The 122697-nt window shown below is 46.4% G+C and overlaps 1 protein-coding gene across 2 annotated transcripts; it reads left to right on the top strand.

The window, feature by feature from the left end:
• Positions 1-65472: 65472 nt before the first annotated feature.
• On the top strand, positions 65473-122015 carry Siah3 (siah E3 ubiquitin protein ligase family member 3). 2 transcript variants are annotated; one of them, XR_009058126.1, is made up of 3 exons: positions 65489-65623; positions 117865-118640; positions 121838-122015. XR_009058126.1 is itself a non-coding variant. In XM_057786333.1 (2 exons), exons 1-2 carry the CDS (start codon positions 65489-65491, stop codon positions 118531-118533), a joined length of 804 nt encoding a protein of 267 aa, XP_057642316.1. In that variant the 5' UTR covers positions 65473-65488; the 3' UTR covers positions 118534-122015. The 2 variants fall into 2 exon arrangements, 1 of the variants encoding a protein (XP_057642316.1); XM_057786333.1 differs by having other exon boundaries at positions 65473-65623; positions 117865-122015.
• The last annotated feature ends 682 nt before the right edge of the window (positions 122016-122697 follow it).

The following is a 122697-nucleotide window of genomic DNA, read 5'->3' as shown; positions in this document are numbered from 1 at the left end:
CGCCAAGCTCATCATAGAAATTTTGTATGGACTTTACTTTCTTTTCTTTTTTTTTTTTAAATATTTATTTATTAAGTATACAGTATTCTGTCTGTGTGTATGCCTGCAGGTCAGAAGAGGGCACCAGATCTCATTACAGATGGTTGTGAGCCACCATGTGGTTGCTGGGAATTGAACTCAGGACCTTTGGAAGAGCAGGCAGTGCTCTTAACCTCTGAGCCATCTCTCAGCCCCCTGGACTTTACCTTCTTTATGGCAAAAGTTAGCCATGTGAACAAAGAAACTGCTCTTGCCTCAATTGCTGACCGAATACTGCCCAAACTGGACTAGCAGGATGTAAAAAAAGGGTGACTGCCAAACTTTGCCAAGACAAGGTAGGACATTTCTTCAAAATTCCCTGCTTCTCAAAAATTTCTGTCAGTTATACTAGGCCTATGGGCCACAGATGGATCTTCCAACATCACAGAAAAACTTTGGGTGACTCTCCAGGTAGCCAGGTGTCCCTGTCATTAGGTAATATTACACCCTTCTGGGGTCTTTGATGGAGTTAAAGACTAAATAATTAGATTTAAATTTTTCCTTAGTTATGAGAAAAGGTAAATTAGGTATAAAACTATATCTTTGTGAGCTATGATAAATAATAATACAGTATTTTCTCTAATTATGCCAAATACAAATGAACTAGATATTGTAACTGTAACCCTTATTTGATAACTGTTTTGTTGTTTATAATTTTACTATGCTAAAGTTAAAATCTTCCTTTTAATTAGACAAAAGGGGGAATGCTGTGGAACAATCTTTGTAAACTTTAAATATCTATTACTCTCATTGGTTAATACAGAGTTGTGGGCTACAGCTGATCAGGAAGAGAGTGGGCAGGAGAGCCAGACTAGAAGGATGCTGAGAAGAAAGGTGAAGTCTCAGAAGTCATGTACAAGATGCAGAGGAAGCAGACGATATCACATGCCATACTAAGATAAGGTACTGAGCCACATGGTAAAACACAGATTAGAGTATGGATTAATTAAGTTATAAGAGCTAACTAAAAACGAGCCTAGTTATTGGCCAAGCTTTCATAATTAATAATAAGTTTCTGTGTCATTATTTGGGAGCTGGCTGGAAGGACAGAAAAGCCCACCTACACATCTGTGGAAGGACAACTCGATTGGGAATTCTAGCTGATTGTCTCAACTTCCCCAGTCATTTCTGCTGGGTGTTGTGAACCCCTGATTTCATGCCATCTCTATTGTTTGTTCCCTTTCTTGAAAATCTTTCTCCTTACATGACACTCAGCTCTGCATTGGGACTCTATCTATTGGCAACTATAGCTGAATGTCTTAAGGGGACTGCCTCTTTTGGTTTCTACTTACTGTTTTGATTACCTGATATGATGATGTGCTGCTATATGCTTGCCTGTCTGCCTACCTGTCTGTCCGTCCATCTGTCTGTCTATCTATCTATCTATCTATCTATCTATCTATCTATCTATCTACCTATCTACCAATCTATCAATCTATCATCTATCTATCTCTTGCTAATTTTTGTTTTTACTTTTGCTTGTTATATAGTTAATAAACTCACTCATTCAAAACTCAAAGAATGTCTGTCATAGATCACTCTCCAGGCCATCCAGAATGCCCAGCAGTGCACTCCGGTGTGCTTGTCTCTGTATCACTTGCGGACTCTAACTCAGATGGAGAAGAGTCTTCAGGGTTCCAGCACACCTTACCCACTCCAGTGAAAACCAAGCATCCTTCTCCAGAAGGTCCCATATCTCATGTAAAGAAACATGGGACTTACTATTTGGTACCTGAGTGACATGGATTGTTTTCTACACATCCTAGGAGATGCTGGCTTCACTGCCCCTTTCTGGACTAGGTGTGGCTATAAAATGAGCCCACATATCAAAAGCAAGGCCCTAGTCTTGGCGATCCCTGCTAGTCTTTTGGCTCCAGTTTGGTAAAATGACCTCATCAATATTAGCAAAGACGAGAAAGGCAACACAAGGCTCACGTGGTGAAGGCAGCTTCCCACTTCATAAGCAGCATCCCCACCCCACCGGGGAGCAGCTCCCAGGCAGAGTGAATCTACACTGGGTCTCATGGGGGTCTTCTCTTCTCCTTTTTGTCCTTCCCAGGGAGTAGTCCAGGAGAGAAGGGAGAGAGTGACAGCAGGAGGACCGAGACCTTCTCCACGGCTTTGTCTGAGCCCCTGAAGGTTGCCAAGGGCATTCTGTTTCCTCCTTGAAGAAGGAAAGTTAAAAGCCCAGGAGAGCTCTCTTTTGTGAAGGAAACTGAATTTTCTCTTAAGTACTGACAGTGTATATTATAGTTTTGCATGAAAAAGGTTGAAACCTCAGTTCTCAGCCAGGGTTTTAGTGAACCAGGGTTTCAATGGGAAGGGGTGAGTTGTCCTTGGGTGTCAGAGGCAACCTGTGGTGGCACGCACACCTCTCCCCCAGGATCCAGCCAGCATGCTACTTCTGCTACTGCTGTTGTCCTCTGCAGCCATGCTAGGGTGACAACTGAGAATCCTTGGGCTCACCTTGTATTTGCTGATCCCCTTCCCTTGGTTGCTCCTATTAGTCAATCAATGACAATGAATCATGGACATATTAGGAGCTGGGCTGTCTTCAGCCGTGGTGCTTTTCTGGAGTCTACTCTGTGTAGAAAGTCACCTTGATTCTTCCCCCCTGGCGGACTGCAGTCACCGTTTCCCAGATAGTGCTGGGAGGTCCCTGAAGTCACCAGCCACGATAAATTCCCTCTACCCTGTCTGTGGGAATAGGCCATACGTGGGAAGAGAATTGGGGTTTCTGAAGTCCCCAGAGTCTGCCCAGTACTGTACAGAGAGGTTGAACCTGCTTGCCTGTCTGGAGTCTACGTGGCATGCCCTCTGGTGACGAGTATGCGACGGTCAGTGTCGTTAGATCATAAGACGTGCAGAGCGAGTCATGTTCCTGGAAATCCCACTGTCTCTCTTCCTCGGCTCTTACTCTGTCCTCATGATTCTTACTTTGTGCCCCAGGCTGATGCTTTCTCAGGCCTCAACCACAGCCACAGCAAGAGGTAAAGGCAGCCTCTCCCTGGACCCCAAGGTGTCCTGTCACCCTGCTCTCTTGTCCCCCTTCCTTTCCTCTCAGTGCCCTGACTTCCCATGACCTTCAGATTTGATATATTGAGTATCCCCAAAGGATATTTGCGCTGACATTGAATATGCTGCTATGTGGAGCACAGCAATAAAAAGGGGGACATTAACAGGCATTTATATTCTGAAATTAATGAGGAGAGGTCACCATCTTCAGAACATCTGTTTCTATCATTTCCAAGGAGGCCTTCACTTTGCAGCCCATTCTCAGCCATGTGTGGTTAGTGGCAGTTAATGGTAGCTCTTGGTTCTCTGTGAAAGCTGCATGCTGTGACCAAGTCCAGCTCTCACCCTTGTAGTGCCTCTGAAGAGTGCATGCCCTGCATTGGAGGACCCACATGCCTGTCTAGAAACCTTACTCAATGTTTTCTAAGTTCAAAAAAATTCTAGGACAAAGAGTTAAAAAAAATGCCTTGGTGCCAAAGAAGGGAGCTGAGACTCTAGAGAACCACACTATCCAAGAGGAAAGTTTGTAGTCAGCCACCTGTGGCAGAGAGCACATCAGGTGTGGCTCCCCTGAGCTGAAATGCACAGAGAGGCACATCACCATAGGTTTCCAAGACTTACTGGATAAGAAGTATCAAAATTTCCAACAATTTGATATGGATTATGGTGATGAAATGGTAATTTCTTTTTTTTTTAGAGAACTGGGTTATAGAAGACGTATTTTTTTTAATTTATTTATTAAAGATTTCTGCCTCCTCCCCGCCACTGCCTCCCATTTCCCTCCCCCTCCCCCAATCAAGTCCCCTTCTCTCGTCAGCCCGAAGAGCAATCAGGGTTCCCTGTCCTGTGGAAAGTCCAAGGACCTCCCACCTCCTTCCAGGTCTAGTAAGGTGAGCATCCAAACTGCCTAGGTTCCCACAAAGCCAGTATGTGCAGTAGGATCAAAACCCAGTGCCATTGTTCTTGAGTTCTCAGTAGTCCTCATTGTCCGCTATGTTCAGCGAGTCCGGTTTTATCCCATGCTTTTTCAGACCCAGTCCAGCTGGCCTTGGTGAGTTCCCGATAGAACATCCCCATTGTCTCAGTATGTGGGTGCACCCCTCGCTGTCCTGAGTTCCTTGCTCGTGCTCTCTCTCCTTCTGCATGCCGAGACTGGTGGGGGTGGGGGTGTTGGGATTGAGACACAGAGGCTTCTTTTCAGGTGGAAGAACAGCAATCATTTTTTTTTTTTGCCTCAGCTAAAGCCTTTTATACCTCTACTGCTTCTGTGGAAAACCACTGGTCAGAAAGAACATAAACATCCTTGTCAATTACAGACCACAAGGAAGTTTAGCTGTCCATCAGGGGGAGTGAGGGCAGTTAGATCACAACAATCCCTACCCCCCTGTTTTATTTATTATGTGTACAGTATTCTCAGTATTCTGTCTGCCTGTAGGCCAGAAGAGGGCACCAGATCTCATTACAGATGGTTGTGAGCCACCATGTGGTTGCTGGGAATTGAACTCAGGACCTTTGGAAGAGCAGGCAGTACTCTTAACCACTGAGCCATCTCTCCAGCCCCTAATTCTTGTACCTTATACCATGCCTCTTAAGTTTCAACCTATCAGTCTTTTCTAAGGGGTCTAGCCCAAACACTCACACTTAAGCCTAAGTAAGAATCTCTTGCCTTATTTCCTCATTCAATGAAAAAATTAAAATTATTCTATGAAAACATTATGAATTAATTTCTCCATGTTTGAAGGCAAAGGAAAACACTGCTGTCCCGGCTCAGTGTTCAAGGCAAGTGACATTCCCTCTGACTCCCAGGGGGGTTAGTGTTCTATTTAGGCCTTCAACTGATAACACAAAGCCCACCTGCTCAAGATGTTGACCTCTGGTCCACTCAGTGTATCAATTTAAATGCTAAACTCATAGAAAACTACCTTTAGAGAAACACCCAGAGTGGTTAAATGTTTTGTCCCCTGCTCCATATCCCAGCCAAAAAGGCACATACAATTAATTCCTGGGTGGACAGGAATATGTGCCCACTGGATGTTGGCTCTTCCCGAGTCCCAGAGTGAAATACGGAACGCTGGCTGAATGAACTGTGGTGCTGGACCAGGCCAGAGGACGCCACCTCCTCAGCAACATCCACTTCTTCCTTCATCCAGTCACTCACCTATTTCCTGACCCCAAAGTGTTCACGCTGCAGTGTGAGCCCACTCCGTCTCACGGAGCCCTTTTAGAATGTACTAACACCCCCCCCCCCCCCCCCCGCCGCCGTTTCTACCAACCCAAAGGCTGTCATCAGACAGCATCTAAGGCCTATTGTTATGATTTCAGCCACAATATGGCTGACACTCCTGGGTTCCAGGGCCACGCATGTGTGGACAAGCTCTCAGGCGTGACCCACATGCAGCGTAGTTGCATCATCTAGGTATGACACAGTTGTCTGAGCCCTTTTGCGCATGTGTGAGCTCTGTCCTCCGCGTATGACGTAACCACGCCATCCCCCCTGAGCACATGCGCTAGGCAGCCCTTAAAAGCTGGAGGCAACATCTCCAGCTTGCTCTCTCTCTCTCTCTCTCTCTCTCTGCACACTGACTTCCCTAGGCCTGTACACGCCCCCTCTATTAACCCGTCCCCCGGATATCTCCCAATGTGTTTGAAAAGTGCCTTGATTTATAACTTTGTTCTATAACAATAAAAACTTCACAGAGCTGCCACCACATTGGAACATGGGGTTTGAACGAACCTGAAGTTGTGTTCTTGGGCCATGGTCACTCATATTTGGCTCTAGACTAAAAATCTAGAGTTGGGTTTTGGGGTTGACATCACACAGCCTGGGCAGTGGCCACTCTGCTCTTCAGGCAGATCTTACAAGCAAGCTGACTCTCACAGACATTTCTTGTTTCTGCTAAATCAGGAGCTGGCAACCCTGGGCCAAGATCTGAATCCTGTTCGGTGTCTATTTTTGCCTCTGGAGCATGGCCAGCCCTGCACTTCCAAGGACCGTGGCCGCTTTCCTAAGGCGCCGTAGAGTGGCTGCTAAGGAGCCTGTTCAGGCCCTGAGAGCCTAGAAAATGCAATGTCCGGTGCTTCCTAGCAAAGCTGGCCAGCTCACATGAAGTCCCTTGGGGCAGATGCAGTTATTATCATTATTTTCACATTATACACCCCACATCGCAGGAATGCGCAGACCGCTGACTAACGCAGCTGTCTCACTGCAGGTCGCGGGAGAGGATGGGGAGTCACAGCTGCAGTCTGGAGCGAAGGCCAGTCTTGTCAGCTTTCTGTTCTGGCGGTTTTGATAGTTTCACAGTGTGGCCTGGACCCACCCACTGAGTAAACACAGTTTGGGGCTTCGGAGGAAATGCTAACCCCTGGTCCCAAACCATACCTCTACAGTCTGAAAACTCTGAGAACACATCCATGTTTCCCTACGCCCTCGAGGGGATTCTGAGCCCCTAAGAGTTGGGGAATCACTACGCAGTCCATCTTCCAACAAGTCTTGTGTCTCATTCCCTTAGAATCTTAAGCTTCATTACTTTAAGTGAGACTGGGGGTGCAGCAGGGGTGTGGGTGTGTGTGCGTGTGTGCGTGTGTGTGTGTGTGCAGTGATTCTTAGTGGTTCAGAACATCCAAACACAGGACAGAGTGCTGTGGTAGATGCTTTTCCTCTCAGGGAGAGAGGGATAGCCATGGGAGGCATGTTCTTTGAAAGTGCTTTGGGGGCTCAATGACCTGTCCCTTAGAACTGACAAGCAGCCTGCCCTATGTCCATGAATGGGACTCTTGACTGAGCACGGGCTGTAGAGTTTTGGGGGCTGGAGAGTTTGGGGTACTGAGTGAAAGCTGAGTTTCCTTCATGGTGCACATTTTGATCTCATTCCAAAAGCAATCAGAATGCTCATAAGCTGTACGTGAGCAAAGAAACAGAGATGGAGAAGGTACCGTGAGCAGGAACCCTTCTGCTAGGGAGACACAGCCTTTAGGGTGTGACTTAGCCCATCAGGTGGCCTCCTTCCCCTTACCAACTCAGCCCCTCACCGGGCTCACAGCCTGCTGGCAGTCAGTCAAGGCCATTGTGCTCCCCTCTATCCCCTACCTCAAATCAGAGATGCCCCTACCAGGCTATTCTCAAATTCATTCTGTTTAAGCAAAGACACAAGGCTTTGGCTTCTCATGAGAACCCACTTACTGGCTATGCTGGGCTTCACCAAGAAAGCTTTCCCTTCCCTCACTCCCTCGGGGGAGTTTAGGACAGTAAAGGATGGGCCAGCTCACAGGGGACTCTGCTCCTGATCTTGAAAACCCAGTGTCTTTGGATCTCCAAGGAGGAAAGTATAGGATTGTGTAGCCTGCAGGGTTCTTGGAGAAGGGAAACAGGAAGAGGCAACCCTTTGACCTAGGCAAAATATAAAGTACAGAATATGAAGGTGTGAATGAGTGAGTGAGTGAATGAATGAATGAATGACATGGATGAAATGATGCCAGTTAGGAAAACAGGGAGGCTGCCAACAGGAGTCAGGTCCTGAGAGGCAGGAACACCAACAGCATCAGGGTCACAGCATCACACAACTCCAGGAGCCAGGTAAGGCTGTATCTGTGAATGTTCCTCCTGAGCTGTGCAGGACACAGCCTGTGCTGGCTCTTGGAGCGGCTTGGAGAAGGACCAGTGTTGCTTATAAAGTTCCAGAAACAGATTAGAAAAAAATGAAAGGCTAATTCAAGTATGAGACGTATGTGTACGTGTGTGCATGCATGCGTGTGTTTGTGTGTGTGTGTGTGTTCTGTGCACGCACGCGCGTGTGTGTTTGTGTATGTGTGTGAATGATAGAAGCAGGATAATAGTAAAATGAGCACCCAGGCATTTTGTGCAGGCCTGCATTATTAATGGCTGAAGCCCTGACTTGGAGCCAGCAATTTAATAGAGGCTCTAAGAAGGCATTTTGCATAAGCAGGTCAAAGGCAAGGGGCAGGGAAGATGCCAGTTTGAGACCGGGGTTTCTCCCTGGCGTCTGTGGTTCTCTGCTTTAACTGGAAGGAGGAACCAGGAGGCCCTGTGTTCCCATCCAGCCCCGCGTCACCTCCACATCAATAGTCTCCATCAGTCTCCTTCCAATACCCTCCCAAACAAGATGCTATCGGCTCCAGTCAGTTTCATGTAGACGTGGAAGGAAATGAGAGCCTGGGTTTACTGGCAATGATGCAGGTAGTGTTTTCCTAACTTCTGCGGACTCAGAATCCCCAGAGGACTTGAAAACACACTGGTAGGCCCAAACCCCAGAGTCTGAGGGGTAAAACACAGGAGTTTTGTTTTGTTTGTTCGTTTGTTTTCCGAGATAGGGTTTCTCTGTCACAGTCCTGGCTGACCTGGAACTTGCTTTGTAGACCAGGCTGGCCTGGAACTTGAAGAGATCCACCTGCCTCTGCCTCCCAAGTGCTGGGATTAAAGGCATTTTGTTGTTGTTGTTGTTGTTGCTTTGTCCTTTTGTTTTGAGCCCAGGCCTACCTTGAACTTGCTAAGCTGGAGGGTGGCCTTGAATCCTGATCTCCCAGCCTCTACTCCCTGCGTTGGAACGACAGTGGTACACCACCAGGTAGGGCTTAGGAGTTTCTGTGTCTAACAAACTCCCGGGTCATGCTGGTGCTCTGACTCCAGGATCACAGGTGAGAACTATTACACCATAGAACAAGCTTAAGACGGTTCACTTTGGATCCAGATCTATGTGTGGGTTCTCTTCTTACCCCCAACCTTCTGTGACCTGGAGCAAGTTACATGTACAAGTTGCTGTAGTGAAATGCTTGAGGCAATTACTTTGTAAGGAAGAAAGTTTGTGTCTCTTGTAGCTTTGGAAGTTCAAAGTCATGGTAGCTACAAGGGCTGTGGAGAGAAAAAGAGAGAAAAAAGAGGGAGAGGAGGAGGAGAGGAGAAAGGAAAGGGAAGAGAGGAGAAAGAAGGAAAAGGCAAGGGGGAAGGGGAAAGAAAAGAGAGAAGAAAGAAAAAAGAGACTGGGGCAAGGACAAGGGCAAGGGGAACATGAGTGGGAGACCATAGCTCCCTTCGAAGCCGTGTCCCCAGTGGCCAGAAGACCTCCTACTCAGCCCCATGTTGTTGAGGTTTAACCACTTCCCAACAGCACCACCCTAGGAACCAAGGCTTCAGCGCATCGCTCTTGGAAGCACATTACCCAAACTCTGTACCTGTCAGCACCCAGAACACCAGGGAGTGCTGAGATTAAATCAATTAAAAAACAATCCACTTACAGTTCAAGCCATGGAACCCAGTGAACATGCCTTTGCTTTTCCCACTTGACATTTGAAGAGGATCCAGGATCCAGGTGGCATAGCACAAGGATGGGAGGCAGAGAGAGGCAGGCAAGAGGGCGGGTGCAGGGCCAGGGGCCTCTCCTGTCTCTGCCGGCTGTTGGCTGTGGCTGTAATCCTCTAGTCTGTTCACAACCACTCACTTTCTGCTATGCTGCTGTGGTCCCATCAGTCAACGCTGGGAGCAGGAACACCATCGGTCCCTGCATCAACTGTATCCTGGCACTTTCTGTCAGGATGCTGGCTGGCACCTCCCCCAGGCCCTGACTTTCTTTTTTCTAGAAGTTTCTGTTCTTTTTCTGGAAACAGGCTAGAGACGCTTCCCACTCAGAGATCTTGGGTTTTGTCCACATTCAGATTTGGGTGTTTTCCCCACGTTGAAACAATACCTGCCACCTAGGCGACAGGCACAGAGTGGGGTAGGGGCTTGGCCTGGAGTGTCAGGTCTCAGCTCCCACAGAGCTCTGGGACAGGGTGGGACCTTGAGCACACTCACAATCCCGGCAGCCACACTGAGACTCGTGTCTGGTGTTTGGAAAAAAGTGTGTGTGGAGTGTCAAAAAGAGTGACAACTATGGTGTCCAGGAGAGGAGACATCATGACAGCCTATCCTGTTAAGGGGTGAGGCTATAAGGCAACCATTCTTTTCTCCACTATCTACTCTCTCCAGGTCTTGCCTTGTTTAGATGGATGCTCACCTGACATTTAGCCTCTTCTATGAGTGCACTAGTTAACCTGGTCACTCGGGGCTAGAGGTCGGACAGGCTTGACCACTCTGCACAGGAGCAGAGTTCCCCCCACCCCAGCTCTGGAGGGAGAAGAGGGTCAGAAAACAGGCCTGCGACAGTCTCCACATTGGCAGCGACATCTTGCCTTTCCTGGTCCATCCGTGGACCTTTCTGTTCCTCCCAGAGAAGAGACGGTCTTTGTTATTGTTTTCTTTCCAATCCGTTTTCACGCCAATGACATCATCAGTGGGCCTAGAGATGCCCACAGCCACAAAGGTTGTCATCGTGCACATCTCTTTGCCCCGGTCAACCCAAAGCAGGATGCTAGGGAACTCTGTAAATTGCAGCCGTGTGACGGACGCAACACAAGCATGTCACAAACCCCGTAAGATCAGTGATGAGTGAGAGCAGGCTGAAAATTAATATGTCATGCGCACGTCCCTGGCTTGTCTGCTTTTCTGATTTAACCACATTTAGACATTTATCAGCACTAGATAATCTTCAGCCACTAAATAGGCCTTTGGGGATCGTAAAAGTCTTTTGATGGAGCATTCCATAGTGAGCCCCCTTGTGTAAAAGAGAAGTTTGAAGGCTCTTTGCAATGTGGAAAATGGTGAAAGGCAGTCCCTGTCCCAAATCTTACTCTTTGACCCCAGGCTTGAAAGTTCACAATGAAGGAATTAGTTGGGATATGACCTTGAGTATGACCTTGAGTTCAAAAAAACATTACAAAGCAGTTAGATAACCCAAAGGTAGTTGACCAGCTTCTCTCCACCCCTTTTCCATTTTTTCCTTCTTTACTATTTCTGGAGTGACCACCATTTATGAGCCCCAGAGCTCTGATTTGCTAACCCCAGGTCCAAGTTCCAGTGGCTCCATGACACGGGATGCCAGCTCAGTGAGTCCAGGGTCTGTGAGACCAGTCCTCTAGAAGGGGACCCTTGGCTTCCACTGTAGACTCCCAAAAGGAACAATCCTGCTGCATTCTCTAGTCTAGTTTTATTGGTTTAGCACACCCTTTGAGTCCAAGTCCAGGAAAAGAGAGACACTGGTCAGCTACCCTGGAAGGAGCTTATGTCGGTGTGAATTCACAGCCAAGTGGTCAGGACATTTTGCAGCACGCCACACCCCTGGAACGACTGAGAGGTATTCCAGGATATTTAGGTCTTGAGAGGCTAGTCTAATCAATGAATCGATCCTTTGATGCTTTCCTAATAGTGGCAGCATAAGAAGAAGGTAGGGAAAGGCAGGAGGTGGGACCTATTTGTAGGCTACTGGTGACAAGTCCTTGGAAGCCATCTTGCGTGGTCTCTTCCTGCAGCACATTTTTTAAAAAGACTTATTTATTATGCATACAGCGTTCTGTCTGCATATATGCCTGCATGCCTGAAGAGGACATCAGGTCTCATTATGGATGGTTGTGGATGCTGGGAGCTGAACTCAGGACCTCTGGAAGAGCAGCCAGTGTTCTTAACCTCTCTCCAGCCCCTGTAGCACCTTTTCACCGCTTCCTGCTCACCAGGTTGTTAGAAACAGCCCCTGCCACACACTCCTGCCACCGTGCTGCTTTGCCCAAACACCCAGGGACCAAGTCACCGTGGACGGAAAGCTCCGACAGCGTGAGCCAAAATGAACCTTGCCTCCTCGGAGTTGCTTTTCCCGGGGATTTGGTCACAAGAATTGTCTTGGTTTTCTCCTGCTGTGAAGAAATGCCCTGAGGAAAGCAACAAGAGTAAAGGGGAATTTATTCTGGGTCTGGGTTTCAAGGCGTAGTCCATCTTGATGGAGAAACATGGGGGCAGGAGCTTGAGGCCGCTGGTCATACTGCACCCACAGTCAAGAAACAGTGAGCCGGGCAGTGGTGGCGCACGCCTTTAATCCCAGCACTCGGGAGGCAGAGGCAGGGGGATCTCTGTGAGTTCGAGACCAGCCTGGTCTACAAGTTCTAGGTCCAGGACAGGCTCCAAAACCACAGAGAAACCCTGTCTCGGAAAAGAAAAAAAAAAAAAAAAAAGAAACAGAGAGTGATGAGGGTTTGAGCTTAGCTCATATTTTCATCTTTATTCTATCTAGACCCCAAACTGTGGACTAGTGATGCCCTGCCTCAATAATCCCAGTCAAGATAAACCCTCACAGGTTGGGCCAAAGGCGTGGCCCTTACAGGTGTGCCTTGTTTGTGATTCTGAGTCAGAGAAGCACAGGGAACAGCTCCGCTTCCTGGGACTCTGCTTGGCTTGGACAATGCACACACTCCTCTTCTGATAATGCTCTTGGCAGCCTCAGACCTTTACCTCCACATCCTATGCACACAACCCCATGCCAAACAGTGCACTTAGCAACGTGTTAGCAACCCGGGACCCCCATGAGCTGCAAACTCCATGAACATGCATCTCTGAACAATGAACTAAGTCTCTCTTCCCTTGAATGACCATCAAACAGATTCTAGTATATCTGTTGGGGGTGTCGGGGGGTGGGATCCAGCCTGGAGTGGTTTTGGGTGGAGGACAAATAAGGCAAACTCTGTCCTCTAAGTGAACCTTTAGAGAGATCTCCTATTACTACCACATGCCTGTGCATATTTGGGCATGCGTATGCCTAAAACCAGATGCACCATGGGACAAGACATATGCAGTAGGAAAGAGGTTGATCTGTCAACAAAAAACCTACTCATGCCCCCCTCTCTTGAATCCCACAAAAGAAAACCACACACAATAATCAGGAGCCCTTGATTATCTTCACACATGTGGCCCGTAGTAACTCTTGACTATGTATGTATCTGACCTGGTCCACCACATTGCTTTGAGTACAATATCCTTGCTATTTTGTAGATATATGAGTCCTTATTCTAATCCTTTGAATAAGAGGCCAAAGACCAGGGAGCTCTTAAGCCAGACTAGGACCACCGATAACAATGAGAGATCCTGTCATGTTGATAATATTAACCATAGGAATGATACAAGATACTACCTGAGGGCTCCTCATCTGCTGTTAGAAAAGGAAAACCAGTTTAAGGTCACTGTCAGGTGAACCGTCCACTGCAATGAACCCTGAGAAAATCAGTCTAGAAAGAGCTCACAGCTTCAGAGCTTCTGGTCATGCTTGGTTGATCCTACAGTTTTTGAGCTCAGGGCAGCCGAGCACCTCATGGTGGGAGCCCATAGAGGGTCAGACCCAGAAGAGAAAAGACAAGAAAGGCTAGATCTCGCTGTTCCCTTCAAGGGCACTCACAACGACCTAAAGATTTCCTACCAGGCATTGCTTCTTAGTGTCTGTACCATCTCCCACCATCACCACACTGGGGACCATGCCTTTAAGGAACAGGCCTTTGGAGAACAGATCCAAACTAGATCAGACATACAGTTGGTCTTCAGGATTAAGGCTTAGGCTGCCTTCTAGCCCCTTCGTGAGTGTATGGATATATTTCCATCTGTAACATCTGTCCCTCCCCCACCTTCCCTTCAATGCTACATTTAACACCCTACTAAATAGCAACATGAAATTCACTAAGCACGCAAGGAAGGATGGGAACTCAATTCCGCATGATTATCCACACAGTGACCTTTGGAGGTTAGTTCTGTTATTGCCCCATTTTCAAGGTGGTGAAATTGGGACCTACCATAGTTGAATGGTTTGCCAAGGTGAGCAAGAATGTGAGCCTAAATCTGGGCGAAACCATGCTTCCAGTGTCTGGGGTCTTACCTCAGAAGCCACACATTTAACCTCTGTGCCACGATTCTCAAGCTTGGGTGGATGTCATTGTCTCTTGGAGTCTGGTGGAACTAAGGCTTCTAGGCCCAGGTTAGGAATTTCTTTCTGATCGGTAATTCTGACTTGGGTCTTGAAAACTGTCATTCGTAACAAGTTCCCTGCCATTGCTGCTGCTGCTGCTGATAATGATGATGATGATATGATGATGATGATGGGACCCCCTATGTCGTATGGTGATTCTAGCTAATGAGTGCCCCCCACCTACAGCTCCTTCTAAAGCAATAGAGAAAATTTTGCCATTATATCTACAAAATAATATATTTTGTAAAATTAAAAATATAGAGCATTTGTACATTATTTTCATCCCATATATTTCTGACAAGTGTGTAGACTTTGGGGTCCTCAAACCCTGGATCTGCCTCCACCCCATCGTCTTTCCCTAGTCACATTTCTCCTTCTTTCGCCTCCAATCCCATCCAGCTCGTGTTAAAAGTTACCCCCAATCCAGCGGCCTAGGGTGACTCAAGGCCTTAAGTCTGTGTTTATATCACAGAAACAATATGCTTGGGATTTCCCAATAGAAATGAGACTGAAGTAGTTGCCCTAGACATCAGGAAACCCTGGTGGGAGTCTGATCTTATAGAGTTCATCTATATCCTCTGTAGGGATGTGGGGGAGACAGAGAGGACTTCTTTTTAAGTCTCAGACTGTGAGCCTGGCCATGGGCATGCTTTCTTTTGGGAGGAATGATAATGGAACAGAAGCCCTTTATGTCTGTCGCTTCAGGCGAGCCACTGGCAGGGTTTGATAACACCCAGCAAGTTTATGATCACAGGATTTGGGACAGACAGGAGAAGAGGGCAAGAAATGGAGCCCTTACGTTTCTGTTATGATGATGATAAAGGAGTGTGTGTGCGCGCACGTGCACACGTGTGTGCAGGTGTGAACGTGCACAAGATGCATGTAGAGGTCAGAGCACAACTTTCGGGGGTTGACTCTTTCCTTCCACCATGGGTTAGGAGTTCGAACTCAGTGCATCAGGTTGGAATGGCGCGTGCGCGCACGCACACACACACATTTTCAGCTGCTGAGCCATCTCATAAGCCCAAACCTGACCTTTTCTGAGTAATGTAGATTTTGGAAGATTGCTGACTCCCATCACGGGCCAGGCTTGAGACCAGTGTTGTTCAATAGGAGTGCAATTAGAACCACAGCTGTAATTTTACATTTTCTTCTACCACATTAAAAAGGTGAACTTAATTTTGCTAATAGAGCTTAATAATATATCAAACCTATTCAAAATATTATCACATCACCCTTTAAGAAATGGAAAAAATAAAGGTTGAGCTGTTTTTACATTTTTCATGACATTTTATTTGAAATGTAACATCTATCCACTTAGCACACCTCAGGGCTAAGTGGACCCCATCAACAGATGGAGTAAAATACATTCTGAACAAAACAGCAAGGTTCTGGGAGATGAGAAATATTTCCTATTGCTTGGATTTTAAACTTTTTTTTTTTTTTTTTTTTTTGGTTTTTCGAGACAGGGTTTCTCTGTAGCTTTGGTGCCCGTCCCAGAACTAGCTCTTGTAGACCAGGCTGGCCTCGAACTCCCAGAGATCCGCCTGCCTCTGCCTCCCGAGTGCTGCGATTAAAGGTGTGCGCCACCACCGCCCTGCCTACATTTTAAACTTTATTAGAAAAATTAAATAAAGAAGATTTCAGAGCCTGTTGAACTAACCTATTTCATATATAGTTGGAGAATTAAATTAACAGACAGTTGATGGTACTTCTCCATCCCTGAGGTACTGGTGGCACCAACCATTGCAGTTACAGAGATGATGGGAGAGATGAGGTAGAGGGGTTTAGAATTTGAAGCAAAGCAAAAGGGGAAAATCCAAGTAGTTGGGCCTATATAGAATCGCAAGTCCCTAGAATAGTTCCCTGTCAGCTGTGTTCACTGATGGAGCGTACAGCTCATGTATACACGGAGTCAGAACTGCTCTCCAGGAGCCCCTGAGGGGTGTGTGTCTCTTCTTCACTAATATATACACTGATCCTGGCCTTCCATCTGAGGTCTCTGTACCCGAGGGGTAAATGAAAAACTGCAGTTGAAGCGTTGGGGGAGTGGAGTGTCTGGAACAGTCCCCACCCATAAGCAAACCAGCCCAAACACATTGTTAACACCTGAGTGAGGCACTCTGTTAGCCTGTGGCTGGCCCCTGAGCTGAAATCAGGACTACCAACTTGGATATGTGGTCTCCATCTCACAGGCATCTGAGGGTGATGGTGTCTTCTGAAGTCCAAACTCCCCTAGAGCACAACTTTTTTTCTTTTGCTTGTTTGGTTTTGGTTTTGGTTTTTCAAGACAGGGTTTCTCTGGAGCCCTGGGTGTTCTGGACCAAGTTGGCCCCAAACTCAATGATTTGCCTGCCTTTGCTTACCAAGTGCTGGTATTAAAGGCATGCACACCACCAAGTAACTAGAGATTTTTGTCTCGTTATTTGCATGGGCCTCCTTTGTGGACTCTGCTTCTGTTTCATAGCCTTGCACACTTTCTGGCTTGCATGGCCAGCTGACTTTCTATCTACCCATATCAGGCACCAGGGGTGACAGTGGGTTCCAGATGATTATTTTCTGGTTGTACCTCTGAGTGACAGAGGATTTATGTACTTATGTACTTCACCGTCCTGTCTACCCTAGGCCCTGCTGAAGTAGAAGACTCTAGCTGTCTTCTCCAACAGGCTGTAGTATCTCTCCTGGAGGTAGCAATCATGGCTTGGATTTGGTTAGGAGGCTGCCTAAGAGCCTGGTGCATTCCTACAACTCTGGCGTGATTGTTACTGGTCCATCAAACCATCCAAATCTGTTTTAAAGTAACCTTTTAATTAACATTGCAAAGTGTTCTTGTTGCTGCTTCATCTGACATCCACAGCCGTTCAAACTTATTGTACAAGCTACTGTTCTTCTATTGTTTTCCTATCACAACTTGACAGAAAGACCTATTGCTGACGACACCAGGCACTTTGGTCACAGGATTTGGAGAAATCAAATTGGTACTGAGCAGGAAGCTTCCTCCCTGTTGACTAGGCTTCCATAATATTAAAGGGTGCTATGTGTCTGTTGGGTTGAAAGGATTATGAGCAACCTTACCCAGCTATGAATCTTATAAGCTACAGTAAAGACTAGCTTGACAAGAGAGGCCCATGGATGCAATAGTGGCTCAAATGTTATGGGAGTAACCAACTGCTTTCTGATTAGATCTAAGACCTGACTAACAGAAGGAAAAGTAGGCTTACTACTGTAAATCTGGTCAAGAACCCATGGTAGGGGAGCTGATAGGCTCCAGTGGTAAGCTCACTTCTTTTTGTCTAAATAGACATAGTCTCAAACAGTCCTTTAAATTTCTATCTCTGTACCAGAGCTAGATTACTGTAGTTCTCAGACCTGCCTGAAGAAGGTGCTGTGTGCAGAAGCTCACAGCTGATCAGAGTGCAGAGACTAAGTATCTGTGGGGTGCCCATTCATTAATGAAACATCTGTATCACATTCCCTTCTCAGGACTCAAGGAACATCATGAAAGAGGGGAAGAAAAGATTGTAAAGGCCAAGGATTAGGGGGGCCTGGAGTAGAACGGCGTCTCCTGGACATAACAGGACCTCTACACTCATGGACTCTCAGTAGCTGTGACTGTCTGGACAAAACCTGCACAAGGCCAAGCCATCAGCATCCTGCACGGAGGATGGGGAACCTGCACAAGACAAAGTCATCAACATCCTGCATGGAGGACAGGAAACCTGCACAAGAAGAAGCCATCAACATCCAGCATGGAGGACGGGGAACCTGCACAAGACCAAGCTATCAAATCCAGCATGGAGGACGGGGAACCTGCACAAGACCAAGCCATCAACATCCAGCATTAACAGCCTCTGGGAGAAGAGTCAGTTTTCTTCAAGGTTATGACCCCTAGTAGGTTGGCCATACTCCAGTTGATGGTTCCACACCCATAAGTACACGGGCAACACAAACTGGACTAGGACAGTTGTATAAAGAAGTAAGGAAAGATAGAAGACGCCGAAGTTGGGAGCAGGTAGTAAGAGGAGGGGCAGATCCAGAAAGAGTTAAAGGGGAGTAGCGAGGGTAAAATATGATCAAAAGACACTGTATGGCAGATGAAATTCTCTAAGAATTTTATGAAATAGTCTATCATTCTAATAGCTATAGAGAAATCAGTATTTATGTGTGTACGATGCTTTAACCTTCAGCGGAAAGCAAGAAGATAAACAAAGGTGACAACCTAGAACAGTTATTAATGCAAACAGGATATGTGTATTATGCTGAAATTGGAATCTTGGTGCGCTCGTGGCATAAATCCGCTCAGATTAGAAAACACTGGGGTGGAACAAATCAAGTGACTTACAGAATGCTTTCGCGGTTCTACTCTGGATGGTCCACATAATTTATTTTTAATATTTGGAGGCAATTTCGCTCTACCACCCAGGCGAAGCTGGAGCTCACTTTGTAGCCAAGGATGGCTCTCCTGGACACGGATTACAGGAGAAAAGCCCAGCGACTGACTGCAAATGGTTAATAGTTTGTAATTGTGTAAGATTTCATCATAGCCTAATAGTACATCTATTTTATAGCATTCTACACTTTGGGGCCTGAATTGGGATCTCCAGAACCCATGCAAAAGACTGGGTGTGGATGTGGGTGCCTATAACCCCGGTGCTGTGGAAGGCAGACACGATCGGCACTCGCTGGGTTTGCTGGCCACAGGACTAGCTTAAAGTCCATTGAGAGATTGTCTCAAAGGATTAAAGGGAGCGCTCTAGCAGGACACCTGAAGTCCTCTCCTGTACACACACACACACACACACACATGCACACACACAGAGGAGTGCACATAACACTTAGATTTTTCCAGCTTGTGCATCCTATCCCTGCTAAATGTGAGGACAGGCACCTTGTCTGTTGACATCAGAGTTCATCCAGCATCCAGAACTGTCTGTGAACCAGAAATGGCTGAAGCATAATTGCCTATAAAAATAGATATATAGTTCTCATGTTTACCAAAGAGTGATTCCAAGAACCTCACAATCCTCCCAAATGTACAATCTTCCCCATAAAAACAAACAGCCACATTTGGCCTGCTGAGTGACTCACTCCAGCTCCTCAGTCCTCACAGAGAGCCTGCAGGACAATCAAAAACTCTCAAGTGGTCATTTTCTGGTGTTTCCACAGGCCCATGATGAACATCAAGGCCTTGACATCCCATAAGAGAGCTGAGGTCTTGAACTGTGATCATACTAATAATTATCTTTCCATTAAGGCATTGGAGGCTGTTGGATGGTTTTGGGATGACAGTGATGACTCTAAATAATGGTGTCTTCTGGTGTCAAAAATTCTGGAGGTGATGGGTCAGGGGGAGAGAAGGATCTGAGGAGCCTGGCCTCTCTGACCCCAGACGACATCGATGCTCCTGTTCAGATGCTCTAATAGTGGCCTGCCATGAACTCAGTGGAATTGCCAAGCATGGTAGATGCAGTTTTGCTATTTTTATTTCTATGGATTGCAGCCATGTAGAGGAAAACGAGACCTGATCCTAGACCCAAATTTGACCCATCCTGGGGTTGGAGCAAGAAGGTTAGGCCACTGGTCATGCCCCGGGACCTTTCCGCCTTTGTTACAGTGACAGGAAAACTAAGATTCAGGTCAGAGAAAGTGACTCGGCCCAGAGGGAGTCAGTGTCAGGCCCAGAACCAGGGTTTGGCTGCTAGGGCATTCTACCAAGATGACTGCTAAGACTGGACAGTGTGTCCATCATTTCTTCCTTTTCTCGGCCAAACCAACACCACCCTCCAAGGTGGGACCTCCTCAATCCAAATTAATCTCAATCTATCTCCCTCTCTCATCCTCTCTCTCTCTCCCTCCTTCCGTCCTTCCCTTCCTCCCTCCCTCACTCCCTCTGTGTGTGTGTGTGTGTGCCTCTTTCTCTGTGTGTTTCTCTGTCTCCAGTGTAGGTCACTGTTCTCCTATGTGGTTAGTGTAGTTTGCTCTCTGTTGCAGTGATGAAATACTAATTAAAACCAACCCAGGGGAGGAAAGGATTCATTCATCCATAACTTCCAGGTCACATCTCATCACTGAGGGAAGTCAGGGCAGAAACCCGGAGGCAGGAATGAAAGCGAAGACCATGGAGAAAGCCTGTGTCTTGCCTTGCTCCCCATGGCTTTCTCAGCTGGCTTTTGTTGACAGCCCAGGTCCAGCTGCCCAGAGGGGGCACTGCCCATAGTGATGTTTCTTCTTCATGACCCACTTACATATTCAGTAAAGTACAAGGACCCAGGGAGTCCATGGAGAGTCAGCAGGGGAGAAAAATGATCAGAGTTCCTGGGGGAAGCAGTGCGAGGCAGACTCAGAACGCTAATGAAGGAGTCAGGACTGATGATGCTAACTGGTACGGCAGAGACCAAGAAGGCACTGACTGCAGAGTTTGGGATTCAAGCATGGGGAGATTAGAGAAGTGGAGAGAAGAGATTTTGATTCTGGCAGCGTTGAAAAGAGCCAAGTTAGGCTGCAAAGTGGGGAGAGGAGGAAGGTGGAAGCCAGTGTTGGTCAAGTGTGTCTTTAAGAGTGGCTCACAGACACAGCTGGATCTCCATTCGTGTGGCTCCCACATTTGTGAACTCAACCACAATATTTGGCAATAAATTGGGTGTGTGATGAACGTGTACAGAGCTTTTTTTTTCTTGCCGTGATTTGCTAAACAATATGTTGCAATAACTATTTACCTAGCATTGCATTGCAGTAGGTTATATGTAATTTATTGGTGAAGTTAGGTGTCTACGTTATATCAAATGCTGCCTTGCTAATCAGGGTTCTACAAGAACAGAACAGATGGGATGAATATATATATATATCACAAAGGGGTTTATTAGATTGGCTTACACATTGTTAGTTGATTTCACAGCCGATCAAGATGATAGCTAAGTTTAACCATCACAATGTCATTTTACATAGGGCGCTTGAGTATCTATGGGTTTAAGGATTGGAGGTTCCTGGGACCAAACTCCCAAACCTTTTTAATTTTTAAAATATTTAAATTTTTTTCAAATTAATTAATTAATGAGACAGGGTCTCCTGTATTCCAGACTGGTCCTAAACTCTCTGCACATCTGCTGAGGATGACCTTGAACTTTTGATCCTCTAGACTTCACCTCTGAGTATTGGGATTCCGGATATTCACCACCATGGCCAGGTTATGTGGAGCTGGCAATGAAACCCAGGGTTCCCTGCTTGGCAGTCCAGCAGCGTTCTCCCAATGGAGACACACCCCAGTCCACACTGCCAAGGACACCCAGGGACAACGACATAAACTAGTGTCAGCGCATGTCAAGAGTTTTAAAGATGCACAGACCTCAGCCCAAGATTTCATTTCTAGGCATGTTATACAGACAAAGATTTTGACAGAAAGCTATTATCAGCAGTACAATTGTGAGGTGGGGGGGGGAATTTCTGTCCTTGCTTGTAGTATGGATGTTGCTAGTGTGTTCCCAGTCACCCTTTGCTTGTTCGTTTCCCGGCCGCCCAGACTCCCTAAATAACCACACAGAAACTGTAGTAATTAAATTACTGCTTGGCCAATTGCTTAAGCATATTGCTAGCTAGCTCTTACATCTAGAATTAACCCATCTCCATTATTTTATATTTTACCATGAGGCTTGTGGCTTACCGGCAAGGTTTCAGAGTGTCTGTCTCTACCGGTGACTCCAAGGACTCTCTTCGACTCCATCTTCATTCTCCCAGCATTCGGTTTAGTTTTCCCCGCCTACCTGCCCTATCAGGCCAAAGCAGTTTCTTTATTGACTAATGGTATTCACATCATACAGAGGGGAATCCCAATCAAATGTTCAATACAGAATATTAAACGTGAAATTCTACTTAACCATTAGCTTGATGGAGAACATTTTAATCCCTAAGATTCCAATATTATTTGAAACCAAATTGGGAGTATAAAACTATATTCTGAATGAACCAAACTTGTAAAATCAAACATTGGAATGATGCTAGCTGCTTGGATGCCTATTTATACATATATCCATCTACCTGCCATCTGTTCATCTAATCCCATAGATAAGGAGACTCAGAGGGATACCTGCTAAGATATCAGTAGTTAATAGTTATCTCTTCACTGTGGGCTTGTGGGTAACTTTAAAGTATTTTTCTATGTTCTCCAAATTTCTGTAGTAATTATGAATCAAGCTCATAATTAAGAGAACAAACTTTTTAATGATACAAAATGTTTTTCATTTTGACATGGATTCTCAACAAGTAACTCAGGCTGGTATGGTACCCATGGTCTTCCTGCCTCAGCCTCTCTGGTGCTGGGCTCACAGGTGCTGCCACCATAACAGGGATGCTGAGGTGACAGGTATCCCCACAATGACTTCAAGGATGCTGGGGTCACAGATATGCTACACAATGACAGGGATGTTGAGGTCACAGGCATCGCCTACCATGACAGAGATGCTGGGATCACAGGCATCCCCCACCATGACAGGGATGCTGGGATCACAGGTACCTCCCACCATGACACCATGACAGGAATGCTGGGATCACAGGCATCCTCCACCATGACAGGGATGCTGGGATCACAGGTATCCCCCACCATGACAGGGATGCTGGGATCACAGGTATCCTCCACCATGACAGAGATGCTGAGGTCACAGGCATCGCCTACCATGACAGGGATGCTGAGGTCACAGGTATCCCCCACTATGACAGGGATACTGGGATCACAGGTACCTCCCACCATGACAGGGATGCTGGGATCACAGGTATCCCCCACCATAACAGAGATACTGGGATCACAGGTATCCCCCACCATGACAGGAATGCTGGGATCACAGGTATCCCCCACTACGACAAGGATGCTGGGATCACAGGTATCCCCCACCATGACAGATATGCTAGGGTCACAGGCATCCCCCACCATAGTAAATTTAAAGTTGCCTTTTAAAATGCAATGAGTAGGTGGTGAGAAGGGAGAAACAAGGAAAGAAAACTAACGTTTTTTAATCTACAAGTAATCTCTGGGTGCCTGTGTGTGCATCTGAGTGTATGGATGTTCACACCTGCCACACACAGCCCCCCCCCCCCCCCGTCTACAGGCTATGCACTAGAACCCAGTTCACAAGCTTCAGGCAAGGGGCTAGAGGTTGAGGAAACACATGCAGAGACAGACCAACACACAGACCTCCAATCGCTGGTACAAAAGCCCTTCTTTAATAGCACCATGGAGGCTTAAATACCCTGCAGTCAATGGCCAACAGGTGAAAATCCCATCCTCTGATCCTCTAGGCTAGGCACAGCTTCTAATAACTTCAATTAGAAGGCTCTAGACAGGGAAGAGCAGCTGAAGGCCAGGACTTAATTGGTCCCAACACACACCAGTGCAGGAGCCAGAAGAAGGTATCAGATCCCATGGAACTAGACTTACAGAGATTGGGAGATGCTTGGTGTGGGTGCTGGGAACTGAACTTGGGTCCTCGGCAAGAGCAGCTCTTGCTCCTAACCACCAAGTCATCTCTCCAGCCCCAAAGGCTGACTTTAGCGAAGTTTAACAGTGAAGGGTTGAGGAGGAGTGGCCAATCCAGGAAGGCTTGATTTCGGGTTATTTTTAAAGACACAGGACAGAGTATTCCATGCTTTCAGGCACAGAATACAGTAAGGAGGATGAAGTCCAAGACTTAAGGCAGAAAAGTGAATGAAAATGACAAGGAATTCAAGGGACCCAGGGAACCCAATCAGTCACACAGGGGCACTGGTTTTCCAGCAAACAGAATCTCTTTTCCTGGTGTGTTCCCAGGCAAAACTGAGAGTGAGCTCACATGCCTGGCCCCACTCAGGTGCAGAAACGAGCGAGGTGGCCTTGGCATTCCTGGAAGGATGAACTGCCTCTTTTGCTGGTCCTGCATATTCCAAAGGGCCAGCACCTTTCCTGCCTCCTCATGAGAACCCCTTCCAGCAATTAGCTCTGGCCTCTTTTCCGTTAACACACTGTTATGTGAGACACCAGGGCATGGAATGTGATTGGCTCCAGGCCTCAGCGCTTTGACTGTGGCTCTGGTGTGGGCCTGCGTGAACCCCAGAAGAATGGTACTTTCTTTCACAGCTACTGTCTTCCTTGTTTTCTATTCCCAGCTATCTGGAAGACTGAGATGGGAAGATCAAAAGACCAAGGTCTTCCTGGGCTATAGAGTGAAGTTTAAGGCTAGCCCAGGAAACTTAGATTCTGTCTTAAAATCAGAAAAGTCAAAAGAGGGCTGGAGAGTTTTTGTTCGGAGGTAGAGCTTGCCTAGCGCTCTTCAGAGCCTAGGACCAATCCCTGTCACCAAGACAACCAATAAAGAAACAAAGAAAGGCACTGATCTCCCAGGGTTGAGAGCCTAGTGCCCAATGCTTCCCACCCCTCACTCAGGGGGGGCATCCTTCAACCTCACTTCAATGGCTCCGGTGGCATCTCCATTTCTGTCCTCTTTCAGCTGGTGGCCTGGGGTTGTAATCATCCCTGGAAGAAAGGACAAAATCCCTGTCAGCTCTCCCTGCTCACCTGCTCTCCTCTCCTCGATTCCCTTCTGCTTCTCTGTGACAATGCTGCCCCCTCCCCCTGGAAATGACCTCTCTGCTTACCCTAGACTGCAGTGTCCCTGTCCAGAAGAATCCCTGACCCTCTCGCTTGTTTTTGGCTCATCTCCAGAAGTCTCGCCCTGACCTTTGTCCTGCCTGAATAGATTGCAAGTATTTACATCTTTGGGTGACCTACAGAATCCTGAGAAGAGAGGGCCACAGCTGGATTTGACGTATACCCCCTCGCATCTGACCTGAGGCTGGGAGAGTCTCCTCAAGGGTTTGTTGAGGGAAGGAGTACCACTCTCAGAGTCAGTCTTAAGTCTGCTGTAGGCATGAGGCGTGTCTGGAGTGCTTTGGCAATGTGATTTCCATAGGTCTCAGGGCTACACCGGGAGAAGGAGGAGCAGGAGGATATTAATATCCGCCTAGATAATGAAACAGGCTCAGAGGGAGCATTCACTGGAAAAGACCCAGTCAGCACACAGTGAGCAACATCCCCTGTCAAACTCCAAAGACCTGCAACACACGCGAGACACTGTGGAATTCCCTCCCCACTAAAACTGCCTAGGGATTGCAAAAAAAAAAAAAAAAAAAAAAAAAAAGCCACCGAGGGAGTTTCACATCATCTATGCCCCTCTGAATATGTATTTTTTTTTTTAATCTTCACAGCCTGCTGAAGGTCCTTGCAGGCAGAAACTGTATCATCCATCCATCTTTCTGCAATCTACAGTTCTTTGCAAGTCATAACTATTTTGTAAATATTTACTGACTTTAATTATCCATCAAATTATTCATTGATTTATTAAGTTAAACTCTGATGGTGAATCTTCTGGAATCGGAGTAAGAATTGTTTTTGAGCAGATGGCCCATTCCGGGCGTCCATCAAATTAGACTAGATGGGTCATTTTCTAAGCATGGGACCAACCCTGAGGCTATAGATAGAACAAATTCAAATTCATGATGAATTCATTAAAAATTCCAGGACAAGAAATCTTTCAGGGACGCTAATGACATCCCCATTTAAGAGTGAATTAATTCTGTATGGTTTAAATGCTATTACGGCGAGGCGCAAACGAACATAATTGTGATGAGGCTCTGCTTCTGAAAGGGACCCATTAAGTCAGTCAGTCATCAGAGCCCCCCAGCTATTCATTAGCAGTATTTGACATCTCCTATGTTATGTGGCTTTTCTTGGTTCACGTAGGCAACATATTTATGGAGAACTTCCTCAAATAAAGGTTGCATAAAGGACGGAGGGAGACAGAGCAACCAGATGGGGCCGCGGCTCCACCGAGCCTCACCCGTCCAACAATAATGCGACAACCAGGGGCTCCCGCATCCCCTGGGAGCTTGTTACAAATGCAGGGGCTCAGGGACTTCCTGCATCAGGACCTCAGTTTAACAACATCCCCTAGGGACCTGTATGATCATTACAACTGGAGAAGGAAATGATGACGGTGTAACTGAGTATAGGCCAGTCAAATGAGCTAACTGCAGAGTAGGGCGAAGCCTTCTCAATGAGGCTACCACTATCCCAGTACATCCAACCCCTGCCACCCAAATCTCCCACTGCACCAACATCTTAGTCCCCTGCACTTTCTTTCATGCTATTTATCACTATTGGCCAGTACCACATTCTATACTACACATTCATTGTGTATGCAGTTCACTTTGTCTATTTTCTACTAGAATTTTAAGTTCATAACATCTTTGCCCACTTGTTTAGTGCAAACCCCGAGTGTTACAGATTTAAGCTCTTCAGGGGCCCATAGATGATGCCTCCTGTTCCCTAGCAGTGTGAGTCTTGCTAAACATAGAATACAGCCTTCTCAATAATTGAATGAAGAAGCCGGGTGGTGGTGGCACATGCCTTTAATTCCAGCACTTGTGAGGCAGAGACAGGTGGAGCTTTGTGAGTTCGAGGCCAGCCTTGTCTACAAGAGCTAGTTCCAGGACAGGCTCCAAAGCTACAGAGAAATGCTTTCTCAAAAAACCAAAAACCAGAACAAAACAACAACAACAAAAAAATGAATGACGATATGGATGACTGCTTCTGAGGTCCAAAAACCCTTCCTTCCTTCCTTCCTTCCTTCCTTCCTTCCTTCCTTCCTTCCTTCCTTCCTTCCTTCCTTCCTTCCTTCCTTCCTTCCTTCCTTCTGTGAGGTCTCTGTTCTAAGCCAATGAAGAGTGACTCACTAGAGATCCTCTCGGGAATAAGACCCTGCCATGCATATTGGGACATCTTTGGGCTAGGTAGAGTTGGGGGATGCAAAGAATTCTACAGCAGAAATAAATGAGTACCATCTCCATCAACTGTCACTGGCAGGGCCTCTGGAACTCTATCTTAGACTATAATTCAGTTCCAGGAGGATGTGTTGAGAAATTGTTTTATATCAGTATAGATTTTCATGTTTTTGTGGCAAAACAGTACCTAGCCAGCAGGGGAGGTATGGCAGAGGGACAGGCTCAGCCTGTGGTGGCCAGGAATGTGCAGCTGAAGGTGTTTCCATGGTAATAGACCAGGAAATGGAGCAGTTTGAACCACACTGAGCAGGATGCCGACCAATGGCTGGAACCAGAGATGGGGCTAATCTTTAAAGCCCATATTTTCATGTCTGTTTCCACCCATCAAGACCACCCTGTGAGTGCTTCACAACCTTCAAATAGAACCGCATTTCAGGTTCAAACCATAGCAATGATCTAGGTTGGGGCTCAAGCATCTTTGGATGATGGTGATTTGAATGTGAAATGTCCCCCACAGGCTCCCATACCAGAATACTTGGTTTCTAGTTGGTGGTACTCTTTGGAAAGGTTGAGGAACCTTTAGGAGGTGGAATCTTCATAGAGGAAGTAAGCCACTGCAGGGTGGACCTTAAACAACCCAGCCTGACCTCCTGTTCACTCTCTGCTTCCTGACAGGGACGCATACTGCCCAGGTAGCTTTTCAAGCTCCTGCTGTCCTGCCAGAACGAACCCTTTCTCCCTCAATCTGGCTTTGTCGAGGCATGCTATCATAGCTATAGAAAAGCAACTGAGCTAATGTTACACAAAAATGCTGTGTTCACTGGGTGGGAGCCAGACATGAACACTCATTGTCCCCAGGAGTGATGTCCTCTTAGAGGAAGCAGCAAGCATAAGACTGTGTTGGAACAGGCATGGGAGACAGGTCTGTCTCTGTTCTTTTTTTGCCTCTTGCCTAAACATGACCTAAGCCTCCATCTTAAAACCAGAGAACCAAATAAATACAAACCCACACTTCATTTTTGTAATAAATGTTAAGCATATGATACCTTTTATTTTAAAGGAATCACATTCTATTTTCTTTTAATGATGTGGGGCTGGGTAGACAGTGCTGCAGAGACAGCTCAGCAGTTGAGAGTGTTTGCTTCTTGCAGAGGCCCAGAGTTTTGTTCCCCAAACCCATTGTCAGGCAGCTCACAACCACCTATAACTCCAGCTCCAGGGGATCCTCCATCGCCCCTCTCACTTCTGGTATGTGCTCACACCCGTGTATACATATACACACACTCACACACATAAGTAAGAAAGAAATTTTAAGGTGCTTTCCATTGTGGTGGGCCATGGCAGAAGCTGGCCAGGCAGAAACAGCCTCTGGGCTCCAGTGGGTACCACTGTGAGGAGGGACCAGGTGGTAAAGAGACCAAAGTGATGGAAGCGTTGTGCGTGCTGCGGAGAGACGGGGCGACAGGTGTGCGAGAGAGCTGCGGTCAGCAGTTCATGCTACTGTCCAGTGGGGGCGACAGGAAGGCGTGCAGCAGCCCGGAGCTCAAGCAGATGCAGACTCAGGTCCTGAACAAACTGCTCAGCCACAGGATCATAGATCTGAGCAATGGCAGGGGCCTGGTATGAGGAATGGTTCACTTTCCAGATTAGAACTCCTCGAAGGACCACTTGTCCCATGATGCCAGTGAGGGCCATGTGTGGGCCAGTGGCCCTGATGTGGCCAGGGTTCAGGCTGATGTCCGAGGGTGGTGTCATCACCTAAGGGCATGCAGATGTTCGTGCCTGAACATGCGCTGTGACCTGAATCCATGCTGATGTCTGTGGGCTGTGCTGCCCCCCGGGTACCATACTGATGTAAGTGGTCTGTTCTGCCACCTGAGACTATGGTGGTGTCTGGGTCCTGGCTGCCATTGCCAAGGACCATATCTTGGTCCAATGTCCTGCTCCATCAGGGTCTGAGTTGATTGATCTGTGGCCACGCTATCACCAAAGGCCACATAGATATTCATGGTTTGTGCTGATGTCCATGGGTAGTGCAGCTGCTGTGGGCCACATTGATGTGGGCGGCCTGCACAGCCACCTGGGTCCCTGGTGATATCTGGACCTGTGATGCCCCTGGGGACCATATTGATCTGAGTGGCCTGGGCTGCCACCCATGGCTGTGGTGATGTCCAAGATGATGCTGCTACAGAGGACCATGTATGGATCCATGGTCTTACTGTGACTGGGTCTGAATTGATGTCTGTGGCCCGTGTTGCCGCTGAAGGCCATGCGAATGTCCATGATCTCTGCTGTGGCCTGAAACCATGGTGATATCCACGATCCCAGCCGCATCAGAGGGCTTTGTCTGGGCCCGTAGCCCTACAGCAACTGGGAGCCTTGTTCGTGGTCTGTACTGATGCCAGAAACCATGAGGAAGCCCATGATCCATGCTTCCACAGATCGTAAAGAGCAGATAAGCTGCTTTGGCAGTGATACCAATGACTGCAGAAGCACAGTTGAGGAAGAGGGACATGGCAAACTTCTATGACAACCGCTACCTCCTCTCCATCCCTCCCAAAATAGTAACAGCCTAAACAGGAAGCCATTAAGAGAATTCTTAATGGCTGTGATAGGATGCTGAAGTGTAGCTCTCCACAATAGATGGCTCCCAGCAGGGGTGCAGAAAAGCGAGACTCAGTTCTATTTAAGGGGCAGGACACGGAGAGTTTGGACTCACTCCAGTGAGTGTATTATGCTCCCTTCAATAAAGCGAAGACTGGCGACGGATGCTGCCACACGACTGCACTGTCGTCATTAGTGATGGCGGTGGCTAGTGATCTATGCTGTCACCACACCGTGAAGCGTCTCTGCTGAATTCTAAGGTTATCAGAGGAGGGGCTATGGCCATGCTCCTGTCTCCTGGACTCCTTTTAGGTAGGGGACACTCGCACCAAATCTCCTCTCTTTGCCCTTCTTTGCTCTCCAACCTTTATCTTCTCTCTTTGCATAAAAGGGAAACCTCACCTTGCAGGTCCCCATGCTTCGTCCAATCCAACCTTCTATGAACACGTGACCCGAGTGTTTCTCACCCCTCCTGCCTTCCAAACAGCATAGCGCGATTCACTGAAACTTGGATGTACTATTTTATAGTCACAAGAACATACAAAACTGGCCTAGTTTACCCCCCCCATTACCATACTTTCTGCTTATGTGTTTGCCTTGCACAGCTGTTCCCATTTGGAGAGGCCATCACAATGCTCAGAAGATAATCAGAGAAGTTTCTTGAGAACAACATGCAGTCATTTGGGGAAGGAAAAAAAAGAAACAACAACCCCAAATCAGAGCCCGTGTTGAACTGGAATGGTAATGAGTTCAGGCAGGGATCCAACTGGGACCTCTACCGCCAACCCACACAGCTGGGAGATCTGCATTTACACAACCCATTTAGTGATGCTTGCCATGCTGCGTCCTAACAGGCACGGACGCTAATCATCACGAAAGCCACTGCTGAATGTCTCTTTACTAAAGGGAATTAAACTGCTAAATTGTTACTCGCTCCTGCAGGGCTTCATGACTTTATCTGACCTCCAGTGCCGCCATCATTGCTTAGGCATGGAAAGATCACACTTAGGCTGATTAGCTTCATTTAAGTCTCCAGGCAGTGTTCAGTCCAGTTGCATTACTTCTTTTCCCCAAAGTTAAAAGGAAAGTTATCAGTAACCAGAGCACAAAACAACAGACACAGGAGACTGGTGAGGCAGCTCCGCGGTAGCGAGGGCTTCCTGCTGTTCTAGAAGACCCAGTTTTGGGTCTCAGCACCCACATTAGGTGGCTCACCACCACCTGGAATTCAAGTACCAGAGGATCCAGCGCCCTCTCTTGGAGTCTGCGGGCCCTTACATCCACACGCGCATTTAACCACACAAAGACATACACCTGTACGCATAATTCAAAACAAAGGAAACAAGATAGCAAATGAGAAGCCCAGAGTGAGTCATGAACACGCTGTCTCTTGTTCTTTAAAACATTCATTAGTGAAATTCAGCCACAGCATGAAGCCCACCGCTCTGCTTACCAATTGGCTCTCAAACCTGCTTTGCCCTTCCCACCTCTTCCTGATGTTTGACCTTGTTCACACGATGCTTCTAACCTGTGTTTTTTAGCTGCTTGCTTTTAAGGCTGCATGGGTTCAATCGGCCACTCAAGTGCACTTTGAGCTCTAGGTAAGCGTTTGACTCTAAAGACGGAGTAGAGCTATTTAATAATTACACTAAGCAACAGTGCAGGTGCTTGTGAGGGGCGTCTCGGTTTCCCTCAGTTATGCTTTCTGGGTATGACTATGAAGTAGAAGGTGAATCGTGAGACCATTGTCTCTATGCTGGTTCATCATTTAAGCAGAAAACAGACACTCGTGCTTCCTGAGAAACATCTACTGCTTCATTGCTCTCTCCTGTCAGTTTCATGGTGGACCTGTGGGCATGGGAAGTAGGGCTGGATTAGAGGCCTGAGTCGCAAAGCTAGCTTAGGAAATGCTTTCTTTTCCTTTTTTTTTCTTTTGAAGTACACAGCTCATTTATTCAACATATTTACAAAATCCCTGTTATGCCACACATTATTTTAGTATATATAATACCTGTGCCACATATTACACACTCAGTGTTAGACTGTAATGTGTACTGCTGGTACAACAGATAATGTATAAATATACAGGATATACGCTAGAACACATTGTCTATAATATTTAGCATGGAGAGTCTAGCAGCATTGCCTGGCATGTAGTAAGCTCTCAACAAATGTTTGGCAAAGGATGAAGAGGAGCTTTTTTCAGTTACTCAGCTTATTTAATTCATCACAGTTCAGGCTGAAGAGGGTTCAATTTAGGGCAGAGTCCCTGGGGCTAGCACTAACATAGTTCATAAGGCAGAAGAGAGGCTTTTGTGAACAAGACCAGGATCCCCTCCTTCCCATGCTGAGCTGGGAGCCGATTCCCACCCCAGGGCCCAGACTGCAAAGTTCTTGAGAGGACCATGATGAGAATGAGCCCTTAGAAAGATATTTAAAATTGTGGGTAAGGACTGGTGGTATAGCTCAGGGGTAGAGTACTTGTCTAGTGTGATCAAGGCCTTGTATTCAGGTCCCTCCAAGATGAAGGAGCAGGGACACCCTCGTGAAGCAATGAGAAACTTTCCACCTTGCCCATGTGAGAAAAGGCTTTTGAGTTTCCCCACACTGAGACAGCTCAGTGTGCAGTCTTCCCTAGGATCCAGTCCAGCTAGCTTTTTCCTGGGCTGACAAATTCCTATTCTCCTGCCTTTCTGCCTCTGTAAAACATGGCCCAATGGATTGGATTTAAATTCTAGGTAATAAAAACATAGAGGAAGGCAAAATAAATGGGAACGCTTTAAGTAACGTGCTCTGTCATCTCATAAAGCCTCTTAAATTGATTACCTCAGAGTGTGTGGTGTAGACTCCAGAAGACTGTCTGGTGCGGGGACTCTGGCAGATCCCCAAGTGGAGGCAGGCTGCAGTTGCTGCAGCCATAACTCTTCCTCAAGCCCGGTGCTTGGAACGCACGGCCCTGCATGATGGGTTTTCCTTCCTCCACTAGGGCATCATTTTCTTAAAGTCAAAACTGCGTTATTAAAAGCAAGTCCAGGCAGGCTGCCCTGTTCAGACTCAGTGAACCAGCCTGAGAGGGCACAGGGCGGTCTGCACTGCAGATGAAGCAGTTCTGAGGCTCCACCCTGGTCAGTCAGGGCCACACACCGCACCTCTCATTCTTTTTATCAGGCCAGGCGAGTGACCCCCATAGGCTCCTGTATCTGAATGCTTAGTCACCAGGTCACTATTTCAAAAAAGATTAGGACATACGGCCTTGCTGGAGGAAGTCTGTCGCTGGGGGATGGGCTCTGAGGTTTCAAAACCCCAAGCCAAGCCCAGAGGCCCTTGTCTTCCTGTTGCCTTCGGGTCCCAACGTAGAACTCTCGGTTGTTCTCCAGCGCCATGTCTTCAGCATGGCACCATGCTCCCTGCCATGATGAGAATGCACTAACCTTCTGAAACTATAATCAAGCCCCAATTAAGTGTACTTTCTTTTATAAGAGTTGCCATGGTGACAGCTTCAGCAGCCTCATCGACAGAGTCCCCCTCCCCTGCTTACCATATAGCTTCCACCTATAGCACTGTCCTCAGAAGGTGGTTCTGTTGATCCCAAAGGGTTTTCTTTCCTTGTCAGGCAAGGTCCCATAGAGCCCAGGCTGGCTTCAGAACTATTAAACGGAGGCCCCTTGAGTGCTGGGATTCCAGGCCTGCACCCCTCTGTCTAGGTTCATGTAGCTCAGGAGATGGATCTAGTTGCTTCATCCATGGCAATCAGGAATTTTACCAGCTGGGCTACCTCCCAGCACCTCTAAGTTAGGATTTCTCACAGATGCCATCCCTGTCATCTAGGGAGCTTTGGTCTGGTTACTTCCTTGGTCCGGTCAGCATAGGCACGAGGCAGAGGTACTTGCCCACTGACTGGAGAAGCCATTCGTAAGATACACCACAAGGCAAATATCTGATACCATGTCCTTGATTTTCCATGACCCCATTGCTTAGAAAGGCCCTCCTCACCCCCTAGTCAGACAAGGGGAAGACTCAGTGACCAGAAAAGGTGACAGCTAATTTCTCTGGATGTCCAAACTCTGACCCACATGAACATGAAGAGGGGATGAGTTAACTGCAAGGACCCCAGATTTATGGGTGCTATGGTCTGAATGTACATGTCCCTCTAGAAGCCCTCAGTTGAAATCTAATCCCTAGTGACTTCCTAGAACGTGAGGCCAATGGGTGGTAACTAGGTCACGAGTGAGGGACTGCCTCGAATAGGGACAGAGTCTTACAGAGGTGGCCTGCTAGTCCCCTCTGCCATGAGAGGATATACAGGACCCACTGGGAATGAGTTCTGACCAGAAACTGGATCTTCACCAACCTCCACCTCCAGTTCAGAGTTGAATATTCTTATAGCTTAGAAATTACCCAGTGTGTGGCATCTTGTTACAGCAGTGGAAACAAACGAAGGCACATAGGAAGTAAAAGCTGAAAGCATACCCAAAGGAAGGTGATGCCGAGAAAGGGTTTAGGGAGAGGAAGACGAGTGAGGAAGAGAGATTTAACCACATCCGCAGCTGAGGCCCCAGTCTTCTGAACTCAGTGGTCACCTGTGGACTTCATTAGTTCCTTATACAGAGTCCCCGCCCTTCCCCCCGCCACTTGTAGAGTCACAGTCAACCCTGGGTTCTTTTAAGGCATTTGAGGTTTGGCTTTGGATACTGGGAAGGGAAGCTCCAAAGCTCCAGAGATGTAGTGACGTTCACCTAAGACAAAGTGGTTGCTGTTGCTCATCGTAAATGTCACCATTGGAAGTGGCTAATGTTCCTTCTTGTTTTACCCAACCAGCTCTCTTCCCATCTTCCCAGCATCCTTTGTCTCAAGGTTACAGACAGACAATCGTAACTGGCTGCTCAGTTCGGTGGCTGCCTTTTTTTTTTTTTTTTTGCAGAGTCAAGCAACTGCTCCCCATGTGTCTCTGAGAAGAAAGTGGATCGCAGGATTGCCCCCGTGCTAATAACTACATTCTGCTTTCTCCTCTTGGTCTTCTTCTCTTTCTGTTTTCAAAAATTCTCTGACTGAGTAGATGAATCCCATAGTGGTCACAGGAATCAATGTCAATCCAATGCTTAATGATGCCAGGCATGCTTGGAAGCATACCCTGTAATTACTCCCAACACCCCTGACAGGCTGGTACAATGGCACCATCCGTATCTTCATTTTAGGGGCTGGGAATTGAAAGCAGGGTATTTCTGCCCTTTGTCACAGCACTGGTAAAAGGATGTGACCCAGGCGGGTCACCCCAAGGGCTTTTGACCTTGCACGGGCTCCTCTCCTGGTGTGTTGGGCTCTTTTTTCCATCTGGCAAGAATAATGTAGAATCAGGGAAAGAAGGTACAGAGAACAAAAGCTGGACAGACACAAACTTGCAGGGTCAGATGTGACGAAACTGACTAAGTATGTGATGTAAACCAAACCACATCGCCTCTCCGTGCCTCCATTTCCTCGTGTGCAAGTGGAGGGTGAGAGTATCTATCTCAAGTGCTGAGGGAAAGATGAACTCGTGCCTGGAACAGAAATCAGATCAGCTACTGGAAGCGACTATGAGCGTGGCTTGTATATCAAGTCATCGTTTCCACTTCAGGACTGCCTGTGGTCATCCTGGGAGAGTCCCGCCTCCTGGAACAGTAGGAACTCTGGGAAACACGTCATCTGCTGTCTTGACTGGAACATCGCACAGTCTTCCTTCCAGAGTCTTCGACAGGTGGGAAAGGATGACAATTCCAGACCCACAGCAAAACGATAAAACATTGATAGGTTGTAGAACATAGCGTTCATTTAATTCACACAACGATTTCTTATCCAACAGAGGCTAAGAGAGCAGGTGACTGCTTGCCATCAGAGCAGGGCAAGGGGCAAGCCGGCATTCACAGGTCGCTGCCTTTTCTGTGAGCATAGTGAATAGCAATGATAGAGGTGAGCGTATCCTGAAGAACCTATGAATAGTCTGTGGGACCCCTGTCTTTGTAGGGTTTCGCCCAATGGACCTGTTGCCTCCTGGTTTCTGGCTGTGGCAGCCCTGATGCCAGGTGAAATTCACTCTGCTTGCCTCAGTGGTACCTTTCTTCCTCCATCAGTTCACAGACGAGGGAAGAAAAAGAAACGAAAAGAAAATGCCTAGTGAGGGAAGAAAAATATCCTTCATGTGGCCTGGAAAATTTAAATTGAGAAGTTAATTCTGCCTCAGTACCATGACAACAGAGAGATGCGGTTATTACGGGACACTTATTTTGTCAACTGATGGCTAATTTCTCATTATTTGCTTCCCGCTTTCTTGGGCAAAATTCCACTTTCTGCTCCTCTGCCCCACGGGTAGATGTCTTAGATATTGATTCCGTTTCCCTTATTAATTCCATTTTTATGCTTTCAAAAACCATCTTTTTACTTTATCATTCCCTAGAGCTTGTAATAAGTTATATAAGTGTACAGCCTCAGTTATCGTCTCTCTGTGGGCAGAAAAATTATACCTGCGACCCGACCATGGTCCGACATCTGCTGTGGAGTTCCTCATCTCCTGACAGCCAGGACTCTCTTCGTTTCTCCTCTCCCATTGCTCTTGTCCAAAGGGGAGCCTTGCGAGTCCAGCCCTGTCCCAGTATTCACGGCCTCTATTCTCACATCAAAGTGCTCTTCAAACAAAAACATGAAGTTAGGACCGGCGAGATGGCTCAGGACCCACCATGATAAAAGGAGAAAACCAACTCCCACAAATTGTCTTCTGATCTCCACACACAAGTCATGGGATGTACATTTATGCATACACACACATACATGCACACATTAAAGAAATTTAGTACCATAGTTATTTCCAATCCTGAACTAAGAATTAAACTCCATAAAATCACATTGTTTTTATTCCTCCAATCTAAATATCCTTGGAGATCTTTGCCCTTGGACATTGCAAGCTAGAGTAATTTCATATCATATATAACCTTATCAAAGACAAGAGATCCTTAGCCTTTCGAACATGGATCATCACCTGGAAAAATGCCTGACCACGTCACTGAAGGGAGAACTTGCTTGGTTTGGTTCAGGGTTTTAGAGGGTCCGTCATGGCAGGGAAGGCACAGTGGTGGGTGTGTGAGCAAGCTGCTTGCCCACATGGAGGTAGACAGGAAGCAGAAAGCTTGGGCTGAAACCGGAAGCAGAATGACATTCAAAGGCCCACCCCACGTGGCCTACTTCCTCCAGTGGGGCTGTCGCCCTTTTGTAGGTTCTAGAACCTCCCTAGCTAGGGGCCAAGATTCAAACACAGATTTTATGGGAGACATTTCTTACTCAAACCACAATACCCATTCTGTTCCCACCTAGGAAGTGTCTTCACCCACAAGGCTAAGAATGGGGCTTTGAATTTTGCCTCTAGCAGAGAAAGACAGAGGAGTTTCCCACCCTGGAATCTGACCAATTCATTATCCCCAGTGTGAGCACCTACTGTAGACCAATCTCTGTGTTAGTCATGGGCCTAGAAACAAAGACCCTGGGAGGATCCCAGGAAGAATTGAGCCAAACTCCAGTGTCTGTTCTTTAAGCATAGAACCAATGGAGAGGTAGAGTTAGGAATCTAGGAGGCAGAAATTAAAATGGCAACTTGATTATTGGTAGAAACTGGATTGAAGGGCATGCTTTAGATGCCCAGCCTCTGGTTACCTCACACATCTGTCTAACCCATAGCTGCAGAGCTGGACCACTGCGGCCATCTGCAAAGGGCAGAGCACGTTAGGCAGCTGTCCCAGAGGGTGACAATGGTCATGCATGCACAGGCTGATGGACAGACGGGAAGGTCTGAGGGAGGAAAGACAGCACAAGCACTCCAGGTCCCCTGTCAAGGTCAGCTTGAGTCAGATAGACCTTTACTGAAGTGTAGAGAAGCAATCGGTAAGGGAGGGGCAGGAGCAGGAATGCCAGTCTGACTAAAGCCACTCCACCAGGGAAACAATGTTGCGCCTAACAAACAGGCTTTGACCTCTCAAGAAGAGGACAGCTCATGGGGAAGAGGCAGCTAAACAGGTACAGGAAACATAAAATTGCTTAACAGGGCAGGTGGTCTCATCATCAACCCAGTTTCTAGGCAAACTGCAGATGGATGTAGCGTGCCTGGGCTCAGAGCTGGAAAAGCCTGTTCTGCCGAGGCCAGCTCAAGGGGGAGGTGGATTGCAGAGAGTGGCCAAGGGCACAGCTGTCCTCCTGGGTCTCTGGAGGTCAGTCTTCTCCATCTCCATCTCCTCTGGCTTGGAGGAGTAAGAATCCAGCTTGTGAGCAGCTGGAGAGCTCACAGCCACAGGCCACGCTGCCTGTGTGTCTCCCAACCTGTTTTTTATTCACTTTGTATCACATTGGCTGCTATGAGCCCTACAGGGACCCGTGGCTTCCCCTCTATGCCTTTTTCTCTTGCCAGTGGAGGTGGCAGTTTCAATCACCTGCCCACCCTCCTCCCCGGAGCTCTGCTGCGAGCCCTCTAGAATGATGTTTGCTCAGAGCCGGCTGCTCTTGGAGGCATAGCCCTCTGTAAACATGGAGTTCCATCACTAGACGATGATGAATCTTTAAAATGCCAATTCTGGCCTTCGCTCCACAGTGTGTAACTCAACTCTGAATACAATTCGCTCCTTCTTCGTCAAACAGCCCGGGTGCCTCACCTGTGTGCTGAGGACACGGTTTCATGTACGGTTCAAGGCCATAGGTGCTTCCGGGTGCCAGTATGTTTCAACGAGTGCTGGAGCCTGCTGCCACTGTGAGTGGGAGTGGTTGAGAAATGCAGGCCCAGGTGCTAGTCAAGGGCAGATAGCAATTTGTGTCTTAGGTGAAGTCACCTGCGTCAGTGGTCTCACCTTTGAACCGTTTACATATAAAGGGACCGTGGTGAGAGTCACACATGTGCATCCGTGGCTGAGTTTGCCCACCCCTATTATCTTCCGCCAATATTTGACCTACACCTTGACCTTGATGCTAAGTTTCAGTGGTCGGACCCTAACGGGGAAGCAATAAAGCTGAGATCCAGAGGAGGCTACCCTTAGGCACGATGCTCCGTGGTATGCAGTATCTCACCCTTCTGCTCCTTAGCATTTCTTCAGCTTGACCTAGACATTTCAGTTGGAGATTTCATCCTGTTTCAAGTTTATGCCCCATAGCAAATCAAGAAGAGTTGGTTCAGATCCTGACTCCATTGCTTGCTGGCTGTGGGATTTAGGCAAAATGGCTTAATCTTTCAGGCCTTGTGTTAACTAGGTTTTGAGTGTTGGGTTTTGAGTACAGGAACAGCCTAAGCAGGGGATCACTTGTTTCGGCTCACGATGTCAGAGGGCTCAGCCCCCAGGTGCTTGGCTGGCTGTACTGAAGCTGAGCATCACTGCGGCAGGGGGCCCGTGGTGGGCAGCAGCTCTTCACACTGCGGGCTGGAGGGCCAGCAGCTACTACATCCCATTTGTTCTTCTGGCTCTCTCTCTCTCTTGGCAGCTACCAAGTCATAAAAATTTTAAAGGAAGAAAAGAAGGGAGAGACGATGGGTGTTAAACGGGCTCTCTGAAAGGAGGCTCTGAGCTAACTTGGAGTTAAACAGAAAAGCAACAGGCCTGGGGAAAGTGTCACGGGCCAGCATATCCAAGACAATCATACAACATACAGGAAGAAAACTGGCCACACCGCAGCCATGTTATTGACACCCTAGGAAGGTTCTTACATCTTATGACGCCTTTGGAAGCATAGCAAACGTCCCAGACCTGCCTTTGGATTGTCGTGATTCAGCTCTTCCCTTCATTTTCTTATCTACTCTCATCATGCAAGTGGGGTTGATGACCGTGGGCTGCGCTGTGCCTAAGAGGAGCTCAGAGTCAATGGGAGAAATGCTTGATCTCAAAGACTGCACAGGAATCTTCCAGGATGTGTGTGTGGATGGGGGAGGGTCAGGCAGAAGACTGGGAGCCATATCAGAGAAAGGAAGAAAGATTAGGGCACAGGGGCAAAGGTGCTTAAAGCTCAAATAATACGACGATCCATTTGCAATATTTATGGTGCTATACAGCTAGGCAATCCCAGAAGAAAATTGTTTTGAAGTAAAATGTCTTTTCTCTCAAAATTGATCAAACAATTAGCTAGCGGTGTTAGAAAAGGGATCAAGATGATTCATGACGCAGCGCCCTTATTTTCCACAGAAAGAGAGCGAGTTCCATTTGTCTGAAGTTATAGCAGACGTGTCTGGTCCGTGACAACCCTAGGGGTTCTCTTGGGCAGAAAGCTCCTCCTGTCGTCACTTGTGGCTCCGCTCAGCCTCCTGGTACAGGTTGTAAATGTGTGACTTCCCTTCACTATATATAAAAAAAAAAAAAAAGAATTCTGACCCTCTCTGAGGAGCTGTTTGCTGTGTCTCTGTCTCTTCTTCCATCACATTTTCTCAAAAAAAAAAAAAAACTTTTTCTAAATCTATTCTTGTCTACTTCAGCTGCTCACCATCCTTCCCAATCTGACAGAAATACTTTAGAGTTTCAACTGTGTCCCCCAAAAGATACACTGAAGTCCCACCCAGCCCTTTCTCCCCTGCCTGGCCTAATTTGGAAGTGGGATCTTTGCATTGTAATCAAGAAGAGGTCGCCCTGTATCTGGGGATCCTCTAGTCCAGTGAGTGATATCCTTCTGAGAAGAGAAGATGGACAGCCACAGTGAAGACTAGCGTGTGAAATGGAGAGAGTGAGGGGCACATCTGCATACCATGCCAGAGTCACCAGGCCACACACTAGGAGAGACCCATGGGAAGGGCCCCCTCAGCGCTTCCCAAAGGAGCTGACCATATCGAGACAGAACTTTGGACTTGTGGACTTGAGAGTTATTTTTTTCTTCCTTTGGACCCTCCAGTGTGTGATGTTTCATTACGACACTCCCAGGAGACTGGTGCCAAGGTGGCTCCCTTCTTCTGAATGTTCCCAGAGCCGGGGCCTCCATGACTGGTGTTTCCCAGGTCCCTTGGTGCTAAGTCTGTATCATTCTTGCTCTGCGGTCAGGTTGCAGTGACTGGACAGAATAGACAGAGGAAGCTGACAAACTTTTCTAGAATCCTCCTGTCAGCAGGAGAAAGGAGAGAGGCCCGACTCCACTCTGTCACCCACAGCAGCCCAAGGAGTTCCGTTAATCCTTTGGGACCTTGACTCAGGCAAATCTGGATTCTTCAATGGAGACTGGAACTTCAGAATGAGTTGGTATGAGTCGGAGGTAGGATGTATTTAAAACAGAAGTAAAGGTTCCCCGGGAAGAAGAAAGCACCCCTGAGGGTGTGGGTATCACCAAACAGACCTACTGTGGCTCTCGGCTACACCCCACTGGGCTAATAAGAACCTTTTTCCTCCCTTTCCTCTAAAAAATGAAACCAAGTTATAAAATGGCTCCAAAGATGCCTTGGGTGGAATCTCAGTCTTGCGAGGGAAGGCCAGGAGCTAATGGGGTTGCACAAAGCATTAGGGATATGCCCTTTCCCAGAGATGGGGTTTCCCCATGGGATTCCTGGAAAACTGCAGGTTTATAGCTGGGAAGCCTGCAAGAACTTAAGCAAATGTTAATTGTGTTGTGATTCTTGATGCTCAGCCCCCAGGAGGCTTTTATTTTTTTAACCGGTGTGGGGTTATATTTTCCTTCTCAGGTCCCCATAAAGATCCCCTGCCTTTCTACCCTGCCCCTTCCCAAGCTGGCTACAGCCCATGAGATAGCCACGTGATCAGGCAGTCCAGACAGAAGGCACTGGGAAATGTCGGAGCTGCAGCAGAATTCTTGGGCCTTTTATATCAGAGTCGCAGTCCCCAGAGAGCACACACAGCCGAGCGAGCATATCTCCCAACACAAGCCATGCTGTTTGCTGCTTGGAGAGGGATCATAGTCCTGGCCAATCACTGACAAGGTGTTGACTGGAGGAGCTGATGTAACTTTAGGCCATTCTTATGTCACATTGTTTAATTTAAATCTTCTGGCTGTTGATACTTCTTCCATTCCTTGGGGAAACAAAGAAACCGCCCACCAAGTTTTCTTGAAATTGTTTTAACATTTTATCAGAACCAAATTCCTTCTTTTAAGCCTTCAATGTCTCTATCTTCCTTTTCCATCCAGCTTTGTGGAGGCAGCTATGCTGCCACTAGCTTGCACACACCCCAGCGCCTTTCTGGGAAAAAGCAAATCTACTTTTAAGTGTCTGACCTTGAGTCTAAGAGATGGAAGGACAGAGGAAAACAAGCAGAGCCAGACAAAGGTGCTCCAAACCTGCTCCTGAGGCTGGGGACATGCTTCTGATGTCCTTGTCACCTTTGAATTTCCCTCGTGGTTTCTGAAGATAAGGACACAAAGCAAAAACTGAGTAGAGCCGGCGGCTGCAAGTGACCACAGCAATTTGGAAGTCTCTCTTAAGCATCTGATCTTACCATCTCTGGCTGGAGGTTACCATGGTAACTCCTGGGGCATTTTTAAACAGGCAGGCACACATTTCGCTGCTTGGAGGTGGTTGGTTAAGAAACTCTGTCTCGACAAAGAGTGGGCATGCTCGTTTGAGACAGATGTCAAGAAACTGCCCGAAGCTTAGGGCACCTCCTGGAGCAGGGGCGCAAGATGATCAAAGCACCCTCAGTGTGTACTCGGCCTCCCTAGACAGTGGGCAGGGCCTACAACCTTTGGAACATTCTCTCTCAAAGAAGGCAGTCTAGCCAGTCAAAGACCCTATAAGTGCTGTTCAGAGCAGGGCCGACGGCTCCATCCACGCCTAGCCAGGGAGGCCAGCTCTTTTACTTCCCACCTGTCTCATGAAGTTTTCCTCTTCTCACCAAGTGCCTGTCCTCTCGGGAGACACACCATGAGAGGTTTCATGTGCATTGGAACACAGAATTCGTTCCCAGCAGTGTGACTTTGTCTCGTAATCTCTCCCACTCATGAGGCCCTTATATGTTAAATGAAGATATGCCATTTATACTGGGGCTGCTGGTGAGTAAACAGATCACATCTATAAGCTGCTTAGGTATGGTGGATCCTTTCCCTCTTCTAATTTTTCACCTTTGCTGTCTTTGCGTCGAGAAGAGTAGCTACGGCATGGCTCTGATCCGAGCATCCAGGACTCTGGGACAAGAGAATCAATGATTTGGTGTCATCCTGGTCTGCAGGAGAAAAACCCTGACTTCTGCTCTGCCACCCCATAATAATAAGTGACGGTAAACTATAGAAGAACATGTCATGCCTATGTTTTTGTGGGTATTTGAATGGCATAAGAGCATGAGGGTTACTGCTTCAAGAGTAAGAGAGATGTCCACAAGATGGAAGCAAGATTGGAATGAAAAGAGCAGACAGAAGTCAACGAGACCTTGCTGTGACCACTTGTGTGAATACAGACTGAATAAGAAAAAGTTGCAAAGGGGACACAAACAGGACAAAATGAGTGTGGTGGCTCATACGTGCTCCCATTAACCCAAAACACAGTCTCTCATCTCAAAGTTAATAAGGGGTAGCTTTTCTGGAGCCAAATCGGAGCAACCACAGCATGGGGACACGGACGCATGTTGTCCCAAATACCATGTTCCACCGTGGAAGGAGTTATATGGCATTTTATTAGTTATAGAACAAGGAAGTCACAATTCAAGTCATTTACCAAATGCAATGGTGAGGCCCACAGGTGGGTGGGTTAGGGCAAAGCAAGGTCACCTCTGTTAATAGTTTCAGAGACAATCTGACAGCTCTCCTAGCTTTTGGATTGGTGAAGCCAGCGATCGGCTAAAAATAGACTTAAGAGGTTTGGATGGTCACAAGGATGTTAGGTCAGACCTAGAGGTGGCAGTGGGTGGCTGGCAAAGGGACTAAAATAGCTCAAGGTAATTTGGCTCTTGTCTACAACATTTTAGCTCGTGTAGAGTCTTTGACACACGTGAGGCCTTTTTCTTGGAGCTTCAGTTCACACCCACAATACCAGCATTGGGGAATTTGAGGCTACCCTGGGTTATGTAATGAGTCTGTCTCATAAAATAAACAGATAGAAAATACATGAATGAATGAATGAATGAATGAATGGCACGGCAGAGTAGTATGAAGGCAATCAACGCATTGGAACTACACACTTTAAATAGTTAAAATGGTAAATCTCATACTACGTCTATTGGACCACGGTTTTTTAAAACGAATGTCCAGTTGTTTCCCAGAGATCGTATTTCAGATGAAGCGATGATAATAATATGGAACGCAATGGAGGCTTTCAAGGAACAAGGGCGTCCATTTGGGTTTCTCGTTAGCAATGACAAGGACAAGCTTGATCCAAGCTCTGTAAAACAGCATCGTACATTTTGAAAAAACCAGGGAAGGAATAGGAACTGATCACACCACACAGATCACAAGCCTCTCCCCCAGTCCCCTGAAGCCAGTGATCTCCCTTACACAGAAGCAAGGCTTCGGGCTGCCTTTGAAATGCAGGGATTTGGTTTTCTCACTCACATTCCAACATCCTGCCCAGAAGGGGCATTATCTCCATGGAATTAGAGAGTCATTAGCCAGCCATGGCTCTGGAGATGGTTTGTACCTGGGCTGAAACATCTTTGAAGACCTTCTGACCTCCTGTGCCACTCAGACACCAAGTTCTGGGGGACACGTTTCTGCCGGAAGGTGTTTGTCATAGGTAGAAAGGGTTCTAGAGGGACATCAGGAAGATCATTGTTTTAGGGGGGCCTGCAGGATGCTTGTATCATATTCACACTTAAAATAGAAATACTTCATTCTTTAATGAGTCTTCCACTACAGGGATGGGGTTTTTGTTCTCCTTACATCAAAACTGCTAAGAGTGACTGGGATGTGGCTCAGTTAAGAGTGCTTGCCTAGCACACACAGAACTTGGTTTGATACCCAGCATGTCACAAACACTTGGGAAGTTGGCACACCATTGCAATTCCCACACTTAGGAGGTAGGTGCAGGAAGATCAGAAGGTGGTCATCCTTCTTTGTGTGGAGAGTTCGAGGCCAACCTGGGGCACATGAAATCCTATCTCGAAAATATTCAAAATAAATAATAAAATGTAAACTGTTCATGTCTGTGAGTTCGTGTGTGTGTGTGTGTTTGTGTGTTTTCAGTGAGGCACCCTTGATATTTTCCAGGTGGATATTTCAGTGCATCTCTTCTTACAGGGAAATTATGTTTATCCTAAAACTAGATAAACATAAAAGGAGAGGCCTCCAGGGAATTCTCATGAAGCTGAGCCAGCCATCACCAAATGACTTCTAGTGTCCTGGGAGGGAGGGAGGGAGGGAGGGAGGGAGGGAGGGAGGGAGGCCAGGATACTATGTGCCTGAGGTGAGGACATTTTTCTGCTGAGGAATGGGACTCCAAACACCACCACTGCAAGACACCCAAGAGCCTGTCCCTGCCTCCTGGGTTCAGCACCCCTTGGGGGAGCGCAGTATTTCTGGAGGTCCCTGAGCGTGATACTCGTGAGCCTAATCTCTCTACCATTGCATCACATTTGTGGCAAGGGCAGTTCGCTCAGGCTCAGACACGGCCAGTGGGTGCCAGCAAGTTCTGTTCCTATGCTGTCCCAGCTTCCTCAGAGGAGGGGGGGAGACAGAACCCATGGGGAACATTTACAGAAGCAGCCACGGAGCCTAGTGCCTCTAAACAACCAAGCAACCAACTAGAGAGGCCAAGTTCCCGGGTGGGGTGGGGTGGGGGGCTTTCCCTTCTAGGATGCTGAGTGTGTTAAGGACAGCCAATGACAGCCTAATAACGTGGTATTTTTAGGAGAGAGCAGGGACAAGCTCAAATGGAATGCTGGTGGTTTGGTGGTGACCAAGGCTGGGGTTTGGATTTTCCCTGCTTTCTAAAAAAGGGATGTTTTTTCCTGTTCTGCACACAGCCCTTCCTGGGAGCAGGCCGCATAGTGAGCTGGTTAGGAGATCTGCCAAGCTCTGCCTCTTCGTAGCTGTGTGACTTGGGGAAATTAATTTCCCTCTCTGTGCATAGTTCCCTCTTTTGAAAAATGGGCAGGATAATATGTACCCATTGGGCTGTTACAGAAAGGAAAAGAAGCTGCTTAACACATGGAAGAATATTACAAATCTATAAGCAACAGTTCTTGTTATCACAATTAGGACTGGATAAAGGTCTGTTGATTCCAATATGCCTTGGTAAGCATGCCTCTAAAGCATGGAGGAGAGGGAAGATTGTTTTGCTTTCTTCAATTTACAATCTCTCTCTCCAAGCTTGGAAAACGGGAATTGTTTGGTCACTCATTCATTGGCAAAAATCTGACCTGAAATCAAGGAGTATAGACAGACTCTCTCACCAAGTGTGAGACCTGTATCTTGCTGCTGAAGTGGCCGCAGGTTGGCTGAGGCGTGGGCACAGTGCCAAGCTCTTGGCTCAGCCACCCCTTGGAAAATGTTGCGAGTGTATATTTCTAAGATGTCACTGACCTCCGCAGTTAACAGACTCTGAGGAGACTAGCCTCCATGGGCGAGCAGACCACATGCTAGGTGGCTTAAATGCCAAGATTGGATTTCTTAGTTCAGGAAGCTAGATATTAGAGATCAAGGTGTCTGTGTATTTAGTTTCAACTGAGTCCTCAGCTGACCTATTCTTCAATGTCTCCCTCCTCTTTTAAAAAATTTTTATTCTTATAATAATTGTTACTATGGGTGTGTGTGTGTGTGTGTGTGTGTGTGTGTGCACTGTGGCAGGAATGTAGAAGGCAGAGAACAATTTTGTGGAGTTAGTTTTCCCATGCATAGTTTTCCCTTTGTTAGTTTTCCCGCATTGGGCGCCAATCTGTTGGCGTAGGCTGCTTGTTTGTTCCTGGCTGCTCAGACTCGAAATAATCACACAGAAACTGTATTACTTCAATACTGTTTGACCAATAGCTTACACGTATTTCTAGCTAGTTCTTATATCCTAAACTAACCCATCTCCATTAATCTGTGCATTACCATGAGCTCGTGGCCTACCGGCAAAGTTTTGGTGGGCTCCGGTGGAGGCATCGTCTCCTGCAGTGGCTACATGGCTTCTCCCTGACTCTGCTTTCTCTCTCTTTACATCTCTGTTTGGATTTCCCACCTGGCTTTATTCTGTTAAGCCATTGGCCAAAAGCAGCTTTATTCATTAACCAATAAAAGCAATACATATACAAAAGGACTTCCCACACCATTGTAGTTTCCAAGAATTGACTTTAGGTTGTCAGGCCTGTGAAGCAAGTGCCTTTACCCGCTGAGTCATTTCTCTGGCCTAAATAATTGCTTTGTGCTTGGCTGGCTTCTGGTGGCAGTGATTCAGGAATTGAACCCAGGATTTTTTAAATGCTAAGCAAATACTCTGCCTTTGTGCTAGTTAGTCCCTGCTGGGTTTTTGTTTGTTTGGTTGGTTGGCTGGTTGGTTGATTGGTTTAGCTTGGTACCAGGGATTAAACCAAGAGCCTCTTTCAGCTACACAGTTGTTTAGCATACACAAAGCTCTGAGATCAATCTTCACTACCACAATAAACAAACAGGTGTGGCGGCACACACCTGTAATCCCGGCACTCTGGAAGTGGAGGCAGGAGGGTCAGAAGAAGTGCTGAGTTCAAGGCCAGCTCAGGTGGGCTATCCAGAAACCAAGAACTGAACACAAAACAAATACATCTGTGTGTCACATTAGAACACAGCCGGAACTGATAAACACTAAGCAATTATCTCATAACTCTATGATGGATGAAAAGGGAAGCTTGTTGCCCCTGTTTTCTGTTGCGGTAAGAGATTCAGCACATCACAGTGACAGTGGCCCTCAAAGACTGCAGTGCCAGAGGGGATGGTGCCTGTCAGTCTCCCTGGGGATGAATACCATCTGGCAAGTGGAGGCTTATCCTTTCCCCATATAAAGCATTTTCTCGGTCTGTGGCGGTCAGTGCTTCCCGGGACTTTATTTGGTCTACTGGCTTTATCAATGCTCTTAATTGTGACTAATTAACTCCGCTAACCACTGTGAGTCTTTGCCTCCAGCAGTGTGCTACAGACATCAAGGGTCTTGCTGGTAAATGAGTAATCTAAGTGTATCGCTTACTCCATGGGCTCTTAAGACTTTTAAGCATGCTAAGAATGTAATGTTCTGAGCTTGGTGCATGATGGGTAACAGCTATTCTCCAAATGGGAATTGCTAGCATCCTTCTGCTTTCTCTTTACACATCAAGCCAAGGCAAAGAGGAGACTGGTCTCTTTCCCTTCTAGTCTTTTTTTAAACCACAAGTCTTTTTAAGAAATGCATTGCATTAGGCAGATGCTCTAAAGGAACGGAACTGATAGACTGGATATGTTGTGAGGGGGATCTTTTAGACAGGGTCACACAATAGGGCTGGAACGTGCAACCGGGGCCATCTACACACTGAGAGGCTGAGCCCCCAGGATCTGCTCAGTCCTGGAAGCTGGGTACCTCCCCTTCCACTGCAGGAGCTCTGTAGCCTTCCTAAGAGCTATGACTATTCAGCCCATGTGGAAGGGCAAGGAAGCCAGAGTCTGATGTCAGGGGAGGGATGAGGACACGGTGACAGGCGCAGCCACTGAGGAAGAAGCAAGAGAAACAGCCCACTACCTTAGAGCCCTCTATCCCTGGTCTGCTGGTTGGAAGCTGTGACTCACTCAGAGGGTGAATCCTTCCCCTCCTGTCAATCCTCTCCAAAAATGTCCCCACAAACACGAACAGAGGTGTGTCTTCTAGGTCGATTTTTAAATACCAATTAAGACCAACCAATGCGTACATCTTTACCAAACTGTATGTAAATTAGTGGAGGGGAGATGGATCAAAACATTAGGTTCTTCCGTATCAACATGTCCACACAAGAGCCAAACCTGCAGAAGCTCTGTACCTGGGGGTACAGAGAAACACCAGTCATGTCAAGGAAATGGAGCGGCATTGGTTGTCAACCCCTGTAAGGAGTAAAACTTTCACCTGTCGTTAATGAAGTGGTCTACAGACCACTTAATAGTTACAGGAAGAGAATAAGCCTCACACACACAGCGCTGAGTGTAAGCGGTCTCTTTGCGAGCGTCTCAGACTAAGCAACACATAATTCGTGTTGGGGACACACTCCGCTTCACCTGCCCTGTGTGTATACATGGGAGGTAGGATTAGAGAGATAACGGGTAATAATCATAAAAATCAGAAGGGCAGGTGTGGTAGTTTGAATGTCATTGACCCCCCCATAAGCTCATAGGGAGTGGCAATATTAGGAGGTGTGACTTCATTGGAGTAGGTGTGGTCTTGTTGGAGGAAACTTGTCACTGTGTAGGTGGGTTTTGAGGTCTCCTGTACTCAAGTTTCTCTCAGTGCGACACTCAGACCATTACCTGCAGCTCAAGATGTATTAACTCTCAGCACCATGTCCGCCTGCGTGCCGCCATGTCCTGCCATGATGATAATGGACTAAGCCTCTGAAACTGTAAGCCACTCAACTAAATGTTTTTCCTTTATAAAAGTTGCTGTGATCATGGTGTCTCTTCACAGGCAGCAGGTTGGAGAGATGGCTGAGTGCTTAAGAGCACTTGTTGCTCTTGCAGAAGACCTGGGTTCAGTCCCCAGCACACACATGACCTCTTAGAACTATCTATCACTCCAGTTCCAGGAAACCCAGCACCCTCTTCTGGGTATCATGGGCGCCAGGTGCACACATCAAGCTTGGATATATGCAGGCAAACCACTCATAAAATAAAAGAAATAAAAATAAATAAATCTTTTTTAAACATCAGCATGGTCTTGTCTTTACTGAGTGAAGAGAAGGGGAGAGTTCAGAAATGGAATCTAGGCTATCAAACCAACGGTTCTGATTCCAAACCGAAATGATGGGGGCCCCAGTTTCTGCTTTCTTAGTCTCCAAAACACATCAATCATGCATGTGCTGCTGGGAATTTAATATATTTCACAATGAAAGTAAAGGCTGAAAAATAAACAGAAATGTGTTTTATGTCTCACCTCAGTACACAAGCTCATATATCTGGGCGTATGCGAATATACTAGAACAAAAAAATGCCACCAAGAGGCTGACCTTTATCACATAAAGTGCATTCTGACACATTATTCTATTCTATTTGGTTCTATTGCCCCCTCCCGTGTGTGTGCATGCGTGTGTGTGTGCATGTGTGTGTGTGTGTGCACACGCTCACTCACATACCAGCTGTAAAGTACTGATCTCATTTCAGAGCCCACTAATAGCCCACTAATAGACTAAGCACATTAAGAACATTATCTTAGACTGAAAAACATTATGATGAGCATCCTCCCCCCAGCTGCCCCAGAAAGGCTGCCTAGTGTGGCAGGTAGCCCTTGTCCTCTGAGAAGGTTTGGCCTCTCCACTGTCTTCTGTTGTTCAAGAACTTAAGCTTTTCCATTGTGGAACCTACCCAGTAAGGGATTGCAGATTGTCCTGCAGGATGTGACACCCAAGACACAAGGTTCAAATAACCGGGAAGGGCAGTGGCAGTGGGAATGAGAGAGGTAGTGGTGAAGAAAGAGACTGAGCTGGGGAGATGGCTCAGTTGGTGAAGTGCCTGCCATACAAGCATGAAGGCCAGCACTCATGCAAAAAGCCAAGGACAGCTGCACACATCTGTAATCTCATCTCGAGAAAGGTGGATTCCTCCCGCTCATTGGCCGTCTAACCTAGGTGAATCGGCGAGCTTCCGTTTAAATGTCTTCAAAAAATTTACATGGAGGGCAACTCTGAAGACACTCAGTATCAACCTCTGTCCTCCACAGGCACCTCCACACATGTGCGCCTGCATGCAGCTACACACACACACACACACAATGCAGCAGTTTGGCCTCTGTGTGTGGGGTAGAACTAGCAACTGTATGAGAGACAAGTGCAAAATTTGTCCACCCTCGGGAAATAAACAAGAGGTCATGGGCACAGTTGACATGCAGGAGGAAGGGAGACTTGGGCAGACACTTCCAAAGGACCAGGGCTGCTGAGATGGCAATGAAGCCGTGATTGAGCATTCTGTGAAGACCGCTGTGTTGGCTGGGGGGGGGGGCATCCTGGCGTGGTGGTGAGTTACCCAAAGGGGGCACCTAGTAGATGAAAGAGCCTCCTGCTGACAACAGAAGGAGTCAATAGGCAGTCGTGACCTCGTTCTTAGAACTGAATTAATTACTCTAGTGCTTCTGTTTGAACACCTCAGGACAGAACAAGTCAGCTCCCCTTGTCACACCAGTCACACTTTTGCTGGGAGAAGGGCAGGCACCAGCTTGGATAGCCCTCATGCCTTTCAGAATCCACAGAGTGAAGACAGGCTGGCCTCTGACCATCGCGGACACTCACTCTCCATTCCAGAAAGCCTTGACTCTCACCAGAATGTAGACAAGGTCAGTGGTGTTTTGGAGTTCCTTCTCCAGGCTCCCAACCCTCCAGCGAAGCCCTGTGTGAGCCGCTATAGGGAGCTCTGCTCTAGGCTGCTCTCTTTCCAAGAAAATGATCAGAAGGTAGGGACTGTGATTGTTTGGGTCACGCTCCACTGACGCTTTGAGAAAGGGACTGGAGGCAGTACCCAGGTGTTACCTCCGGAGGGGTCAACATTAGCTGCCGCCCAGTTCCAGCCTACCACAGGAGGTAGGGTGTAGGGCAAAAAGCTTGGCACTGGCAAATTTGTGATTGACTGGTAGAGTCCTAAAAAGTATGAACCCTGGGTACAGAGTGGGCTTGAAGCAGGCATTACTGAGCAAGAGCCAGGGATGACAACCAAGAGCCCCAGCTGCAGAGACCCTTGAGCTAAAAGCCTTTCCAGAAAGGGTTGTCTGGCTCCTGACTATGCCAGCATGTGTTGAACTGGGTCTCCTTTCATTCCTGGGTTTTCTGATGCTCTTGTCTGTCCACAACTCCAGGAAAAATGCAGGGAGAGAGAGAGAGAACACAAGCATGTGTTTACATGCAACCCCTCCCCACCACACATGGGTACACACACACACACACACACACACATATAGACAAACACACATACATAGATACACACAGAGACAGAAGGCCAGCAGACAGACAGATAGACAGACAGCTACATCCCCTCCTTTCTCCATGAAAGAAGCATTGTCATGTTATCTCAGTGGATGCTCCACCAGGGACACTTTAAGATGACGGACGTCCCTAGTTCTCTGTCTTCCTTATGCAGCCAGATGCAGAAGGAGGACTGTGTGTCTACACCGTCTGACTACGGCTGGACAGGTCTTCTTCCCATGGAAGTGGCAGAGGGCTCACAGTGTGGCAGGCTGGTTCTACCGAGAGAGAGGAATGGAACAGGAAATCTAAACTGTATGATCCTGACTGCCGACTCCCTACAGGTTAGGAAGGATGGGGGAGAGGAGAATTTCACTCTTTCCTCTTGTGTCTTGCTTCTCATTCTTGTCCTTGCTCCCACGCCGTGCCTGAGTTAGACCGGACCTCTCCAGCAGCCCCCACCGTCACTGCAGACACCTGAACTCCAGCAACGCCTGCTTTGAACCCACTCTGTATAGAGGGCCCACGTGTGCTTTCTAGGAAGTGTCTAAAGGAAAATTGACTTTTGAGAAGACAAGTATGTCACGAAAGCTTTATTAAACAAAGACGGTATATCACAGTACGTGCATACTTCTTGATTAAAAAAAAAAAAGGAAAATCAAGCCAGGGTGGCTTTTTCCTGTCCTGTTTATAAATTCACCCAGAGGGTAATAAGCCAGGAGCAGATTCAATAACTTTAATAACCGAGTAATAAATAAACATTGTGTCTGGACGGTGTGTGTTAGTGAGTAGTGCCAACAAGCTGCGGCAGCCCCTCCCCCAGGGCAGCGCAAAGGCAGGTGGAGACAAATCTGAGAGGAAATACTAGGATCACCCTCTATGGATCCTTTTGACCTTGGCATGTGTCCAGGACAAGTGGCCACATGCAAAGAAAGTCCTCAGTGCACAACTAGCACATGCCACCCGAGTCCTCAAATCCCTGAGTGAGTCCCCTGAAGAGGTGGGGGGTTGTTTGAGCGTGGGGTTAGGACAGCCACTGGCAGCTGCCCACCAATTGCCTGGAGTGCTTAGCCCATCACAAGATTGGATGGATTCCGACTTCAGCATCAATCCGCTCCTTCACCAGGAGAAAGAGAAATGTGCGTGAGGGGGGCAGGGAATTGGGTTATTGAGTTAGAAGAATTAGCATAATGGAAAGGAATGAGAGACTACACAGAGTGCATGATTTGCTGCCAATAAGCCGCTCGAAGCTTTTTTCTTCTTTATGATGCCTGGCCGGCCTGGTCGGAGATTTGGACAGCGTGTGGGGCTCCATTTCAGAGAGATGAGCAGAAGTGGATTTCTCCAGTGTAGAAGAAGCAACGGGTGACTGTGGGTAGGGAATGCTAGCTGGAGGCTGGAACGGAGTGTGTAACTTCTTAGGGTGCTACTTGATTAGATGTGACGCCCCCTTCAATTGCTGCAAGAGAACCAGAAGACAAAAGTCGTCTTGGGAATCCTGACCCCTTGACACCTTCGGGCCCTGCAGGTGTGAGGCCGTGTGCTGGCCTTCCCGCCTCCAGCCCCTTCCCTTCATGTGAACACCCAGTTTACTGATGCTTAAGAAACACAGTGACTTTGGCTCTTCTTTGTCCCTTTCTTGCTTTGTGTCTCAGGGTCTAAAAGTCTAAGACCATTTTGAGGGTTCTTCACATTTGTGGGGTCAGAAGACACAGTCCCTGGTTGCTAGTCAGCAGTTCAAGAGAACCAGGTAACACGATTATCCACGGACGTTTCTGTCGTGTCCAGCCTAGAAAGCGCTGGCTGTTTTCTGCACTTTGACCACTCAAGATGAACTCTGTCAGCGTTGTCAAGAAACAGCATCATTTCAGGCCCCGCTGTTACTTGTGCTGGCAATCCCAGACTTCAGGGGCAGCAAAGAGGGAGAAAGGAAACAGGCCTCTCTCACCCAACACACAGACACCCTCAAGGTTTCTTGATAATCTTTGTTTACATTCCAGAGTTCTGGTTTTTGCAATTAGCCTTAGAATTTTCCTGATGAAATTAAGTTAACAAACCTTGAAGAAATGCTGTCTTTATGATAATAAGGGCGCCCAGGCCTCTGACGGAATTAGCAGTTGTTTTATTGTACTACAAATACTCCTTGGGAAGAGGCATCCAGCATGGGGGTCTGAAAGGTTTCCACCATCAACATTCATGCTAAACGGACAGTGGAGGGTGAAAGACAGCAGATACCGGGGAGACCTCTTTCCCTTCTGGCTGCCTAGGCTTCGAGCTCGTTGAGCAGAGCCCATCTAATTGGAGGTGGGAAACTCAGAGGGCAGCCAATACCAGTGTCAAAGAAAGGCGCTTTTCCCTTTATTCCTAATTATGTGATAAATGTATGTTCAACACACACACATACACACACACATACACACATACATTACATACATACACACACATACACACGCATATGTTACACACACACACATACACAAATACACATAGCATCTTGTCTCTTTGGTTAAAACAGGGTCTTGCTGAGGGGTCAGGCTTGCCTTGAAAACGCACTCCTTCCCCAACTAGGAACTGTAGGCATAGGCTGCCACGTACACCCTCCCGCTGTCATTCCTGACCATTAAATGTTTGATTCTTGAGACGATTGCGATTCACTTTGCACACTTGCCTGTTCTTTGCCGGGGGGGGGGGGGGGGGGGCGGGGTCCAGAAGCCTTAGCTAAGCCTTTTCAGCCTGTGCTCGGGGAAGTTCTGAACTACACATGCAGCCACAGAGTCTCGGGGTGCCCCGGCCATCACCCAGAATAGGCACCATCCTCTCTGTGTGCTACCTTTGTCCTTGACTTCTGAGCCTTGACTCACTCCTTTTTTTGACAGTCTATCACAGAAAGATCTCAGCACAGCTTGAGGGCATCGTACAAAGGAAGATGGACAGGCAGCCGGAACCTGAAGGAATAACTGGGGTGGGCTGTCAAGACCTAGTGTGAGTGGGCTCAAGACAAAAAGAGAGAAGAGCCAGGTGTCCTCAGAGATCTTCCTCAGTTCTTCCTTTCTGTGCTGAAAGCACCCAGAGCTTCGCATCTATATTGAATCACTCTTCTGAGAAAGTTAGGTTACCCAACCAAGTTTCGTCTTTCAACACCTTTCCAGGTTCAAGTGTAACTGACGCTGGTACACTGCTACAGTGACCATTGAAGGACAGCTCCCTTTTCGTAGCGGCAAGATGGCCCCAAACTCAGGCTCCCTTTAAATGTTTTCTCTTTCACATAATTCATAAGGTATAAACATAGATGTACGCATGGAGATTGCATGTGTCTATGTATATGTATGTAGATTTTATGAGTCTGTATCTATATATTAGATGTAGATAGATAGATACAATCTATGTGTATATGTATATATATATATATTCTATGTCTGTACCTATATATACATATACACATCTATATATAGTTGCAGACACATATAATCTACATACATCCATATATGTATACAAATAGATGATAGATAGATGATGATGAAGATAGATAGATAGATAGATAGATAGATAGACAGAAATCTATATACATACATTCATATGTGTGTATTAACCTTGGGTCTGTTGTAGCCTCATCCTGATATAGAAGCCTTGCTGACAATTATTCTGTCTCTACTGAACACAAGCAGGGCTGGGCCCCATGCTCTTTATGGGTCAGAACAGACTAGAGATAAGGTGTCACAACAGGAAGAGTTCCCTGAGCCTCTGTGTCATGACTGTCAATTTCTCCAGCTGGAGGGTGAGTGTGAGCGTCAACCTGTCCATGTGGATGGCTGCCCCTTGCCTCTCTTGATCTCCAGCTCTGAGGATTCCCCAAGACCTATCCCTTTCAGGGTAGGCTCTTGCCTCCTGGTGAGCCCTGGCTTGGCTCTTCCTGGTCTCAGGGGCCCCTGCACAAGCCTTTCTTCTTCAGGAGGGCCCACTTTCCTGCCCTTCTCTGTACTGATGTGTCTTGAGAGCATTGCCTGAATCTGTTCTCTTTCCTTCCACACTGCTTTGTCTTCCTCCCTCATCCTTTTTCTCTGCAGAGGAAAATATTTAGAGGTAGAAGATGAAGGGAAGAGGAGGAAGAGAGGGAAGAGAGGGAAGAGGGGAGAAGAGAGGCGAGGAAGAGGAGAGGAGAGGGGGGGAGGAAGAGGGAGGAGGAAGAGAGGAGGAGGAGGGGGGAAAGAGGGAAGAGGGAGAGGAAGTGGAGGAGGGAGAGGAAGGGAAGTAGAGGACAGGGAGGAGGATGAAAGAGAGGACGGAGGGGAGGAATAAAGAGGAAGAGCAGAGAAAAGAGGAAGGGGAGGAAAGGGAAGAGGAGGAGAGGAGGGAGCAAAGCCATGCCTTCCTCTCTTCCTGCTCAAGTCCAGACACAATAAAACATAAATTAGCATCTTTCACAGGACTAGATGCCACAGAAACTTTGACGGGAAATCATCACTGTGGTTAACACTCAAGGGGATAAAGCTGTTAAGAAAGCCCATCCACCGCCGTTCGGAGACTCCAAAGGGAAAACAGCAGCATGACAGGAGGCACTGGGCTCCCGTTTGGTTCTAGGCACATTATAATGTGAAAAACACCATTTGCCTTTTATCACTGATGCTTCCAGAGTGGGGAAAGTCGGCGCTCTTGGAAAGAGTCCCTATTTTACAATCTTCTTTCTCCTTTTCCTTAGGAAAGATTTACAGAGTTATCCTGCCTCTTTCTCTCCAGGGCTTCTCCTCCCCTCACCCTCTGTGATGTTCAGAGCAGCTGCTGTTGCCATGGCAACACTACAGAATAAACTTGTTGCGCGTGTGGACCATCTGTACCCAACCTGGGCTATGTGGAGGCTGCTCGCTTCCTTTTCCTGTTTGTAATCTACTAAACATCAAACCTCCTGGCTAAGCCACCAATGCCTGAGTAATGCTAGGGCCTTTCAGCCCCAAGGCGAGCTCTGATTCATTGCCCTGTCTGTAGATTCTTCCCACCCACACTTCTCAAAATACACTGCTATAATCAGGGAGACAGACCTATGGACACTCTGTAATCCAGTAGGATTGGTCAGTTCCGCTATAGAAAACTGATCAGCATAGGGCTATAGTGTTGAAAGAGAAAGAAAGGGGGCTGAGGAGGGATAGAGAAAGTCTAGCTATTGGCGTGGATTTTTGTTTTCCTTTTTAAAGACTGAATTTATCTATTTCTCCTGTTTTGAAGGATATATGATGTGGCAATTGTAAGCACTTGATCCTGAAAGCAGATTTGGAAACCAAATAAAATTATTCTATTTAATTCACTAATATATTAGTTGTGTCATTTATTTGTTTTAAATAGTGTCTGGGATTAAACGTAGGGCCTCACATATTGTGAGCACAGGCTCCACATACCCTACAGCAAAACAAACTAGCATGGTTGAGTCCTGGCGATTCTTTACCCAGAGCTGTCACTGATTTTGTTAGTTTGTTTTTATTACAAATTTCTTTTAAAATAAAATGAATTTGTCTTCTAAATCCAATGCCCACTCCTGGTTTTCCTAATTTGGCATGTGTGTGGCATTTTCATATTATTTCAAGCAAGAATACTGCCCCCCCCCCTTGCGTGTGTCACCCTCCCCCAGCCCCCGGGTGATACTCCTCTCTTCTCTTCCCAAGTTCCTTCTTACTCATCCCAGAACTCAGGTATTTTCCTACGCTTTGTTTTCCTAAACGCTGGAATTTGCTGGTAACTGTAATTTCACTGGTCACGATCCTCTGGCCTCTATTTTTCTAAAGCATGGTGGTTAAGTCTAGAGGATTTCTACAGATGCCATTTACCCCGTCAAGCCTCCGCCATCAGTGACGTTGCCTTCTCCCAGCAACACTACAACCGGCTGTTTCTGTTCCACGAGGGCAGCCACCAGGAATGGACCAAGCCTCTTACTGGAATCCTTTCAATAAAGATTTACATTTCTCCATTTCTCACTCCTGCATTTACTTCTCTACGCGTTTTAAGGGATCTTCACTGGCTGCTAAGTTGTGGCCCGCTCCTGTCGCCTGTAAGTCCAACACTAGGAAAGGCTGAGAAAGAAGGATATTCCTGAGGTCAAGACCAGCCTGTGCCCCACGGTGAGCTGCAGATCAGCCTGGGCAACAGAACAAGGCACCTTCTGAAGAAAAAGAAACAAACCAAAACTGAGCCAAAATTGGTCTGTTTTTAGTCTCTTTCAGTAAAAAACCCTTTGCTATCAGCTTCTGCGTCTGAGTTCACATCCTAGGCAAATTCTTGTAGCTACCGCCACTCTCCAAAACGTGAAAAAGGTAACACGGGAATCTGAATAGGGTTCGCACTGCTGTGTAGTTGGTCATTTTTGCTCTTTGTTCCTTAGGGGGCCCGCCACCCAGCTCCCAAATAAATGCACGAGGTCTTATTCTTACTTACGAATGACTGGCCTTAGCTTGGTCTATTTCTAGCCAGCTTTTCTTAACTTAAATTATCTCTCATCTATCTTTTGCCTCTGGGTTTTCATCTTTCTCTATTCCATATACGTTTCTTTACTTCTTGCTCTGTGACTTGCTGTGCAGCTGGGTGGGTGGCAGGCCCCTGACGCCCCTCTGCTCCTCCATCTTCTCCTCCTAATTATTCCCTCTGCCTGACAGCCCCACCTATCCTTTCTGCTGCCTCAGCTCGCTATCAGACCAATCAGGTGTTTTGGGCAGGTAAAGTAACACAGCTTCACAGAGTTAAACAAATGTAACACAAAAGAAGGCAACGCATCTTTGCAGCATGAAACAGATGTTCTAGGGCATAAACAAATGTAACACGTCTTCAACTGATATTCCACAACACTGTCTCCTTAAAGAAAACACTTGAATCCTATAGAAGAAATTTCCTAGCTTTTCTGTAGCCTGCCCCTTGAATGAGCCTACCTACTTGGTTTTGTTCTGTGACTATAAAAGTTCATGCCACTTCTTACTTGGTGGGTACATCCAGGCAACAGTGCCATTCAGAGAAACTTGTTCCATGTTCCCAGATCGTGGTAGCTCATATTTGGCTCTTATTTCCTTTAAAGCAAATGGCTATCTTATAATAACACATAAAAAGTAAGATACGTGCTTCGTTTATTCTCTTTATTTGCCAGTTACTAAAATAATAAACTTAAGTGCCACACAAGACCTAGAGGTAGCTAATTGGTTTCTAGCGTCATTATGAGTTCAGGGATTTCAACACGCATGACACCTTAGCCCCAATGCAGTTAGAATGTTGATTAATGCACCTGTTACCCCTTTTCAGCAGGGCCATCTTTGTATTGGCTTCCACATCTCTAACGAGATCGTGACATTGTTTCCGGTCTTTTTCTATTGTCTCCTTACTTTCTGGGATTTTGAGACGAACTAAGCTTGTCTTGCACCTTTCCCTTGGAACAGTAGACCCAGCCATTGCTTCAGAGAGCTCTGACCTATTGGTCTCTTGCTTCTAGTGGGTCAATGACAGAGAAACAAACCTCTGGCCCCTGTGGCACTCCTTTCCTGAGGTCTTCTCAATGGACAGAGCTGAATACATGTCTTCTTCTCTTTCCTCCTCTCCACCACGATCACTCCTTCCTTTCCCTCTTCCCTTCCCCCTTCCCTTTTCTCATCCCTCTCCCCTTTTCCTTTATCTTCTCTTCCATCTGCCCCTTTTTATGTCCCTGCCTTTCTCTCCCTTAACATAAAACACAGCACCCATTACTACAATTGAATTTTAACCTCATCGACCTCATGCTCATTGTGCCAATGACACCAATATGATCACTCACTACCTTCATTTACACACACACACATCAAACACCTTCAACACACAGTGGCTTAGAGGCAACGGTAACCACTAACTACATCACAGTTTCTGTAGATCAGTAAGCACATCTTAAGCAGCTTAGCTCCTGTTCTGGTCAGAGCCTCCCATGAGAAGGCAGAGGAAATGCTGTCCAGGGTTTCCTCATCTGAAGTAGTGCCTGGGGCTAGCATGGTGGCATCCCACAGGGCCTCCTCATCTGGTTGGCAAGCTCAGAGTGTGTGACAGAAAACTTCAGTGGTCTTCAATAGGCTGCTGGAGGGTCCTTACATGTGAGTTCTGGTTTTCCAAGGTGGCACTAGAGTGGGAGGAAAGCAGGCACTGAAACCCCATGCTCTTGTTTCTGTCATACAGGTCACTAAATCTTCCAAACAGTTAAAGAAAAAAAGAGCTGACCTATTGAATGGGGATGTGAATGATATTCCCCTTTACTTTATGGCAATAACTTATATTGCTCCTACTTGCAGCTTCTCAAGCCTAATTCCTCATAATTTGAAGACCCTTGATTTTAAGGAGAAAGGTTTTCACTCTCCCCTCCACGCACACTCAACCCATGAAGCATAGGCTATTCCATGATCTGGTCAGAGCCCACCACTAGTCAGAATGGGAACACAATGGTGAACAGGAGCCTTGATCCGCAGCAAATTTGAAGTCTACCAGGAAAGCGTCATAGTACCACTGTGGCATGCTTTTAATTGGCAGCAAGCCACCTAAGCCAGCTCACACAGTCAGGGAAGGGACAACTGTTTCACCTCCTCAAGGTGGGGATACATTTTTATACTGATACAAATACTGTCCCCAACAGTATAATTACTAAAAGTAGCTAGGGAGTTTGTACTTTTGAATTTTAGAGTCTTTCCTAATTAAGATTTGTAGACAAATTGCTGCATTCAAAATTCTTGAGAAATAAATTTCAAGGCGTCAAACTAAGCCAGCTGTGCTGGGGCTGTCTGTTTACTTCCGTCCCCTGTCTCCTCCAGGTTAGCCCCTCTCCAGCTTCCTATTTATGATTCCTTCTGAAAACAAACAATTCCTTTTTAAAAGTGTGTGTGTGTGTGTGTACGAGTGTGTGTGCGTGCATGCATGCACTCCGAGTTTTATGATGAACATTAGCGTGTCATGCACACTATTCTTCATAGTTATTTCTTCACATTAGAATACAGTCAGCACTGATGTCAGCATTTGACACGCAGTGTTTGCACATTGCGGTCCTGTCTACCGGTGGTCAGTGCTGTAGAGTTTGTTCAATCACTCCCCTAAGTGGGGATAATCTTGGGGTCTCTATTCTTTTACCATCTGTTTATTACTACTTGCCTAAATCTCTCCCTGGTGTAGACACTGTTACAGCGATTGCCTTTATGTGGATAGCCCCGCCCATTTTTTCCAGATACATAATAACATAGCTATAACCTATTCCATGATGTGACTTGTTTACAAAGTACCAGTTTGATAGATAAAACACATTATCTTAATTTAATTTGCATTTCCTTGATTTAGTTTTGCTGAATATTTTTAATTTAATTAGCTAATCTTTTTGTTTCTTTTTTGAAATCACTTTGCTGTCAGATAATTAAGATACAAAGTTGCACACAGGACTAGAGAGATGATGGTTGAGAGGGCTTGCTGCTCTTCAGAGGACGTGAGTTCAGATCCCAGGAGCCTCTTCAGACAGCACACAACCACCTGCAACTCCAGCTCCAGGGGCTCTGCTGCCCTCTACTGGCCTCTCTGGGCATCTGCATACGTGGCATATTCTCTCACAGACACATACACATAAACATAAGTAAAAATAATTTTTAAACGGTGTGAATTTAATATGGACATCTAGATTGTGGACCTCCCCTGGAATATTTTCATCTGTGGGGTGTGTGAAATTGGTGTTCCCAGGGGAGGGTACAGTGAGAGCTGGTACCTCGTGAGCTGCCATCCACCATAGTGCACATTGAGTTCTTTGTTAGGAATGTAAATATTTTCCCATAATTATTACAAATGCATCTCCAATGTTTGGTTTTTCTTTTGTATTCAGATTGTCGGATACTGATGTGTTAGCTGGGCATGCAGAATTTAGTATTTCGTATAATCAAGTATTTCCCTTTGTGATTGCTTCAGTGGATTTTAAACATCTTTACGACTTACACCGTCTTGCCAAAATTCAATAGTGCACTCATATGTGCCACTATAACGTAATAAGGATTGTAAATCTTCCATGCGGTAATGTGCACTGATCATAGTCTGCTAACTTTCTGAGAAATGACGTATTTATTGCACTACTTTGCCAGGGTAGATGCTGTGGCTTGAATACAGAATTTCTCCCATAGATCTGTACATTGTCAACTTGGTCCCAGCTGGTAGTACTGCTTTGGGAAGTGCTGGGAGCTTTAGGGTGTCAGGGCCAGCACAGAGGAAGTAAGTCCCAGAGGCTCGACATCAGGGAATCATCCTCTTCTCCCACCAAGCGGGCTCTTGGGACCACACTCCGCGTGTCAAGCCTTCAAGACAAGTGCCTTCGCCTGCTTAACCAGCTCACTAGGTCTTCCCTAGAATGTTGGAGTTTGTACAAAAGGAGCCATGAAGTGTGTGTTCCTTTCCGTCTGACTTTTCTACCCCAGAATCACATCTGTGAGATCCTTTCATGTTATTGCTGTAGTTGATGCAATAATAGTTTACTCTGTTTTTATTTTTTGCACAGTATTTGACTAGAGAGGAATCACATAAAATATTATTTTTATTGTTGATAGGATGCTTTCTGCTTTCAACTATTTCAGTGTGCTGCTATGGAAGTCCTTGTATATAACTTTTGAGGAGGCTAGGTTAGCATCTCTGTTAGGCACTGGGGTAGATTTTTGGGTCCTATGAGATCTGTCTATCATCTATCTATCTATCTATCTATCTATCTATCTATCTATCATCTATCTATCTATTATCCATCTATATATCATCTATCTACCATCTAGCTAGCTAACTACAATCTATCTAAATCTACATATCATTGATCATATACCTATCTCTCTATCATCATCTATATTCTATCTATCTATCTATCTATCTATCTATCTATCTATCATCTATCTATATATCATCTATCTACCATCTAGCTAGCTAGCTACAATCTATCTAAATCTACATATCATTGATCATATACCTATCTCTCTATCATCACCTATAATCTATCTATCTATCTATCTATCTATCTATCTATCTATCTATCTATCATCTATCTATATATCATCTATCTACCATCTAGCTAGCTAGCTACAATCTATCTAAATCTACATATCATTGATCATATACCTATCTCTCTATCATCACCTATAATCTATCTATCTATCTATCTATCTATCTATCTATCTATCTATCTATCTATCTTCTTTCTTTAATCTAGCTAGCTTTAGTAGGTAATAGCAAACAGTTTTCTGCCAAGTTTTGGTGTGCCACCATCGCCTGGCCTATATGTTCACTTTTATTGAAGAAGAAAAAAAGAGTGGGCACAGTTGTGTGCACAGCTGTAATCCCATCACTCATGATGTAGAAAGAGGTCATCTCAGGCCACATAGAAGATTTGAGGCCAGCCTCATCTATATGAGATCACATCTCACAACACCAAAAATGAGAGCTGGCAAGAGACTCAGTCCCCAAGCCTGGTGACCTGAGTTCAATCCCTAACCCACAACCTTGAAGGAAATAATTGACACCTGCAAGTTGTCCTCTGACTTCTACACACAGGACAAGGTGTGTGTGTGTGTGTGCACATACAATAAATATATGTGAATAACCCAAAAACCAAAGAACCCCCCCCCCAAAAGACAGTGAAAACTTTGAATGCTATCCTGCTTAATTGCTGGAAGTTTATTACAAATGATACAACTTTTGGAAGTGGCTTCTAATTTTGTAGATTAAGAACACTTACTTATAAAATATGACTATAAACTATATATTCTCATGCAATCTGTACCAGTTAGTTTTTTGTCATTTGGACATAAACTAAAGTCATCTGGGCAGAGGGAACCTGAGTTGAGGGATTGCTTTTATTGGCTTTCCTGGAAGCAAGTCTGTGGGGCATTTTCTTGATTAATGATTATGTGGGCAGTGACAGGTTGTCCTGGGTTATATAGAAAGGCAGGCTGAGCAAGCCATAAAAAGCAAGCCAGTAAGCCATGTCTTCACGTGCTTCAGCTCCTGCCTCCAGGTTCCTGCCTGGTGCTCCTGCCCTGACTTCTTCTCTCAGTGATGGAGCGTGACCTGGAAGTATAAACCAAACTCTTTCTTCTTCAAGTTGTCGTTTGTCATGTGTTCACCACAGCAAAGTAGAAAGCAAACGAGGCCCCAGGCTGTGGGTCTAGGAACACACACCCTATTTTTAGGGTGCGTTGATTCAGGTTTACTTGGTTCAAACACTCATATATTTTGCTGGTGCATTTATTGTTAAAGTGCAAACATTAACATCCTATTTCATTTGATATTCAACGTGTTTCTTTAGATCAGTGATTCTTAACTTATGGGTCGTGACCCCTTTGGGGTCAAAAGACTCTTTCTCAGAGGTCACCTTAGACCATTAGAAAACACAGATACAATTACAATTCATAACAGTATCAAAATGGCAGTTATGAAGTAGCAACTAAAATGATTCTGTGGTTGGGGGTCACCACATCATGAGAAACTGTGCTAAAGGGTCGCAGCAATAGGAAGGCTGAGAACACTGCTTTAAATATTGAACACGGGCTCTGCTTTGGTTTCCTAAACCTAGGCACATTCTTTCCTGCTGTGTTTTCGTCTGTTCTTAAGTGCCTCACTGAGTGTCCACTCTGGTGTCCTGGGGTCATAGAGAGTCTCTATTATTGTAAGCTAGGTCCTAGGACCCCAACACATCTCGCCTTTTGCCATCAAGATAGATGTCATCTTCAGAGTTCACGCTGCGAACCATGTTGTAGAGTTTTGTTTTGAATCTCATATTGTTCCAAGCAAGTTTACGACGTTGTGTTGGCTGTGTTCATAGCTATCCAGGGACAGAGCGGCAAGGGTCCAAGAGGGAGCCACAGCCTCAAATCAGTGGCTGCCGCTCATTCCAGAAGCTGGTCCTGCTGCGGTAGCGCTAGAGTCTATCTGACCACTCCGTGCTGAAAAAGCTAAAGAACTAAAACTCAGTACTCCCAATTCTTGGGCAGAGACTAAAATAAGCCATGGAGTTTATTCCCAGAAAGTCCAAAGCCTCCCCGCCCCCGACTACTTCGGAGGCCTCCTTCAGGAGCGGGCGGGCAGCTTACCTTGGGCACTGGGGTAGTCGGTGCCCTGATGCGGCTAAGGACAGGATGGGTCTCTGCCCGTTCCAACACAGTATGCTGCTGGCATTCACACAAACACGTAAGTGATGTGCCGCGTGTGGCCCTAATCTCTGTTTTAATGTCGCCAACAATCTACTGGTTAATTAGCAATTTGCTGCCCACCAATATGCAAATGAGTGACAAGCGCAGGTTCTCTGCATCTGTAATTAATCGACAAGCCACTTTCTTCCCCGAGCGGCTTTCTCTGTATGTTTGTGTGTGTATTCATGCATCAGGGATTTTATTATTTTTAGAAGCGAGCTCTGCGCATTTTTATGCTTTAATAAAAGAGAGTTCAGTGATTACTATATTTTGAAAAAATATATATGTATTTCCCTCCTCAATTCCAAATTCATTTGTCAGATTTTTTTTTTGTATAAAAGTGGGGAGTTAGATTATCAAGGGGCTACAATCCAAATTGCAGAGAGTCGGAGCACAAGATTGAAAGATGCACATTTCTGCAGCTGCCAAATCCGTATCTAGAATCAGGGTCTTGTAGTATTTGATTTTCTTCCAGCAGTTCTGATGAGTAGAACCACAAGCTGCCTAACCCATCTGCCTGTTGGAGCACAACGCTCTCCTGTTTGGAGGTTTAAATGTTTTACATTTTTTTTTTCTTCTGAGGGGAGGGAAGGCTGTTGTTCAGGGCACTAAGAAAGGCTCTCATGTTAAATTAAGTCAATTAATAAATGGAGACACATTAAGCAATCAATTTTGTCAGCCTATCTCCCCAGCATTATGTATGGTTGGCTGTAATCACAAGATAAATGCAATGTGCTGATCTATGGTAATGTTCAATAATACATTCTCCGCCAGGCTCAATTCATCAGGGAGCTCCGGTAGGGGAGGTATTTGTTATTGGCTGTCTCTGCACCTCAAGGATAACATTTCTGTCCTTTTGATTGGCTGCCTCGCTGCTGCAAGATTCTAACCGTCTTATTTTGATGATGAATATGAAGGCGCGCTAAGCCGGGCTGGAGCAGAGTGTCTCAGAGGCAGTCTCCATTCAGAGCCCAAGGACTTACAGCATCCTCCGCTGCCTTCCTGTGCCAACAACCCCCCAAAAGTTGGGATGCTTTTCTTTACCCAGTGCTTTGGGGCTGTGTTGGATCTCATTCACCTCCGGTTTCAGCACTACAAGGCTAAACGGGTTTTCTCTGCTGCCGGGCAACTTGTCTGTGTGGTCAACCCCACGCACAACCTAAAGGTGAGTCACTTCCTCTTCAGCTTTCCCTGGGGGCTCCAGCCTTTTCTATCAGGGAACTCATGCAAATAGTTTGCTGGTGCTATGATCCTGATGCTCTGGAGACGCTAGCTTGCTTCCTTCCCTAGGCTCATTCTCGCTCTCTGGGCGGTGTGGCGTTTTTTTACAGTGACTGAGTGGTGTTTCCTGGACTGGCAAGCAACAGTGGAGTAAGCGTGTAGTGTCTCTCCCTTACCGTCCTCCGAGCAGGGTGTGGGGGGTGAGGGGAGGGTGATGGGAAGAGTCAGGTAGAGGTGTCCTTACTTTCCTCCCACGCATTTGTGGGTCAGTGACCAAGAGAAAAAAAAATCCGAAAAGTTATCCAAATTGTCTTGCCTTGACAAAGATTTGGTCGTACAGAACTGGGGAGCTTTGAGACAGGAGTTAGCAAGGGGCTGTTTCAGCAGGAGTTTGCCCTTGTCCTCAAACTGTTTCACTGTGTGTGTGTGTGTGTGTGTGTGTGTGTGAGAGAGAGAGAGAGAGAGAGAGAGAGAGAGAGAGAGAGAGAGAGTGCGTGTGCGTGTGCGTGTGTGTGTGTGTGTGTGTGTGTGTGTGTGTGTTGCTGGGAGGAGTTTAGCTTCGTTCCCTCCTGCGGGCTAGACGCGAACCTTCGCTGAGGACAGCGGCGGGAGGAGGGCTTAGCTTCAATTGTGTAATAATGAAACCAGCTAGGAGCTGCCCCGGCTACCTGGAGCCTGCAGGCGACTGGCTGCTGACTTGCCAGTGGCTGCCTCACCGCTCGCTTGGCGCTGCATCCTCTGTGTTCATCCACCTCAAGTCAGTGTTTTAAAGCTGAGATGCGGGGCTAGGACCTCTGCGTGTCACAGTCCAGGTGGGGAGATTAATGAAGAGTCAGCTGCCGACGGATGTGGGGAAGATAGGGAACGGGGTAAGGGGCTTGCTGGGAGGACACAGCTAAACTCCCCAAAGGTGAAATGGTGAGAAAATAAAATAGGAGGCAGGACTCGTGAGGGAGTTGCTTACGGGGAAGGGGCGGGGGGGGGGGGCGGGGACGGGACACTGGGGGCAGGGGGAGGGGTTGTGTCTGCAGCAGAGTCTGGGACCGTCTCCAGGAGACCAAATCTGTAACTCTGACTACTGTGGTTGGGCAGTGTCAGGCGATGCTTGTGATGCTAAACTCATGATGAGATGATCCTCAGACCTCTTGCTGCAGACCAGTGCTTACGAGTGGCCCCCACCTGCATTCCTGGAAGTCTTTAAGCTGACAGTTCTCTGGAGCTTCTGAGCCCATATTCCTGGGGCGTTGTGATGGAGGGGAGGCAGGACTATATTGAGACCGCAACTGGCTTTCTATGTTATCCAGGCTGTGACGAATCCATGAATCTCCCTGAAGCGTTCCTGTGTGCCCTCCCTCATTCCTACTCATTCATCTCTTTCCTCCTGCTCAGTGTTTGTTTTTGTCCCCTCCCCCTTTATGGCCTGGCTTTATAAATGAGAATTCTCTTCCAGTCATCCTTGGCAGAGCAAGTACATCGTATCCATGTTAAAGATACTCTCGCATTCCATTTCATGTCCACTTTGGAGACCTTACTCCAATCCCATTATTTTGTCAACTTAGATTAGTTGCTTCCTGGTGGCAGGAAATGTTGTTTACTCCTGTTTTGCATCTTAAAGCATTTAAAACCGTGCAACGTAGCTGTTCTAAAGTTTGAGTTCACGGGGTTCACTGCCTGCCCTAGATGATGGAGAACGAGGTGCTTAGACCTTGCTGGGGGGCAAGGAGAAGCCATCCATGAATGACCTTTTCCCTGATAACTGCTTGTTGACTGCCAGGCTGGTTGCCCAGAGTCGGGGTGCAGGGCTTTGAGTCAGCTCTAGACAGCTGTGTGAGTTTTTGAATGGCTCCACCTTTCTGAGCCTTCCCCTTCTCATCTTCAAGAAGAGCATAGGAATAACTATCCTGGTTCCTCCACAGCTCTCTGGAGCTGCTAAGAGACAGTATGTGCGCAAGCTTTGGGGGGGGGGGGTGCGGAAGTTAATGATGAATGTGTTTGTAACAGTGTCCTCTATCAACACACACAACACACACACATTCTTGATTCGATTTGCAAGCTCTTCAAAGAGTGTCACATAATGCTTTAAGGTAACTTAAGGTCCTCTAATCAGGAACAGAAGAACAGATGCCTTGCACTTTTGAGGAGTGCTTTTCCACGGCCCAGTTTTTCACATAAACGCTTGTTTGGCTTTTCATTTCCACTAATATCTCCTTAGGGACTCTGCTCATTAGAAGCCCCACTGCAAGTAAACATATCGTGTCCCATCCCGCTTGGGTTCCAGAACACAAAACTAGGAGGTCACTGCAGGCAGGGGGACTCACCCAGCGGGCAAACTGCTCTGTGGGGTCTCCATCAACTTGAGCTTACCCAGGGCCTAGGTGGCAGAAGATCAGACCCACCTCCCAACCCGAGGCTAAGCAGACAGCTTCAGGCTTTTTAGACGTTTTAATTCATTACTTAGCTAATTAATTAATTAATGCATAAGAATGGCTATCTAAAAGCACCACCGGCCCGCTGGTTAGACTAAGAAGTGCAAACATACTCAAAAGAGTTCTCTTCCTAAACGTTCATGTCCGTAAATAGGCCACATAAAATATGCCTTTGCTATAATAAGCTGTGATCTATGGCGGGAGAGGGGCTTCCTGGTTTTGGAGTGAAGAAAAAAAAGGTACGGCAATGTTAACCCAGAATAGATATTGATCTGTGGTGCTTCCGGCACTTTGTAAGATTGGCCAGGATATGAAATGGTGACAGGACCACCGATTTCCTTCTGCTGGGCTACCTGGAGCTGCCAGGGGAGCTGTGGGGACCGGAGGAATCGTTCTTGGCTTATCTGAGACTCTGACAGCGTTTTACGACTGAAAGCAAGTGTTGAGTTATAATGTACTCGCTGAGCAGAAAAAATCGTGTATCTGCTATGGTTCTACAGGTCACCTTCATTAGCAGTCTTACTGACCTGGGATTCCTTCAAGCTGGTACCTTTCCTTCTAAATGGAAAGCAGGGCCTACCAGGGACTGCAGATACTCTGGTTAAAGCTGTTATGCCCATAAGCCCACTCTAATGAAAAGGGTCCTTTAGAACAAATGGCTGACGTGGAACACTCACTCCCCATCCCATTGGCTGCTTGTCTCTGCCTGTAATCTTTGCCTAGAGCAGAATTCCAAAGGGCGCCCCCCCCTCACCCAGTTTTCCTTTGTGCCCTATGAAAAGTATTCCTTTAGGGAACCAGCATTCCGGCTAGCGGTCTCCAGGGGCTGCCCATCCTCAGGCTGCCTCTAGACCACACTCCAATCTGCTGCTATTTCCACGCGCTCCGTGACTTTTCCCTCCTGGTTCCTCTCCCATTGGCCTAGCCACCCATGCAGCCCTGCCCCCTGCCCTGTCTGCAGACACACCCTTTGCAGGGTGGCCCCGCCAGTTCCTGTAGCCAGGGTTCTCCAGGGAAGGGTTCTGCAGACTCCTGGGACCCCTTTCTTCTGGGTCTTCAGCCTTTCCCGAGCCCAAGTGAGTTGGGGTGGCTGGGTGATTTCCTCTCTTTACCCACAGCTTTGATGAATACGTTTTTTAAAAAGAAAGGCTAGCAAAATGCTTTCTGGCAAACTTCTGAAAGGCACTGTCTGATGCTGCCACTCAGTGCCCTCCTCTGCATTGGACCCAGGAACATTAGTTCCCCACCTCCGTGCCTCCATTCAGCCAGTTCCCTGCCAATTTTCTTCTAATTTATTTAATCTTGGATTTACAAAAAGAACACACACACACACACACACACACACACACACGAGTGACAAACAGGACAGTGATGGTTTTACTTCAAGTGACTGGCAGATGCAAAATCTGACCCTGGGGGGTTGCAATTGCAATCTTTGCAGCATCTATGCGCCTTTCATTCTTAGAGAAGGGGAGATGAGAGACTGGCAAAGTCAAGCATGGCCCTACCTCTGCTGTGTGAGGTGATGCTGGAAGCCCTGAACTGCCCCGTGGCTTTGCTAACTCTGGTGGACGCAGTGCAGCAGGGGTTGGAATGAGAGCAAGGAGGCCTGAGATTGAGAGACTGCCTTCTGACCGGTCAGCGTGAATGACCCCTTGAAGCTTTGCAGCAAGATTGTTGAAGAGCGGGTATGTGGGGTTACCCAGTTCGCACCCACATCCGAGGGCCCTGTTCTCAGTCTTTTCAACACTTCCCTCAGGTTCTCTCCCAGTTTGGAGCAGCTTCACTGCCTGTTAAAGCCTGAGAAGTTGGGGGCGGGGCCGGAGCCGGGAGGGGGAGGCCGAAGGTCTACCCACTTCCACTTTGATACCAAAGGCTCTATAGTTTCTTTCAGCCTCTTGGTTTCTGCAAATATTCTATGACACTATGGGCCCCCAAACAGTCCTGCAGCCTTTCTGGTTAATGGTGATTGTAAATGAGGCCCAGGAGCCACATAACGGGAGACCCTGGGCCCCAGGCACTGATTTGGTTAGCTGTGTGCTAGTGGTTGGGTTGCAGAACAGGCTGGAGCTGGAAGCTGTGCAGGGGTGAACTGATTACCTCGGCTCTGCATTTACCCAGCAGCCTCGAGCCCTTGGTGAAATTCCCTTACCTAGGCTCTCTCTACCAATCTTGGGAAAACGAGGGAACCGATGACCTTAACTTCCTCTGAAACTCCCAGAAAGGTCACAGCTGTTTGAACAGCTCCCCCACCCCCCCAGACTACTTTTCTGGCAGTTAACAACAGAGGCAGGGTAGGGAGCAATTGTCTGCCCCCAGCAGGGTAGTGACCTGTTCAGATATGCAATGTCATGGACAAGAGGTCTACTTGGGGAATAGAGGGAGACTCAACTCCGCGTGGGTTCTACAGCTCAGGGAATGATGGGGGGTATGCCAAAGCAGGGAAGTTAAAGCTTATATGCAGCCAGGGGAACTAAGACCACAGAGGGGGACTCCCTGTCCTGGTCTGCACTGGTTTCTTGAGGCTGCCCATGAGCCACAAGTGGTAGCGTTGGGAAGGAAGTGGTGTTTTAGCTGTTTATGATTTGGAGTTACAGCAGGATGGAATCCAATGGTGTTGTCCTTGAGCGTGTCTCTTTCTGGTTCTTAATGGAGATGCAATGTTTATACACATTTCTGGGGTCCAGGATGACCATTCAACATGTTATACAATGTGCCATCAAATTGTGCCAATTGTCATTCCCATCTCCTCCAGCATTGATTATTGGGGATTGGAAACCTCTGGACTCAGTGGTATCTTTGAGCTTTGTGAGCTTCATGTCTTTTCATTTATAAAATGGGGAAGTTTGTCAGAAATGCCTTTCCCACACATTAAGAGTATACTATAGTTTATCATAGACTGGCAGGGGTACACATTCTGAAACCTTTGGCATAATGTAAATATGACCCAGTTCTTGGGTCTAACCTGGAGAACAAACTCCTCAAACTAGATGTTACAAAGGATAGTGATTTGGAAGAGATGCCCCCAAAATACTCAGACATTTGAATTCTTGGTCCTCAGTTGTTGGCTGTTTTGGAAGGATCTGGAGGCGTGGCCTCGCTGGAGGGGGTGTGGCCTCACTGTAGGAGGTGTGGCCTCATGGGGGGAGGTGTGGCCTCGCTGGAGGAGGTGTGGCCTCACTGGAGGAGGTGTGTCACTGGGCTATGAGGTTTCAAAAGACTTGAGCCATTTTCAGTGCTCTCTGGGACTCCTGTTTGTGACTCGAGATGTGAGCTCTCAGCTTCTGCTCCTACCACATGCTACCTGCCACCTCTGTTTTCACCATCATGGACTCTAACCCTTTGGAACCATAAGACCTAAATAAACCCCTTCTTTTATACTGCTTTGGTCATGCTGTTCTAGTACAGCAAAGAAAAATAACTAAGACAGGAAGTTACAGTGGTGAAGTTAAGGCAATGGAAGACCCCCGTTGAAGGACAAGGTTTAAAGCATGCTCTTCAAGAGAGAAGAGGGGAGCAATATTCCAGTCCAAAGGCTAAGCTCAAAGGCTAGACCCATAAGGCTCAAAGCGAGCAGCCAGCCCCGAGTCACAGCTGACAGAGCTGCAGCAGGGACTGGTCTCATACTCACACTCTGCATTCAGACTGTTGCTCCGCCTGTGCCGACACCATGAGGGGACAGACACTTTAGTACAGGAAAGTGCCCTGGTAATATGGCCCATTGGCAGTATTGGGCATCATCTTGGAGGGGCTTTGCTCTCAGGATACCACCATGGGGCATCAAGGAAACAACAGTTTCTTGTACCTAAAATGCACATGCAGATACATGACTTGGGCACATATGAGGGTCTACAGGAAGTCATCAAAGTCAAGCAGCCACCACTCCAGATGGTCAAACCGCAGAGAGATGGAGTCCTGTTACTAAAGGCTTCACTTCGCTTTAGCTGTGAGCCCAGGGTTAAAGCACTGGCAGACACCAGCCCCATGTTCTCAGCAGAACAGGTTCTTTGTGGATAATTTACAATTGTGGGCTGAGAATGCACTTTCAAGATATCGTATCTCTTCATAAGTCCCGAGTCTTTTGATGTGTTTTTATGCCACAAGTCCGTGATGAGAAATGTGTTCCGTGCTGCTGGGACGTCTCCACCAGCCTGTGGCATCAGAATCCCAGCGAGGAGACAGTGACCTAAGACAGGGTCGGGGGTGTAAGCCTAGCCCCCCTGATGAAGCAGAAGAGGGTACAATGTGGGAGGATGGGATCATCAAAGGTCATGATTTTAGAGGAAAGACAAGGTTAGCCTACAGAAGGTCCCACAGAGATAGAACCCAAACCAGTTCAATAATACAGGCTTTACCACAGGCAGACCAGCTAAGCTACCCGCTTCCTGACTTTGTACCCAGACATCGTAGCTCCTCAGATTATCTCACAGGACTTGGCCAGGATGTACTGAAGAGTCTGAGCCACTCAGAGGTCCCAGTTTCTTTGTCATGAATTAGGTATCAGTGTGACATTTCCCAGGCTGAACCAAGCCACTTGTCCTGAAACTCTCACACAGTAGCTTTTCACTGTCTTGGCCATACTCTGGATGATAAGTCACGGTGATAACAGTCACACTGAAGGCAGGCTTGCTATGTCCAAGATCTGTCTAGTGTGGAGCTGAGCATTTCATTGTCACCAGGAACCGGTGTATTACTATCTCACTGCACCCTACAGAATATCAAAACTGAAAGAGGTTAACGACCTGGCCCAATGTGGATGTTCTTGGTGGATTAAGCCTTCTCTTTCTTTGATTAAAATCTTGTAACTTCTGGCACTTCCTGATGCTCACATGTGACCATTCACACTCACTCTTCACAACCCACAACCCAGGCATCTTGCTGAGGGCTGATATTACACGTACTCTGTCTCCCTGTAGAATATTGAGCTAAGAGCATGTTTCATTCATCCTCACACATATAAACATGGGGATGATACCCAGCCCCTGCTGGGCAATCCTGGGGGGCTTTCTCTATATTTCTCAAGACTGCTGGTGGAGCTGGACACCTGCAGCTTGCGTTGACTTCGTTCCTTTCCTCTGCTTGCTGCAACCACACCCAAGTCAACAGTTTGCCTCAAAGTTCTTATCTCAGGCTCTGTTGTGAGGGAACTCAAGGGAAGACTGTGCCTATAATTTTCAGTTGTGGTTTTGTTTGTTTAATCATCTTGCATTTACTGCGCACATACTAAGCACCAAGCACTGTGTTAGCTTCCTTGAATTGCTTTGAAAAGAAAATAGGAGGGGTTTACAAACCTCTAAAGACGCGCGCACACACACACACACACACACACACACAGAAAAGAAGTTGTGAATATTTTGTTGACAGCCTTTTTAAGAAAGCTCCGAAGTTGGTAGCAAATTCTTGTCCTCCCACCAAACAGAAGGAACAGATAGATGTGTCTATGTAAAATTACAGGAACATGAATTCCCAACTGTGGTTTGAGATGATGCAGGTCTGCAGCTTCTGAACTCAGCTAAAGAGGGAAAATTCCACTGAATTTTTGATACGTGGAAGTGGATATTAAAATTAGCATGAATGTCTAAGATTCCAGCCTTATCAGACCATGCCACAGTTGTTTCTAAAGCAAGAGTATTGAGGTTGAAAGGAAAACCCTATCCCCTCTATTCTGCCCATCTCCTTGGAACCTCTGGCTGATACACAGATCTGGTTTGCCAGTGGGGAAAGGCTTGTCCAGAAATAGCATCTCTCATAGGGTGAGTCACGTTGAAGACTTCATTGAAAAATTTTGAGGGTCTCAGAGACGTCCTCGGCTTTCCCTGACGACAGCTCCTTTCCTCAGACTGCTGGATGAGGCCCTCACCCTGGCAGACACAGATTTGCAGAAAGCTGCAATCATTCAAATTCAAGCAAATTGCAGGGTCTTTTAGAAAACTTACATGGCATTGATTTCTGAGAGACTCGGTGGAAATTTTGTGGAGAAATGGTAGTTAGGAACGAGCAGGCACTAGTGGGAGGAAGGAAAAGCCAATCACTGGGCTTTTGATTTGAGTGCGATTTAAGTCCTTCTTGACAAGACAATTTAAAAATAATCACAAGTTATGAACATAGCTACTGCTAGAAGCGACATTCAGTGCACCTTTTCCAAAAGACCGCTTAGAGAAAAATACATATTTTCTCAAATACCAGTTAATTGCTAGGCATGATGGCTCATGCCTATAATCCCAACGTTTAGGAAGTTGAGACAGGAGAATGAACATGAGTTTGAGGCCAAAGTGGACTACAGAGTGAGTCTCCAGGACGGCTTGATTGTGGTAGTTTGAAAGTAATTGGCCCCCATAATCTCTTAGGGATTGACACTATTAGGAGGTGTGACTTTGTTGGAGTGGGTATGGCCTTGTTGGAGGAAGTGTGTCACTGTGGGGATTGGCTTTGGGGTTTCCTATGCTCAGGGTACTGCCTATGTCTCAGTCAACTTCCTGCAGCCTGCAAGCCAAGTTGTAGCCAGAACCACATCTGCCTGCATGCTCCCTACCATGATGATCATGGACTGAACCTCTGAAACTATAAGTGAGGCCCCTCAATTAAATGCTTTCCTTATACGAGTCACCATGGTCATGGAGTCTCTTCACAGAAATAAAAACCCTAAGACACTGACCTACAGAGCAAGATCTGGCTTAAAAGGCAAATAAAAACATAAACCAAAACAAAACAATAGAACAGTGAATCTGTACATGACATCGTAAATAGTTAACATTAGAGCCCTAATATGTTTGAAATTAGCAAAAGTGTTCTTGGCTTAGTTATTGAAACACCATTGGCAAATAATATATATTTATATAAATGTTAGTTACCTTGGTGTTTAAATATCAATTCATTAAGGAAGGTCAAAAGCATCAATGTAATTATTTTATAATTGGATTATGGTTCCAGTTTCATTTATGTTGCTGTGATAAGACACCTTGACAAAGAGCAAGTTAAGGTTGAAAGCGTTTGTTTGGCTTATGATTCCAGGTTACAGTCCATTATTGTGGGGAAGCTGAAGCAGGAACTCAAGAGAGCTTATCACATTTCATCCAAGAATAGAGAGAGAATACGTGTATACAAGCCTCTTGGTTACTCACTTGCTTGCATGTACTGAGCTCAATTATAGTTCAAGAACCCCTGTCTAGGGAATGCTGTTGCCCACAACAGACTTGATCTACCAGCACACTTGAAGTTAAGACAATCCCCCATAGCTATGCCAACCAAATGCAGACATTTCCTAGTGGAGACTCTCATCTCAGGTCATCATAGGTTGTGTCAAGCTGACACTGAGAGCTACCCATCACAGATTTTTAAAAAAAAGGCTGGGAGGACCTTTTTTGTCATCACAGCGAGTCCCAAACCCACAGTGCTCCCCATTTCTCTCTGTATGGCGAGAGATGTTCAAATATTAAGTTGACACCACTATCTAAGATGTATGTTCATTTAGGAATAGAATTGTATTGAGGCGAAGTCATTCCGATTGTTTCTGCCACTCTGTGTACTCCAGGCTAGCTGGTAGGTGAGCTTCTGGGTTACTCTCCTGTCTCTGCCTACCGTGTGATCACAGGAATGATGGAGTTACAAATGCCCACCACTGCATTCGGCTTTTTGAGGGTTCTCAGGATCGAACTCAGGTCATCAATCTTGTGTGGCAAATGCCTTTACCTGCTGAACCAGCTCACTATCCCGGTAAACAAGCAGTTTAACCAATGGATCAGAATTTGGAGAACTAGATATTCACTTCTGTATAATCACCCTAATATCCACAAGAAACAGATTGAGGACAGTTTTGAAACCATAGTGTGGGTCAAATTGTATTCCTCTCCTGAGATGTTCATTCATGTGACGGTCCTTCCCTTGGTGATGTCTGCTTTCCAAAGCCAACTTGTGCTAAGTAGCCTATACATTGACAACTTCACAACTTTTGAATCTTCAAATAAAAAGTTTTATCGGATAGGTGGGTTCCTTTGAGAAAACTTTTGAGAATATTCTTCACATTAACAAAAGTTTTCCCAGTTAGAAAAAAATAAAGGTTATGGCTGCTGGCAGTTCTCTACTGGATCCTCTGACTGGGGGGTGTTTTATGTGTATATATATGAAATCTCCATTGTGACTTCCAGTTAATTATAAACTGGGAACTGCAAAGGAGACATTTCTATTGGAGCATAAGGAACACCCTTGTAAGAGAGTCCCCTCATAGAAACCTGCAGAGAAGCAAATATTACTCATAATGTTATTGTGGAAATAACACACATTAACAATCTGATTCGTTATGCAATATCACACATCACGCAGCCTCTAGAAGATGCCACCTGCAGTTTGAATGAGGATGACTCCCATAGGCTTATGTGTTGGAATGCTTGATCCCCAGTTGGTGGGGCTGTTTCAGAAAAATTAGAAAGTATGGTCTTGTTGAAAGAGGTGTATCACTGGGGGTGGGCTTTGAGGTTTCAAAATGTCCATGCCATTCCCAGTCTCTCTCTCTCTCTCCCTTGAGCTCACGAATCAGAACGTAAGCTTTCACCTCCTGCTCCCGAGTCATGCCTGCCTGCTGCTATTCTTCCTGCTATAATGGTCGTGGACTCAACCTCTGAAACTGTAGGCCCACAATAAACTATTTTAGCAGAGCAATAGAAAAGTAACTAAGACACCATTACATATGCATATGAATGACCAAGAAAGAAGTGCATGACATGTACAATTCTGAGAAAAGTTTTGACACTACAGACTCCCTGAATGGGAGGGAGGGGCCACATGACTGCATTGGATTCCTGGATGACCCTTGGGGATGTTATAGAAATGCTATTTTGTGGAGATTTTTGCATTAGCATCTCCCTAAGAAAATGACACCTGAGAATGACAGAAAAGAGTAGTTCACACCACTAGCTGTCCTGGTCCATCCCTTCCTTTGGAAATGGACTTCAAGGATGCCGCTTTTCCTGGCTCCCAGCCTGTCATATAACAGAGGTCTTTGTATTGGGAGAGGAGGGAGATAAGGAGAACCCTTCCATTTTGCCTAGGGAATGAGAGGGTACTTAATAGAAAATAAATGCTACTGTTGGCTGTGCTTACACAGCCGTGGCAGAGTTGGCTCTAATCAAACATAAATAATGACTTTCTCATCCAATTTTTTTTAAAATGGCAGAAATCAATGATTTTTACCTTTCAGACACAAAAAATAACTTATGGTGATTATTAATATGTTTGAAAATCTGCATCACATAGGCCTATCATGAAGTGTGATTATTTGCATAATTATAAACAATATTTGCTTCTCTGTGTATTTCTACAAAGGGAACACTTTTATAAGGGTGTTCCTTAGGTACCTACAGAAAAGTCTCCTTTGCGGTTCCCAGTTTATAATTAATTGACCAGAAGCCACAATGGAGGTTCCGTGGACATACATGTAAAACACACTCCAGTCAGAGGATCCAGCGGAGAATTGCCACCACCCATAACCTTCATTTTTTTATAATAGAAATAGTTCATTAATGTGAATAGTGTTATCAAAGGTTTTCTAAAGGAACCCATCTATCTGATAAACATTTTTATTGAAGTTCCAAAAGTTGTGAGGTTGTCAATGTTTAGGCTACTTAGCACAGGTTGACACTGGAAAATAGACATCACCAAGGGAAGGACCGTCACATGAACAAACATCTCAGGAGAGGAATACCCTCTGACCTACAGTGTTGTTTCAAAACTGTCGTCAATCTGTTTCTTGCGGGAATTAGAATGGTCATATAGAAGTGAGTATGTAAGCCGGGCGGTGGTGGCGCACGCCTTTAATCCCAGCACTCGGGAGGCAGAGGCAGGCGGATCTCTGTGAGTTCGAGACCAGCCTGGTCTACAAGAGCTAGTTCCAGGACAGGCTCCAAAACCACAGAGAAACCCTGTCTCGAAAAACCAAAAAAAAAAAAAAAAAAAAAAAAAAAAGAAGTGAGTATGTAGCCTTCCAGATTCTGAGTCTTTGGTTAAACGGCTATACTCATAAGGCCAGCATTTGCCTGACAAGATTGATGACATGATTTGGATCCTGAGAACCCTCAAGAAGTCAAATGTAACTGCATCATTCCTGTGGCCACATGGGAGGCAGAGACAGGAGAGTAACTCAGAAGCTCACCTGCCAGATAGCCTGGAGTACACAGAGTGGTAGATACAAGGGGAGTGACCCTGCCTCAACACACACAAACAATTAATAATAAAATAATTAATAAATTTAAAAATTACTATGCTTCTCAAGGTGAAAAGTTCTTATAAACTATCATTCAGTATACCCTTCATAGTATTTGGGTATGTAATGTGGTGTTATGCATTTATTTTATTGAAGTATTTAGGTATCTTACGAAAGTATTTTGGATACAATCTTTGCAATTGGGTATAGCACTGTGTCTAAGGATGAAATATAAAATGCTTTTAGGTCAAAGGATCTATGGAATAATTAAAATTTGTTATATAATAGTTTCATATAGAAAAATCCATCATTCCTATAATCAAGCCCCAACTCTATGCCTCATGTCTTAGGTAAGGTTTCTGTTACCATGATAAAACACCACAGCCAAAAGCAACCTGGGGAGGGAAGGTTTTATTTCATTTTGTAGATTAGAGTCCGTCATTGAGGGAGGTTAGGGGAGTAGCTGGTGGCCATGGAGGGATCCTGCTTGCTGGCTTGCTTTACCCTGATTTCTTTTTTTTTTTTTTCTATTTAACCATTTATTGAGAGTTGCAATGGAAAAACAATCTCATGAATACAGAACAAGGCAGATACCACTACTCATACAGCTGCTGCAGTTCCATAGTTCTCCCAACGGTGATAAAGACCAATTGGAAGCTGCCTCTTTGATGTCTGCTTTGGTTCCGACCCACCAAGACACCCAAGTGCATGTGTGACCCTTCTCCATTTTATCTGGTCAAGTCTCCAGAGAAAACCACGCCCATGGCAAGTCACCCCAAAGTCATTGACTAAACAGATCAAGCTCCCACATCTCCCCATTTTTCTAATTTAAAAAGTTCTAATCCTAACATAAACTATATATAATAAGAACTATCAAGTATTGTTCAGAAGAAAGAAAAGGATAACATATACAAAAATGAAACTACAACCAACAAGAACAACTTCAAGCAAGAAACACACTCTGAATTTCCAGGCCATAGATAATACTCCAATAGCTGTCCTGTCCTGAAGAGTCCAAGTCTTTTTTTTTTTTATTCTTTTTTACTTAAAATTTCCAACTGCTCCCCGTTTCCCATTTCCCTCCCCCTCCTCCCACATATTGCCCTACCACTCAGAACCATCAACCTACAGGGCATCACCACCCACCAGGACTGGGCTCTCCTTCCTCAATCATGATTGGAGAAAATGCCCCACAGCCTTGTCCATAGACCGATCTAATTAGGGCATTTTCTCCTTTATGGTTCCCTCTTCAAAGATAACTGTAGTTTGTGTTGACATAAAGCTAGACATCACACCCCGTTTATACAAAAGTGTTGACTGAGGTTTCTATCCTACCCGGTCCCTCTATGTTAGCCACACCACCTGCAGCCGTTTAGTCCCAAATAAACACACAGAGGTCCACATTAATTATAAAACTGATTGGCCTAGTATCTCGAGCTTCTTATTAACTCTTATAACTTATATTAGCCCATAATTCTTGTCTGTGTTAGTCATGTGGCTTGGTACCTTTTTCAGCGAGACAGTGACATCTTGCTTGCTCTGTGTCTGGGTCACGACTGCAGACTGAAACTTCCCTATTCCCAGAATTCTCGTTGCCCTGCCTCTACTTCCTGCCAGGCAACAAGTGACAGGACAAAAGACCATTGTCCCACAGCACAGGAGGAAGTTGAGACATGACAACTTGTCACAGTGGAAGGGTATAGTTCGTTCTTTTAATCTTGTTTTAAGGTATGTTTCTCTTTTCTGTTTTTAGAACAGGTTGTTTGGAAGTGTCTACAAAGAGTACAGCTCCCCTTAGTCAAGCAGTATAAAAGTAAAATTCTTGGGAGAAACATTGCCACAGTTTCACTGACATATCCAACTAACAACTGTCTCATAGAAAAGGAGTCTGTGCACCAGACCTTGCTTTAAAATGTTTGAAACATGGGCTGACCTCCAGACTGAGACTGATGTGGCTGTCTGGTCAATATTCAACTTGTTTTGCCTTAACAGTGGGAGCCACCTCAGAAGGGCAATGTAAATTTTCTCTAGGCTGTTTTTCCTCTAGGGTGAATATCACTTATGTATCTATGTATCTATGTATCTATGTATCTATCTACACACACACACACACACAGAGAGAGAGAGAGAGAGAGAGAGAGAGAGGGAAAAAAGTTGTTTTTTTTTTAAATACAAAAATAAGCATGCCCTCTGAAAGAATTGGCTCTCATGTGGTACCTGTTCCCTGAGAACGACGGGCTTTAAAACATCTTTCTCATTAGTGGCACCGGCTACCGGTTATTGCTAAATTTAATTTCCTAACATCAAAGAGGAAGGAAGTTTTAATGACCACCTCCTACCTAATTCAGCTCAGTTTCCCCTAGGCATCAGGCAAACCTAAGGGTCTATACTTTTTTGGTTTATTCCTTTCTAAGACAGTTGTGGGGAGGGTTGGGTGGAAAGGGCCCCAAGGCGGAGGGAGTCTAGGGGAGATGTACAGAATGAACTAGGCAGGCCGCCATCCTCAAGGACCCTGACCCATAGAAGGACAAGTTTCATTCAGCAACTTTGGGAAAATCACCCCAGCAAGGCAGGGCATGGAAGAAGTCACCAACAGCTGTAGAAGGCAGGTATCACACACCAAAGTCCTCCGTGCAGGGCCGGATACCTGCCCCGCCCCCTCAGGGTAGCCTGCTTGTCACAGCACCCCTCACGGTGGTGATATGGACACAAGCAGACTGGCACTGGCCTGGTAAACACCAGGCTGCCCTCCCTTGCCCCACACCCTGCCCAAGTCTCCTCTTCACTAGAAGAGCCGATGAGCACATGGAAGGGTTGCCTCACTGAAGCCAAGTGTATCCACCCGCTTCTGACAACGGAATAAATGCCTCTTGGACCCTGCTCAGCCTTCTCACCGACACACAGGCCAGCAGCTTGCTGCTCTCCTATAACCCAGGAGAAATGAGGACCGGAAAGGTTAGTACGCAGGCCTTATCCCCAGCTGGTGAGCACACCTGGTGAAGGGGTCTGCTTAGAGCACAGAGGCGAAGCCTTGCCAGCCTGCTCCTTGTTTCCCAGAGGGGCCTGAGCATTCAACCTTGATGTCCCCATCTGTCAAATGGCAGGCGTGACACTTGCTCTTTGCCTCCTCCAAGGTCACCTTCATGGACAGCGCTAGGGGTTTACAGTTGACTTGAGATGCTGCCTCTGTTTGAAAGCAATTTGAAGGCTGGATGCGCTGGTGCACACCTCTAATCCCACTTGTGAGGCAGAGACAGGATGATCAGAAACTCAATGCCGGTTTTGGTTACACAGTAGCCTGAGTGCCACACGAGAGTGTGTCTCAAAAACCCAAAACCCAACAAAGTTTGAAGTTCGAGATAATTTCCACCAAATGCTGGAGTGTTCTGACGTGAGAGTAAACGGGAAGGGCCTGATTGGGTAGCTTAACCCATTTTACCGGAGGCAGCAGGGAATTAGTAGAAAAACAAAAATCTGCAGATATATTGGAAAGATCAAATACTGTGATGGTTAGCTTAAATTACCAACTTGACACCATCTGGAATACCAGGGAAGAGAGTCTCGGGAATTGTCTACATTGATTTGGCCTATGGACATACAGTGGGCACTGTCTTAATTATAATAACTAACGTGAGAAGACCCAGGCCACCAAAGGCGGCACCATTCCCTAGGCAGGGTTCCTGAACTGTATGAGAGTAGAGAAAGCTGAGCACAAGCAAGCAAGTTAGCGGGCCCAGGGGGATCTAGAACCTGCTCTTCCCGGTGTCTTGAACAGGCGCAGATACCTGCATGGTTATCACTAACCTATCACAGACTCAAGACCCCGAGGTCTCGCAGCTGCCTCCAAATAGACAGATGTGGGGTCTGCAGAGTGGGCACTGGCAAGAATCCTGAGCAACTGAGTACCTCCAGTGGCATAAGGCAGAGCCATAGACAAAGACTGACCACAAACACTGGACTTTCCAAGACCCAGTTCCTGACTCCTCTCCAGCAAAGACTCTGCTGGTTACCCCTTCCTCGGGGAGACTTATGTGGCTAACTCTCCAGGTCCCTGGAGCGCTTTGAAGCAGTACTAAGACTTTACTCTGCTTTCATTCCCTTGTGCATCCAGATGATGAGTTCCCCAAGAGTCCATACCCCAAGGCTGTGGTGCCAATAAAACCACTAGTGCAAACGGAGGTCTAACTCGCAAACAAGCTAAGGACTCCGAGAAGAAGGCAAGAGATGGCAGACATTAGCAGATTATGGAGGGTTTGGGGACATGGTTCAGCCAGTAGAGTGCTTGCCTAGTATGTATGATTCCTGGGTTCGATTCCCAGCACCACATAAAACGGGGTATAGCCTTCTATAGACCTTTCGTCCCAGTACTTTGGAGGTGGAGACAGGAGGGTCCCAAGCTCAAGATCATCCTTAGCTGACCCACCCCCACAGAACGCCCCCCCCCCAAAAAAAAGAGTAATCATACTTAAGCACGTCATCGAGACAACCACTCAAAGTGAGCGTGTCTCCTGGAGCATGCAATGAAGGGGAAACAGTGTTAGGATGCGGTCAGTTTCAAGGCTAGGGGTTGCTGAGCAGGGAGGCTGCTTCCAGCCAGTGACACTGGGCTCTCACGGTTGCACGGTGAGAGGCCAACAATGATGAACACAGGCAAAGTGACCAGCACTGCAGGTTTGCTTACCAAAGCCCGGAATAACTGCTTCAGCCTCGCTGCTAAGAAAATAAGCTATTGCGTCCAGGATAATTCTAGCAAGAAATTGGCATTTGGGGATTAATTGTTTTGGCTGTAATGACTACTGCAATCCAAATTAATGAGAACAGAAAGAGGTTTCCAATTTGACTATCAGGAGGGAAATGGGTTGAGTGGGATAGGAGTTTTTGAAGGAGGTGGGGGATGAGTGGTTGACCTCAGTATTGATTGGTCAAAAAAAATGAGAAAGCATTTTTTGTTTGTTTTGAAAGAACAGCCTGAGAAGACTGGTGAACAGTTCATGCTGCTGTCTCAGGAAAACTCTTGATTGATTCTTAAAAGCCTGGCTGAGTCCTTACTGGAGGCCTTGGGCAACTCTGGGCCAACAAGGCCAAAATGAGTCACATACTTGCTGGGTGAGGAACCCACTCAGGGCCCGAAGTTAGACCCTCCCTGCTCTCCCAAGCATTGACCTTCAGCAACCACCTCCCCATCCTGCAAAATCCAGCCGGATGGCGGCACTCACCTTGCCAACCCCAGGCGTGGGTTGTGGGTAGGGAATGAGAAGAGGCCTGGCGCATTGCTCAGCAGTCTTCAGAGCACAGGCAGTGTGGAGAGGGTGTATAAATAAACCACCCGTTTCAAGTCCTTTTATAAAAGTGTTTGCCTTGCTTTGCTCCAGACAGACCCCAGCCAACCTGCATGTGTTTTTGTAGCTTCTTCCAGAGCTCTGTGCACCGTGCAGAATAGAGTAGCAAACAAAGATCCAAAATCAAAGGGACCTGCAATGCGGGCTGGGGAGGTGGCTCAGTGGGTAAGGTGCCTGATGGCATTGCACGAGGACCTGAGCACAGCAGCATGTGGCTGTATAATTCCAGCACTGGGAAGCAGGGGCAGGGGGTGCAGGGTTTGCTGGCCAGTTAGCCTTAGTACAGTTCAGCCAGAGACTCTGTCTCAAAAATAAGGTGAAGGAGGCTGGGCGGTGGTGGCGCACGCCTTTAATCCCAGCACTAGGGAGGCAGAGGCAGGCGGATCTCTGGGAGTTCGAGGCCAGCCTGGTCTACAAGAGCTAGTTCCAGGACAGGCACCAAAGCTACAGAGAAACCCTGTCTCGAAAAACCAAAAAATAAATAAATAAATAAATAAATAAATAAATAAAATAAGGTGAAGGGTCATGTAGGAAAATACTTGATATTAATACATATGCATACACATGAGAGAGAGAGAAAGAGAGAGACAGATAGACAGAGACTGAGACAGACCTGAGCCTGGGAGGGACTTGGCCTGCTATAAGGGAGCCTGGGAGGACAGAGCCTTGCCAAGCTTCGGGGGCCTAAATGTACTATAGATCACGGATGATGGAGGAGAGGTGGCGGGAAGATGATGGAGCAGCTTATTTGTTCCACGTTCCGTTGTTGCCTTGAGTGTGTTATGAGGAGTAGAGCTATGACAGGGAGCTTAGGAGAGTGCTTGGAAGATGGTCCCCGTAGTGGTCATCTAATGGGAGAGATCCTAAGTTCTTCACCAGTCTTCCAGTTCCAAACATTTTGGATGTGAAACGTCCTCGGAAGATCAATGTTTGAACGCCTGATCCCCAGGGCTGCAAAGTCCAGATGTGGGGTCACTGAGCAGGACTCTGGCTTTGTCACTGAATTAATCTCTTGGAAAATGGGGCCCAGCTGAGAATGTAGGTCACCGGGGGGCGTGTTCTTGAAGAATCTCTGTTGTCCTTGGTCCTTCTCCATCCATCATCTCTCCCGTTTCCTTGTCCACTATGAGATAAATGGCTCTCCACCCCTGTGTGGTCCCCGCCATGACCTCACAACTTACCACAGCCTAGAAGTAACAGAGCCAGGCAACATGAGCTGAAGCCGCTGGACCCATGAGTCAAAACAAGGTGCTTTTCCCTGAACTTGTTTATCTCAGATGTTTCTGTCACAATGGCAGAAGCTGACCCAGTTCCCTACCCTGTGTCCCCCTGTTTCTGGTCCTGCTTTCCATCATTAATGACAGGAATTCAGGAGCCCCTTGAATTCTTCACACTGGCCAAAGGACACAGAGGACTCTGCAGAGACTGCACACTTGGTTGGCCAGAGGTTCTGAGAGGATGCAGAGCTCTGAGGATACAGAAAACAACAAGGGCTGCCAATAACCTGGAGAACTTGGAACCGTCGTGTATCGCTGGAAGGAACAGAAAATGGCCCAGATGCTATAAAAAGTCAGATGGAGTTTCCTCCCCCCAAAATTAACACAGAATTACCATATGACCCAGAATTTTGCTTCCAGCTATATACCTCAAAGAATTAAAAATAGAAACGGAAACAGATACTTATGCATAAATATTAAACACATTACCCCACAACAACTAAGAGATGGGAACAACCTACATGCCCACCAATAGATCAATCAATCAATATAAAATGTAGTAATACATAGAGTGGAACATAATTTAGCCATAAAAGTGGAATTTAATGTACCTATATTTGAAAGATTAAAAACCTATGCTTTGTGAAATATTCTAGAAACAAAGCAAAAATACCTATTTTTAAACAATACCTATTTTTATTTGTGTGAATTATATAAAATAAGCAAGCCGATAGAGACATAAGGTAGGTAATAAGTAACCAGGGTAAGGGGAGGAAGACGTGGTTATTACTGTTGGGTGGCCATGGGGTCCTGTCTAGAGCATCCTCTGGGAAGTGATGATGGCTGCGTATGGTGGACACACTTTACTCCACTGAATTACACACTTGAAAACTTAAGATGCTAAGTGTTGTAACAGTTACCACAATAAAAACAGGTATTCTAATTAAGAGATGACAACATTGAATGGCCAGAGAGATGATGACCCAGTGATTCATGGGCTTGCCATACAGTGTGAGGATGGAAGTTCAGATTCCCAGAACCCATGTGGTACCAGATGGGTGTGATGGCAGGGGCCCCCCAGAGCAAGCTGGCTAAATATTAGCCATCTTGACAGGCTCTAGGTTTAAGAGACCCTACCTCAACTAAGAATGTGGTGAGCAACTGAGGGCGATTCCTGCCATCAACCTCTGACTTTCCTATGTGTCTGCACACGGTGCACAGATGCACACACATGCACATGTGCCCACACGCATGCAAAGCATGCACACATACGCAGGGCACATCACACACATGGGGTTTGGGGGAGAGCATGCAGAATGAATGGGAAAAGAAAAGAAACAACAGAAGCATGGTCTCTGGACAAAGCTGGGCACCGCGGTACCCTTGCCTGACAGGTGACTCCAGTCAACAGCTCATTGCCCCTCGCCCTCCAGCCACTTGGGATGGTTAGTTCTCCCTGCCTTCTCCCACTGATGGAGGAGGGTCATCTTTCTATCTGTTGCTTTCATTCGTTAATTAATAAAGAAACTGCTTGGCCTCTGATAGGGTAGAATTTAGATAGGCGGAGTAAACAGAACAGAATGCTGGGAGAAAGAAGCCGAGTCAGTGAGTCGCCATGATTCTCCCGCTGGACACAGACACAGGTTAAGATCCTCCCTGGTAAGCCACCAGCTTGTGCTGCTACACAGAATATTAGAAATGGGTTAGATCAATATGTAAGAGCTAGCCAATAAGAGGCTGAAACTAATGGGCCAGGCAGTGTTTAAAAGAATACAGTTTCCGTGTAATTATTTTGGGTAAAGCTAACCGTGCGGGTGGCCGGGCACCAGGAACGCAGCCCACCGTTCCTTTTACTACATCCCACTATGGGCCTGGGGAATCCTCTTTAAACCCCGCCCCCCAAGGCAGTTTTTGTAAGACACCAGTCTAGATGTCTATTAAAGACCATTCTTTGCAGGATGTATCTTTTTTTTTTTTTTGCAGGATGTATCTTAGTGGTGGGTGAGAGGCCTGAGGCATCATGGGGGATATAGTCTGAGAAGTGTATGAATAGGCAATTCCTTAGTCATGTGAATATCTTAGAGTATATTTAACAAACGTTCATAGGATAGCCTAGGTTTACATACTTGGTACAGTTTATTGCTCTTAGGCTACAAATCTGTACAGCATGCTGTTGTATTGAATGTTCTAGGCCTAGACCACACTGGTAAATACTTGCATGTTTAGAGCCATCTACCCCAGAAAAGGTACAGTAAGAAACTTAGGCCTTAGATGTCTTTCAGCTCCATTATAATCTAAGATCACTGCCTTAAACACCTAGTATTGATGGATATGTTCCAATGTGGTGTATAGCTGTATTTAAACAGAGTCTGTCATGAGACATAAATGCCATAAGTCTGTTCCATCTCTCCATGATAGGACCAAGGCAGGCCCTCGGTAAATACACGCTGTCAGCGGAAAGGCACCAACAAATAAGTGTCTCTGTTGTCTTGACCGTATCTCTCCATCTGCTCTCCCACCACCCATCATCCATAACGCTCACCTCTGTCTCCTTTGGTTTGAGTTAGTTATGCCTATGATGTCCCTGTCTTCTCATTAGAGCAGAAGCCCAGGGAGGGCAGGGACCTTTTCTATCTTTTGCACAGCAGTGATTCTGGTATGGATCAGTGCCTGGCACATTGCTGGGGCACCATAGACATTTATTTAGTCAGTGAGTAATCAGATCTTTATTAATTCTTTCATATATATACATATGTATACACACACACACACATATATATACATACATATACCACACACACAGAGCTTTTTAGACAGAGTTTCATATTTCCAGGTGAACTTTGTAGCTGAGGCTGGCTTTGAACTCCTGCCCTCATTTCTCTATCCATCCAACTGCAGGGTTTACAGGTGTGCTACCATGTCTAGCACTTCCTCAATTCTCTTTTTTCAAATCTTGCTGTTCTGTACTGGTCCCACACCACATGTCTACAAATGTCATTTCCTACATGCCCTGTTCTGCCGTAAGCCTCAGCATCTCCCTGAAAAGGAGACCTATCTCCCTGGTACCCACTAGCCTTTTCTGTACCCCATCTCATGGTCCACATTAACTCACTGACACAGAGCTCTGAGCTCACTACGTACAGCCTGTATGATGTGTTCAGTTCTCCCCACAGAGCACCCTTCCCTGCTTCTTTAGTGAGTTCTAAGCCTCCAGGACTGCTTGGCTCTCACCTCATGCCAGAATCTCTTCCTAACTATCTTGTGTATGTGTCTATCGTGGTACAAGGCTGCTAAGCCTCTGCTCCCTCCACACCAAACTGGAGGCTTTTGAGAAGCTGGTGCCCAATGAGTTCTTCTCCAGACATGGCCTATCGTCTGATGGGTGTATGACAAGCTCTCAGCAAAGCAAATTATTGTTGTTATCACTAATAATAACAATTACTATTATTACTATTATTATTGTTATCGGCAGTAGTGGTAGAATTAATGAAGAGAACGCCCTCCTGACTGAGACAGAAGAGCCCCTTGCATGAGGCTCCTAAGAGGCTTCTCTGAGTCTCAGCTTTGTGGGGGCTCGCTCCACCTTGGGGGTGTGGAATCTATAGCCATATCGACTGTTCCTGCCTGGCTCTTGCACCTCTCACCCCCTCTTTCTGGGTTCCCAGAATTCACTGTCTGCACCTCTCTACCCACTACCCTGCAAGCATGAACTATGCCAGCATCAAGCCTGGCCCTCAGCCTGATGGGTAAGACTTGCTTTCATAGAGACTGGCCAGAACTCGGATGAACAGGCTGAGGTGATGCGTACATCACCTGTGGAAAAGAGCCAGGAGTGGGAACAGTTGTCAACGTGGCGCTAACTCGCCCTCTCTGCATTCTAGAACTCTGTGTATGGTAACTGAGCAGTCTCCATGCAAACTGGGTTCTCTCACGTTACGATGCCCCTCCCACAGAGCGGAGGAAAACGACAAGTTTAATTTAACGGTCTGCTGGCCTAGTTAGTTAACACCAAAATATCTAGATAAATATTGTATGGGTTTTCCAGATGTTAGAGGTAGCCAAAGTGACAGAGCCACAGCCTGGGTCAGCTTCTGCTTGTGGCTCTCATATCCTCATTTGAGTCTGAGAGGTGTTAGCCAGCTTCAGAGGAAGCTTCTACTAGTCTTCTGTGAAGGACAACAGTGAAGACAGAGCAACAAGGAAGCCAGATTTACCCGAAACTCATTGCTGGGGATAGAAGTGAGTGAGTGTGTGTGTGTGTGTGTGTGTGTGTGTGTGTGTGTGTTGGGGGGGGTTGCCCCTGGTCTACGTAAGATGCAGCATGACAGAGCCTTCTAGAAGGCAGCCAGTGTTCAACCTCAGGGCCTGAGTAGCAGTTTCTGGAGCATGGAGATGCTGCAATTCTCCAAGCTACACACTTGAGAGTCATAGGCTTCACGCGCAGGTAGTTTTTGGAGTCGCTCAGCTTGGGCTTGCCAGCGAGCTGCCCTTGAGCAAGTGGCTGATCCTCGGAAACCTCCATTTACTTGATCACAAAGTGGGTTAGACCAGCTCTTCTCCCGCGTGGCACTGCAGAGATGACAGGAGCTGGTGCTTGAGTAGTAGCGGCTCCAAGTTTGCCGCCATTGGATTCGGTGTGTAGGCCTCACTTACGAACACACTGAGCCGAAACTGGTAGGTTGTTTTTTAAAGTGCAGTTTCACTAAATTAAAAAAAAAAAAAACAGTTTTTTTTTTTTTTTTTTTTTTTCCTGTTCCCAGAGTCTCCTCCGCTCTGTTATGCCAATGCCACTGTCTCCTCTCTGACCGATTCAGTTTAAGCCACTAGGTGTAGATGCTGCCTTTTGCCTGGTCACCATCAGCATCTCAGTGTGATTTCAACCCCAAGGAAGCACCAGCAGCTACCAATGAGGGCTGACTGAAACAGCCTTTTCCTGCTCTTGTCCTGGACCTCACCTGGGCCGCTGGAAGGACCTTGGTGCTGATGCTGGGATCTGATTCCTTACAGTGATGTCTCGATGCCTTGACTCTGAGCTATTCTCAGAGGAAGGAGACTTCTTTGTTCTGTTAGGCAAGCTGCAATGGCCTTGGCTCCTGAGTCTCACAAAGTCCTTATCACGGCTTCTTTATTACACTGTTGCAAAATTCTGCTGTTCCCCTTTGATGCCACTTTGAAAGGAGAAGTTGGCTTTGGTGCGGACTCCTAAAAGCATTTCTACACTCACAGAGCTTCTGTCTCGTGCCTTCTAAGGCTAAGGGTCCATCTCAGACATCACCTGGAGAAAAGGAGAGAGCCTCAGCTCTCAAAGAGTTTAGGTGGCATTTCTCTCATATTTTTGGTTGTGAGCCTAGCCTTTTTTAAATGGCTGAGCCATCTCTCCACCCCTTGGGTGGCATTTCTCTAGAAGAGGCTTTGATCATTAACTTCAACCATGGAGATGGGCATGTGCCTAACCTAACCACTGTGTGAGTTTGGCAAGACTGCTATCTTTAGATGCTGTCCTCCTGGTACCTTACCTATTACACGTATACCCACATGAGGAGCCCATTCAGAAGCTGAGAAAGAACTGCAGAATGCGACATGCTGTCTCCTAGGTAACTCCTCGCTCACAAAGATGCCTCATAAAGGCACCAATGTCTGTCCGTTAGCAGGCAGGGATCTGGGAGAGGGCAGCTCCCAGAGGATGACTGTCAGAAGTGAGACAGCTCAATGTTGTACCCTGCACTGTAACTGAGCACGCTGCCGGGCTGGGCCCCGAGCTCCGCTCATGTGGTGTGAGGTCAATCAATATTCTCCCCCTACTGGGAGGGCTGTGGGGCCAGGCACTGGCGTCAGGGCCACACATCCATCCCTGCCTCCACTCTCCACATCCCCTTTTATTAGCATCATGCTCCCCAGAGTTGAGATAATGATTTAAAAGCTCTAATTGTGTTACATTCCGAAGCCTGGCTGCCATCAAGGCTGATTGTAATGAGATTTGGGAAGGAGCCTGGCTCTTAGCCGGGGCCAATTCATCTCGGGGAGAGAGTGGTACCATCACCACACCCAGGAATTATTAGCACTTAGAGGAAAGCTGAAGAGACTCTATTAATGCAAGCTGCCTGGGGAGTCCTGAGGTGTGAGGAGCAATTATACTTCTTATTTATTTCCCCTGGTTTTATATTTAAGGGTGAAGAAAAGATGGGTAGATAAGACCTCGTGAGGATCAATAAATATGTATCAAGCCCCATAATGCTGTCAAGTCACCTCCCCCCTGCATAGAGTCAGCATTCTCTAGTGTGTGTGCATTAGCGCACATTGCTCTCTACCACCTCAGCACAGCCCTGGAGGGAGAAGAAGATGGGACTGGTTGTTATTTATTTTACATTTTACTAAATAAAGACTCTAAGGCCCAAAGAGAATAGGTTCCTCTCTCTACTAAATATAGATGCAGATTTTAAGCTGGGTTTTCCAATTCTCATATACTGTTTTCTGAGTATACTCCAGGGCTTCCTGTGCTGGGTGGCGAGCATCTGGGGATCCAAAGACATTTAGCACATGGTGTCCTTTCAAACAGTGGTTTTCAATCTGCCACAATGTTACCTCCGTGTAGAAAGCTGCAAACACAGGGGAAGCTCTGGAAATGGGGCCCCACCCCCTAGGAATTCTGCTTCCATCCAATGAGTCTGGCTCCAGAGCCATCAAGTTTCTAGAGAATGGGAGAGCAAGGGGGACTACTGACAGGTGAGATGACCTTGTCCCGCACCCCTTTGGTCCCCCTCTGCCCTCCCTTTTACTATTAGCAATGCTTTATGGACCTCAACGCACTCCATCCAACCGTCAGCTTTGCGACCCGCGAACACAACTAGACCCTTACAAGACCTGGCTGTGGCACACTGATCAAACAGAAGGCTTATAGAAATAAAGGACGTAAGAGAAAATAACTTCAAAAGCAAGTTGTGCCCATTTCTACTCCATGAGTTTAAAGCGCACACTGATATTTATTGAAACCTCTGGAAGTCGGAATTGCCTGGTACATGTAATGAGATGTAAAAATTAGCCCTAAGGTACAGTCTTGTGACCATGAAACAGAGGGACGCACATACTTGAGCTCTGTAGGGCCCACTGTGGAGACTATTAAAGATACATTCCCAGCACTGCTGGAGAGACACGAGCAGCTGAGCCAGCTGCCCACGGCCACAGCTCTCAGACCAGGCTGCGTCAGCCCCAGTCCCCAAACCGCAGGCCCAGAAAAACATTTCCCAACCCCAATTGCATTAAAGAGTGGACAAGATACTACCAGTACCAGAGAGGCAAGACGGCTCTTCTGGTGTCCTTGAAAAAGAAAAAAAATGCTGAGACCAAAATGTCCAAACACAGGGAATGAGAGGTGATGAGGCTCTCAAAGGCCCCGAGTTTCTCTTCAGAGTTCTTAAGCCGAGAAGTCTATCAACTGTAGATTTCATGAAAGAGAAGGAAAACTGGAGAAACTCCAGTGGCAGAATGAGGTTTAAGGTTTTAAAGTAGTCACTATAAAAAGACCTGCCTGACTGGGGAAATAGGGCAGACTCGCCTTCCCCGTGCGGAGTCTACGGATTAGCGGAGACGGTGGACAAGCCAGCTCTCTCTACTGGCTGCGTTCTGAAGCTGCTGAGGCAGGGGCCCAGCCCAGATTAATGGAGTCGGTGTGGGGGCGCGGGTCAGGCAAACGCTTTCGTACAAGCCCTCGGGCGGGGCGTTTGTACAGTTGGAGTTGAGGCTTCGCCACTCTCGAGCAGTATGCAAATGTGAATTGTAATTATTTCCTCCTCCGAGCAAGCCCGGACTGCTATAGAATAGGACACCCCCTTTTTACCCCTGAGGCTCACAGAACACATAGCGGCTTTAATCTATCGTGGCAGGGATGGGCTTAATTGAAGGAGATTTGGGTTGAAGTAAGGTTAAGAAATCTCTGTTTACCTCTCTCTAGGGCAGTGATTCTCAACCTGTGAGTCGCGACCTCACAGGGGTTAAAAATCAGATAGCCTGTATTTACATTGCGATTCGTAACAGTTGCAAAATTACAGGTATGAAGTAGTAATGAAAATCATTTGATGGTTAGGGGTCACCGCAACACTGGGGGCTGCATTAAAGAGTTCAGCATTAGGAAGGTTGAGGACCACTGCTCTAAGGTGATCCTCTAGCATAGGCCTTGTGGACATCTTCATGTTCTCTGAACCGCGCTTGCTCCTTAATAAAAGAAATCAAGAGACTCTCACAGGAGTGACATTAAAGCTGGGGCTTTAGCTCATGGGCGCAGAAGATGGGTACAAGAAGTTGGCAGCTTCAAACACATGCCACCCACGCTAAAGGAATACATCTCGAAAAAGTGACATTTTTCCTGATTTTATATATATGTGTGTGTGTGTGTGTGTGTGCATGTGTGTGTTCACTTAAAAACTACAAATAAAAGTATAAAAAATTAAAATTACACAATCCTATATTCTGGAGGCAATCATTATTAATACTATTTTTTGTTGGTTTTTTCCCCTAATCTTCCCCTGTTGTATTTGATAAAGTTCAGCTCACTTTCCCATGTGTTGAGGACTCTCGAGTGGTGATTCAGAGCGCCACTTCCATTAGAGAGTACTCGTATTCAAATGCAGTTTGTTTAACTACAATTCCAGCCCTCTTATTGTAGCCTTTTCTCAAACGGCAATACGCTGCCTGCACCACAGGATAAAGCTGCTGACTTCCATCACAGGAAAGATGCTTTAGGAAGTCTATATTGGAACTGAGGAACACGTCCCCAGACCACACTCAGGAAGTCTCCCTCTCTTCTGAGATAAGGTATCGGGATACTGTACAGGTCTGAGTCAAGACCCCAGTGTCTCAAGAAAGCATCATTTCTGAGCAGGTCTTGGGGGAGCATGGGCCATCTTCCTCTGAGACACCAAGGGATACATTTGTCACTTATAGCAGGGACACATGCCTTGGGAGCATAGACAGTGATGCAGGCTAGAAGCACACAGGTGTGCACATCCCACAGCTGGCCCTGTTAAGTCACTCCTGGCACCCAGTCCCTCATCACTGGTCCGTGAAGCATGGTGCTGGAAGTCAGGTCTCCAGAAATGAGTTTGGCACATGGAGAAGACTGTTCAATAGCCCTAATTCTCTCCCTGCTCAACCGCTGAACACGGCTCATGAGTGTTGTTCTAGCCCAGCCTCATTGACCAGCAACCCAATGAGTAAGAACAGTTATTTCCTGGGGGTAGGGTACATCTCGCTGGTGCTATAATTAGAGGGCCATGGCATCATTTGCATAACACTCTTTCAAAATTAGAACCTTGGTTGAAGTTAATTAGGACAACGGTTATGATTCTCTGTGGTAGAGGTGTGTGTGTGTGTGTGCGCGCGCGCAGAGGCCTACTCTTGTTCCTCAATCACATTCCTTTTTCTTCCTTTTTTTCTTTTTCTTTTTGAGTAAGGGTTTCTTAGTAGCCTAGACCTGGAACTGGCCAAGTCATCTAGGCGGGTTGTCCTGTGATCCCCAGAGAGTCAGCTGTCTCTGCCTCCCCAGCACATCAGCCCAGTTTTTTACGTGCATCCGAGGAATCTAATTCCGTTCCTGTGCTTGCAAGACAAACACCTTACTGGCCAAGCTATCTCCCTAGCCCAGGTTGTCCACTGTGAAGTTGGTTATTCCTCTGGCACCTGCACTATGTGACAGGCACCACATTGGGTCTGAAGGCAATATGGCCCGGAGCCTTAGAGGTTGATGGGGTTAGTGGAAGCATTGTGTCTTAATGACTGCTCTATTGCTGTGAGGAGACCTCCTGATCAAGGCAATTCATTGCAGAAAGCATTTAATTGGGGGCTTGTCCACAGGTTCAGAAGGTGAGTCTATGTCCATGGTGGCAGTAAAGCAGAAAAACATGGCGCTGGAGGCAGAATTGAGAGTTCACACCTTATCTGCAAGTTGTAAGCAGAGAGAGTGAGACTGGGTCTGGCAGGGACTTTTGAAACCTCAAAACTCGACCCCCAGGAACGCACTTCCTCCCACAAGGCCACACCTCCTAGTCCTTCTCAAACAGGTCTGCTAACTAGGATCCAAACATTCCAAATATATGAGCCTACAGGGGCCAGTCTCATTCAAATAAGGCATCAAACCGCCACACAAGGCATCAGCCACATATTGTGATTGGACTATTAGGACAGCCAAGTGAGCTTAGCAACAGAGATACATTCTGATAAATGCATCCTCCGGCACTCCGTCTCTGGCATGTCATAGCATATGTCAGCTCAGACTAGACTCGAGACTAGAACAGGCAGACAGCGTGGCCCCTTGATGCATTCAGGAGACTCTGTAAGTGGTGTATATAAAGCTGTTGTCAGTGGAAACCAATGCTTTTTTTTTTTTCAAAAACAACAACAACAAAACTGTTTCTGCATGGAAAGGGGGCATTCAAAATAGTGATAAAATTTAGTAAATGCCTAAGCAGTTCTATAGTCATCTATTATTATTGCCAAGCAATGCATGCTGCCCACAATTTTCCCGTACTATATTTTCATACGACTGGTTGTGTAGTAGGTGTGTTTATACAGCATCGCCACAAACCCGTGAGTAGTATGTTACATCATGGTCTCAGCACAGCTACTGTGGCACTAGGCGATAGGGACTTCTCAGACCTATCACGATCTTGCAAGACCACTGTTGAGTACATGGGGATGGGGTGACTGGAGTGTCGCATTACACCTCAAGTGACTATAACTTAGGCCACTTGAACAGTAAAACCTTAGGGTCTTAATGTCCTGGAAGTTAGCATTTAGAAACCAAGGTGCTAGCGGATCTGGTAGCTTAGTGCAAATTTCTATCCGTTGTGGAGTTCTGCCTCTTTTCAATGAACTAATTACCTGGATGTTAAGAGAGACTCCATACATCACTGCGAGCTGTCACTGTCCCTGCTAATTGCTGCTACTTGTCAGTAATGTTCCTCACAGCATTCTTCCTCCTGGTGGTTGTCACACTCTGAGCCATCACACTGGTCCTGGCTGTCCCAGAGCAACCTGAGAAGTGGTTACCAACTCCACAACCACCGAGAAGCCTGAGCAGTCTCAGTGAGCATTCCCCGGTCAGTGAGGGAAGCAGGTCAAAGCGAGCAGAGCGAGGCAGAGACGAGCTATTGGATGTGTAATTACAGAGTCCCGGACAGGTGGTTGTTGCTAGGGTCATGCCGACATTTACACTCACGCGAATGCCCTTCCTGAGCGTATTACAGCACAGCTGCCTTAATTTATAACAGGACTTTAAAATAGACGCACATTATTTCCCAGTGCAGATGTTAGTAGAAATAAGTGGCTGTCACGTCTGTTCTTGAGCTGAACTGTTACCGTATTTGACTAGGTAAAACTCCCATTGATGTCTTGACAGTGGGGCAGCCTTTGGCAACTGAGGTGGAAAGCCTAGCAGAAACAGGGCCTCCTGGTTGCTCAAGGCAGGAGCACTGTACTCTGTTGGAAGAGAGGGGTATCCCTTGAGGCTGGGATCAATTCGATGGTGATATGAGCTCTTTCTGGTGTCCATCGAAGTCCGTCAGATCTGTGAAGCACAGGGGACCAGCCGGACCCTGGGGCTTCAGTCCTCTATCCAGCTAGCAACCTGTAGGAAGCCAGGCTAAGCCGCTGCAAGGAGAGACCAGAGGTCAACTTCAGGTGTCCTTTCCTCAGAACGTCTTCATCTTATCTTTGGAGACAAGTCTCTCACCACTGACTTAGGGCTCAACAACTATGTGAGGCTGGCTGGCCAGGGAGCCCCCAGAATCCACCTGTCTTGCCTCACTGGAATTCCTGGTGCCCTGTATCACACTTGGCTTTTGTCCAAGGGAATCTGGGGATTGAAATTCAAGTCTTCATGCTTACGCAGCAAGCACTGGACTGGCTGAGCTAGCTCCCTCGCCTCCTGTCTCGCTTTTAAAGGGGAATTGGTATAAGCATCTTCATAGCATGGAGACAGAGCCTTGTTTGGTAAGTAGCTTGGGGACTTTGCAGCTCAGTGTTCCTTGATTTGAGTCCTGTCCAATCTAGAGGTAGATGACCTAAGTCACTGATTCTCTGGTTCAAAGAAGCAAAACAAAAGACTGCAGGCAAGAGCGGCGGGCATGCCTGACAATTTCCCCATGAGATAAAATCTCTAGTGGGTACGCCTGATTTATCTGAGGCCTCTGTTCCGATATCCAGAGATTCTGAGTCCATGGGTCTGTCAACATAACAACACATGCTTGTAATGAATTTCAACTCACAATCCACCAATTCCCAGTGTAACCTGAAGCGTGGAACAAAAATTATGAAGTCTATTTTTAAAGGTCTCGGTTCTGTGGAGTCCCCCAATGTCCCCATCTCCCTTCGGCAGCTCAGCCAATTACCCGAAGGCAGCAGCTGCTGAAAGGTCAGAGGTCAGATGGGACAGCCTCAGGATTTATGTCCATTTCAGGAGGCATTGACCCCCATCAGCTTCTTTTATGAGTCGGGACCAGGCAGGGATCATCAATATTGTTACAACAGGGTTGGGAGCCCATTCCCTCCTACAGTGGGGCACATCACCGGTGGGATCAGCCTCACAGCAGCCTTGCTTTGCTCAGCCTTCAGGTGCAAAATGGAAGACAAGTCTGCGCACACTCAGAATCGGAGCTCTGAAGTAGAGGTGACATTCTTTCTGTCAGAGCTGAGTTTAATTTGCGGGTGGGATGCCATCCCATGAAGGGTTAGAAACTTAGACAAGTTGGAGATCCCTGCTTTTGCTCAGGACAGGGACCAAGTTTTGGAGATCTGTGAAGTGACACTTTGGCAGGGGTTTAATAATTGACTCTTCTGGAAAAAAGTGTGTGTGTGTGAGAGAGAGTGTGTGTGTGCGCACGCGTGTGCGCGTGTGCCTTGTGCATGTGTGTGTCTTTGTGTGGGCACATTTATTATAAAATTTGAGGCTATAATGATATATGCAAATAATGCAATACATAATTTTTGTTTTACTTTATTTTATGTATGTGATGTATTTACATGTTTGTGTGTGTGCAAGCATGTGGAGGTCAGAGGTTGATAATTCATGTTTTCCTCAATCCTGCTCTACTTTAGTTTTGAGACAGGGCCTCTCACTGAACCTCGAGCTCCCCAGTTTGGATAACCTGCTGTCCAGTCCAGTGAGCACCAGGGAGCCCCCTGAATCCCACTCCTTAGAGCTGGGATCATAGGCGCATGCCAACGTACCTGGTTTTTTATGTGGGTGGTGGGGATCTGAACCCAGGTCCCCACGTTTATGTGGCCAGCATCTTATCGCCTGAACCAACCCCTCTGCCCCCCTTTATTTTAACTTCCATAAAAGCACACCAGCCCTTCAGTGGCTTTATCGGATTCTTGTGTTCATCACCAATGCACAGCTGTGACCCACCTGTCATGTGACAGTCTTGGACTCTCTCATGATTCTCCAGGGCAGGAAGGAAGTCACCATGTCACTGTGTGTACCTTCGGGGAAGGGGAGAATGCTGGCTGACATTTTCCTCTGTGTTAACGAGATAAAAGTGAACCAGCAAAGATCACTCCCTCCCGAATGACAAGAACTTCTGGGCTAGATCAGCTGACAGTTTTAGCTCTGGAAAGACCATCTCCTCCAGTGTTGGTGCCGGTCAGCACGAAACTTCACCTGAACACACAGCACACTTTCAAGTGTTCCCACCATGGCTCTCTTCAACATGCCAGTGTCCCATCATGGGGCATGACGTCAGGAAGCGGGCTTCACAGTATGTGAGATGACTTCCACCAGACAGAGGTGTGATGCACACATGTAAGACAATGAAAATTTGTAGATGTGACTACTTTGTCCCTGTGTTTTTAATACTCTTGGGTAATTATAAGTTTACATGATTTCATCCTAACAATGGCTATGCTTAATGATCATCTCACAAAGCTCCTGATATGTTAATTATCAGTGCACATAGGCTGGTGCATTGTTGGACAGATGTGGATGGATTTGATAGACGTTCTTTCCTGTTCTCATTCATCCAACTGGGAACCGTGCAATACATAGAATTTGTAACTGGCTTCTTTCACTAAGTATGAGAGTTGCAGAGTCTAGTCATGTTGTAGCAGGTAACAATATCAATGATGATATTGATATATAAACATTAACTTACTAATAGTAATGAACTCACATAAAATACAAAGTGATTCTATGTTTAAAATACAATATACAGAAACATTCTATTTGTCAAAGTTCTAAGCACGGTTTTCTCCTTTGGGTACAGCTATCCATGTCTCTGTAAAGGGGCTATCCACATTAATAACTGGATAAACACAAACATCTTGTCACTATTACCTTAATCCTTCTCACTCCACCCCACCCATCTGGCAATGTTTGCAAGGGGCACTTTTTATGACACGTTCCTCTCCACCCTCCTTAAAGCATAAGCTCTCAGCTCTCAGCTCTCAGCTGGGCTTCTTCCTAGCCAACCTTGACTTTGAGCACTCTGACCTCCTAGACTGGCTGGGCTAACCATAACCTGCTGAGCTGGGGATGTCCTGGTTTTTGTCTACCTAAATGACCATTCCTCCTGCTGCAAACCTCCAAGGCCTTGATAGGCTCCCCTAAGAGACATGCTTGGGTCTCTCACTGTGTCTCCTCTGTACACACAGGGCAGGGACGGCTTATGCCCATCATAACACTGATCATGTGTGTCATGTGTTGGTCTATTTTTCAGCTGTTATAATATGCTGTCTTTTGGGACTAGACACTGGGTCTTATTAATCATTCTATCACTGGGCTCCGTCACCATTTCTGACACATGGATGCGGATCAATGAAGTTTGGTGGCTAACTGAATAAATGAATTTATAAACGAAACTAAATCCATTCATTTCAGCCTCGGGCATATCAAGATATACTCAGCTACTTGCTGCATACCCACCAGTGACTGGAGAAAGACAGAATATTCAAAATAGAGGCCTTCTTTCAAGAGGCCTTCGAAGACTAAGTCAGTCCTATCTACAGCCACCAAGAGGTGTCTTTTCTTTAAGGTTACAAAAATTTTACGTTCTTCAACCAACGCTAAATTAACTTTATGCTAAATAATTATTAAAAATGTATATGGCTGCTAGAGAACACAAGAAGTCATATGAACACATTCTTCCAAGTATAAAATACTCTAACTTTTTATTTCTATTAAAAGAATTATTTTCATCCAATATATTTTGATCACAAGTCCCCCTCTCCTAGCTCCTCCCAGATCGCCCCCACCTGTGCACCCATCCAATACCATACCCTTTCTTTCTCCTTTTCTCTTTTTGTTTCTTTGAAAAGAAATTTTTACCTATTCTTTTATTGAGAAAAGGTATTTTTCGTACAATACATTCTGGTTATAGCTTCCCCTCCCCCAAACTCCTCCCAGAGTCCCTCCGTTTCTCCTCCCATCTGAATCCACACTCCTTTCTATTGCTAGAAAACAAATAGATTTCTAAGAATAATGATAAGATAAGAACAGACTACCATAGGACAAAACAAACAAACAAACAGAAGAAAAATACCCAAAGAAAAATCATGAAAAACCCTTATAGACACAGATACACACAGGTTCACACACACAGGAATCCCATAAAAACACAAAATGGGAAACCATAATATATATGCAAAAGAACTGTAAACTTTAAAAAAAAATCCCTGACAAAACATTATGAAACAAAGAACTGCCAAAGATGCCAATGATTTTGTAGTGTATTGGCCATCTGCTGCTGGCCTTGGGTTCTGCCCTTAAGAGTGGTTTGTGTACCCAGTAAGACTCCGTAGAGGAAAACTAATTTTTCATTTGTGAGTGGTTATGAATTGGAAATACCCTCTTGGTTAGGGATGGGGCTTGTGTTTACACGTCCTCTTAGTACTGGGCCTGCATCTGGGACTGGAATGTGCAGGCCCTGTTCAGGCAGCCAGTCTCTGTGAGTTTGTATGGACTTCGGTCCTGCTGTGTTTAGCAGGCCTTGTTTCTTCGGTATCCTCCATTCTCTCCGGCTCTTACTCTCTCCCTACCATCTTTCACTAGAGCTTCCTGAGTCCTGATGGGTGGGGATTTGATGGAGACATCCCACTTAGGACTCAATCTTCTAAGTTTTCTTCCCCTTGACCAGCTGTGGGTTTGAATTTGTCCCCATCTGCTGCAGGAGGAAGCTTCCCTGATAATCTTAAGTACAGCAGAATGTCATAGACGTCATCTTATGGCTATGTTCCTTTAGCCATAAGATTAGTATTTGGTTTTCCCCTGGGTCCCTGGTCTATCTGGTTCCAAGGTCTGGGTCAGAGATGGGTTCCGTCTCATGGAATGGGGCTTCAATCCAATTAGCCTCCCAAAGGCTTTATGCCATATTGCACGAGCGCATCTTGCAGGCAGGTCATCTTTGTAGATTAAGCAGTTTATAGCTGAGCGGTGTTTACCTTTCTCTTTGGTAGCAGGCAGAGTACCTTCCAGTACCATGGACACTGGTCCATAGGGGCGAAGGCTCCAGGCAGGCAGCAGCTCAACTTCCCCATGATTTTTGAGTTGTATTATGTTTCTCTTCAGCAATAGGGCCTTGTCAGTCTGTGAGAGCAACCAATAGCCAAGAAAGCCCTTTCTCCTGTGGCTGTTTCCATACAGACAGACTCTTGTTCTGCTGTCCCTTTGGTTCAAACTTTTTGGGAATAAAAGCATAAATAACATCTAGAGGTGAGCTTCCACCGTTACTCTAAAGCCTGTCAAGTTGACATGCTTTTGCTTAAGAGATTACGGGAGATACCAGGTATAAGAAACACTTTATAATGCTGAAATGATGTCTCAAGGTAACTGTTCTTTACTAGAGAGATGGCAAGAGGATCGCATAGCTCCGTGAAAGGCTGTATTCATACAAATCCATTGTCATTTTCAGTCACCGACATTAGAAGGGCATATGCCGGGCTGAAGAAATGGCTCAGTGCTTAAGAGCACCGGCTGATCTTCTAGAGGACCTGGGTTCAATTTCCAGTGCCCACATGGCAGCTCACAATTGTCTGTAACTCCAGTTCTAGGGGATCTATGGCACCAAGCACACACGTGGTATATATGTGTGTGTGTGTGTGTGTGTGTGTGTGTGTGTGTAGGCAAAATACCCATTTACATAATATAAAATTTTAAAAAGCTAAAGTGTGTAGAGACTTCATCCTCCCCAACCTCCTCTGGCTTTCAAAATGCTCTATGCAGATGGCCCCAAACTTGTAGTCTTTCAACTTCACAAATGTGGCAAGAGCAACACCTTGGGCAGAACTCATGCTATGAGCTTTAACTATGGTCTTCTGGGATTGGCTACATGGTATCATACTCTTGGGCAGCAGCAGCAAACCGTGGTTCCCAGTCAGCCCTGATCCTACAGGGAAACAGCACTCCACATCAGATGAAGGTCTATGCTAGAATGCTCACTAGGCTAGGCATATCGTGATGACGTTCTCTAGATGCAGGGAATTTCTGCCTGGTGATGGGACTCTTACGATATAATTACATGGTAAATTGAGGCGCGTCATTAAATCTGCTTACACCTTTCAACACAATCTCATTTTTCCTTGTTCTGCTAGAATCAGTTCCCAAGAAGAACAAGTCCTCCTTGTTCCCAAACTGTGGTGGCTTGAATGAAAACAGATCCCATGGGCTCATAGGGAGTGGCATTATTAGAAAGGATTGGGACGTGTGGCCTTATTAGATTAGGTGTGGCCTGGTTGCCATTAGGTTTGTTATTGGGGTGAGCTTTGACACTTTAAATACTCAAGCCAGGCCCAATCTCTCTCTCTCTCTCTCTCTCTCTCTCTCTCTCTTTCCCCTGCTGCTTGCCAATCTGTATGTAGAACCCTCAGCTCCTTTTCCAGCACCTTGTCTGCCTGTGTGTTGCCATTCTTTCTATCAGGATAACTATAAGTCAGCCCCAATTAAATGTTTTCCATTATAAGAGGTGCCGTGGTCACAGCAATAGAAAACCTAACACACCATCCTTTGAAGGTTGCCCCCCCCCCACGACCCAGACTCACCTATTATTCCTGGCTCACTTTATTGACACCTCTTACACAAGCCTCTCCTGAACATCAAGCCATTGGGTTCTGAAAGGAACACCCCTGCTTCACACTGTCACAGCACAGCAGTCTATGACTGCTCGTATGCTAGGTGCTGGAGGCTAAAGCAGCAGCGTCTAGGACCATATGCCCCTCAATGCTTCTAGTATATTCTCGGGGCTCCATAGGTGGAGGGGAATTATGTCTGCCTTTAGGTTCATAGGCATTTTTCTCTGGCGTCCTGGGGGAACATAAAGATCAGAAGCGAACCCTGGCAGTGTGCCCTTCCCATGGGATGGCTGTGGAAGTAAGGCCTCGTCCCACTGCCTGCTGTGAACACAGTATCGGAAGAGGTCACCCACAAAGACAAAGATATTCTGTCTCATTACCAATTCAGTTCCAATGGAAGCCCTTGCCGGGACCCTTAATTTCTTGTGTTAAAACAACAAACAGGGTGAGCCCAGTCCCATCTCTAATAAGGAGCATGGGTCAACAATTACTCATTTGAGCCAGAGCTTCCTTCCACCTGACAGGCTAAGATGAAAATTTGTGCTCTTATTGGCAAGAGCTATAAATTAGTTTGATGCCACTGCTAAACCCAGAGGCGAATAAAAGTGGATTGAAAGTGGGGGAGGGTCAACACGGAAAGCCTGACTGCTTCCAACAACAAAGCCAGCAACTTCAGAGACCACGTGGACAAGGGAGGCTGGAGCGAGAGAGGTGGATGAGAGTGAGCCAGAGAGGAAGTCACACGGTGACTCTGGGACCAGACCTTGAAGTTCTGAATGAAAATCCAGTTTCCTTTTTGTCCTAAATGTGTGGAGGGTTGCCGGACGAAAGAACATATAAATGGTGGACTATATGGAGTGATCTCTTTCAACATGGTCCATTAAAGCCTTTTGTGTGGCATCCATGAGAGTTCTCCCCGGGTTCTCCAAGGTCAAGGAGCCCCTACGATGGCATTTCTCTTTTACATGCTTGACACATATTCTTTCATGACCCTCAGATTGGGAAAATGATTTCCAAGAATAGACATGCAATATTTAGACATCTATGTTAAAGAACAAGGTAGGAGGAGTGCCTTATCAAAGCATTAATAAATTTCCTGTTAAGATGGGGCAGTGTGAGGTGTGCTACTCTTGTCTTTGTACAATGTAGGATTTTCTCAAATGTTTGAGATGGGAATTCTCCTAATCAGAAAACAGTAAGTTTAAAAGCAATTCCCCACCAGCCTGCTGATATCTGAGATGGGAAAGGGGGTTGTTGATAGGACCCATCTAGAGGAGACGGGAATCACCCAGGCTTGACTCTGGAATGTTACACACATCGTTTCTCTGCAGAAGATTTATCTTCTTCATTATGTTTGCTCTTTACTTAACATTAGGATTAAATCCAGGTCCCTGGCTCCTCTGCCAACTGATGAGCTAAGCAGGTCAGGAAGGAAAGCTCAGCTTGGGATGGAATGAAATGTGAGCTGCATACTATCTGCATGGGGATGGTTGAGTGTGGCAGCTGGATAGGGAGGGTCAGGAAGTGCCCCTGTGCAGATAGATCCTACCTTCTCCATTCTCTGTCCCTGTTTATCGGCTATGGTAGAAACGGTCTCCACCTCCCAGCTGGAAGGAAGGTTGAGATGATCCATGTGACGTTCTTAGGGTGGACAGTCTGTGACTCAGACGCAGACATAGCCCATGCCTCCATTCACCGACGACTTCCGTCTCAAGAGGCTTTTGTCTTCAAAACATCATTTGTCATACTGTCCAGGGGAGAAGTAAGTATCATATCCACCTTGTAGCCATAGAAACTGAGGTTGGAAAGAAAAAGGGACTTCCCCTTGCCCATCAAAGCAGAGGAGGAACTTGATCCCCATGTCTATTCTGTCTTTCTCTCAGAGTTCCTGTCCCCTACCTCATCAGTCACCAGTGAGTCTGCCTGTGGTGCCTAGCTCCTTTTCTTATCCCACCCGAGGAAATATAAGCTTCATTCTGAGACCCATCCTTCAGGATGTGTGACATTTAGACAGAGATTAATGTGCAGTGGGTGGGGGAGATCAAGGGTCGTGGACATGACGAGTTCTAGTAATGATGAGAAACTGAGGAGGCTTGGGGTTCATTCTGGCTGCTTGCCACAAGGCTGGACACTGACAGAGCTGGCCTCAAAGACTTGCCATTTCTTTGTTCTCTGGGGAAGGCTTGAGTACCATTGTCGGCTTATCTTTTGTCAGAAATAGTCTCCAATATTAGCATCATGGAGGAATTTGGGAGGCAGTCATGGAATCAGGGCAGCGATATGGAGAAAGACAAAGTCCTTCCAAATCATCCTCTTTTGCAAACATAAATTGTTTTCAAGACTTCTTAAAGGAATCCTAGACCCTTTCTCACTATTGAGCAAGGTTCTGTCTTCTCTTCTGAACTTCCTCTCCCACTGGGTTGAGAATTAAGAGATGAAAAGGCAAAAAAGTTGGGGCAAATTGCACTTGAGACAGGGTAAAACATATTCTTTGATATTTTAAAGTTTTGAAAGGGTTTATTTGAGTAGATAGTCAAAGAAAAAGGAACCTCCAAATCAAAGTGAGTAGAAGCAGTTGCTGGGAAATTGTTGTAAGAGGGATGTGGAAACAAATGAACTATTTGATTGGTTAAAATATGAGCTACTGCCTTCTTTAGACATTCTAGGTAAGGAGGTTAAGACAATGTAATCAATATCCAGCTGGCTGCCTGAGGTTGACTGAGCTTGAGTTTTATCTGGATAGTCTAGGAACCCAGTGTATTAGAACCACTTTGACTAACAGTCCTTTGTATTAGTCAGAGTTCTCTAGAACAGAGCAGAATAGAATATATATATATATATATATATATATATATATATATATATATATATATATATTAGGGATTTATTAAATCAACTTATACTGAAATAGCAGCAACAGCTGTCTTGTACCTGAGAAGCTGAGAACCCCGTAGGGGCTCTGTCTTTGAGGTTGGTGTTTCAGCAGTGGAAGTAGTTTGATAATTGCTCTCACTGGAGAGCCTGACAATCCCGTAGTTGCTCAGAACACAAGACTGGACCCACCTCAGCAGCCCCAATCTGGTGCTAAAACCATGGAAGGTTTCTGAAGAGTTACCAGTCTCAGTGAGACAGTGGAATCCTGGAAGTTGGGCTCTAACTTCAGTGAAGGAAGCAGCAGCAATGATATAAATCAGCTCAACAGCTGAGCCAGTCAAGGACAGATAATCTTCCTGCCTCAGGCCCTTTTGTATTTAGACTGCTATCAAAAGATGCCGCCCACATTTGGGGTGGGTCCTTCCCACATCAATTAAGGCAGTCAGGTCAGGTGTTCAACTGAGATTCCCGACTCAGGTCATTCTAATTTGTGGCAAGTTGATCTTAAAACCAACTACCACATCTTTCTACTAAAGTATTCAAGCAACCTCTGCCAGAACCTGATGATAAACCCTCTGACCTTTCTCCAACAGGTGAAACAGTTTCTTTCCCTTTGAGAAAAGTGACCTCTCAGAGGCAAGAGGTCACATTTGATTTGTTCACTGCCTTATCCCCAGCACCTCATAAACTGTAACATAAAATGAACAGTGATGGATGGATGGATGGATGGATGGATGGATGGATGGATGGATGGATGGATGGATGGATGGATGGATGGCCAGATGGACAGACGGATGGATGGGTGAATAGACAGATGAAAGGACAGATGGGAGGATGGGCGGATGAATGAATGGGTGGATGGGTGGGTAGATGGATGGATTTATTACATAGAGAGGTATGAAAACCAGTAAATCCTGGAAAAAAGCACATTTGTTTATGTCTTATTACTTAAAACTAAGAGAGAGAGAGAAAAGCTGCTTTGTAACCCTGCACATGAAAACCCCATTAAGCTAAGCAGTAGAAAATTATGAGAAGCTATAAAAATGGGTAATTTATTAATTAAAGCTAAGTTCTTTACTAACGTACAAATTTAAATACTGTGAGAAGAAAGAAGATTAAGGAACTTCCATTCTGTGGATAAGAATTCCTTCAAGGCCTCTGGTTCCCCAGTCCCCCTATGAGTTCCTGCTATGCCTACTGTCTGCAGGGCTCTGCCTGACTACTAAATCAGGCAGCCGTCCAGCTCAGAGTACAGTCCCATCACATCTATTGTGAAGATGACAATGGATCCCGGTGGGACTTAAGAATTGTTAAAGAATCAAAGACAGAGAGGGTGATGACTGAGGTCATTTAAGAGCTTCTCCTTGGTTCCTACAGGGATTCAGGTGCTTGGGGGTGACCCCAGGTCTGATGCAGTAGTCAAGGGAGAGGAGGTGCATTTCTCACTCTTCAGGCTACAGTGGCCAAAGTTCCAGCTTCCCTGGGAGCTGGTCCAGACCTTCTGCAACCAAGTTTGCATTTTAACAAGCTGCACAGGTGCTTTGCATGCACACTTCACAGGGGTTGAGGACTGCAGTCTAGCACACTAGGCAGAGTAGTAAAAGGGGGTTCTGGTGCTTGTGCAGCTGCTAGGAATGTTGTATGTGATTTATACACTTGTGGCATAGGGGGAGTTCCAGGCGTGTCCTCTCCTCCATGGATCTGCAAGGCATGGAGAGAAGAGAAAAAGAGGTAAACCCACTCTCCTGGGCAGTCATGGGGAACCCAGCTTTGGGCATGACCCAAGAGGAAGAGTTTTAATCCAGAAAAGGCTGAACTAGAGGTTGGGGACTTAGTCATTAAGAGACCAGGCCTTTTGGAGAGTCTAGAAGCTTCATAGAAAGTGAGTGCTCTCTAATAGGGAGAAAAGTGAACAAAACAGACCAAGGTAGAAATGGAGCCATGGTGACTTCTGGGAAGGAATACCTACATGGGGACAATTTAAATTGCCTTGAAGTAGCATCAACTAATTACCTTGGAACACTAATAAACTTGTTCCTTAGAGACATATCACAGCTTTAATAACTCAAAGATGAATTGTAGATGAATGAATTATTTGGGACTGCATGGATAGCTAAGCTCCCAAGCCCAGAGGGCAGCAATTTTCCCTTCTTCCTTCATACCGCCCCCAAGCCTGATTTTTATTAAATATGCACCTAGCACTGATAGGCAGAGACGTAGACTTAATAAAACACCTGCCCCACCTCACTTGAGAGGATGTTCAGTGCTATCAGGAGCTGTTTGAGATTGCACTGTTCTCGGGTTGGGGTGAAGGGAGCCACGTGCATCCTTGTTTCAGAGCTGAGCCCTTTCGTCTAGTCTCAGAAAGGAACTTTCTGGCTCTAGGACCACAGCCTCCTGCAGGCAGGCTGTAGACTTCTTCAATGTCAGTCCTGGTTTCTCTGTGGCTCTGTAGAACTCACCCACAGGACTCTTGTTCTTCGTTGTTCTGACCCAAGTGTGGCTTCTTCCCATCTCCTAGCTAGATAAGCTAGCTATTAGCATCCCTGGCAAAAGAGACACCCTCCAACAGATGGAGAGATGAAAGGCAGAACCTCCTAAAGTCTTACTCCTGCTATGAGACAGTCCCATTTATCAGTGACCAAACACAACAGCCATAGACACCCTCGCACCCTCCCCCTTTCCTTCTGCTCAAGAGCCCTGAAGGAAAGATACTCAAGGAAGTTGCTGATGAGGATCATGGGATACAGCTCAATTTGTTCATAGGATTGTCCAAACTCACAAAGCATCATTGCCTTAACCAAATGCTTGACGATGATAATGATAATAACAACGTGGTGATAATGATGATGATGATGATGATAATGACGGTGATGGTGGTGATAAGGATGATGGTGATGCTGATGATAATGATGATGATGACAATGATGGTGGTGATAAAGATGATGGTGATGATGATGATAATGGTTGTGGTGGCAGTGGCAGTGGTGGTGGCTGCAGCAATTATTTGTGAATTGCCAGTTACATTCCAGGTACTCAGCTGGCTTGCTCTGTGCGTTGTAGCCAGTGTCCACTGTCTAGTGGCCAGGTGGAAATACTCAATGAAAGACTTTTGATGATGAAAATTTAATCCCAACTGAAATGATGAGGAATCTTTAAAGGATATGTTAGCCAACTAAGGACCACCCACATCCCAGAATCACATGTTTCCACTGTATCATATTTATTTTACTACGTGCATGTTCCATACCCCCTATAAGCCCCACCATCCTGACATGGTCCACTAATGTCTGATTTCCATTCCCTGCTCAGAGTCAGCCAGTCTGTGCCCCCACTCACCTGCCATAAATCTCTTGCATGAGATCTATTGCCTGGTGTGATTTTTTGTGACATCCCTTGGCCCCGATTGCCAAGAACTCTTCTGCTGCAAAACCCTTTCAATATCTAAAAGGACATTCATCATTTGTATTCTCATCTACTTTAGGTATAATTCTAGATATTATGTAAAGTGTGGGTCCTTAGCCCCAACTAGCTGTTTGCTGATGATGGTGATAGTTATATCTACCCCCGATGTCTTTTCTACTTTGGCCTCTACGTTACAAATGTTTTCTGCGTCTCATTCAGTCCTTACCCACACTCTGGGAGATCTTAAAATTCCTACTTTATAAATTGGAAAACTGAAGCATGAAGAGGTTAATTAAAGAGTCCAAGATTCATACTCATGTTGGCGTGACTTCAAAAATCAGTTTTCTTTCTACTCTGCATCATTGATTTCCAATCTACTCAATAAAATGATATATTTCCCATTTTAAGAATAGACTCTTATGAAAGCCTTTTTGGAGCTCAGGCCACTGTCAAGAAAGACTCTGCACCCGCCTTAACTCGGGAGGCAGAGGCAGGCTGATCTTTGTGAGTTCAAGGCCAGCCTGATCTATAGGAGCTAGTTCCAGGACAGGCTCCAAAGCTACAGAGAAACCCTGTCCCAGAAAAAAAAAGACTCTGGACAGTTGTGTTGTGTGTTAGAATGAGCATGCAACAGATAGACTAGACCTTGCTAAGAAGAAGGGGCCCCAGTGGGCGGATACAATGGAGCCAAACCAAGGGTGCTCTGTGGAGGATGGGAAGGTGGGGAGTTAGGATGGGACAAGTTGAATTTGTAGAGTTCTCAGTAGTGATTTCTTTGAAGAACTGAGACACAAGCACACCTGGGGTAATGAGGCCATGGGACTGTCTCTGCCATCCAGGACACACTTTTGCGCCCTCAAAATTTGCAAGTATGCACGCTTTCCATGTTTAAACTTACCTACGTGACAGTTTCTAGAAGCCTACCTTCTCCCTAAGGTTAGGGCACTCAGTCAGCTGCAGCGGCCTCTGTTGTTAATAGATCAACACGACTGCCCAAGGTCTGGAGTTGTCCAGATCTGCTGAGCGTGCTCTCCCAGTGAAGCTCAACACACTCCCCTCATCCCGTGGTCCTGAACCCATCCTCCATGGATGTTTCTTGTTAATGGGGTTCCAGGTAATTACATCTTAACCTTTAAACTGCTCACATAGGCCCAGATTCCACTTACAGCTGCAGTATAAAAGTCGAACTCTGCAAAAAAGTTCCTTCTAAGGAAGATCTTTTCATCTACAAGACTCATTAGTGTGCTCCAAGCCTCACACAGAAAAAAAAAAAATCAGAGCCAGAGATAAATGGAAAGACAGCAGCTTTTCTCTAACCTTGTGTTTAGACTGCAGGTCTTCCCTGAACGCCTGCAGGGTTCAAGGCAAAATTATAAGTGAAAGCTCACACACACACACACACACACACACACACACTCATGCACATACACCTGCACACATGCATGCACTCACACACATCCACACATACCTAAAATATTTCTAAGTAAAAACTCTAGGTATGAGACTCTACAAATATGTTTCATGCTTTTAACTTAATAATTAATTTCTTCATAATGAACTATGAGCACAGTTCCAGTCAGCAGTCTGGGTCCCTTTCTTCCAAAGCTGGCTCGTTCCACACTGTGAGAGGCCTCCCATAAAGCCGAGAGGACACTCCAGCTCAACAGTCAAATTCTTCCCACTTCCCCCAAGATACCCACCCATTGGCTACTCTTTCAGCTCAAGGAATTGCCTTCTGGCTAATGGATCCCTGGATAGCCTAGACTGCAGGGAACTGTCTCGGTCATTAGGATGGATTTTCAGCATCTTGGTTATCTGGGTGGTATATTAAAATATAGAGAGAATATGGTAGATTGTAGGGCTCTCAGTGGACTCAATCCATTAGTTACTGTCTTGGTCACTGCTCTATTGCTGGGAAGAGACACCATGGCCAAGGCAACTCTTAGAAGAGAAAACATTTAATTAAAGGCTTGTTTACAGTTTTGGAGGTTTTTAGTCCATTATCATCATAGCAAGAAGCATGGCTGGAGGAGTATTGAGAGCTACATTCTGATCTGTAGCAGAGAGAGCGAGACTCCTGATCCACAGGCAGATAGACTCTGGGCTTGGCATGGGCTTTGGGAACTTCAAAACCCACCCCTAGCGCAACACTCTTTCTCCAACAAGGCCAATCTCTTAATCCTTCTAATCCTTTCAAATCGTGTCTCTCCCTGGCGACTAAGCTTTCAAATATATGAGCCTATGGGGCCACCATTCTTGTTCAGGCCTCCCCGGCTACTCATCTTAGGAGAGAATGGACCTAGAGATCAACAATAATCTTTGCTTGAGCCGAAGCTACCTTTGTGTGGATAATAGGTGAGCATGGGGCTGGCTCTTCAGTCATTTGTGAGGTCAATAATCCTGCTGGAGCACATGAGAGAAAATCCATCTAGATCTATCTAGGAGACAGGCAGATTTCCTCCACTAATCCAGCAGACTTCCCAGTCTATTCGCCGCTTACAATTGGTAAACAAATGATTGACACTTTCCAGTAAACCCTAAAAAGGAAAAGCAAAATAAATGCCTCTCTGGCACGTGGCGGTTCTTATCAAGCTTGAGTGTAGCCTCTGTGTCCCATCCCGCCATTTTAGGATGTGACTCTTCCAAGACTCCATCCCCAGGAGCTCACAGCTGTGAATTCACAGAACCACACACACACACAGAGATATGTTTTACCAGCAGCTGGGGAGCTGGGGTAGAGGAGAGAGCCACCAGTGCATACCAGCAAGAAAGGGGTTCAGTTGAAGAGCCATGCTTCATTTTTTCATTCCAATAGTGTGGACTCATTGAAAATCTGTGAGCCCCCTGGAGCTGAAAAGTGCCAGTCTTGCCCACCACAGTTTACAGTACTGGGAAAATGAATACAACCCGTCATCAGTAACTCCAGCCCAACCAAGGAGAGAGGGCCACCAACTAGCGACTTTCAATGCAGGTTGAATAAAGAAGTTGTCTGACACTCAATTGCTTTCTGACCACATCCCAGGACAGGGGTCAAGGCAGTATCCAGAAGAGATGATTGCCTCAAACTGGCATCAGCCTGGACCCATGGCTGACAAAGCTGAGTGAAGTAAAGGCTGAGCCAGTGTGTTCTAGAGGAGGCTATTACCAGTGCATCTGTGCTGCAAACGTGTGCCAAGCCCCTGTGTGTGCCAGGCACTGTACTCTCATCAACAATGATTCTAGTGAGAAGGTAATACAGACGAACCAACTAACGCTGCCCAGGCAAGGGGGTGGAACTAGAAGCTAAAGGCCCCATGATCTCAAGTCTAGGGACTCAAGGGTACAGGGTTCTCAGAGCATCATCCCTGTTTTCTTTCCTATCCCACATATAACCAGAGATCTCCTTTCAAAGAGGACCACTTGGGAGGCTTTGAGACCACAGAGGTCTATGTGGTCACTTCTATGGATTCCTTAAATTATTTGTCACTCATGGGTCTTGGTTTAAAACAGATTTATCCACTAAAGTTGTTTCTTCTTTCTGCAGTAGCATCCTGTTTCCCTCTTCCTGAGTGAATTGATAGTGTAGATAGATCCTGAATCCACAATCACCACACACAACCTCAGGGATTTTAGTCACCAGGAAAGAAACTGTATGCAAAAATAGTCCTTTTTGTCTGTTTTTTTTTGGGGGGGGGGGTGAGACTGGGCTCTCTCTCTCTCTCTCTCTCTCTCTCTCTCTCTCTCTCTCTGGCAGTTCCATGCATGTATATAGTGACTTTCGGTCATTTCATTGCTGTCTCCTGCTCATCTCCCTCTGAAACCTTCATCCCTACAAGCCCCCTTCCACCTCCACATCTCCTTCCTTTGGATGGATCTACCATTCCATTACAGCTGCTTCCACCGGCACGGTTAGGTTTTTGTTTTTATTTTTCTGGCCCAAAGGCCACTGCTCAGAGTCTACAGCATTGAGGAAAGTGACACCTTCTCCCCCCAGAAACCATTTACTGCCAGTACTCCCCACCCTACAACACACTGTTAAGAATAGGACCTCATAGACCCCCACCCAGGATGAAATGTTGGCTGGACCAGTCTTGTACAGGTCTTGGGCAAATAACCACAGCTTTGGTGAGCTCATGAATGCACTGGCCATGTTGTGTCCAAAAGATGTATTTCTGCCCATCTCCCAGCCTCTGACTTACATTCTTTCCACCCACCAGAAATGTTGCCTGAGCCTAGAAGGGAGAGACAGAGCTGCGCCATTTAGGGCCAAGCTTTCCACCATCATTTACCCTTTGCCCTTTGACCAGCTCTGAGTCTTTGCGTTAACTGCCCCTCCCTGCTCTAAGGAGCACATCTGAGCACACATTAATCTATGCTTCTAAATATGAGTATTTACAAAGCAGCTTGACAATTTTTTTTGAGCCAGGGTCTTATACAGGCTGATGTCAAACTCATGACAATCCTCCTGCCTCAGCCTCCCAAATGCCAGAATTACAGCATGCAGTGAAGTAACACCTGAACTCTTAAAGGAGGGTATCCAGCTACCATAAGTCCTGTCTCAGAGGCCAGGTACCAAGTGCTTAGAGAAGGAACTTTCAGGACCCATTCGCCAAAGACTCAGAGACTCAGTTTGCCTGACTTCTCTTTATTTGACTCTCGCACATCACGCAGAGTCCATTCTGAGCATCTGTTCCATTGATTGACAAGCCACTAATTTCCCCAATGAGAACCCATGCATAAGTGTTAATTAGCAGCATCTGGTGTGAATCAGAGCTACAGCTAGCAATTGAGGCAATTGTGCTCGTTATCTCTGGTGTATGGTCTTTTCCAATAAAACGTTAGGTGATCATGCTGAGGTGTGAATTCCCGAAACAGGCAATGACAGCCCCACTGGAGTATGGTGTTAAAATGTATGCATTTAGATCCTACTCACTATGCAGAAGTATTTTAACGAAGAATGCAGACATGACCATAAGGCCCACAGAAACTTACCACCAAACTCTGCCCCGTCAATAGGCTGAGAACTGAATCTCAGGGAACGGGGAGAGCAGAGCTACATTAGGACGTCCTGTCTCCGTGCTGAAGCCTCACTGTGACTTCTTATCTCTAGCCCTAACCCTAACCTCTGAGGATTGTTTTGTTGTTTTGTCTGGTTGGTTGATTTTTAGTTTTTCAAAATGTGGTTTCTCAGGTAAGAGCCCTGTCTGTTTGGAATTTGCCTGTGCCCAGGCTAACCTTGAACTCAGAGATCTGCCTCCTGGAAAATTAAGGCGAACACTGCCACACCTGGCCTCAGCCCACTTTTTAACCATTGGTGGAGTGTTTCCGTGTCTTCCCAGGCTTTTGGTGTTCACAGGTTTTGAGGGAAAGATGCAGAGAGGCAGGAAAACCAAATTAGAAAACGTTTAGCTTTTCTCTCCGCCTATCTTTCTCAGAAACAATGATTAAACACTAAAGCCCTACGTCACATTTACCCTCACTTCTGGGCCGACCTGTTTACTGGGGATCAGGACTTGACATTACCCCACCCTCTAACATTTGCCCCATATGTTCTGCCACCCATCCTGTTTGTTCTTCCACCCTCCGGATAAAAGGCCTTGGCAATATTGAACCTGACCCTTCTCCCAGGATTCAATCCTCCGCTAACTAGCACAAACAAACGTCCGAGCAACATTTAAACCTGGGCACAGAATCCTCTTTCTGTTCAAGTAGCGTGGCCCCAGTTCCTTGAGGTGAGTGGAAAGGAAAAGCAACCCTCTGGGTGAGCCTTCTGCCCACAGGGAGCAGAAGCTGGGGAAAGGGTCCCGGGTAATTCCAAGGACAGGTGTCCCCTCCTGAAATCAGGATTCAGAAAGGACAGCCATTACCAAGCCTAGGAGTGTGGCTGATCAAATTAAGAAATGTGTTTTAAAATTCAATTACACCATCGGTGGAAGTAGGCTCACTAATGGTTAGGGATAGAATTATACCCAGTCTATAAAGCCTAACATTTCTAAACCCAATTTTGTGCCCTACTCTAAAGGTTAATTCAAAACCTCTCTTCCAAATGGGAAGTTAAACACGGCCAATGGAGGGATGCCATCCATTGCCTGACGGAGGGTTTATCAGTGGTAAGAGTTCATTAGTTTTAATTAGTGTAATCACTAATGTTGCATTAACAGTTTAGTGAAGGAAAGTAATTACTCACACATCCACTGTATTAGATGGGAAGATTAGGATTCATCATCCAAAAATGATTAGCATTTTGCCAATTAAACAAATCCCTTCTCCCTGCCAGCAGAACCCGTGACCTCCCTCACCCTGGATCATTTAAATGAAACATATTTTGCATCAAAAGATGGAATGGGGAGAAATGAAGAATTAAGGGTGCATTTATTTTTAGTTCTTTCTCAGAGTGCAGAGAGTGCACGCACAGGTCTCCGTGAGCTCGTGATGCCAGACTCGATTTGCATAGTCATTTGCTTCCCCTCTGATTACCTTCATCTACCATGTGGTGGCACAGCAATTAAAAAACAAAAATGGCTGGTCGTGGTGGAAAATGAAACCAAGAGCGAGCATCCAGAAAGACTATGTGGAAGGACCATCGCTTGGGTACCATAGCGGGACAGGGTAGGGACCATCTGCTGGCCCCATTCTGAATGCCAGTTTGGAGCAGGCTTTACTGCTTGGCTTAAAAATGCCATGCTACCCACAGGGGGTCCCTTAAAGCTATCAAGAGAGTCTCCTGAGTCTCCTGCTACCCCCTGCTGGGCACGGGGGCCATTTCAGCCATAGTTTGACTTAGAAGACCTTCGCAATATGACCCCACTACTCTCCGTCTGCACTAGACCGGGTGGCTTCTAAGAAAGTTCTCAGCACTTCTATGTATCCTGTGCTCTTTCTGGTTTCTCTGACCTTATGTTCTCCTTGCTGGTGAACCTTCTGTTCTTGCTAGAGAAGCCACCTTTATCTTTACTCAGAGTAACGTCACCCCACACCAGCTAGAATAGTTACCCACTCCAGTAACTTCCAGGGCCCCATTGTATATGGTCGTCTGTTAGGACTCACTGGGCTTGGTTTCAGAAGCCCCTCCCCCTCCAGATGCTGAAATCCTTGGATGCTCAAATCCCTTCTATAAAATAGCCTAGTATTTTCATATATAGCCCATGAACCTCCTCCCAAATATTTTAAAGCAGTGGTTCTCAACCTCTGGGTCACAATTCCTTTATAGGGACCACCTAAGACCATCAGAGAACACAGACATTTACATCATGACTCATAACAGTTGCAAAATTACAGTTACTGTCCCCATCTTCTCAATATCAGGACTACAAGTGTGTCCACCCAACCCCAGTTTGTTTGTTTGCTATTTAAATGTGGGTTCTGGGGATCCAGGTCCAACACTTTACCTGCTGAGCTATCTCTCCACCTCATTTAAAAGAATTGGTTTTGTGTGTGTGTATGTGTGTGTGTGTGTGTGTGTGTACATGTACTGAATAATAGTATGAGTGGGAAGGTCAGAAGACATCTTGAGGAAATTTGTTCCCTCCCTCTGCCAAGTGGGTTCTGTGGATAGGACTCAGGTTATCAGGCTTGGTGACACGTGCCTTTACCCCCTGAGCCCTCTCATGCCACTCCCCTCATTGATATTATTTCTCTAACAGGTTTTCATTCTCCCCTTCCCTTTCTTCCTTCCAAACTTCCCTACCTCCCCTTGCCCCCTCTCAAATTCATGGCCTCTTTTTCTCTAATTGTTATTGCTACTTCAATCTATCTATCTATCTATCTATCTATCTATCTATCTATCTATCATCTATCTATCTACCATCTATCTATCTATCTATCTATCTATCATCTGTCTATCTACCTACCTGTCTACCTACCTACCTTCCTATCTTCCTACCTACCTATCTATATATCTATCATCTACCTACCTACCTATCTATCTACCTTCCTACCTATCATCTATCTACCTACCTACCTACCTATCATCTGTCTATCTACCTACCTATCATCTATCTATCTACCTATCTATCATCTATCTATCTACCTATCTATCATCTATCTATCTATCTATCTATCTATCTATCTATCTATCTATCTATCTATCAATAGATAACTCCAACCTGCTAAATCTGCTTAGCATTGTTTGTTATGCACACAGTTTCAGGACCAGTCATTTGATATTGTATAACTAATTAGTAGGCTCATCCCTGGAGGAAACTGTTTCTCGCCTACCCAGCATTCCTTAGCTGCCTGTATTTCTTTGTCTAGGGACAGCCCCCCCCCCATGAGATTTCCCATTCCATATTAGCATGACTATTGATGGAGTACTTTTCCAGGTCTTGTTTACATAGCCATGTTGTTGCAAAATCGTGTCATTTCTAGGGGACACGATCTCACAGGAGATGCCTGCTCCTCTGGCTCTCACAATGTTTTCAGTCCCCTTCCACAAAGTCGCCTGAGTCTTGGGTACCGCTGTGTCATAGATGGATCCGTTGGGGCTGGGCACCTCATTTTCTCTGTATTATCAGGAAAAGCCAAAGAGAGAGAGAGAGAGAGAGAGAGAGAGAGAGAGAGAGAGAGAGAGAGAGAGAGAGAGAGAGAGAGAGAGAGAGAAACATTCCATGCCTTCACTGTCACTTCGAATATCGGGAGAGCTACACTTGGCGCCAGAGACAAATCTGTCACCCTACTAATGCCCTTCTCTTTCCTTCTAGTATGTGTCCAGTAGACGGGCCATCACTCAGAACTCCACAGAGCAAGGTAGCTTCCACCCACATCATCTTCCCCACCACCATCGCCACCACTGTCACCATAACCACCTGTGCCACCATGCCCGCCCCCGCCACCTCAACCACCAGGAGGCAGGGACGCACAGTGCTCAGGTGACACCCTGCCTATGCCCACTCTTCTCCTGCCAGTGGGAAGGCCACCTGGAGGTGGTGGTGCCTCACCTGCGCCAGATCCACAGGATCGACATCCTGCAAGGGGCCGAGATAGTCTTCTTGGCCACGGACATGCACCTCCCCGCGCCAGCCGACTGGATCATCATGCACTCCTGCCTCGGCCACCACTTCCTCCTGGTGCTCAGGAAACAGGAACGACACGAAGGGCATCCCCAGTTCTTTGCTACCATGATGCTGATCGGGACCCCCACCCAGGCCGATTGTTTCACCTATCGCCTGGAGCTCAACAGAAACCACAGGCGTCTCAAATGGGAGGCCACCCCGAGATCTGTCCTGGAGTGTGTGGATTCGGTCATCACTGATGGGGACTGCCTGGTTCTCAACACCTCACTGGCCCAGCTCTTCTCTGACAACGGCAGCCTCGCCATTGGAATCGCCATCACCGCAACCGAGGTCCGCGCCACGGATACCGAGATGTGAGGCCGGGAGCCGCTGGATACTCACGCTGCCTGTGTACCTTGGACCTCCAGATATCAGGACATTTTTATTCCCCCTTCCTTCCTTCTTTTCTTTCTTTTTCGTCTCAGGTAATTTGTGGTATTAGTATTCATTGGCCACGGGCATTCTGTTATGTAAACATTTGTGAGTCAAGGTCTTGGTGTGAAATCTGTCCTGTGTGTTGTTGGTACAGTTCGGTAGAACATTTGGAAGATTCTACCAGAGTAGTTATTTCCGGCCACCGCTAGTCTCTTTCGCTACTGCTTCCACGGGGAGCGAACGCCAAGAAGCGGGGCACTGGGGCTAACGGGAAACTTGGCTTCCCAACAGCTCCTTTCTTCTCTTTTCGGGCGTTTCAGGTAGAGCCTGACTTGTCATGGCGGAGGCAGCCAGCTGTGACTGCCACCTTTCCAGGAGCCTTGGGGTCAAAGCTAAGCTGCATGAGCATGAGGGACAGGGTTTCCTCCACAAACAGTGGGGTCACCTAGAGGCGCACTCTGGATCAGAAGTGGTCACCTGATCCGGGGCTGGGGTCAGCCATCGGATACAAACCCTTCTGTTTTTCAGGTTCTGGCCTCATTCCCTGGCCATGCCATTCCCCTTTGCTTTGCAATTAAAGCCCAGATGTTCTTGGTGCCCCTCTGAAAATCGCCTCGCCTCTGGGGAGAGCGGGATAGGTATGATGCAGAAGAAGAATGGCAAGGAAAAAGGCGGCACTAACACGCCTGCCTCAGCAAGAGAAGACGCTTTAAATGCATAAATTATAAATCCATCACTCCCCCCCCCACACACACACACATGCACACACCTTTTTGTATCAGACAGAGAGCCACTCTGTTCTTGATGGTGTATGCATAAGACCCATCATCAAACACGGGGACCCTAGAAAGAAGCAACTAGAACCTCCAGCATGAAGAGCTCACCGTGACACACTCTGGGCCTCCCCTTTTCTGTCCTTACTGACTCACGTGCTCTGTAGCCCTGTCCAGCACATAAACATGGCTGTTCAGGAGTAAGTTTGGCATAGGCAGAAGGGAACCTCAGGAACCTGCCTCACCTCACCCTCCGTTCCCTACCCCCACACCCCACCCACCCACTCCTACCCTCACTCCATCCCTCACCCACCTTCGACCTCACCCCTCCTACCCCCCACATTTTCACCCCCCCCAGAGGTTACTGTCTCTTGTTTTGCCATTAGGACAAAGCATCAACTTTTGGGGAAAGGCCTTCCTGCACTGGAAGGAAGTGGGGGTCTTTGCTCTGCTTTCTTTCTGTTCTTAGTTGCACACCTTAAAGCCTTCCTAGTGGGGTCACATGTCCACAGCGTCCTTTCTGTCACTGTCAGGTGCTAGGGGAAAGCATGGCACCCCAAACCAGCACAGCTCTCTAGAAGGCCGTATGGGCCTTTCTCCGGCTCACTCCCTGACCTCAGGCACACCTGGGCCTGACTGGCCTCTCAGCAAACACTGAGTTTCAGGCAGATTGTCCTGGCTGCCCATAGCTATCTTTTCTCCACCAAAACTAATTCATCTTAAAATACACTACCCATCCTCCCAAACGGGTTGATTTTCCCAGCCGCTTTTGCTGCCTGCTGAGCCACACTCGAAGCATGCGTTTATAGAACTATGAAAACACAGCTTTTCTTCCCAGTCACCCAGTCCTCGCTGCTCGCTGCGACTCTGAACCGAGGCTTCATCTATCCAGGGCCTGAGCAAATTCACTTTGCTCACAGAGTATCACGAAGAAGAAGCTGGGAGGTATCAGGAAGCTTGTGTCCTGTGGACTCCAGGCTCTTAGCCTCCAACCACGCCTAGACCCAAGGCTGGCGTGTCAGTTCTTGGAGAGACCACTGGTAGGGCCCCATTCCTGCTACCCAGGACCCCCCCAACTGTCTAAAGGCATCAGAAGGCACAGTTCCTCCCCTAGCTTCTGAGGGTCATTTGTAACATCTTAAGTGTCCCAGCTCAACAGACACACAACACCTCACGAAGAATACATGACATATAATGCTTGCAGGCCTCGGAGTTCTCACAGCATTGCCTTGATCTTGCTACTGAGCCAACCTAGGAAGGACTTCCGGCTGTCGTAACTGCACACTGTATTCAAGCGAGTGACTTGAATGCCGGTTCCTAGAAATCTCCAGAAGAAAGGTTAGGAGACGTGTTCTTTTCATCCAACTATGGTGCTCCCAAGACGGACGGCCTTTCTCTTCACACTCATGCGTGAAGGACAGAAGACGAAGGTGCAAACTAACAAGCTAACACCGGTGCATTGGAAACAGAAGAGAGGAAAAAAACAAACCATGTTTGAGTGTTTTTATCACCCAAAGGCTCCCTCCTTTAGCCCTGAATAAAGCCCATCACTCTCCTCAATACACAGGTTCAGAGGCATGCCGTGACCTTCTCAAGGTCACATGTCAGACCACAAGTAAAACTCCACTTTACCAGTTCAGACTTTGTATTCTCCATAGAAAGATGACTCCCTGCCCTCGCCCCCACCCACACTGTTCAGGAGGGTCTTGCTTCAGCAGTGGATTGGATACTTAAAAACTGAATGGGTGAGAAGGAGAATCCACAGGGAAAGGCTGGAGGGAAATCCGCTTTTAGTGGCGTCTTAGCATTGTGGAAGTCCACTGCTCCCGGGGAGGTGGGAAGGACGAGGCACATGGAGGTCTCAGGGGCCCAGTGTCCTTTGGCCTCCGTCGCCCACTCTCACGCCCCTTGTTCATAGATTCTGGAACGTGGTTGTCTCATTCAGGCCGAAACACTCAGCTTAGTGATACTTACTCTCTGAGGAGTGTTTGTGTTTTAATAGAGGGTGTAGGCAGACAGACAGGAGCACTTAAGAGACACGAGCTGTCTGTATTTGAATTGGCAGCTGTGAGCAGTTTGTTTAGAAGGTGTTTAAAGAGAAGCATGCCTCTCCTTGAGTCTGAGCCTAAATGAATGACTGGTGGAGGTTTAGCAATACAATGAATATCGTTCCTAACAGCAAGTACGCAGTGAGCCTGTGCCTGGAACATAGCTAACATTTCTGCGGGGTGGGGAACATTTAGAAATGGAACAGGATAGTTGTCCCAGTAGACTTTGTGGTGGCTGCCAACTGAAAGTTCCCTATATATTGACCCAAGGGGATAAGTACTTGGAATATATTATCCACATAATCTTCAAAACAGCCCCGTGAAGCTGCTGCTGTGTGCTGAGATAGACGAGAAACTGCAGTTAGCAACTAGGAAAGCTGGCTCCATAGCCAGGCTTCTAACCAGCCTCACCTGTGTCTTTTCTAGCACCTCGTGTTCCAGAGTCTCAGAAGGACCCAGTCATAAAGTCTGAAGGGCATAGAAACCCTGCTTTTGTACTTCAGCACTAAATGTATCCTTTCTCTTCTTTTCGTCTCCTTCTCTTCCAGCTCAGCAGCTGACTTGTATTTCACACGGTTACATTTTTAGAATTTTGTAGGTCAGTTATTACAACCATCACTGGAAAATTAACTTATATATAATCTTACAATAGAATAAATTCTATTTAGAATGAGCATAACATTCAGGCTTCCTGATTCTTTCACCACGTGTTATTTTGTGTGACATTTGCCTCACATCTGCAAGGATCAAGCTCACAATGATGCACCACCACCTGCCTTCCAGCTCAGCATGTCTATGGTGATAGCTCACAATTAGCCAGGATGGAAGGATTTACACTACAGCCATTGGCAAATACTATAAGCCTTTCCCATCACTGCACAGTCTAAATAGTGCTGATGCATACAGGGTGGGGAGAAAGGACTCTGGAAGGAGGAGTTCTTGGTGAGTAAACAGATGAAGGTCAGCCAACTGTTCAGGAATTCAATGCTTCTGGGGACGAGACCCTGAGGGTTCCAAGAGTACTTCTTGCCCAGGACACCCTTCAAAACTGCTCCCCACCCTACCCTGACCTAAACTACTGTGCAAAATTCTTTCTAATGGCTCTCATAGAGAACCGTGGCCCACAAAACCAGCCTATTGGTAACACTAATCTAAAAGCAAAACCAAGTTCTATAAAATGGCATCACCTCCATCACTTTCTCTCATAGGTTCCCCTCCCTCCTTCTTCCTGACCTATAGGTCAAAATGGTCTCGAAAGAAATGCTTTACTTTGGAACTAGAGATTG

This window comes from Chionomys nivalis, chromosome 12 (assembly GCF_950005125.1).
Source record: "Chionomys nivalis chromosome 12, mChiNiv1.1, whole genome shotgun sequence".
NCBI classification, from domain to species: domain Eukaryota; kingdom Metazoa; phylum Chordata; class Mammalia; order Rodentia; family Cricetidae; genus Chionomys; species Chionomys nivalis.
The sequence above is the reverse complement of the archived record's forward strand: the minus strand, read 5'-3'. Positions and strand labels throughout refer to the sequence as shown.

Coding starts and splice junctions, on each gene's coding strand:
- Siah3 (XM_057786333.1), top strand. CDS start 65,489: ATGCTTTTCTTTACCCAGTGCTTTGGGGCTGTGTTGGATCTCATTCAC. Junction 65,624..117,864: donor ACCCCACGCACAACCTAAAG/GTGAGTCACTTC, acceptor CTTTCCTTCTAG/TATGTGTCCAGTAGACGGGC.